General features: G+C 46.8%; 1 protein-coding gene across 1 annotated transcript; it reads right to left on the bottom strand.

The window, feature by feature from the left end:
* Positions 1 to 46,111: 46,111 nt before the first annotated feature.
* On the bottom strand, positions 46,112 to 90,817 carry LOC138567048 (NF-kappa-B inhibitor epsilon-like). The gene is made up of 6 exons (XM_069644881.1): positions 90,236 to 90,817; positions 65,571 to 65,673; positions 64,313 to 64,559; positions 54,197 to 54,285; positions 48,719 to 48,967; positions 46,112 to 47,563 (listed from the first exon to the last, which is right to left on the bottom strand). The coding sequence occupies exons 1-6, from the start codon at positions 90,556 to 90,558 to the stop codon at positions 47,492 to 47,494; spliced, it is 1,083 nt and encodes a 360-aa protein (XP_069500982.1). The 5' UTR covers positions 90,559 to 90,817; the 3' UTR covers positions 46,112 to 47,491.
* Positions 90,818 to 144,179: the final 53,362 nt, after the last annotated feature.

The raw sequence follows: 144,179 nt of genomic DNA, 5'->3' as shown, positions 1-144,179 counted from the left end.
CGGTCTCTCACGTCGCTTACCAACTCACCAGCTGTGTGTGTCTCTTGAGTCTTTTACTTTCTTCAAATTTGCGAGCCAAGGTTAGTACCACAGACTTGGCCTCACCTCCCCAACTCTGCCGTTCACACGGGAGGGTCGCTGGAGTCCTTGAAACACAATGCAGCCTTCTTGTTTGGCATTCAGCCTCTCTCTTTTGCGTTTTTCTGGAGGCAATAAGCTCCTGCAGATAACTCCTGGGGTTCTCTACTTGTGGCTCTCGTCCCTCGGTCCGTTGCTCTGCTCCAGTAGGTTCGCCTTTTCCCCAGAAGTTCTGTGCTTACTTGTGTTACACCTTGTTCAGAGTGTGTCTCTATGTTTGGTCTTTTATCCGTGTGAGGAGAGCTAATTGGTATCAGATTGCCTGACCCAATTAGTGGGACATGTCCAATGTGATGTATAAGAGTTAGCATTGTTACTCTCAGTCGCCCTCTTCCTCCACCCAGGGTTTTGGTGGACGAGGGCTGGGGAGTTGGGACATTAGGAAATCTTATGAAATAGGATGGGTTAGGTGTACGGGAAAGTGGGGAATATTGCATTCCACTGTAGGCTGTCTCACCCCCAATCCCTGAAGACCCCTCCCCCTGGTGATCCTCCAGGGTCTGGATCCCCTGACAATGGCCATGCCCTGGCTACCTGAGAGAGAGATCCCAAGGGACTAGCAGGTGAGACAACCCTTGGTTTCTCACACTTCCCAATGGGTCGAGTCAGTGGGCCTCATTACAAATCAGGCGGTCCGGAAATAACGGTGGCGGTAAACCCGCCGCCACCATTGTTTCCAGACCGCCTGATCCCGACTCCTGCAGGAGGGAGGAGATGTTCCCGCCAGGTTTGACCTGGCGGATTTAACACCGCCCGCCTGCAGGCGGACGAGGAAACACCGGCAGCATTACGAGATGCTGCCGGTGTTTCCATGATCCCCATTCCCATTGAGTCCCATAGGACTCAATGGGAATGGGGATTAACACCATTCCGCCTCCGTGATTACCGGAAAACCGGCTGTTTTACCGCCGCGGTTACCGCCGGACTCGTAATGAGGCCCAATGACTTTCACAGGGTGATGGCAGCATTGAGATTGGTTGAGACTATTGCTTGCAGTGTGTCGAGGCCTAGATATTGAAGAGCAGTTTACAGAGATTCGAAGTGCTTAGAGCAACAAAGGAAGTTCTCGGGTGTAAAGTGACTCGAAGAGCGGAGTGAGGTGTGAGGAGCCAGGAATGAGACACGGACACAGAGAGCTCATAGTTTTGGCTATAGACATTTATTCAAGTTCAAAAGGGTTTGGAAAAGGCATTGCTGTCCCTGTTCTAGGAGGTGTTTCCCTACCTCAACCAAAACTAAGGGTCTGTCCTATATCAAGATTTCCAAAGCAAAAGCGTCCTGTGTCCGAAATACTATTCTGTCCCTCACATTCTATAAATAATTCTAAGGTGAAAAGGATAATGGGCCTCGTTACACGGTAGGCGGAGGACCAAGGTGCTATTAGCACCTTGGTCCATGCCGGTAAAATACCGGCACCGCCTTGGTGGAAAGGGGCATTACTGCCCTGTTCCAAGGTTGGCGGGGTGGTAATTCCCCCTTCCCCCATTGCCCTTCCCCATTCCCATTTTTGACCCATAGGGCTCTATGGGAATGGGGAAGGCGCTAATTACGGTGCCGCAAATTGCGGTACCGTAATTTACACCCTGGTCCCTTTGCGGGTTGGTTTTTAACACCTGCTAAACAGCAGGCGTTAAAGTACCTACCCACAAAGGGACCTCGTAGTAAGGCGGTAAGGGTTTACTGGTACCGGTGCCCTTACCGGTACCGGTAAACCCTTGCCGCCGTCCGTGTAATGAGGCCCAATGTCTTTGGCTTTCAAAGTGCACAAATGTTTAAGATCAAAAGGAAAAGCGTAACTCCAACACAAAGGTTCCCAATAGATACAGTAAACAGTTCTAGGGGATTGCTCCTCTCCCCAGGTTTTCTCTTCACAATACTTTAAAATTCCTATAAGTATGAGTCTTCCTTGGAATTCTCCAAATAACAAAGGAAGAACAATTTTATATATGGACCAACTTGGCTGTTAGTCTCGATTTCATAGGCTACCTGGTTTACTCCACTGCCAGGTTTCTTGTTCTCTTTAATGTAACATGTTCTCACCGTCTTGGCTTTGCCTGGTGTCCTCTCCCACCAGGACTTCCTCATGTAAGTCACTTTACACTCTTGCCAACTTGACCTTGCCTGGTATACTCTCCTACCAGGGCTTTTTCTGTAACTTGATTTACACACTTGTAAACTTGTCTGTGCCTGGTATACTCTCCTACCAGGACTTTATACATTTGCAAACTGGTATATTTCCGGCATTCATTCTATTAGCCTTTGTATTATAATATCAGCGTTCAAATACTCTCTCATTTAGTCTAGTTTTCTTTATCCTTCTTTTGCAGTGTTGCCGAAGTGCCCCTGTGTCCCAGTTCCCCACTGCGGGACTCAACGGCTTCTCACTGTGTTCTTCGGTACCTCTGTGGTAAACAGGAAGCAGCGTGGAGTCCCGTCTCCACCTCGCAGGCTTGCCGGCTTCATCCCGCAGCTTCCACGTCCTTTGCAGCACCTGCTTGCCTCCTAAGCCTCTCTCCGTCTTCGGGCAGTTTTGAGGCCGCTCCCAAGTTTCTGTGGCCCTGAGGAAGTCTCTTCTCTCCTTCCTCCTGCAGTCTCCACACGGCAAACTGACTCTTGCAGTTCTATATTTTCTGCCTTCTCCCTGAGCCTGCTGGCTCCACAGACTTCTTGGATCAGCGGTCCCTTGGCCAACACAGAGAAGGCAAAACTTTCCCAAGCAGCTTCTCTCTGTTGTCCGTTGGTTAGAATGTTTAAATGTTCTGGCATGTATTATGCACTATACGCTCACAACCACTAGAGCGCATCTTGTGCTTCTCGCCTTTGCTGATCGTCATTACTCCCTTAAGCTTTCTAATCGCAGTACTTTCTTATGTATGAAAATGGTATTCAGTTCGTGGCAACATACGTATAGAACACATGAAGGTATTCTCAGTATCTTCAAGTGGTGATTGAAGGGAGCCAAGACAATATGCCAATAAGGCATAGGGAAAGGAAGGGATAACCCTAAAAGGAAAAGGGGGATACCATGCCTCAACCGATGATGTCGTCTCTCTCCCTTGAGGATTGCCTCCCCCCATGTGATCCTCCCTCATATAGCCATCCCTAGGGTCAGGATCAGGTAGCGGCTGCCATCCCCAAGCCATATGGGGAGAGACTACCGCTGGGAAAGGAGTGATGACACCATCAGATTCATCACATAGGTGAGAGAGAGCCATAGGCCATTCCTTTCCTTCTTGGTTGCTGGAGGACCCTGCGTATCCTGGGATAAAGCGAGTCATTCTTCTTCTCTCCCCACACTGGAAGGTTGCCCAAGAGCACCCGTAGGGGTTGTCACCTCCAGTGAACAGTATTGTGGTTACAAAGCTTAGGCAGCAGATAGGTCTTGTCCACACAGCAGTTCACCACACATGTTTCACTGGGATGCAGAAGGGAACTGTATTTCTCGCTTTTAGGAGCCTTAAGCCTCACCTCTTTGGCAGTTGTGATGAATCCTGCTTAGTCATACTAGAATCCCAGCCTAGACCCCCAACCCTAGAGCCTCCTCCCATGTGGCCAGGGGAAGGCATACTCTACCTGATCCTAACCCTGGAGGTGGTATCAGGTGGGAGTATCACATGGGAGGAGAAGGCTGTCAAGGAAATGTGGTGATTCTGTCAGGAGAGACGCAATATTCCTCCTCTTCTGAAAATGAGGACTTCACCGGAGCATGTGTGGAGCTGTGTGAGCTCCAGCGAGAGACAGCATGTGCAGCAAGAGGCTGACAGTAGCTGTCCACAGCCAGTGAATACCTGACGAGCAGAAAAGTATAACAAGTGGGTCCGTAGGAGACGGATAGAGAAACCACTGGGTTGTCCTGAACTAGGTAACCACGGGGCACGCCAACATCGGCAAGTTCAAAAGAAAGCATATTTTGAATACCGAACAATTAAATGAAAGCAGATTGAATGTAATTACCCAAAAGGGAGAGGATGAACAGAAGGATATTGCAACCCACATTTCCCAAACCAAAAGGTGGCAATTATTAAGCAAAGTGAATGCGACTTGCCTGAAATGAGGTACCCAATAAGAGACTGTTATAACTTGCATTGCCCAAGCCAAAGAAGGGCAAATATAAAACAAAAGGGATACAGTTTTCCCAAAGAAGGATATTCAAATAAGGGGCATTATTGCCTGTATTGTCAAGCCAAGAGATATCAAGGCAGATTCAATATAACGGTTACAGGAGTTGTACATCACCTTGTCAACAGCCAATAGGTTGTGTTGAAATAAATAAGAGACAGCAGGAGAAATGCCCTCCTTGTAGAAAGGATCAAGGGGGAGAGAATTGTAACCTGCACTGCCAATGGCAAATAAATGCCTGTAAGAATCATTGTCCTTCTGTGCAGCATATGTATGAACAAAGTCATAAGCCAATGGTGTTACAAGTCCAAAGACCTATCCCAGAAGTTGCTGTTGGTTTAACCTTCCCCATTGAGGAGTTAAGTGTGAAATGTTGGGAACAAATCTTACCACTGAGTATGACTAGTAGTAGTAGTAGTAGTAGTAATAGGTGTTTTATCCTGGCAGGCGAGTATACCAGGAAAGGGAAAAATAGTGGTTAGTCCTGGCAGGCAAGTGGACCAGGAAGAAGAGAAGTTGAAGTATTTTAAATGTTGTATTTATTTATTTATTTATTTATTTATTTATTTATTTATTACATTTATTATGCACCCCCCCCCCCCAAGGGTATCAAGGCGTAGGTTACAATATGCTTCAATTTTGGTTACAGGTAGGTGAAAGTTACAGGTTAAGATTACTGATCATGTAATGAAAATCAACATTAAATCACTGATTCACTTGCTACAGGGCAGGTTGAGCAAAACATACAGTCCAGAGTTACACTTTATAGGCATTTCATAGTCAAGGTTCCATTTCTTGGTGTTAATATTTGTTGAAAAGCCAGGTTTTCAATGCCTTTTTAAATTTCTGGTGGGATGGCGCATTCCTGGTAGTATGGGGGGAGGGCGTTCCAAATTTTTGGTGCCACTACTGGGAAACTAGTCCCTCCGACCCTTGTGAATTTGAAATGTGGGACGAAAAGTTGGGAGCTGTTATTGGATCTCAGGGTTCTCGTGGTTTTGTTGTGGCTGATGGCTTTGTTGAGGTAGGTAGGAGCTGTCTTACTAATGCATTTATGGGTGATGCTGAGTGTTTTAAAAATGAGTATAGCTTTGATGGGGAGCCAGTGAGCTTCCCTCCTGGTCTTTGAGATATGATCTGATTTCTTTTATACCTAGAGCGGCTTGCAGAGCCTTATTTTGTAGGCGCTGGAGTTTGGCCAAATTGGTATTAGAGGACCCTAGCAACAGTACGTTACAGTAGTCCAACCTGGACAAAATAAGCACACGTGCAAGCATGGTGAAGTTTTGTGGGGTCAGGAATTGGCGGCTAAGCGCAATACGTTTAGAAGTATATGACATAGCTGATGCAAGTGCATTGACAGGTTTATTCATTGTCTAAATAGACGCCCAGCATTTTGACCTGTTTGAGGATGGGAATGAGCGTGCTATCATTGGTGATGGAGGCGTAGTCTGAAGGTAGTGATTTTATTTTGATTGGAGAGCCCACGATAAGAATCTCCATCTTTTCGTCATTAAACTGTTGTGGGCCATCCAGTTTTGGATTATGGCATACATTTTATTTACATTAATTGTGTCTTGTTCGTGGTTGCCGGTGATGGGGATGAGTATCTGTGTGTCATCCGCGAAGTTCGTCTAGATGACACCCACAGCGCCCAAAGCAGCAAATAGCAGCTTTGTATAGGCATTGTATAGGGTGGGCGAAAGACAAGACCCTTGTAGTACTCCTAGGGGGACCAGGATGGGGTCTGCAGCTTTGTTACCCATGGCAACTCTTGAGGTCCGTTCCAAGAGGAAGGATTTGACCCTGCAGGTGGCTTCATAGGAGAATTTGAAATTATCGGATAGGGTATTATCAGCAATGCTTGACGCTGTGGGCGTATCGACTGGGTTTTCCGTTATGTTGTCCACCCCACTCGAACCCTGAGTGTCTTCCAATTCCCCTTCCTCCTCACCTGATGAAGATGAGAAGTCCAACTTCTTTCCGCGGGATCGACGAGTAAAAGTCCTCCTCTCCTTGTGTTGATAGGGTCGGCCTCGGGAGGAAGCCATCGCGACCCCTTGGGAAGAATCAGTGGTGACTCCCCCCCGCGACAGACAAGTGAGGCAAGGGGAAAAGCCTTACCGCACAAAAACCCCTTCGGAGTGTAGATATCCGATGCAGCGGAACGAGAGGATGATCCAAGGCCAGCTGGAATATGGGAGACCGGCAAATCCGGCGGGTAGGGCTCAGCAAAGGTGAGTTGAGAGAACGGCACTGAATGAAGTCAAGGGGGGGGAGCCAGAGAGAGAGAGAGAAGGGATGCGAGCAATCCAAGCGCCCAAGTGCAATAACGGGGCGCAGGCAAGAGAGAGAAGAGAAGACAACGGAATGAGAGAGGTAAGCAGGGGAAAATAGGACAGGAGCGGAACACTAGCAAGCGAGAGAACTGTGGAGCCCTAGCAACGAAGAGGATTCAGAAGTTGCAACGCGCCGAGCCGCCGAGCGTAAACAGGGAAGTACACTCGGCGGCGGCTATGATGGAAAGGACTAGACCGCTAACAGCGCTTGGGAGCACAACATGGCGGCACAGTCGGACGGCCGCCATATTTCCACCTCTTCCATAAACGCCAGGAACCTGCGGTTGTGACAGTATGCCCCCCTCGAAGTCGGGTTCCCCCCCGGCTTGCTGGGATGTAATCTGTGAAACTGACGTAGCAAACGGGTAGCATGTACATGGGTCCGAGGTTCCCAGGTATCCTCAGATGAAGGATAGCCTTTCCAATGAATAAGATATTCGAGGCGACCTCTGCGGTAACGAGAATCCCGGATGTGGGAGACCTCGTATTCCTCAGAGGTGGGAGCAGACAAAGTGTGGAGTCTGGGGGTATTCTGTTTTCTGTTCCCTGATACGAAGGGACGTAATTGAGAGATATGAAAGGTCGGATGAATGCGACTAAGATTCTTAGGCAGTCTGAGGCGATAAGCTACTGGATTGATCCTGCATAGAACTTCGAAGGGACCAATAAATCGGGGAGATAGCTTAGAAGGACGTACCCAGCGGGGCAAAAACTTGGTGGATAACATGACCTTGGATCCTCTGTTCCAATCTGGTACAGGTCTCCGGTGTTTATCAGCTTGTAGTTTGTTACGGGTGTTAGCCTTTAGAAGACTTTGGTTGGCGGTGTTATGGGCTTCCTTTAATCTAGACAGAGAGGTTTCTAAGGATGGTATGGGATTCTCAGTCCAGAAGGTGGGTACTATAGATTTAGGATGGTACCCATACGTACAAAAGAAAGGGCTGATCCCAAGGGTGCTGTGTACAGAATTGTAATAAGCGAACTCAGCTGTTGGTAAGAGGGAAACCCAGTTATCCTGTTGTTGGTTAATGAAACACCTCAAATACTGCTCAAGGGTCCCGTTTAGCCTTTCCGTCTGCCCGTTAGTCTGTGGGTGGAACCCAGAAGACAGAGCCCTTTCGATACCCAGCAGTCTGCACAAGGCAGTCCAGAATTTTGAGGTGTATTGGCTCCCACGGTCAGACACGATCTTTTTGGGGAGACCATGCAACCTGAAGATATCTTTCATGAAGACTTCCGCCATAAGGGAGGCCGAAGGTATCCTGGGTAAGGGGGAAAAATGAGCCAACTTCGAGAAGGAGTCCACAGTTACCATGATACAGGTACAGCCCTGGGAAACCGGTAGATCTACGATGAAATCTGTAGATATGTGCTTCCAGGGGCCTGAGGGAATCGAGTCTTGTTGAAGCAGGCCAAGGGGACTTCGAGTGGAATGTTTATTTTGCATACAGGTCAGACAGGTCTGGATGTATGCCTGAGTATCGGCTCGCATACCGGGCCAGTAAAAGGATCTCTGCAGTAATTCCAAAGTCCCTCGTAAGCCTCTATGCCCGGCCACCTTCGAGTCCTGACACCACTGGAGAGCTTGTATCTGAGGTCCTGTGAAGGAAGGATGAGCCTCCCTCGAGTGAAGTACAGACCGTCCCTCCGATCCACCGGAGTCCTCCCCACTTGCAAGAGCGTTTCTTCTGGGGAAAGAGATCTTTCCCTCACTTCTTCCAAGAAAGACGATACAGCGGAAATTATCTTGATATGGGGAAACATGAGCTCTTTCTCGTATCCCAGAGAGGTCTCATCTCTGCGAGATAAGGCGTCAGCAACCTGGTTTTGGGTACCAGGTATGTATGTTATGAGAAAATGGAACTGTGCAAAGAAATGCGCCCATCGGGCTTGTCTGGTGTTATAACACTCTTGTTGACGTAGGATCTGTAGGTTCTTGTGATCAGTATGTATCAGGAAAGGGTGTAAGCTTCCTTGGAGAAGATGCCTCCATTCAAGACAAGCCAGTTTCATAGCTAAGAGCTCCTTTTCTATGACGGAGTAGTTCAGCTGACTAGGGTTCAGGGTCTTGGAGAAATAGGCAATGGGATGTTCTTGGCCCTGATTTGATTGTAGGAGAACGGCGTTAACCGCGCCCGCTGAGGCGCCGGTCTCAAGAATAAAGGGAAGCAGTTGGTTCGGCTGTCTCAGAATAGGGGCAGAACAGAACCTTCTTTTCAGGCAGATGAAACTCTCCTCGGCTTCCCTGGACCATCGAAAGGGCCTGCAGGCTTTCTTTAGTAAGGAGGTGATAGGCAGAGTGAGTCTGGAAAATTCGGGAATAAACTTCCGGTAAAAGTTGGCCAGTCCCAAAAATCTTTGAATCTCCTTGACCGACGAAGGGGAGGGCCAGCCTAGAATAGCTTCGACCTTCTTGGGATCCATCGCGATCCCCTCGCTGGACAAAATAAACCCCAGATAGGAGACGGAGTATTTGGCGAAAGCACACTTTTCCGGCTTGACCAATAAATGATGTCGCTGCAGCCTGTGTAATGCTTCCTTCACATGACGAGTATGCTCTTCGGGCTGACGGGAGTAAACCAGAATATCGTCTAAGTAGACAACAGTGTTTTGGCCCAAGAGATCAGAAAATATATGGTCCATAAACCTTTGATAGATTGGGGGAGCGTTGACCAGTCCGAACGGCATAACCTGATATTCGAACAACCCATAGGGAGTGCGGAAAGCCGTCTTCCATTCGTCACCAGTCCTGATGCGGAGCAAATGGTAAGCATTACGTAGGTCGAGTTTGGAAAAATCTACTGAGCCTTGGACGGTCTCCAGGATCTCCGAGATGATGGGCATAGGGTACCGGTCCTTGATGGTAAGTTGGTTAAGCCTTCGGTAATCGATACAAGGTCTTAGATCCTTGGAGTCCCTCTTGGGAATGAAGAATAGAGATGCTCCTGCTGGTGATCTGGGAGGTCGGATAAGTCCGTTGGCTAAGTTGTCATCTAAGTAGCGTCTAAGGACTTCCTTTTCCGACAAGGAAAGGGGTACATCCTACAAAACGGAACCAGAGCCTGAGGGACTAAGTCTATCCTACAGTCCTCAGGTCGATGAGGAGGAAGTTCCATGGGTTGTTGGTCTGGGAACACTGTGGCGTACTCCTGAAGACAGCTTGGGATACAATGGATCGTGCTCCTCTCAGGGGCACACCCCATCTTGACGCTTTCGAACAAGGGTCCTGGAAGACACTTCTCCTGGCAGTAAGCAGAATGAAAACTTAGAAGATTTGCCGACCAATCTATGGTAGGGTTGTGTCGTCAGAGCCAACCAATCCCCAAAATGACTGGGAAATGAGCTGCACGAATGATATCGAAGCTCAGTACTTAAGTATGTTGTTGAATGGATACCTGTACCTCCTCTGTGGTGTGGGTAATGAGGCCGGAGCACAGAGGGGTACCATCTACTCCCTCTAACTTCTGGTCTTCCTTCTTGGCTATCCTGCGAAGGCCTACCTTGTCGGCCCATAGGGTGTCCAGGAAGTTCCCGGCTGCTCCACAATCCAGCAGGGCCAGAGTCTCCATTTCCTTTCCTCTGAACTGAAGCTGGACGGATACCACCATGAGACGTTGGTCTTCCGAGGGTTGGGCAGAAGTAACTGAAAGAGTGACATAGGAACTGGGAAAAGCCCCTCGGTAGTCCGTCCTGCCAACTACCGAGGGCGTTCGTTTCCCGGACGTCTGGGGGGTACATCTGGGCAGTCTCTCAAGAGGTGTGTGGAGGAGCCACAGTATAGACAAAGGCTGCCCTCTCTTCTCCTCTTCTTCTCTTCCGCTGTCAAGGGCGCTCTGGTTGCTCCTATTTGCATAGGTTCTTCCCGGGTGGATGGACGAGCGGCAGGTGAGGAGGTCGATGGGTGAGTCTCGGGGTAAGAGCTGGAGTTACGGGTCTTTCTCTTTTCATTCCTCCGTTCAGTCAACCGAAAATCTATCCGTACAACTGCCTTTATGAGATCTGAGAAAGAATCGGGGCGAGGGATCCTAGCAAGCTCGTCCTTCAGCTCTTCGCTAACCCCTCCTGAAGATGGTGTATTGAGCCTCTTCTTGCCAGCCAGCTTCTGCAGCTAGTCTTTTGAAGGAGGATATGTAAGTGAGTAGGTCAGAACCACCCTGACGTACATCCAACAGGTCTTCACTAGCCAGGTGAGCGCTTTCAGTGCGAAGAAATGTCTGCTTGAGAAGATCCTTGAATGCTACAAAGTTCTGTAACACTGGGTCAGACTGGGACACCAATGGGGTAGCCCACGCTAGGGCATTACCAGTCAGGTGTGTGATCATAAACCCCACTTTAGCATGATCGGAGGAAAAGGTGTTCTGTCTGAAAACGAAATGGATATTACAAGCTTCCAAGAATTCTTTGACTTTTTTCTCTGATCCGTCGAATTTGCCTGACACCAGAGGCAAAGACGGTAAATCTGTGACTTGCTGTTCTCTGGCGGTAACTCTCTGTTGGAGAGCGGTATTTGCCGTCTTAAGGGCTTGAACTTCCAGGTTTAAGTTTTGTACCGCTGCAACCAATTCTTGAAGTTGCTGGGAAGTTGCCATGTCAGTATTTTGGCGTTGCAAGCTATCAGCAATGCTTGACGCTGTGGACGTATCGACTGGGTTTTCCGTTATGTTGTCCACCCCACTCAAACCCTGAGAGTCTTCCAATTCCCCTTCCTCCTCACCTGATGAAGATGAGAAGTCCAACTTCTTTCCGCGGGATCGACGAGTAAAAGTCCTCCTCTCCTTGTGTAAATAGGGTCGGCCTCGGGAGGAAGCCACCGCGACCCCTTGGGAAGAATCAGTGGTGACTCCCCCCGCGACAGACAAGTGAGGCAAGGGGAAAAGCCTTATGGCACAAAAACCCCTTCGGAGTGTAGATATCCGATGCAGCGGAACGAGAGGATGATCCAAGGCCAGCTGGAATATGGGAGACCGGCAAATCCGGCGGGTAGGGCTCAGTAAAGGTGAGTTGAGAGAACGGCACTGAATGAAGTCAAGGGGGGGGAAGCCAGAGAGAGAGAGAGAACTCAAAAGAGGCAAGGCAGGATAAGAGAAGGGATGCGAGCAATCCAAGCGCCCAAGTGCAATAACGGGGCGCAGGCAAGAGAGAGAAGAGAAGACAACGGAATGAGAGAGGTAAGCAGGGGAAAATAGGACAGGAGCGGAACACCGCCAAGCGAGAGAACTGTGGAGCGCTAGCAACGAAGAGGATTCAGAAGTTGCAACGCGCCGAGCCGCCGAGCGTAAACAGGGAAGTACACACGGCGGCGGCCATGATGGAAAGGACTAGACCGCTAACAACGCTTGGGAGCACAACGTGGCGGCACAGTCGGACGGCCGCCATATTTCCACCTCTTCCATAAACGCCAGGAACCTGCGGTTGTGACAGTTATTGCATAATTTGTCATGGTCTACCAAAGCGTCTGATAGGTCTAGTAGTAGTAGGATGCACATATTCCCAGAATCTCTTATTGAATCCATTTGGATTTTAAGGTCTAGTAGCGCCGTTTCGGTACTATGACTTGGCCTGAAACCAGATTGTCTGGCATCCAGGAGTTGGTTTTGTTCAAAGTGGTTTTGTATTTGGGTGTAAGCTATTTTATCAATTATTTTCAATAAGAACTGAACGGTTGTTATGGGCCTGTAATTAGTGGGTACAGTGGGGTCCAGTGAGGGTTTTGTGAGAAGTGGGGTGACCCAAGCTTCTTTAATACTGGCTGGGACAGTATTGGTGCGAAATGAGGCGTTGACAAAATCGTTAATGATAGGAGATAGAGTTGGTGTGCGAAGTTTGATTAGGTGGCCGGGGAAACAGTCTCCTTTGCAATTGGAAGGTTTTTGCTTGGCTATGGTGTCTAGCACCTTGTCCAGGCTAACCTGTGTACATTTGAATTGTATTACTGAGTTATCCTGATCAGTGTTCAAGAGTGGAGGGGTGAGCTTTTGCCCTCTAGTAATGATCTCTTGGGTATGATTTTGTCTTTGAGCATGGTTATTTTAGCAGCTAGAGCATTTTGTATAGTGGTGCACCAATCTTTGCTCGCATTAGTAGAGGTGGCCGAGGGGATGGGGTTCTTCAATTCTTTGAGAATAGTGAAAAGTTCTTTGGAGTTTGATGTTGCATTGAGTATACGAGTGTTAAAAGCATTGGCTTTATGTGCTATAATGGTAGATTTCTAGAGTTTGTTTGCTGCTAGTAATATGTTGGCTGAGTGGGCGGTGGGGGATTTTCTATGAATATGTTCTAGAGATCTTTTGTTTCGCCGTAGTGATACAAGTTCCTCATTAAACCAGAAATTGGACCGTTTGGCTGACCTTGGAATTTTAGTTTTGAGCGGAGCTAGGAGGTCAATGGTGGTTTTAAGGCAGTTATGGTAGATATTGGCAAGGCTAGTGGGGGTTGGGTTGGTGTAATATTGGGCAGCGAGGGCCTCCTCCAACGCTGGGGTAAGGTTTTCAGCCGTGAGATTACAGATGTTTCTTACTTCTATGGGGCTCTGATTAATGGGATGGGGAGTAAGTTTATCTTGAGTATTGAGTTTAAAGCTGATCAGGTGATGATCCAACCAGTTGATTGGTGTGTTGGAGTCATGGTGATGTGGACATTAAGTGTCAGTATCCAATCTAGAATTGTACCTTTTTCATGGGTGGGAGTGGTTACTAGCTGAGCAAAGTTCATGTCCGTGAGAGATGTGTGGAGGGCACTGGCTTTGTGGTCTTGTGCATCATTGAAGCCTTGATTGAGGTCTCCGAGAATAACGAATTTCGTTTTGGGCTTGATAAGTGGTGTGATGAGAAGAGTGATGTCATATTCCAGTTGGTGGTTGTGGTTAGGTGTTCTGTAAATAATGAGCAGTTTGGTGTTGGTTTTATGGTCCATTGTCAATTTAATAAGAAGCATTTCGTATCCTTCCAGGGTGTCTAGCGGGTAGGGCCTGAGTTGGAGATTGGTTTTGGCGATAATAGCTACACCTCCTCCCATTGAGCTCTGGCGAGCAACCCAGAATATATTATAGTCCGGAGGGATGGCTAGCATAAGTAGAAGGCCAGAAGCTTGATGCAGCCATGTCTCAGTGACCATCAGGAAGTCTAGATCTTGGTCTATGATGAGGTTGTGGATTTCAATGGCATGTGCTCCTAGGGAGTGTACATTGAGGAGTGCACCGTTGAGGTTGGGGGCAGTCTCCTGCTCAGATTCGGGTAGGACAACCTGGTGTTGTGTGGTTTTGTTTGGCCTCTTATCAGGCAGGTTATGTTTTTTACGTAATTGGTGATTCTGGCTTCACAGTGGATGAAGCATGAAGCTAGTCTTGTATTTCTATTGTTTCCTAATATGGGGCTTGTATTCATTGCAGTGGGTTGTGGTAGTCTGGAGCGCAGGCCTGTTGTGCGATGTGGTCCAGTACAGTGAATGCTCTTAGAGCTGGTGGGCTTACAGATATTGTTGTGGTTATTTTCTTTGGTTATCATCATAGTAGAGTTCCTACTGTAGTTCCTGAGAGAGCTCTGTTGTGTCTCGTAGAGTGGGGGCTGTGAGAATGGAGGAGGTTTGGGCAGAAAAGGGGTAGGACAAGGGAATTGGTGGTGATGCGGACAGCCAAGTTTCACCAGGCCATTGCCCAGGGAGGTGTAAGTGCCTCCCGTGCAGTATGTGCGCTCATCTGTATTATGGGGAGGGTCCGGGTTCATGATGGAAGCTACTAAGGTAGGAGTGTATTATCTGTGGTCTGGTGAGTTACCTGATCTAAGATATGTGTCCCAACCTTGTTAAGTGCGTGACACAGCAGCTCTTAAATGATATGGATATGATGAAAGGAGGATGGAAGATAAATGTGTTCATGGTGGGAGGAAGAATGGGCATAATGGGAGTCAGGGGGATGCTAGGTGAGCCCTATTTAGTAAAGCGTTTGTTCCGTTACACCGTACGGACTTGGCATTGTGTATGCATGATTATAGGGATACACTACTAGGTCTCAATGAGGAAGGGCAGTCTATTAAGTGGTGCAATGAGTGGAGCGTGGTCGTCAATAAAGGCTTTATTGAACAGACTACTAGCAATAAAACTGTTGGGCGACCAGGGTCGATTAAGCTAGCAATTGGGCCTTCAGGGCCGGATTAATCTGATATTGGTGGTATCAATATACAGTTAAGATGGTGATTTGTAGCAACATAATGTGATTATGCTAGGCATTTGTGACAACAGCATGCAGTTAAATTGAGCATTCGAGATAACAAGAAGCGAATATGCCGCACATTAGTAATATCAGTTATGTAGTTCTATTAAGCATTGGTAGCATCAGTAAGTAAATTTGCTAGACATTTATGGCAACAGCATGCAGTTAAATTGAGCATTTGACGTAACGAGAGGCGGTTATGTCGCACATTGGTAATATCGATCTGCAATTAAGCTAAGCATTGGTAACGGTATTGGAATTACAAGAGTAGGTTTATAGAGCTTAGGGCAGCGCACTGACACAAAACAGCAGTGTTACAGGATCGTTGTTTGAGAGGGTGTTAACATCGAGTGGAATGGTAGTCCAGAATCAATGGAAATTCATACGGTAGTGCGGTGGTTCCGGCGCTGGGCATTAAGGCATATGATGCGTGCGCCTGGGATCAATGAACACGATTTCCATAGTGAGAGAGTAGTTTTAGGTCGCGGCAGCTCGAGAGGTTGTGCCCTGTACTAGTAAGAGCATAGACGCTGAGTTCATTAGTGAACCGTGTTCAATGGAATTTGCCTCCGGGCGCACTAGGGGGGGTGTTGGGCGAGGGAGGGTGGAGTCTTGGGGCGGTGGCATGGAGGATCAGCGCAGGCCCTAAATGGTTGAAAGCTAGTCTGAGAGGTGCTGGCTTACCGCAGGATGCACCTGGGCACTGGCGTCTCAGTAGTCTCGGTCAGGCTCAGTCAGGAGCCTTCAACAAGGGATGGCTTCCGCCTCCCGGCGGATGTGATTGGCTGTTATTGGGGTGGGCATCCAATCAGCTGATCGACTGCGTTTTCGAAAGAGGGGAGGTCAAGAAGAAGTGAAAAATCAGGCGGCGGGAAAGGACATTAATACATGACAATACGTTGCCAAGGTGCAGCGTTTTTTTTCAGGCGATATCGTTTCAAAATGAAGCCGAAATTGCATCTATCATGCTCCATAGGTCAAAGCATGTAAACTGGGTAAATTAGATGCAGACTTGCATGGCGATGCGGCTGCGGTCACAGGTAGCCAGTAGGGCTTACCTTTTTCATGTGAATCTGCGTGTGCACTGCTCCTGCAGTGCACAGGTTCGGGGGACTTCCTGGCCGGATTGTGCCTTCTTCAGACAAGCACTGATGAGCAATGGAGGACCCAGGCTCAAGCAGGAGCCTTTTACACAGGCCTTCGACAAGGTTGTAGAAGGTTGTAACTGATTGTGGTGGAAAAGAAGTGACAATTCCACTTCTGTGTTTGATGAGCTGTTGTGTAACCATCCTGACTGAAGTAGAACTTCAGAATGAATTATTTATGAAGAAACATAATGTGATGAAAAGTGTTTGGTCTCTTAAGAAAATAATCTCTTTGTCATTAACTTTTCAAATTGATGTATGAAGAAAAATACTTTTTTTGAACCGCCAAGTGGAAGCTTTAACAATTGTTCTAAGGAAGAGAAACCTTTTTGAATTGGCAAGATAAAGAACTGCGTATTCCACCTGAAGTGGAACTAGACAAAAGAAAAGAACTTTCCTGAAATGAACTTTGGTGTAAATTATCCTGAATTGATCCAGGGGAAGGGGATGCAACCATGATCATAAGAATTTCTGTTTTCCTTATATTTGAATGTATGTTGAGTTACAAAGTTGAAACTGCCAAATGGTTCATGTATGATTTTGTTGTATGTAATAGTGTGAGGGACAGACATTTCTTTTCGGACACTAGGTCATTTTCCTTTGGTCTTGGTTTTGTTAGGTTAGGGAAAGTTTGTAAGAACGCCGTCCTGGTCGCTCTGGCGATGTTGGCGTTTTCCGCGGCTTGCTGTTCCTCCATGTTTCTACATTGGCGGTCTAGTCTTCCAGTCCAAGATGGAGCCTCCAGCGTGTCGCTCCAAGGTTTTTTACCGGAGACTGAGCCGCTGAGCAGATGCGTCTCAACTTTGAGAGTATCAACACAGTGTTTTTGTCTCCTGCCTTCGAAGTCCTTGCTGAAATTATTCCCTTTTCTGCCTCTCCGGATTTGCTGCCTCCCCTTTTTGTTGTCCTCTGTTTCCTGCTCCCTCCTGTCCGTTTTTGCTTCCTCCTTGCTCCTTCTCGAGTTCCTGATTCACGGCCACCTTCTCAAGTTCTTGTTATGCTGACATCTTCCTTATTCTACTGGACGGGCTATTGTCATCATTTCCGGAACACCAATTCAAACAAGGGTTTTTCTGGCATAGCCTTTTCTCTCCTGGTTCCACTGTTGAGGTTCTTGTCTCTGGCGTTCTGTTTACAATTCAGATCCCAGAACAAGTGCTGATACGCTGGATCCATTCTGCTATCACCACCATCGTGAAACAGAGGAGTGGCGGTAAGTGGGCAAATATTCTTGTCTTTCATTGGTAAATCTTAAAAAGATAGGCATTTGTCTCAAAGTGTATTATTTCAATAAATGGCGACTTGTGTGAGAAAACTCCATCTATGTGCCCATCTCCCATGTCTGACTTCTCACACAGTGGACTTTCTGCATACTCTATATGATAGAGGTCCAGGCGAAATCCTTCTTCTTCCAATGTCCAAAGAGGATTCCATTAAGGAAGCAATGACATCAGGCACTATACAAATATCAAATAACATAGGGACAGTCTGTCACAGAAGATCAGACAATTTCAAGCTTTCTGTAAGTGTCCAAAAATGGATGCTGTGATTAGTGTTTTTTCTTTGTGAGGTCAGTCTCTGAGTGCTTTTTCCACAGGATATTTCCAAAGGGAAGTTACAATGGAGTGGTAATTACTAGAAACTCCCTATTGGGAGGGACCACAGGATTCCTGACAGATCAAGATATTCCAAGATGGTGTGACAGTTCTCTTGACTGTTACTCCTCTCCAGACTATTCTAACTCTGCCCTCTCTCCTGTCCTCCCTGAATCAAAGAGTCTCTAGTAATTACCACTCCATTGTAACTTCCCTCTTGCTGGCAGAGCATGTCCTGTGAAGCACAGGTGCCATCCATGCCACCCAGAGGTAGATCCTTTTCTCCTGGAAGGTGGCATGTCTTAGAGAGAACAAATGCTTTGCCTGGGCTGAGCCCAAAATGGTCTGTTTGCGTGAAACTCGGCCCCAGACTGTAAATACACAGAAAGCACTGACAGGAGTGACTTGAAACTAAGCTGACAATAAAAATGACACCAATGGGTTTTGGCCAGTATTATTATAAATTCCCAGAGGGCACAATGTAAAAACTAGACATATCTCTTATTTTGTTATTGATCTGAAATCACTCCATTGGCTCCCTGTGGCTGCAAGGATCAAGTTCAAGTACATCGGCATAGTCCACCAGGCTTTCTGGGGCCGGAGCCCTTACTATCTACAATGCTGCTCTCTTCCCAAATACTCTAATACTCGAGCTCTCTGCTCGGCCTCGTCCAACTCTCTGCAGGTGAGCCGTTTCTCCAAACAGAGATGCGGGGTAGATCCTTATCCTCTCCAGGTGCCTCCCTCTGGAACAGCCTACCTACCTCGCTCTGTCTTGAGCCGTACCACCTTAAATTCCAGAAACTCCTCAAGACCTACCTCTCCTCTTCCTCTTTCACTCTCCCACTCCCCTGCATAAAGGTTACTATTTTCTCTTCGTTTCTTTCCCTCCTTCCTTCTCTTCCCCAACCTGCATAGCTAGCTGACTGGTTGCACCTCCAGAGCCCCACAGGTCCCAGGCTCCCCCGCCAGTCCTACACTTGCCTCCGGGCCTCTGCTTGGCACTACTGCATTATGCTCCATGAGAGAGGCAACCACTCTGCACTTAACCCACGCCTCTGCTGGACTGGGCGCACTTGTCCCCCTCCCTTGCACTTCCTGTTCTGCGCACTTGCACGACCTTGCCCTTGAATGTTCTAATCCTTGCAAGTCTGTCTGTTCCGGTCCTCCCTCTGTCTCCCCTCTCTAGCTTGGTCGTGCTTGAAATTCTCATGCATAGGCACATTGGATGACCAACTACCAAGCAGTCTGAAATGTCGCCAGGCCAGTACTGTCGTATTTTGATCTGTATGCTCCCCCCGCCTCCTTTTCCTCCTTTTTTGTCAAGCACTTACTAGTAGATATGCCTCTGGACTAGTATGCTAGCTATTGTTTTTTTTAAACCTTTATTTTTGATTTGCGCATCACATCGCAGCTGTCACATATATCCAATAATAACAAAATATTCAGTAAACATGGGCGTTTTGTTTCTACATTACATTTCTATACATCGGTTTGACACATTACATACTTAGGGAGCTGTCTTCATCAGAAAGCGATTCACGCAGATATGCTCTGAACAGTGTCCAAATGTCTTTCAGTCTATTTGTGGTGGGTACGATTTTGACATAAGATTCTTCACCTTCATTAACATATGTTAATTCTCGGAGAAAGTGGTTTATATGCGGTGTATGGGAACTTTTCCTGGTTTGAAGCATGCATTTCTTTGCTACCACGCATGCGACATTGAAAAGTCTTCTAGTTTTTTCCTGATATTTTCCCTATATCACCAAACAAGTATTTCTGGGGTGCGAGGTTGGCTGGGATTTGTGTCATTTCCTCTAGTATCCCCGCCACTTCCCGCCAGAACTCAGTGATCGGTGGGAATGCCCAATACATATGATATGCGTCCGCCATGGGGTGTCCGCATTTCTGTCAGCCTCCGGTTACATTATTTATTAATTTAACCATTTTAACCGGGGTATAGTGAAGTTTGTTTAATACCTTGAACTGTATTAACCTGAGGCCAGCATTTAACTAAACTTTTTTGGAAAGGAGGCATTATCTTTTCCATTTTTCCTCCTCGATGATTATTCCCATGTCTGTTTCCCATCAGGCTTTTTTTTTTTTTTTTTTTTTTTTTAACTTTTATTTATTCAGCTCGGTGACACAAGTACAGGTGAGTCAACATAAACCATACAGGGTAAACAGTAATCAAACAATATGAATACGCATAATTTATACAAGCAAAGCATCAGAAGAAAAAAAAAAAAAAAAAAAAAAAAAAAAAAAAAAAAAAAAAAAAACGGCCAAAAAGAAAGGAGTTGGGTGCATACGCACGTGAGGGCCCATGGGAGGTCGGACCACCCATACATGAGGGAGATAATTCAACGGGGAATCTTGAAAACAGTATGGGGGGTGGGTCAAGCAGAGGTAGGAGAAGACCCCGGATCCGAGTCAGATTCAATGGAGGACATAAATAAACGAAACTGCAGCCATATATCCCTAGGCCTGGAATGAGTGGGCTGCTGTGCCGCCCAGACCTCCTCCGTATCAGAGGCCCATGTCACTGCCCTAAGCCATTGTGCGTGGGTGGGGGTGTAAGGCCGAAGCCAACAAAGCAGAATTGTGCGCACAGCAAGTAGCATGCACAGTCCAGCAAGTTTTCTGGAGTCACGGTGGAGGTCGGGGAAGTCATGGAACAAACATGTCATTGGGGACAAGGGGATGTGGGAATCAAGGATAGAGGACATGGTAGAGCACACCGAGGTCCAGAATTGGGCAAGCCGGGGGCAAGACCACAGCATGTGAAGATAGTCTGCATTCTCGCATGCGCATCTGGGGCACCCAGGGGGGGAGTCGTTTGAAATGCGATGCAGTCTGGCCGGAGTGTAGTGGTATCTATGAAGTACCTTGAATTGGATTAATTTAAACCGGGAGTTGAAAGAGACATCCCGGGTGCGTGAGCACATGTGGGCCCAGCGTTCGTCAGTCATCTCGAGTCCAAGGTCGATCTCCCAATAGTGCCGGAGTTTAGAGAATGTGGGGGGCGACCTAGTTTGGAGGAGAGAGTATAATCTCGAGATTTTGCCCCTCAGGGGGACGGGAGAGGTTAATTCAGCAACTGCAGGTTCGTCAGGAGGTAACGCCGGGAAGCATGTGTACTTGTGTTTGAGTACCCTACGGAGTGAAGAATATTGAAGCCAAATAGAAGGTCTCTGTCTGAGAGAAGCCGGGAGGTCAGGCCACTCAATAAAAATGCCTTGATCAAAGAGGTCACGGAGTAGTTCATACCCGGCGTCGGCCCAGCAACGAACCACGGAAGGAGGAACCCGTGGGACCTCAGGGTAAAAGTTCCAGATCGGGAGATTGCCATGAAAGGGGTGAGTAACACCTAGTATCCGCCATAGTTTGGACAAGGCCAGCGATGTGCACGTCGCAGGGTCCATGGAGCCCGGTACCATTGGGATGGGTGAGATCACAAGAGATCGAATGTCGCGGTCGCTGACTGACAGTCTCTCCAGCCTAACATGAGGAGGGGAGTCTGGGATAGCGAACCAATGCGCAGTGTGTTGGAGTTGTGCAGCCAACCAATACCTAAAGAAGTCCGGTGCACCAAATCCACCAGTTTCCATCGGAGCAGAAAGCGTCTCAAGTTTTAGGCGGACTGCACCAGAATGCCAAAGGAATGAGTTCAGGGTGCGAGACAACATCTGGAAGTAATCTGTTCCCGGCCACTGGGGGATGTTGGCAAACTTATACAGTAGCTGTGGAAGTACCACCATCTTCAGAACTCCTATCCTACCCGCCAATGAGATCGGAAGTTTATCCCAGCCCTGTATTTTAACTGCAAGGTTCACTAGGTATGACTGGTAGTTTTCCTGTAGGACCCGTTCGGCATGCCTGGACACCACCACGCCCAAGTAAGTGAACTTAGATTGGGCCCATGCGAATCCCATGGTATCAGGAGGCGGAAGAGTGCTAGGAGTGAGCGGGAAAAGGGTTGATTTGGAGCAGTTTACCGTGAGACCAGAGATACGACCGAATAGGGCAACATCCTCCAGTATAGGGGCCAGGTTAATCTCAGGGGAACGGATATAAAGGAGGGCGTCATCAGCATACAGAGAGACTATATCCGAGGAGCCGGCTGTGCGCAGGCCCCTGTGGGAATGGTTCTGGCGCAGCATGTCGGCGAACGGCTCCATCGCTAAAGCAAAGATTAAGGGCGAAAGGGGACAACCCTGTCTAGTGCCCCTGGCAACGTGGAAAAGAGGGGAACAGCGGCCCTCGGTGCGGACTCTGGCCACTGGATCGGAGTAGAGTAGTTTTATCCAAGACACAAATGTGGGGCCGAATTTGCACCTGTCAAGTACCCGCCACAAGTAGTTCCATGAGACCGAGTCAAAGGCCTTTTGCATATCTAGGGCCGCGGTCACCGCATGTACATCAGGGCTTACTCTACTTATAATGCTAAATAGACGTCTCAAGTTCAAGGAGGTGGAACGGTTCGGGATAAAACCCGACTGGTCTGGGTGGATGATGTGTGGCATAAGGGAGATAAGCCGCAGAGCGAGTGCCTTAGCATATATCTTGACATCACAGTTAATCAATGAAAGCGGGCGGTAAGAGCCGCATTGGGTAGAGGGTTTGTTAGGTTTGAGCAGAACTGTGATAGTAGCTTCACGGAGTGAGGGGGGAAACCGACCCATTTCCACAGACTCCTCCCAGAGTGCCGTCAGATGGGGGAGCAGGAGCGATTTAAAGCGTTTATAGAACTCGATGGGTATACCATCCGAGCCTGGGGATTTGCCTGAAGCCAGGGAGTCCATGGCCTCCGAGAACTCCTGAGGGGTGAGCGAGCTCTCGAGGGCTCCAATAGTGGCGGGAGAGAGGGCCGAGAGGGGAAGTTTGTCAAGGTAAGCATCAATTTCGGCCGTAGTGGCAACGTCGGAGTGAGCGTACAGGGATTGATAAAAGGAGAGGAATTCAGCATTGACCTCTCCAGAGGAAGTGGCCAGCGACCCATCCGGTCTCTCAATCCCGGGAATGGATGTGGGGCCGAATTCTCGGCGAAGCAGTCTAGCCAAGAGCCGGCTGGGGCGCTCACCCTCTCCGTATCTTCTTGCCTGACCGGGGCTGTCCAGGAACTTCAGCTCGCGGTCAGCGAGCGAGCGAAAGGTGTCCAGCTCCGTGCCAATTAACGCAAGGATTTCCGGATTCGGGTCCGAGGTGTACTGGGTTTCCAACCTAGATAGTGTGGCCTCACTCCCAGCGATTTCCCTCCGGATAGTCTTAAGGATACCGTTCTCCTTGGAGAGGGCGATGCCTCTGATATAGACCTTGAAGGCCTCCCATAGTATGGCTTGCGAGGAAACTGAATCAGTGTTGATCCTGAAGAACTCCTCAATTGCCGACTCCATCTCCGAGCAAAAGACCGGGTCGAGGAGAGAGAGGGGTTTCATCCTCCAGTACCTGGCCCGATCCCGATCGAGGCCCCAGCACAGGGTGACAGTCACCGGGGAGTGGTCCGATAGGGTCCTAGGAAGAATCGCCATATTAGTCACGGTCTTAAGTAGGTCGCCAGATAACAACCATCTATCAATCCGGGAGAAGGAATCGTGAACCGAGGAGTAAAAAGAATAGGAGCGGGAGTCTGGGTATAGGAACCTCCAGGCATCAAACAAGGATAGACGAGGAAGTGAGGAGAGTGCGGTGTATGCTGCTCTAGAGAGTTGACGAGGTCTGGAACCGGATCTATCAAGATCGACATCAAATATCGTATTGAAGTCACCTCCCCAGAGTATCGGGATCAGGGGGAAACCTGCTAGGAGATTTATGAGATCAGTATAAAAGTCGGGATCATCAATGTTAGGGCCATATATATTGAGCAATACAATCTCTCTGTTTTGTAGAACACCATGGAGAAGAACGTACCTGCCCTGGGGGTCGATTAGGGTAGTAGTGGGGATAAATCTAAGGCTCCTATGAATGAGGGTCATGACCCCGCGGCTCTGGGTGGAGTATGTAGTGAAGTACCTCTGTGGGCCCCATGATCTTGCGAACTTATCACAAAACTCTGTGCGTGCATGCGTTTCCTGAAGGAACAGAACTTTAGCCCGGTGTCGTTCGGCCTGAAGTTGTAACAACCTCATCTTTTTGTGGTTTCCCAACCCCCTTACATTCCAACTCATGAACGTCAAAGGATCCTCACCAATCCCTCCATCAGTAGCCATCGAAAAACACGGGTGTATGAAAGTATGCACCCCATGGACGTCTCCCAGTGCGCGCAAATCTGTATTGCCACTGGGGGCATAGTAGTTCGTACTCAACCTTCCCTGTGAACACCAAGCTTTTTTTAACATAAAACCCCATTCCCCCCTCCCCCTCCCACATTCCTCCCCCAAACGGAGGGATGACCGCCCTATACCCCAACAGGAAAAACAAAAACAGCGGCATCAACGCCTGGGGGGCCTGTGAGGTGGCCTGGCGGTGATGCTCCGAACCGTGAGGCAGTGAACGGATAGCTGTATATGCCCGTTCTTAGTGTCCATATCCCTCTAAAGGAGGTCCCGTGAGGGCGGGGGCAGTTATGGCAAACACAATGTAAATCAATCTATCGGGGAAAGCCGACTACGTAGCATAAAACAATGTGCAGCAGACAACATAGGCAAAAGAAACACAACAGGAAAGCAACTGGCTTAATTAGGTGCAGTCAAGTGTTCTCGTCGGGATACCATAGGACAATGACAAAGTGCTGATGGGCCAAAGCAGTGCCGAAGTAGGATAGAGAGGTATCCGCTGATCGAATGTTCTAAAACGATAGTGTGCCAGTGATAGTGTTCGCTAGCAGATTGTTTCAACCAGGAAAGCGTTCGTCTATGAACCTAGAGGCTTCCTCAGGCAACGTAAAAAAATAAACACGACTGGCGTGTTCAACACGTAACTTAGCGGGATACAGCATAGAGTATTTCACCTGGAGGTCGCGTAATCTCTTCTTCACTGCAAGGAAAGTCCTGCGCTCCCGTTGTACTGCTATCGAAAAGTCCGGATAAAGATGGATCCTGGCACCACCCAGGAGGAGATCTCCCTTGGCCCTCGCCGCCCTGAGGAGAGTGTCCCGATCTCGAAAGTTTAAAAGCCTAGCAATTATCGGGCGTGGAGGCGCTCCAGGTTTTGGTTTCGCCGCGAGAGAGCGATGGGCCCTCTCGATCGCAAACTGCGGGGAGAGTTTCGGGGAGTCGAGGAGTTGAAGCAGCATACTCTCCACATAGTCCTCCATAGGTCCTTGCAGACCATCCTCCGGAACCCCGACAATGCGGAGGTTGTTGCGTCTCGAGCGAGACTCCAAGTCTTCATTTTTCTTCTCCACTTCGGCAACTCGGGTGGATAGCGTAGACACCTCTGCGCGGAGAGAACCCAGGCCGTCCTCGGCAGTGCTCACCCGCTCCTCAATCTCGGTCACTCGACCATCGGTTCTCTCCATGTGCGCCTTGATGGAGGATATCGTGCCATTCATATCGTCGAGCTTACTGTGTATAGTGGTAAACCCTTCGCGGATAAACTCCAACATTTTCTGGGAATCGGGTGGTACCGGGGTGAGTGAGGCGTCTTGTGTAGATGTCTCCCCTGCAAGGGGGGTCGGGGGTTTAGCGAACATGTTGATGGAGGATTGCTTCTTGCCGGTCCGTGTCGACATGTCGCCGATGCAGGGGTAGGCCCAGGTCGCGCCGAGCAACGGGTGTATCGGCCCGTGCGAGATCAAGGTGGCCGGCGGGAAGGATTCGGCTGAAAAACCGCGTTACGGTTGAAGGGGGGCCGCCCTATGCGTAGTCGATGGGACTCAGTATAAGGCGCTGAAGGTCGGATAGCAGACAGCACACCGCCCTGGATGGGGCAGCGGAGCGGCACGCTCAGGAGTCCGGAGAGGGAGCCGCACGCCGAGCGCGGGGCGCCCCTCCCCCACACAGTAGGCCGCACGCCGCGGGGCTCGAGTGAAGGGCCCTGGAGCCGGTTATGGGGATCAGCAGGCCGGCGGCCCCGCCCAGCACGTAGAGGTCCAAAACTCCGCAATGGAGAAGGTCCGGAGATCGAAACTCGCACAGTAGATTCCCCGTCCGGTTAATGACCCGCGCCGGGGACCAGCTTCGCGTTGTGCCGGGGCAATCAGGAGATTTTCAGCGTGAGGTTGCCGCACGGGACGGAGCGATGAATCAGGCGGCCATCTTGCTTCGAGCGCAACAGCGCCCCCCCCCATCAGGCTTTGATCTTATTCAGTGGTTGCGTCTGGGTTTGTATTATATTATATAGTTTAGATATACCAGTACCAGTTTGTGAATATAGGGATTGAAAACATGCATGCAGGGCTGGTTCCTCTGGGAATGATGGCCATCTTGCTTTAAATGCAGACTTCATGCAGTAGTATTGTAAGGTGGCTAGCTGGCCCCCTCCCACTGTAGTTGCAAAGTCCTCTGGTGTAACGAATCACCCATTCGGGAACATATCTCTCATTTTAATCTCATATTCCGGGACCCATGTCCTGTGTATACCTTCATCGTATGTGGGTTTAATACCTGGGAAGTTCCAAAGCGGGGCCTGTGCGTCATAGGGTGCATCGATTTGTAGCCTTTTACAGATCATAGCCCATGCAGTGATCGTGGTGGTTGCCGGGTCATATTTGCATGTGTCCTTGAGATGTTTTGTAAATATTATGGAGCGCAAGTCCGTTGGACGGACTGAGTGACGCTCTACGGGGATGTGCGGTGCTGTATCGGTCGGGTCCTGCGAGTGTTTAGCATATTGTGCCTGGGCTACCAGGTAATATAATTCAAAATCTGGTGCAGCTATACCACCCATCTCATATGGTTCCACAAGTTTATCCCATTTCATCCTATTTGCCCTGTCATTCCATATAAATGTTGTCGCTATGGAACGTAGGTTATCAAAGAATGATCTACCAGGCCATATTGGAACATTGCTAAACACATATAGGAGCTTGGGGAGGATCACCATTTGAAATACCGCGACACGGCCAGTGAGCGAGATAGGGAGTTTGGGCCATAGTTGAAGCTTGACATGGATAGTTTGTAGGAGTTGCTCATAGTTTTCAATGTATAGGGACATCTTGTCTTTAGATACAAGGATCCCCAGATATCTTATGTTGGTGGGGGACCATCGAAGACCGTGCGTATTGGTTGGGCAGGTGGTGGCAGGTGTTAGTGGGAAAATCTCTGATTTAGAAGTGTTTATTTTGTATCCCGAGTATGCTGCAAATTTGTCCATGACTTCCAGCAGGGGGACGAGATTTTTCTCCAGTGCGCATATATATAACGTGTCATCCGCATATAGGGATATGGACTGGGTGCTTCTGATCATCTTTATATCTCTCTGCACCTGTCCTTGTCTGACAGCGGCGGCTATTGGCTCTATCGTGAGGGCGAACAGAACAGGAGAGAACAGGCAGCCTTGCCTTGTGCCTCTACCCAGACTGAAACTGCTGGACAGAGTGTGATTGGTGAGGATCTTCGCTTCCAGAGAAGCGTATAGTAGTTTGATACACTGGATAAAGTATGGTCCTAATCCAAATTTCTCAAGCACTGCAAATAGATATGACCAGAACACCGAGTCGAAAACCTTCTTGTCATCCAATGACACAGCTGCGGCTTGAGCCTCAGGTTTGATTTGTGCCATAACTCTGAATAGTCTGCGAAAGTTTAATGCTGTGAATCTAGTCGGGATGAAACCACATTGGTCAGGGTGGATCTGGGTCGTCATTTTGGGTAGTAACCTAGTGGCAAGTACTTTGGCGTATATTTTGGCGTCTTTGTTGATCAACGAGAGCGGACGATACGAGGAGATTTCATGGGAGGGACGCCTACGTTTCAATAATACTGTAATGATTGCCTCCCTCATTGTGCCCGGAAGTAAGCCACACGTCATTGCTTCCTCCCATACTAGAGACAAGATTGGGGAGAGTTCTAAGGCATATTCTTTGTATAATTCTGCACCCAGTCCATCCGATCCCGGGACCTTACCAGATGTCAGTCATTTAATTGCTTCAGCGATTTCCTCGCTAGTTATTGGTTGTTCAAGAGCTAGGGAACTGTCCATTGACAGTGTTGGGAGCGTTATACCGTCTAGATAATCCCTCATTTCTGTTTCCGTGAATGTATCGTGGTTTGAATATAGGTCGGTGTAAAGTTTGGTAAATTCTTCGTTTATCCCTCCTTCATCATTTATAACTTCACCAGTCCCTGTTATAATGCTTGTGGTTGGTGTACGATTTTGTTTGCTCTTTAGCAGACTGGCTAGTAAGTGCCCCGCCTTTATTACCATCTCCATATCTGTGTGCTGTAATGGGTGAGATCATGCACTGTTGTTCCCTTGCTGCCAGTTCATTAAATTTCAAAAGGAGAGTATTGATCTTGGCTAGGGTCCCCTTATCATGTGTTGGGCTGTAATCATTCTCAAGTGTTTTTAGGTGTTTTTCCATTTCTGTTAGTTCTGACCTGACTGCTTTCAGGAGTCCCATGGTTTTAGACATTATGGCCCCCCCTCATCCACACTTTGAAGGTTTCCCATAATGTTGAACCTTTGTTTATACTAAAGAATTCTTCAATTTCATGCTGTGTGTGAATGCTGTGTAGCGATTCTACCACATTCGGGGCCTTGAGGATGTTTGGGGTTTCATTCTCCATCTTTTAACGGGAGGTTTAATGTTCTGCAATGTTACCTCTATAGTGATTGGGGAATGGTCCGATAATGTACGGGGGTGTATGTCACAGTAATTTACCAAGTTGGCCAAATGGGATGAAATAAACCAGTAATCTATCCTTGACTTAGTGTCATTTACCGATGAATAGAATTAATACTGCCTCTCTAATGGGTGTAGAACTCTCCATGCATCAACAAGGGACAATTGTGCTAAGGCCTGGTGTAGATGTTAGCAGTTCTGGTGAGACCCCTCTGATTGTCGGAGGACCGGTCAAGAGACACATCAAGTATAGTGTTAAAGTCCCCTCCCCACAATATATATATGCATTTTCTGCTAGACCATTTTTAACAATCACGTTCACAAAAAAATAAGGGTCATCAATGTTCGGCCCGTAGGTATTCACCAGGATCAGCACCTCACCCGACACTTTGCCCCATATGATCACATATCTGCTAGTATGCTAGCTATTGTTGTTAAATCATTCGGAATCTTCAAGGCCTAAGAATGACTAATGTATTCCCTTGTTCCCTTCCTGCCTTGAAGTGCTTTGAAGCACTTCACTTGTGTATAAGCACTTTACAAATAAACAATTACAATCTTGCACCAAGCCATAGAAGAACACAATTATATACTTTGGATCAGGACTGCCCACGATTAAAGGCATCCTTGGCTGTTGGAATTTTGGGACCCATCAGACGGTTTATAGGAATGCACATGTTACTCTGTAACTGTCATGCTGCCAAACTACAAAGCAGCATCTTTTGGTGTCACTAGATAGGGATCATCAGAGTTACATGTTTGCACTGTACTTTTCAGCATGCAGCATTATAAAAAGCGAGGTCTGATTGGCAGCTCTCACTTTCAGAGGTAGAATTACCAGCATTATTTTATATATAAAAACACAATGAAGAAAATCTCATGCTAGTACACCCTTACAGATGGCATTCGTCATCCCCTTCGCATATCTCACCTATCCGTACTCCTATGCCAATAGTTCTGGCTTTATAGGGGTTGCTAAAGAGCTGTTTAATAGCCAAAGCTAGAAAAGGGTAAGTGTATATTGTGACTAATCCCTCTGTGTCATCACTTCTCTCCGGAGCGGGACTCTTCCCATGGGGCCAGGAAGTTGAGGCCACTCCCCAATAGTCCCCCTTAGGGGCGGTACTCAGTGGGAGGATCCCATAGGAGGGGGGCTGCCTCTATGGGAGAGGTGAAGACTATCGAGGGAGAATGCAGTGTAACAATTACCACTCTGCCCCCAAAAAGCACATCCCCACACACTGTTGGGGCCAAACCACTACCATCCTTTTTGCCTCCTCTTTCTACTCAGTTACTATATGCACAGTAGACCTCCCAATGAGTATGAGAAAACCCATACTGTGATGAGGAAGAGAAAACTTAGAAAGCTATGGCTCTGTAGATACTGACACAAGGAACAACAGAGGAGTGAAGACCTCTTAGCGGAACCAAAGTGAACATACTAGCTCTCACACGAGCCGGCCAAAGATAAAAAGAGAGGAAGGACTTTGCGCATGTCCTGATACTTCCTGAGGAACCGCAAGCTGGAGGAGGCCGTCGTGCAGAAAGTGTAGGGAGGTACCACTGTGCCTGTGAGGGATCCAGGGCTGGGGAACGGCCACACGACTTCCAGAGTCGAGAGAAGCCTGGGGAAGCTGGCAGCAGACATGTCGCAGCAGAACACGCAGCTGACACAGGGGGACTACAGGGGAAGAAGCAGGTATCTGGCAGCAAACTGGAGAGCCAAAGACCCAGGGCTGTGAAACCACTGCACGTTTTACAGGGGTGAGAGAAGCTCGGAGAAGCTGAGTGCCGGATAGAGAAGCAACCCGCGAAACAGGGGTAAGGAGCAAGTCCCTGGGGATGAAAGAATCTATAAAGAGAACTGTGTTAATGAATGGGGAATTGCTGTATGACGCAGAGGACGGAGCAAAGACCCTATTGAGACCCTGAGGGGTGGAGTTGCAAGTCGGGCAAAAGAGATATCCTGGGGGTAAAACCAATTTTTTGAAGAATATCAATATGAGTACAAGAGTTGTCATCTTCCTCGTACCAGTACTTGGATGAAATCCAGAGACCTTTATGTGTCAAATAGTGCCTGGCAGGTTAATGAACAGGTACCGATTGAGAGACATTATAAACCTGAGAAAGGGGCCTGGGACGTACTCTCAACACACCGGCTAACATCACAAATATCTCACCTCTGCCTTGGTCCGATCACTCCCTTATCGAGTTTGAACTCCCTCTCACTCATCAGCCACCCAACCCTTTCATCACCCTACCACCTACCTTCAGCTGCAACACCAGCAGACTCACTGAAACCAAGCTCGTACCCACCCTCATCACACACCTCTCTGGACCCCTTCCTGCTGCCAATGATGCCCAAGCCCACGCATCCTTGATTCTCTCCGCCTTCGCTCACACCATCGACCAACACGCCTCACTGAAACCCATTGCCCCCAAAGCAGGTAGAAGACCTAACAAATGGTTCTCAGAGGAACTGGTATCGCTCCGAAAATGCACAGGTGACCAAAACACACCTGGAGACAATCCCCCTTATCTTGCAATCGCGTTGCTTACCTCACTGCATCCAAAACCTACAAAACCTCCCTCATTCTAGCCAAAGCTAACTCGTACAATTACAGAATTTCTGAGGCCAGGTCCATCGCAAAAGAACTATTCTCCATCCTCAAGGAGCTAGAAAATCCCTCCACTCCACCCGCTCTAGTACACATTGATAAATCCTGGTGCACCAACATTCAAACTGCGCTTTCCAACAAAATCGAATCCCTAAAAGCCAAAATTGATGCCAAGAAACTTCTGCTCATTGCCAAACCACCCTCCCTCGCACCACTTTAGGCCTGTCCCCCCAGGTCCAACCCCCTATCTTCCACTTCTCCCATGTCACCCCAGAAGTTGTTTCTGCCACCATCCTACACCTCAAACCGTCCAATTGTAAAGGTGATGCTTGCCCTGCACATATCCTCAAACTTTGTGCAGTCACAATAGACCCTGCAATCATGGACTTTGTGAATGCCTCCTTTGCCTCCAACAACGTACCCACTAAAAACTGCGTGGGTATCCCCCCTCATTAAGAAACACTCACTTGACCCTAACCTCCCCTCGAACTACCGACCCATTACAACTGTACCCTTCCGCCTCAAAATCCTAGAACGCATTGCTTACTCCCAAATCCAAATCCACTTTCAGCAAAACCAGCTCCTTGGCTCCAGACAATCAGGCTTTAGACACAAGCACAGCATTGAAACACCACTCCTGGATCTTAAAATCCAACTTGACAACATCCGTGATTCAGGAAAAGCTACCATCCAGCTCATCCTTGATCCATCAGCGGCATTGGACCTTGTTGATCACGACATCCTTTGCCAACACCTCCTTGCCAACTTCCACTTTTCACACCAGGCCTCCCAATGGATTAAATAATTCCTGTCAGCTCCAGGGATGGCAGCTTGATTGCTGTGCTCCTGTACCTAACCTTTTTCATGCTCCCTGATATTATACTGTGATTACTATAATAATAACTCGTGAAAGGATGTCAACCCCTGCTACTCCGGATGCTAAACGGCAGAAAGGTGATGAGAAGAATACTTCTGGTGAGACAAGAGAGGACAAACTCTTTGAGATGCTGAGCAAAATGACACTGGACATTGGAGAAATAAAGACGGCCCTTTTAAAGTCTGAAGAGAAGTTTTCCACAGTGGCCAAAAGAGTGGATTCAGTTGAAGATCACTTGAATGTGGTTGATGAAAAAACTTTAAAACTGATGGACCAGATAAGGGAATTGGAGATGGACAATAAGAGGATTACTCAGAAGCTCTCAGAGCAAGAAAATTTTTCACGGAGGAATAATCTTCGTTTTCCCGGTTTTCCAGAAAAAGCAGAAGGAAATAACATCATTGATTTTCTAAATAAGACCTTACCCAAATTGCTAAATATTGATACAGCTGTTTCATTGGAGTTGGAGAGGGCCCACCGGTCTCTGGGACCTAAACCAGCACTGGGTGAGCGGCCAAGACATAATATTGTTAAATTCCTGAGATTCCCTGTGAGAGAATTGGTACTGAGGAAAGCCCGGGAACTGAAGGATCTTGCCTGGGGTGGAAACAAAATAATGGTGTTCATAGACCTGAGTAAGGATATCATGGATAAACGGAAAACTTTTATTGGGGCTAAGATTGAAGCACGTGAGAAGAACCTAAAATACTACATGGTTTATCCAGCAATCCTGAAGATTGTGGTAGATGGTCGACTGCACTCATTTAATGAGAGCAAACTGGCTGAGAATTTCCTAACTGGCTTAGATTTAGACCCAATGGAAGGCACTTCATCTGGTCTGGGGACCAGGGAGATACTGAGGAGGAGAAAGGGTCAATCTGGCACACATTAGTCTGTGGTGATGACAGATGCCTAACTGCACGTATTTCCTTTTTTTTTTTTTTTTTTAAATATTTCTCTAGTTTTATTACTTTGCTGTTGTTTTTTAATGGATAAAAATGGCCGCCGCCTGTATTCCGTTATTTACAACGGTTTCGAATGTTATTTACTTATACCTTTTCCCGGAATAAGAGTGGAGTTTGCCTTCCCGGATGGTGAATTTAGAGTAAGGTACCTTGTTCTATTTTCGTTACGTACGACGTAACGTGGCTGACATGGATTGTACTTCCTGGTTCAGTCGATCATGATCGGGATGGTGCAATGGGAGCGGAACTCGGCTGGATCACCCTGCGGCCTATAGCCCGTCATGATCAGTGCTTCAGCCACTCACATGGATCCTCCCAGTGTGCTTCAGTTTGCGCAACCTCGTTCCGGCTCGCGTTATGTGGAGCCCCCGTTTTTCCTCTCCGCAACTTGGTAAGCCTGTGACTTTTCCATAACTTTGTTACGGGGGGTTGCGTCGGCTCATACATTCCGTGGCTGTCTCCCAAATGAACGAACTTGTGCTTCATGCTCATAGCATAACTTGAGAGCGTACGTGTCCCTCAAATGCTTTTGCTGCATTAATCGTGCTGAGTAACTTGCCTATAATGACAATGGATGCACCGCAATCTCCTGAGAGCCCCCTTCATGGCGTGCATGTGCGCATATGCTGTCATCAATTACCTGTATTCTCTTCATTCGTTGCCATCGCTTCATGGAAGTACTTTATTATGTGGTCTTATTTTGGCTGAGCTGGGGTATAATGGAACAAGAATCTGATGCTTAGGGGAGATTCATTGGATCACCTTTCATTGGAAAGGATTGCACACGCCTGACTTCTGCTGAACATCATTGCAGGGACCTGGGTCACATCGGAAGGAGGGAGACTCTCACAAGACTTAAGGTGGTATGGAGGAATTTAACTAGCATTCAGGCAGAGCTGTAACGCACCACCCAATACGAACGTGTTGGATTTGAGGAATGTTCTGGGTTATGGGACTTTGGAGCTGTGCACTGGAACTACGGCTGGGAGACTGGATATGGGACTGATGATAGCATCTGGTTGTTTTTCTGGTTTGCATATATGAAAAAAAGAAAGAGGAAGGGAAGGAAAAAAAAAAAATTTTTTTTTTTTGAACAAGAATGTTCAAGGGCCCCGAGTTATTTCTTTAAGTGGTTATGACTAGTTGCACTATACATTTCATGAAAATTCCACAGTTGTGATATTCCCAGCTGGTCTATCTCTGGGATGCTGCTGTATATGGGGTACATGTGGGTTGTTGATCTTTTGAAGGGGGTGGGGGAATGTTGAAATGTCATCCCTTATAGTCTTTATTGCTACTGCAGTACCCCTGAGGGATGAGTTATATGGTTGCAGATATTTTCAGGAAAGGGGTAGCACATAACTTTCATTTGAATACGAGAGGTTCTTGGAGGCATACATCTTCAGCGCTCTATGGTTCTTTTTATGGTTTTATGGAGGTGTTCCTATGAATTCCTGCTGCTTACACTCATTCCCTCTTCCCTCTCTTCCTATATTTTGTTCCGTTAATAGGGGGGGGGGATAGTCTGATTTTTTTTGGAGCCCGGAAACTGTTATGAGGGATTCTTGAGTCAAATTAAATATGGGTTGAATGCTTTATGTGTTCTCTGGGTCTACTTGGAAACTGATCTCTTTTCACACCCTCATGTCCGGTCTCCTAGGGGGATGTGGGTATGGTACTGAGATTTTTGCAGGCTGACATATTGATTTCATTGACCACTTGACTCATGTTGACTGTGGGGTTTAAATGGGGAATGGTTTAGTGGGTTTATGGGGTATTAGTAGTTGCCTTTGTATGGGCTCTGAGTTTTGCGGTTGGGGAATTGTATATATATGGTGTACTGAGTTTTTTTTTTTTTTTTGGGGAGGCGGTGTTCGGATTAGATCTCTTAGGTGTTTGTGAGGATTAGTTGATAGGGATTAGTGTGCAAAGGTAGCGGGCGCCCCTCTCTCGACAGAACAAGGCCTGATAACCTGTTCAGTGGTTATTAACCACTTGAGAGTTCGCAGCCACTGCTTTTACTCACTGTGCCTTTCACAGATGGGAAATATCCATTTGCATATCAGACTTTGTCCTGCCCAGGGGCAGTCCAGCACCGAAATGCAATGGCAATTCCAACCTGAACGAGAGTACCACCAGCAACCCCATACACGTGCTTCACCCTTGTTGGGGATCATCAGTGAGGTGAAGCTGATGCCTCTCTAAGCACAGTGAGAGGGAGACCACGTCTGGTTGCCCCCAGGAGACCTAGGGTTACCAATCCCAGGTTCCTTGAAATTTAGTTTGCAAAGGTAGCAGGCGCCCCTCTCTCGACAGAACAAGGCCTGATAACCTGTTCAGTGGTTATTAACCACTTGAGAGTTCGCAGCCACTGCTTTTACTCACTGTGCCTTTCACAGATGGGAAATATCCATTTGCATATCAGTCTTTGTCCTGCCCAGGGGCAGTCCAGCACCGAAATGCAATGGCAATTCCAACCTGAATGAGAGTACCACCAGCAACCCCATACACGTGTTTCACCCTTGTTGGGTATCATCAGTGAGGTGAAGCTGATGCCTCTCTAAGCACAGTGAGAGGGAGACCACGTCTGGGTGAAACACGTGTATGGGGTTGCTGGTGGTACTCTCGTTCAGGTTGGAATTGCCATTGCATTTCGGTGCTGGACTGCCCCTGGGCAGGACAAAGACTGATATGCAAATGGATATTTCCCATCTGTGAAAGGCACAGTGAGTAAAAGCAGTGGCTGTGAACTCTCAAGTGGTTAATAACCACTGAACAGGTTATCAGGCCTTGTTCTGTCGAGAGAGGGACGCCCGCTACCGTTGTAAACTAAATTTCAAGGAACCTGGGATTGGTAACCCTAGGGCTCCTGGGGGCAACCAGACGTGGTCTCCCTCTCACTGTGCTTAGAGAGGCATCAGCTTCACCTCACTGATGATCCCCAACAAGGGTGAAACACGTGTATGGGGTTGCTGGTGGTACTCTCGTTCAGGTTGGAATTGCCATTGCATTTCGGTGCTGGACTGCCCCTGGGCAGGACAAAGACTGATATGCAAATGGATATTTCCCATCTGTGAAAGGCACAGTGAGTAAAAGCAGTGGCTGCGAACTCTCAAGTGGTTAATAACCACTGAACAGGTTATCAGGCCTTGTTCTGTCGAGAGAGGGGCGCCCGCTACCGTTGTAAACTAAATTTCAAGGAACCTGGGATTGGTAACCCTAGGTCTCCTGGGGGCAACCAGACGTGGTCTCCCTCTCACTGTGCTTAGAGAGGCATCAGCTTCACCTCACTGATGATCCCCAACAAGGGTGAAACACGTGTATGGGGTTGCTGGTGGTACTCTCGTTCAGGTTGGAATTGCCATTGCATTTCGGTGCTGGACTGCCCCTGGGCAGGACAAAGACTGATATGCAAATGGATATTTCCCATCTGTGAAAGGCACAGTGAGTAAAAGCAGTGGCTGCGAACTCTCAAGTGGTTAATAACCACTGAACAGGTTATCAGGCCTTGTTCTGTCGAGAGAGGGGCGCCCGCTACCGTTGTAAACTAAATTTCAAGGAACCTGGGATTGGTAACCCTAGGTCTCCTGGGGGCAACCAGACGTGGTCTCCCTCTCACTGTGCTTAGAGAGGCATCAGCTTCACCTCACTGATGATCCCCAACAAGGGTGAAACACGTGTATGGGGTTGCTGGTGGTACTCTCGTTCAGGTTGGAATTGCCATTGCATTTCGGTGCTGGACTGCCCTTGGGCATGACAAAGACTGATATGCAAATGGATATTTCCCATCTGTGAAAGGCACAGTGAGTAAAAGCAGTGGCTGCGAACTCTCAAGTGGTTAATAACCACTGAACAGGTTATCAGGCCTTGTTCTGTCGAGAGAGGGGCGCCCGCTACCGTTGTAAACTGATAGGGATTAGTGTGTTGGGTTGTGGGGTCATGACGGGCTTGCAGTATTTAATTCTGGGAATATTCTGAGAATGTGTTTTTTACCTGATCAGGATGTGGGGGGGTGGGTGGTAAAAAGGGAATTCACATGAGCTGGATTGATTTCGGGGGGTGGAATATTATTGTGAATTACTTTATATAAGGTTTGGGTTGGAGATTCGTCTCTGGTGGGTATGGTTCAGAATGGTTTACTCGATGTATATAATATGACATGTGTTAGGTCCGCTGCTTATCGGACTGGTTTTTTTGTGCAAAGCTTGTACTTTCTATCTGTTTGTTCGTTTAAATGTTTTGTTGTTGTTGTGTCTATACACTTTGTTTTTATTTTTTGGAACTCTGCCTCTGATCTTGATGGTTACTGCTCCTATGATACTGTTCTAATTTGGGAGTTATGGTTGCGTTAACTTTTGTTTCTTGGAATGTTAAGGGGATTGGGAATGTTGTGAAAAGACGCAAGGTTCTAGCAAGATTGTGGAGGAGTGGTGCTGATGTAGTCTTTCTTCAAGAGACTCATCTGGACGAACAAACTGAAAAATACTTGGCCAACTCGAAATATTCTAGAGCGGTCTCGAATTGTTATGATTCTAAATCTAGAGGGGTAAGTATTTTGTTTAGGAAAGGCTTGTTGTTTAAGATTGAAAAGACAGTTATGGATGGGGAAGGTAGAATCCTGTTACTTGATGTGCTCCTTGATGGGAAAAAAATGACATTTGGATCTGTGTATGCGCCATGCTCGCCAGCTGTATCTTTTCTTGATCAATTGAGCCTTTTGTTGGATGGTATGGAGGGTGATTCATTAGTGTTGGGTGGTGACTTTAATCTAGTGATGGATAGTAAAATAGATCGTAGATCAGAGTGTAGGTATTATAATGAGACGATTAGTGAGGAACTCAGGACATTTGTGTTCAAATACAATCTTATTGATATGTGTAGGGAACTTCATCGTGGTGAAGAAGAGTTTTCCTTTCATTCGCCTGTTCATGATTCTTACTCCAGAATTGATTACTTCTTTATTAGTATGGCTTTGAGTGATCAAACAATCTCAACAAACATACTAGAGAGAGGTATCTCAGATCATGCTCTGTTGGACCTCCAGTTGATTTTGGATAGTAAGAGTACTAAGACGAGGAGGTGGAAGAAGCATGCTGAAATGCTGAAAGATAATTTGGTTGTAGAGGGCTTGGAGGCTTTCATTGGTCATTACTTTAATGAAAATTTAGACTCGGCCAGTATTAAGTCTGTTTGGGACTGTTTTAAGGCGGTTTTGAGGGGTGAATTGATTAGTAGAGCTGCCCATGTGAAGAAAAAAAACCAACGTTTGATTGGTGATTTGGAGGAAGAGATTAAAAGTTTGCAGAGAGTCTCTGCTACTAACGGTTCAGGACAATCCAAACTGAAATTGCGTAAATTGGAGACGGAATTGGAGACCCACATTCAAAACTTGGCAAGTAAGAGTTTGTTTTATTCGAAACAGAAGTCCTGGGAATCGGGTAATCGTAATGGCAAACTATTGGCGTATAAGCTTAGGGAGGTGGTGTCTGATTCATGTGTCTCTTCTATCCAAACTGATGGGGGAGTTACTTTAAATAGAAATGGCGATATTTGTAGTTACTTCAAGGGTTATTATGAGGCATTGTATGGAGAAGATTGTGACCCGACTTCTGATAGACTGGACACATTTTTTGAGAAAATGTTACTCTCTAGCCTGACTCAGGAACAACGTGCCTCTCTTGATGCTGCAATCGAGGTTGCTGAGGTTAGTTTGGCTAAATCGCAAATGAATGATGGAAAATCGCCGGGTTCAGATGGTATTGTCTCAGAATTTTATAAAAAATTTGATGTTCAGTTGGCACCTGTGTTGTGTGACCTTTATACTTTATAATGATTTTGTGGTATCGGGTATGATGTGTGATTCCATGAAAGAGGCAATGATTGTGGTGATCCCAAAACCTAATAAAGATCACACTAGATGTGGGAATTATAGGCCTATCTCAATGCTAAATGTGGACCTTAACATTTTCACAAAAATTTGGGCTAACAGATTGGGTTTTTGTATGAGAGATCTGGTTGATGGGTCACAGGTGGGTTTTATTCCAGGGAGATATGGTTATGACAATATTCGAACCGTGTTAAACGTGGTTGATGACCGATTTGGGAAGGACACAAATGAAGTCATAGGTTTTTTTGATGCTGAAAAAGCCTTTGATAGGGTAAACTGGAAATTTCTAGAATTCACTTTACTGAAAATGGGTTTTGGCCCGATTTTTATGAGGATGGTAGATTGTATTCATAATGATGTTAAGGCCCGGGTGTTGGTTAATGGGGTGGTTTCAGATCCATTTCAGTTGTTAAGGGGCACGAGGCAAGGCTGTCCGTTGTCACCTTTTTTGTTTGATTTGGCGTTGGAACCTCTTGTTACTTATCTCAGACAATGTGAGATTATTAAGGGTATTAATGTTGGGAAGGTTGAAGTGAAAGTTCTATCGTATGCTGATGATATGCTCCTTATGTTATCGAATCCGGAAGTGTGTGGAGATGTAATAAAATCAATGTTTCAAGAAGTGGGTGAATTGTCAGGACACAAGGTGAATTGGGACAAGACTGAGGTTTTTCCTTTGTCTGGTCGGTGTGTGAATACAGTTTTGAACACATGGAATTGTAAATGGTCTCCAGAGGGGGTTAAATATCTAGGAATTCATATTATTGGGGACTTGAAGAAATTACAGCAATATAATCTGAATTTGGTGCATGCGCAAATGTCATTGTTAATTAGGAGATGGGAGAAATTGACTCTGAACATGTGGGCAAAGATCAATGCAATTAAGATGGTTCTTTTGCCAAAAATCTTGTATGTTATTCAATCCATCCCGTTGTTGTTGTATAAGAAGCAGTTACTTAAGATTGATAAACTATTTTCTTCTTTCTTGTGGGGTTCTGGTAAGAGGCCTCGGATTCCGAAATCTCATATTACTTTAGGGATAGAGCGGTGAATGAACCAATTTGGTTGCGTATGGAAAGGGGTGTTTGTGCTCCCTTTGACTTGAGATCCATATATAGTATGGATAAATTGCAGATTAAGAGATTGAAGTTGCGCCCGGTTGTGGCTACTAGACAAGTAATTGGGGAGTGGTTTCGGGATAATGATATGAGTTATGGATTCAGTAGAGATGCTTCTATATGGTACAATGCTGCTTTGCAGATTGATAATAAATGTTTGAGTTGGCCTAGTTGGATTAATAAGGGTATCCTGAAATTGGCAGATGTATTGGATGGGGATAGGTTATTGAGTTTTGAGGCATTAGTGAACAGGTATGGTTTGAGGCGAAGTGAATTGAATAGATACTTGGCTTTTGAAAATTTGATAACTTGTAGATTGGTTTTGGCTGATGGGTCTATTGGAAATAAACCGGAGATTGCTACCTTATTGGAAGGTCCGGAATATGGAGTGCGTACTTATATGCAATTTTAAGACGCTGGGACCGCCGCTGTTTGTTAAGTGGGTTATGGTGGCGAGAGGGTCTTAGGATTCACAAGCTCGAACTGCAGAGGTCACGCAGTGGGAAGCGCTGAGGTGACGGGCTGCCCTGTAGAAGAAAGAAGCTTTGCGTTCCCTGTTCTCACTGCCAGTGGCTGGCAAGCACCAGAGAACACAGTGAGAGACATAGGACACATGAGCTTAACCAGAGCTGTCAAAGGCTCCACCCGTGAAGACCCAAGATGTTACAGCAACAGCAGCGGGGAAAGCGGACCCGCAAAGAAAACGCATTGAGTTGCCCTATCGGAGTACATATCCCAGTGAGATATCGCTGGCTGTGTGTGATTGTTTCAAATGCCGAACTAATGAAAGAAAGCATATTTGCTATTATACCAATGTAAGAGGAACCAAGAGGAAGAGGTTCATAACTATCATTGCCAAAGCCAAGAGGGGGCAAGGTTAAAACCAAACTGTATCCCACATTGCCAAAGCCAAGAAAGGGCCACCTTAAAGTCAAACTGTAAGAGAGAGGGTAATATTGAACCATCATTGCCAAAGCCAAGAGTGTGAAATATTAAAACTAAGCTACACTCAGCATTGTCAAAGTTAAGAGGTGGCAATAGTGAAGACAAATAACTACCGACATTGGCTAAACCATTACAGAGAGAAGGGAACAGTTGGACACATGGCAAGTGAATGAGTGGAATAAACGGAAGAAGTTGCGAATCTCAAAGCTGCTGAAAGTCGAAGACTTTGTTACTGTATAAAGTTAACCTTATTAACCTCATCACTGAGTACTTGTAGTAGTGGTAGGAGTTTTTCATCCTCGCAGATGAGTATACCAGGAAAGGGCTTGGTAGTGGTAGTCCTGTCAGGTTAGTGAACCAGTAAGAAGGCCTTGAAGTGCTGCATTATGCTGAAAGGTTGTGGTGGAAAGAAAGTGGCAAGGCCACTAAAGTTGTTTGAGGAATTGTGGTAAAAATCATCCTGACGAAAACATTGTTATGTTTCTAAATAAGTATTATGAAGCCATTGGGCCTCATTACGACCCAGGTGGTAAGGGGTTAACGACGCTGTAAAAGGTTGCGGCGCTGTTAACCCCTTACCGCCTAATTACGAGGTCCCTTTGCGGGTCCCTACCTCAACGGCTGGTTTTGACCAGCCGTTAAGGATTGGACCCGCAAAGGGACCTTGGAGGTAATTACGATACCGCAATTTGTGGTACCGTAATTACCGCCTTCCCCATTCCCATTGAGCCCTGTGGGGGCAAGAATGGGAAGGGCCAATGGTGAATGGGGAATTACCGCCCCGCCAACCTTGGAATGGGGCGGTAATTCCGCCATCCACCATGGTGCAATCGTTAAAAATTCCGGCGTCAACCATGGCGCTAATAGCGGCATGGTTAACGCCTGGGTCGTAATGACCCCCATTGTATTTTCCAAAGAAGAGAAGTTGTGCTGAAATGTTCATTTGAAAAATGAAACAAGGACTTTTAGTTTGAAAGATGAAGCTTGTTAAACTTATTTTGCCGATTGATTAACTTTGTTTAACCCAGAGATAATCCAAATATTCAGTGAAACAGAACTTGGATGTTGAAAGGAACTTTGGGTTATTCTTGAAGTGGAATTTAATTATTGAAAATAACTTCTACTAATTGGAACTTTTATTTAGAAAATCCTGCATTGAACCTGGGGAAGGGGATCCGACCCCAGTTACCAGGATATTTGATTAGAAAGTTTGCATTTGAGTTTAATTATGATTTTGTTGAACTTGAACAACCAGATATATTCCTGTATGATTTTGTTGTATGTACAAGTGTGAGGGACAGATACACTTTGATCTTAGAGTGTTTTCCTTTAGTCTTAGTTTATAGGCAGGACAACCCTTGTTAGGTTAGGGAAGGTGAGGCGTGTATCTCACCGTATAATTTAATAAAATGGCTACTTGTGAAAAACCTTTACGTAGTTGTCTGCCTCACATTTCTGACCCCTTACAACCCACATCCCTTTTCATATATTTGTATTCATATCACATTCTTTTTTCACATCTGGGGTGTTAGTATGCCTGTATCTTGGTTCCTGAGTGCATGTTTTATATATATCGACTCACTGTGTGATCCATTGCACATTTCCCTTGCTATATCCACTGCCCTTTGTCTCACCATGACACTTAGTACCACCAGCTTTAACATCTGAGTGCAAATAAATGTTCCTGTTTTGTTCATTAAAAACATTTGCACATATATGTTCTGTTTAATTTTTAGATCCTCATCTATTTCGAGCAAAAACAGGATGCAGGTAGTTTCCATTAGAACTGAACAGATAATACACAGTGAGACAAATATTTGCCCAAGAGCACACCCTTTAGTTAAGGGATGAAGTTGGGATTGGAGACCAGTCTGCAAGTTATGCACATAACCACAAATCTTCACAGGAGCAGCTGGTAGGAATATGTGTTACTGTTTGGCTTTCAAGCACACTGTTATATAAAGAGGACTTGAAAAGTATACAACTCATAATAAAACAACTTGATAATTCTATAACACCTTATAGAAATATGTTATGCAAAAGAAATATGACTGCCACTTTCCCACTACTACCATTTTGAATGGAAGGATGCAAGTTCCAGACTTCAAAGTAATAAACACCTAAAAAAATGTCCTTTTACAAATGTATGTTCAAGACTTTAAGACACAAGAAATGATACTCAGATAAAATCACTTGTTTGTAGTCATTTGTAGACACAGACATCCTGTTTGTGTGGCACGTCAGAAGGACACAGACTCAGGTTTTCCATCTCACTGTTGCAATTTATTAAATAAAAGGTGAAAACTCCTAACTTTCCCCAAGCCAGTGGTCTTCAAACTTTTTTGGCCTGCCCCCTACCCCCCACCCCCCGAGCAACATGTGGGCTGGCCGGGCCCCCAAAAATGCCAAATGGACATTAAGTCCAAATGGCTATGAACTATCGCACACCAACACCACACCCTACTCTCAGTATAGTCGCTGGGCTTCCCCACCTGCTCCCATCACATTCCCTGGGCTCCCTCATCCCACTCCTACCAAGTCCCTGGGATCTCCACACCCCACCAAAGACACTGGGTACTCCCCAACCTGCTCCTACCACTATCCCATTGCTCCCCCGCATCCTGCTCCCAGCACTGTCCCTGGGCTCCCCACCCTGTTCCAAGCACAGTACCAGGGCCAGTGGGGGTTGGTGAATGTTTAAAGTGGAATGGCATGAATATTTCCCACAGATATGCCGTAGTGACGAAGCCCCAACCAATCAAGCAGGGTTCGATGGGGATCTCCCCCCTGGATTTGTTTTTAAATAATGGGTTAAAATGTTGAATTTTAGAGCATACTTAAAAAATAAAATTGGGTATAAAAACAGTTTATAATTGGAGGTGGGGGACACAGGGTGCAAGCAAGCTATTTTTTACTGGACATCTATTATAGATGTTCAGTAAAAAGATATGATCTGTGTCCCCTGGGCACCACAGCGCCTAAGACACTCACACAATCAACGTTAATATGCGAGTATGTGAGGCGCTGAGTGGCCCAGGGGGTTAGGCATGGTATGTCCAGTACAAATATACTATCCCTGTCCCCTGTACCCCACAGCAGCTAACACACTCAGCATGATTATGGGTGCATGCAAGGCGCTCGGGGGCCCAGAGGGAAAGCATGGTATTTTTGACTGGATATCTATGATAGATGTCCAGTGTGAGAAACCAGAAGGGGTCTCACCTGCTAGTCCCCGCGGATCTCTCTCTTAGGTGGCCAGGGCATGGCCATCACATTTGGGTCAAGACCCTGGGGGTGGACCAGTGCGGGAGGATCACCTGGGTGAGGGGTCTTCGGGGAGTGGGACACCAGATGGCGAGATGTGGTATCCCTCCCCCTGCAACACCTTTAGCCCATCCTACCAGGTAGGATATGTGGGAACCTTACCCCCGCCCTTTTCCCTTTTCCAGCACTTTCACTCTGACATGTCCCGCTATTGTGGTCAGGCGAGGTCAGGAAATTACTGACAATCACACACATCTGACTTCCATTAGACTTCCCCACACGGATAAAAGGCGGAGCACGAAAGCACACTCTGAGCGAGCAAAGCACACAAAGGTACAGCATATTCAAGTCGGCCGCTGAGCGAGGGGAGAAAGACAGCAAACGAAGAAGGGTTCGTAGGAAGGGAATTACCCTTGACGTTTTCGGCAAGACGCCGTTACTTTCAAGAAACCCTTGAGGCAGAAAGTGTAAACCCAGAAAACCAGACTGAACCATCCTGCATTGTGCGTTTCCCTTCGGCAGTTCAGCCAGTCCAGGAGCTCTCCCTCAGCTGGAAAAAGCAGCCGATTGCACGCTCAGTGTTTCACTGGGCTGGCTCCTCAACTCCTCCATAATGGGTGAGGGGGGCCACTGGGTTGAAACCCCTTTGCCCATTATGGAAGAGCCACCCCTGCCCAGGGCTCCCACCTGCCCACTTTACAATTCCTCCATTTAAAAAAAATGTACATATATATATTTTTTTTACCTTTCAGGCTGTGGTCTGGACCCCCCTAATGGGGGTTGGTAGGAGGCTGCCGCACAGTTTGATGACCTCTGCCCTAAGCTAAGGGTGGTCCCAACCTGACGAAGCTAACTAAGGTGCTCGTCATTTGTCAATGAGGGCCTCATTACGGCCATGGCGCTCCCGTAATGAAGGGTGCCGGTACGGGACCGGCACCGTTCATTACGGGATGCCTCATTACGAGGTCCCCTAGCGGGACCCGGAACGGACGTCTGGTAAAACCAGACGTCCTTTCCGGGTCCCGCAAGGGGACTAAGGAGCTAATAACGGGCCCGTCATTAACGGGCCCGTTATTAGCTCCATCCCCATTCCCAGTGAGCCCTATGGGGGCTCAAATGGGAATGGGATTGGTTTTGTGAATGAGGAATTACTGGGTCCTCCAAGGTTGGAATGACCGGGTAATTCCTCATTCATAGAACCCAGAGCTGGAACCCGGTATGGAAGCAGCCATGCCCTTTTTAAGGGCATGGCTGCCTCCATACTCGTAATGAGGCCCTAAGAGTCCCAAATCAAGTTCTGTAGACTGTCCAAACTAACCTATCCTGACCCTACCACTACAATAACAACTAAGGCACAGGAGCAGAGGCGTCCACAGGGTAGGGCCTGAGCAGGCAAAGCCCACCCATAATCTGTAAATGCCCTCAGCAGGGCTGTGTGGGCACTTAAGAATGTTAATGTCTCTGCAATGGGCCCAAATACATTGGCTTCAGGCCCCACTTGTTAGACAATCCTGGCTACGCCTCTGCACAGGAGAATGACTCATCTCCCGTGAGCCTGTTTCTCACCAAGTTCAGTTCAATAGAGTATTTGTAGTTAGTTGTGAGTAATTTCTTTTATCAAATCATACAGTTCAGATACTGTTCTTCAAGGTCGCAACAGTTTCTTTCAATCTCTTGTTCTTTCTTTTCTTTCTGTTCTCTTCTCGTTGGATCCTGTTTGGGATAATCTCTTTCCTCCCAGGGGACAATTATTTTCCATTCTCTTTAATCAAACTTACGATTTCTAAGAAACTACAAACATAAAGATATGCTGCATAAAAGGAAAGTAATGCCATAAAGAGCTACTATATATACTTGAGAAGGTGTAGATGGGGGAAAGGTTGGCATTGAGCTTAGTTGTTCTGGAAGTTGGGGTCGCTGCTTTGAGGTCTTTACCCACTGCATCTTCGGCCATAAAATTGTTCTAGACCCCCAGGCAAAATGTTCCCACTCCTCCTCTGGTAAAGGATCCATTGCCACCGTATCCTGGTACTTCTGGCTTCGCTAGAGTGCACCCTTGGGGTGCTGGCTGAGCTGCTCTTGTTCTGGTAATCAGAGTTTCTTCCCCCAGGACACCATACGAATTTGTCACAGGGCATTTTTGTTGGAAGCATAAAGAGACAGAAAAAGTGAAAAATAATGACCTTTATTATTGGACAGACGCGATACTCATAGTTCAAGGTGTACAGTTGAGGTTAGTTGGAGTTCCCTCGCAAATTGTCCAATGGGACAATCCTTCTGAAAGGACATTAGCACTGAGGCAGTAATGGGCACACTCTGCCCAGCCATAGCGTCCTTCCAGAGGCACAATTCACCATGAAACCTCCATCTCTAGGGCAGTCTGTCACAGACCCAGGGCCTGCTTTTGGCTCTTTGTCTCGGTAGTGCATTTCTACTTTGTGGGCCAATCTCTGTCCATACATACCTGGGAATGTTTGCTCTGCTGCCTATGTGTGAATGCACATCTAACGGTATGTCTAATTACACATACATATCTTTGAGTTGGTGTTTCTGTCTAGTATGTGCTTGTTAGTGTCCTTCTCTAAGTTAGTGCCCGTTTACGAGCGTGTGTCCCTTTTTGAGAGTGTTTGCCATTTCATGGTTTGAAATGTCTCTGTGTTTGAGCAATTTGTGTGTCAATTACCTTGAGTATCTTGTCAGTATATTTGCGCTTTTGCATGTGTTGTCAGTGATTTTTTTTCTCAGTGTTTCTTTATGGTGATTTTAGGTTTGTCGGCTTTATAGGTTTTTGAATGTTTCTGTATGGTATGTGTAGAATGCTTCACTCTCTGGGACCGAGGAAGGGAGTCGGTAAGTGGTGAGTGTTAGTTCTCTGAGTGGATGGATGGCATTACCAGTGTTCCTCCATTATGTTTTGAGATGCGGTTTGGTGGCGAGCTTTCTAGGTGCGTTTTGCAGGTGGGAAGATGGGGACTGAAAGAGGAGCGGAGCTGTATAGTTGAAAGTGCTTCTGCTTGTGTGTCAGTGTATGTGTGTGTTTGCTAGCCTATATTTGTGTGCCTGTGTGAATGTCTTTTAGTGTCCATGGGTCCATGTGTACATCTTCTGAATACTGTAAATCATAGTCCCTCAATGATCGCAGATCTGTTCTATAATGCTCGACTTCACTGAATCGACACATGTGCAGCGTGGAACGCGGGACACTGTACACCTGGGTACAGGTCACTCCACGCCTCATGTGCAGAGTCCGAAGGCTTTTGCTATGCATCAAGAAGTCTTGACCAGAATTCTGCTGCCCCGGCCCCGCATGTAGCAGAACCTCATCAAAGGGTCCGATAAGGTGTTCCTCCTCACCAGCATGCCAAGTGCCTGGGACCCTGCTGTGATCCCAGTCTACTAGCTGCCCCTGACCCATCCTGCAGCATGGGTGAGTATTTGCTTCTCCTGAGTTGGGGAAATCCAGGAGGACCCCCTCTTTCTATCGCGCTCTCTCTTCATGATGGGGTATGCCCCCGCAGAGCGCTTGTACGCTCCAGGTAGGGTCCTTCAGATGAGCTTCCCAGGCATATACGGCCGCCCCCAGAGGGTCAGGTCATCAAACTGGCAAATAGCAAAACCCTGCAAGAGAAAATTGTGAGATGAGCGAGTGACACCTACCACATATGCACATACAAAATAGCACAGAATAAAGGGGCTAACTCTGCCTATGCTTTGATACCGGGTGGCCAAGACAGAAGCTTTAGACAGGTACCAAGACGAGGGGGAAAGGAATAAAATGCCTGGTGGTGGTGCCCAAGCTCTGTAAAGTTCTGAATTGACTGTCTTGAACTGCCCATGGTGCGACGCCAGGCAGCACATAATAAAGGCTGTCACACTATCCATCACTAATACTAGTAAGTCACCAAAAGAAAACGCTACCAAGTGGCAAAGACTGAAGGGGGTGGTACTGTACAGATACCAGGTGGCATAGAAAAGGGACACACGCCGTTCGTGCTCCAACCCATAGCTGCAAAATGCAAACTGTGGCATGGCCGCCCTTGCTCGATTACCAAGGGACATAAAATGCTGGTGCAGGTACAGGAAGGAAATGCTTTAACAAGAGGGGCAAACAATTGAGGGGTCTTCCAATGGCCATGTTTAGACAATACCATGGAAGAAGGACTTAAGATTCAGGAGGTTATGTAACCAAGGGGCCAAGAACGAACAATTAAGAAAAAGTAAGAACTATACAAGGGGTGATAGCAGGGGACACACAAAAAAGAATCAAGCAAATCGCATGCATTAGTATCTGTCTGAAATTGGATGTAGACAATTGGGGGGCTGGTAATAGTCAGGTTCCGATACCAATGGGCACAGGGTGAAGAGGCTCGCTCTAAACTGCTCTGATGGGGCACACCTGGATGGGCTGGTAACTGTGGGGACAGACTGATGGACCTAACACTGCCAAAGCTATGGTACTAACCAGTATGAAATGGCTGGTACTGCCCCAATGAAGAAGCTGTCAAAGCCCCTGCTAGGATACTCAAAGGCACACTCATGTTCAAATATAAGGAACTGCAGAACTAAAGGGGTGACACAAAATGTATTAATTGGTATGGCCCAGGCTCAATAACAGAGGGACATAACAGAGAGATTAGCACGTTGATATCAGTGGGCTCAGAATTTAGAAAGGAGCACTACTAATGTGCTATTCACATGAGAACCAGAGTGAAGGAAAGGAAACTTGCCAATGCCCCCATTGTTCATGCAAATAGATTGATCAATGACACTCACCAGTCGGCTGGCATCAGCAAGGTCTTGCGGAGTTTCACCTTCCATATTGGGTAGCAGATTGTCAGCTCCTGCCTGGCACAGCACAGTCCAGATGCTGACATTGAGCCTGCCCGCTGCTAGGTGCAGAGGTGTGCAGCCATTGTACATTACAGGGTTCACCTCGGCCCCTTTTTCTAGAAGGAATGCAACCAGGTTGGCATCGCCCAGCTCTACAGCTAGGTGGAGAGCAGTTCGCCCACAGGTCCGGTCCTGGGGAGGAGAGCAGAAGGTTCAGAAAGAGAAAAGCTATGTGCAAAATGAAAAAATATTCCCCAGTCTCTGTCTTTCACTTGACACCCATAGAGGACTTTTCCCTTCCAATCCTTCCATGAGAGGTCTACACTCTTTGCATCACCCCGTGATAAACTTCACTCCTCCCTCTAAGGGCCCTCTCTTTCTCCTAACTTTCTGCTCCAAACAGTAAGCTCTCCTGATCCTCGCCATTATTCCCTTCATCGAGATGGTCGGGCAGGACGTTATGTAAAGAAATTGAAGATTTAGTTTGGACCTTCCATTCTGCTTCATTCCTTCTATGGTAAAGAACAGGATTGACTGCAGGAATCTACATTGAGGCATACTGTCATGTACTCAGTCCCACCACCACACAGTCCCACCATAGGCCAGTCAGCCCCCTAGTCCCATGAAAAGACTGACGCAGCAACAAATTATTTTCAATGGACAGTCCGTTGTGCTGAATGGGAAACTGAATTTCACTTGCTGGCAATGCACAGAGTGGGCTTGAAAAAGAGAGTGGGGCAAGTCCGCTTCTGCCCCGATTCCCATTGCAGCTTTCTGCCAACCTTTACCTATCAGACTTCAAAGAGTGTGAGGCTAGTGCTCAATATGTGACTGCCTCTCGCTCAGTCCCATCCCTTTCGAGTGCCCCTCATATCCACATCCGGGTAGGTTCTCCTTACAATCGTCGTCTAGAAGGGCCCCCCCCTGCCTCTCTCATTCACTCCCTCACTTCATCCACTGCAATACACTTTCACAGTGGTTCCTTGGTTAGGTCCTCCATAATATTTACTCCTGGAAATCCACTGTAATATCTACTCATTACTTTCTTCACTGTGACATTTGCTCCATTCTATGCACACTGAGCTAAAGTACAATGGGTTGTATGCACCACTCTGCCTTAATCTGGTGTCTGACCCAGATCATTTGCAGTGCACAATCCCAACGAAGAGTGAATCTAGATTCTCTACCTTCTCTATGTTTCACATTTAGAACAATTCCATACACTAGACATGGCAGCTTCAACTGGCAACTCAACACTATTGTAAAGATATGCAAGAGGCGCAGAACCTGAGCAGCAGAAAGCTCAAAAAGTCAACTCCTCCCACGAAGGAATAGAAAGGAACGGAACACTCATGAAACAACAACTAATCAGCCTTCAAGGAACACTAGCTGTAATACCAACGACCCACCTGAAAGACTACCCACCACTTACATCTCAAAATACCTTGCAAGATACCACCAACATCCAGGAGTAGCAATACCCCTATCATGCCCAATCAACTCCATACACAGAAAATCTAGAGCTACTTAGAGAAGAAACTCCCACTATCAAAGATTATCCAACATAGAAAACAGCCAACCCAAAGCTGAAAAGTATACAGAAACCTGAAGAAACTCCCAGTAATTGACTTTCCGCCCGACCACAAATTACCATAATTCTTCTGCAAACCAACCTTCACTGGAGTCAGGACCACAACCTTAAATCTCAGGGGAACCCATTTTAGAATTTTAGGATGCAAATCCAGCACATGAGAAAACATGACACCCTGACCCCACCAACCAAACACAGAAGAACTCCAGAAACCAGGACCGCCTTAGAGGACCCACAGCAACCACAGAAATAACCATCTTCTCATCACCACCTACTCCATACACAAACGCAGCAGAGACATTTACGACTTAATCAGTGAGGATAATGCAGATTTATATTTCATCAAGGAAACCTGGCTAACGTATGACTACTGTTGTGGGATTATACAAGACATCAGATTAGATGATTCATTTCTTCAAACACATCAGCAAGAGATGAGGTGTATTTGCATTTGTACATAGAGACCACATCAATGCAAATGTTTCTCCCTCGAACACCATCCCAGATGGCGTATAACTCGCTGTACACTGCACCACCTCCCACACATCCATGGTCACTTTTCGCAATCTACAGATCACCCTCATCATACAAACCCTCATTTAAAGACAGTTGTGCTGATACTCGACCCAAATCTCATGGTCGACCCTTGAAACCACACCTTAAACAATGAGTGAGACTGTCCACACAGAAGAACACACTCTGGGTGGAATTTTCTGTAACAAATAACTTACAACAGTGCCACCACCACTCCCATTACACCCAGTGACCACCTTGATATTCTGTGATTATATAAATAATGGCTACATCTCTACTAAAATGCATCAAGTTAGAGGACTTCATCACAAAATTGGAAGCATCGCATGCCCCCTCCTCCTTCACCAAATCATCCAGGAACATCCTATGGACTACAGCATTGCCTCCATGTACTGATCTCGCAAACAATTTCTAATCAAAAGAAGCTCATGCAGTGCCAGAAAAATAAAGCTGGCAGATAGTATACTACCAACCTCAACGAAGAGTTGAGAAGGGTACAGCAAATATGGAGGAGAGATTACCTAAATACAAACAAAACTGCATACTACTGACAGATACAGGGCAAAGAATCCATGCGGGATACCAAGAGGAGAATGCTATAAAAGGACCAAATGATTCAAAAAGCTGTCAACTTTTAATACCGCAGTCGCCCCATCCCACAACTCTGCAACTCAATCTCTTTCTATCTCAATGACACAATCCTACAGATCCAAGATCATCTGGATGAAAAAGACCCTACAACTACACCCAATCCAAGTAAAGAAATCGACACACATCAAAACTTGCATACTGACCCTAGGAGCTTTCTGTCCATCAGCAATACAAAGTTTCTTTAGAACAGTTCCCCACTACTGGACAAGTGAGAGAGGCCTCGGAATTTTCACTCACCACCAGCCATTTGCGAGTGGTAATTGACTCTTGGGGAGTAAGAAATGGTTGATGGGTGCATGTGGAGAAATGAGGGTGCCAGTGACTTCATGTCTGGCTAGTAACTTGCAATTTGAAATGTTACCTCTGCAGCCGTATCCCCCAGGGGGCTGGACCCCACTCCCTGGGGACCCCACTCCTAAACATCTACAAATCTGTAATTGACTACACAGACCCCCCACGACAACCGTGCAAGCTATACTTTGCAGACACACATATTCACAGCAAGAAGCCTTGAAAGGTTCATCAACCAACAACTGCAGACCGCGAATAATCTCTCATTCAGGTGGGTAAGCAGAAAAACATGCAGACACAAGCACACCAAGTGCATTTACCCTCTTGGATATCACTTTCGCCTGTGACATAATCAGCCATAGAGTCCCCCCTAAAAAGACTCACAGATATTGGATTTGAGATAACCGTGCAATGCTGGAGGACATACCTCCTCTTGGACAGGACAGACACAATCTACATTTCCCCTTTTGAGCCATTCCCATTCCTGCATCCTCATCTGTGCAGTACCTCAATGATCCACTTTATCACCATACATTTCCTGTATCTACATGATGCCCTCTTGGAAATTATCAGCACCTCACCTCCTACAGCTATGCGGAGGACACTCAAATCATCCACAAACATACCCAGCCCTGAAGCCCAAAGCAACCAGACCTTGGCATTTGTCTTTCACATATAGAATCACTGATGACAACAAATTGTCCAGAGGAAACCCAACTAAACCTGTTCATGTGAAGTATGCTGCCGCCAAAACACCACACAATTCCTTGGCCTAGGCCATCGAACCGTGCTGCTAGCCTAGAGCAACAGTCAAAAAACGTTGATTCTTCTTAGACAGCCCTCTCACACTTGGACCCTAAGCTCTATTGTTCTATTAAGATTAATGTTTCTTTCAACTCCCTCCATTCAGAGCATGACACCATACCTGACATTTTTGCATTGAACTATGGCATGGCATTCATTGCCCTAGTACACTTAAGACTGTATAATGCCAACAGCCATTGTTTAGACTTATCGATCCGCAATGTGTAAAAGACAGAAACTAGACCCCACCTAAGATCAGAAAGACGGGAACACATCACCCAAAAAATTGTATTACACATTGTGGGCCCCTGCCATGTAAGGACCAATCAAAGAAAATGTATACATTCACTAATGAACTTTCAGAATGATTCGATCAGCCCGATTAACAATCACCTGCTTCAACCAAACGCCAAAGAAAATCATCCTGCTCATTTCCAGCAACCAATCTTTGGAACACAATGCCTAGGTGACTCCGCACAGTGAAATACCCCCAACAACCTGGCCATTTACGGGAGCACAGCAGAAGAATTAACAAAGCTATGTACCATACAAAGACCAGACCAATGTTATGGTCCCCATGCACTAGCCACCGCACACCCAAACAGCAACAGAGCAAATGTCAAAACCAAGAACACAGTTGAGAATATACTCAATCAATCAGTCAATTTCACTCATGCATGCAAAGACAATGGTGTAGAAGGTTGAACTCAAGAATGGTCTTGATAATGAATGCAATTGGGTCAGTGTCTTCAACTGGTTATCACAACTGACACAGGGCATCAACACTTACCTCCCCCCTGTATACAAAAACCAGATTGGGACCAGAAGGAAAACAACAAGGAAATCACAGCAAACCAATTGGTCTCTACCGCACGCTGTCCACACCAGTCACAGGAATTAAAGCAATCTCTTACATAGCAGGGTAACCCTTTCACACTGCCTAACTAAAACCCTGATAGGATGCTCTACCCCACCAATCAGAGATTGGATTCCTCAAAACCCTCCTGAACTAACATCACCCAACAATCATATAAATGGGACCAAGAACAGCAAGTATGCTACCAGCCTGACTAATGCTAACAGTACAATGCTTCACCTCTTCACCCGCAGGCAGGCCAAAAACCTTTTGGGACTGTCAAGCCAATCAACTTCAGACAAGCAGCTCCCTAACTCTCTCGCCCAACCTCACAACTAAACCCCCATGCACGCTGCAAACGTCCCACCCGGTAGCACTATATTAACCACTGCAGAGCTACTTAGAACGCGATGCATGGCACACAACTTCTTTAGGTCTATTACATGTGTTTCTGTAGAAGAAGAGCACCCAACACTTATCAGGCATCAATAGAAGAACAATACTCTGGTTCTGGGCAGAAGATATCATTCTAAGAGTGTAACTCAGACCTTGATAGCAAGTGTTGTTGTAAGACTGGTACTTGACACTCTCTTCAGGGTCTTTGCTAGCTTAGCAGCATGTATGGCCTCGGCCAGCAGGCAGCACTGTAAGACCAACATGTGTTCTCCCTTTTACTGTGAAAGGCAGCTCTCACCTGGGCATTGATGTCAGCCCCCAGGGCGAGTAGGTACTGCAAGATTCCCCAGTGCTGGTGTAGAACAGCCAGGTGAAAGCAGGTCAGACCTGAAATAGAATAGGCTTGTTAGTTTCTTTTCTTCAGCACTCAGTGACGGGTCTAATTGTTTTGGGGAGAGGCAAGACATTTGACTTTTACACAATGGTGGATCTCCAGCATAGACATCCCTTTAAGATTCACATCTCGGAATGTGGCCCTTTGCTCTTAAAGTGGCCATACGAACACACGTTCAGCCTTTTTCTTTTTAAATACTTTAAACATCAGCAGATCATTTTCCCTTTATGAATTCTGAGATATGTGTACATGGGAGACTCCTAGACTACTGTCCATCCACTCGAGTACCTTCAGTTAGATGTTTCAGGTCTGCATTTTGCTCACCAATTCAGAAAGTTGTACAGGTCATATTTAATCTGGGAAGGATACCCATGTTGGAGAACCGTCAAATGGAAGTAAGCTCCCTTCTTTTTTTTAGAATCCTTCTCAGTCACACGCTTTCATTAGAATTCTAAGCAATAGAGGAAGAGGGTAGAACAAAGAAGAGCATACAACTTAATAAAAAAGACTTCCAGCTGCACCTAGGCAGTTAGAAGGTGCCTCAGAATCTATGTATGAATGCTTATAGTATCTATGTATGTCTGAGCTTCCACACAGCGGCCTTAAAGATTTCCACCAAGGGCAAGAACTCAACTCAGGCACATGTTTAATGTGAAACTCCCTCATATTCTACCTTTAGGATCCCAAAACCATTCCCCATCAAGCAGAAGTACATGTTACAAGAAGAGTCCCAAACTGAAAATTCAAGGTGTGGGGGCGACGAGTGTGTGTGTTTACAAGATACGAGAAGAGTGGCGTTGGTGGAGGTTTACTTATTTTTGTGTGGCCAGGAATGAGTAATTCAGTCATAAACTAGATTAAACCCCCACAAACACTGCTGCCTTGTTACTCTTCTTTTTAACCAGGAAAGAAACAGTAGAATGAAAAAGAGAAACAACACCATACATGTGAACATTTGAGTTATATTGTACATATGGGAGCCAGAGGCACATGTTCAATTTCAGACAGGATGTCGCTCAAAACATGGATTTTCAAGGGGTTAATAAATGCAACGCCAGAAGATTAAGCAAGGAAAGAAGATAGTATTTTAGCCGCACTGGTTCACTGGAGGTATAAAATGTATTGGGGATGTGATAAAGGATAACAAATGGGTCTCCTTCAAAAATGTACAAGACACTTAGGACATGCATGATTGCACTCTTGGGGAGAGTTGCCTGCTGAAAAAGTTGGTGGATTCCCCATTTCCAGTTAATGGTTCTGTTCTGGGGCATCAGTTCCTTGAACTAAATGTGCAGGGTCACCTGGCCTCAAGGATATAGGACTTTGGGAAGGAGCAAAGGCACAAATTGACAGTAGCTAGATTGCGAATATGTGTTGGAACGTTACTATGACTTGCCTGAACATGGGTGAAAGGGTAAGACAAATTAAGATGCTGAATAGAACATATTGGACCCCCGGAAAGACTTCACAGATGGGTTATGATAGAATCGGAGGCATTTTGGGGCTGCAGGCACAAAATCGGCTCATGTTGTGGGAATTCGGCAAAATGAGACCATTTGGGTAGCTGCCAAAAGGGAAATGAATAGTGTTTTGAATCTGCAATTGGATTTTGAGACTATTGTTTTGGGGAATGATGCCATTTTGGAAGACCTTGATTATCCTCAAAAGTGGTGGCTCCTTAGGTCTGCTCAGATGGCCAAGAAACGCATCCTTAAAATGTGGAAGTCAGGTAAGGCACCTACAATACTTGATTGGTCGCAAGAGCTGACTAGGAAGTTTTTTAATAAAAACGTAATCGTTAGGCTAGAAAAGAAAGTCAAAATGTATGAAGACCTTTGGGGGGCATTCCTGGAACTTATGTAATGTGTTTATTATTGACCTTGAATCGATGGGAGAGTGGGTACATTTTTTGAAAGGGAGGCAGGGGTATGTGAGTACTCTTTTGTTGTGTGTATTCCTGTATAATTCCCAATAGAGAATTGAATACAAATAAATGCAACACTGAAACATTCACCATTGTGGCTATTATGAGTAGTATGTAAACAAAAGCAGGTCCACTGGAGAAAGTAGGTCTTTGTTCTACTTCGCTGCTGTTCTTTGCTCTGGCACTGGTCAGAAGTTATGGTTTTTAACAAAAATGAAGGGTCTCTGTGCTCCAAGGGGAGGTTAAATTATTAGACAGCTCCTGTCCAGAATGCACTATGTCACTAGTGTATATATAATTTTGCTCATCTATCTCATTGTGGGGTCGAAAGGCTCCAGAATGTAGCAGCTCAGATTCTTTGAAACTAAATGGCTGGCGTACTATTATCTCCAAACACTGCACTTGGTCCAATCTTTAACAGATTAAAATTTAAGAGTGGGTATCCCACAAAAAGGGCCCTAATGTATCATGGATCAATCCTACCATTAGTTCCTGTGAGGCATATTAAATCTTGTGAATCTTTCCTTCAACCCTGTACCAGGTGTCAGCGATCAAGTTCTAGAGACCCATCCATCAGATACTGTTCCGCACAGACTGACAACTTTCAACACACACTATACTTGCGTAAAGTAAACAACGGGCCACTCTTGCAGGGGCTGTATATTTTTACACAAACCAAGTCATAAAATAACTTCAGCAGGATTCCTCAACGTAACCCAATGGTCTGACTAATTGTATCTCCAATGGTCTGTCTAATTTAATCTCCATCGTTTGTTGCACGTTCAACAGGTCTAAGCTAATGATTCTTTGTTCTGGCAATGAAAGTGTACGTTCACTGTGCTTTGTGGCAGCCTTGTTGCCTACGGGCCCCCTGGAAAGATGAAAATTCCCTGGGCAACCTGCAACCTGGGCAACCTGCAATGAGAACCCTCTCCAAAAGTGCTCTATTTCTTCTCCTTATCCCACAGAACACCCTGGCTTGGGGATGGTGAATTCTTTGCGGTGTGTTACCAGGTGGGCGAAGAGGGGGTATAATCTGACCAAAGGAGTGGTTCACCACTAACATGTTGTTTGAGCTCTCGAGAATGGGGGAACAGCATCTCGCCAGTTTTGCAGCATGGACCACTGAGCTAGAGGGTCTCACTGAAGCCCTTTCTAGCATTGTTTTTCCCAATAAAAAACAAAAGAAATGGGTCACCTTTTTCTGAATCTTTGAACAGTGGATTTTTAGGGGATGAGGAATAATTACCACAACAAGAAAATCAAGCAGCAGAGACATAACAGACCAGTTTTAGGTGAAATGAGCGGCTGGTAATTTGACTCCGGTATGGCTTGCCCAGACCAGAGAGTCCACAGGCTTCTTCAGAACAAGAAGATTATATAATATCCCCATTTTTAATTTATAACCTAATGAATTGTGGCAAGCCACAAATACATGGTTAACAAAAGGCTTCCCTCCATCTAGCACACAAATTGAGATAGACAGTCCTCTAGAGAATTTAGAAACCAAACTTTCTTTATGGATTAAGAATATATTGGACAAGAAAGTGTAACAGATTTCAAATGGCGTCTACCTTTATGTCAACAGATGCCACAATGCCCTATGAGATATTACAATTTGAAAAGATATTTGAGGCAAGTGCATCATAAAATGAAAAAAAAGAAACAAATCACAAATAATGTATCTAAAGGTGAAGGAACTGCAAATGAATGACAATCTCGTCATAAAACATGCAGTAAATGGGGGTGGAAGGGTTAGCACTCTTAACCACCCAGAGGATTACCAACGCATCAAAGGAGAGCTCACGTGTTGAGACTAATTAAATAACAACCATGGCACAAGATAGAAGGATAATAACTGGATTATGTATATAAATTCAACACCACTCGGGAGATCAACAACATCAGGATGTGGATCATTACTTGAACCAATTTGTAAATATAATTAGAAAATTTAGCCACTAGTAAAATAAACAAAATAATCTTTACATGACACAAAATATGTCATCAACTTAGTTAAAGACATGCTCTTTGATTGAACTAGATTTCATTATAGCCAGTTTTGATGTAGTCATTGTACATGAGCAGGAAGGAATCAATTGAAACTATACCATGTTTGAACAGGAGATGAACACCAAATTTGGTTGCAACTACATTCCTTATCGACTGTTTAAAAATAGCGCTACAAAAGAATTTCTCCTCATTCAACAGAGAATTGTATTTCCAAATTAAAAGGAACTGTTCCTAATATGGAAAATGTATATGTGCAAGTCTTTGAGGATGGCCCCTTTTCCAGACCATTTGTCTATGGAAGAGATACATAGATGAGAAGATGTCCAATTCAGTTTTATGAATGGCTAAATGGGAGTAATCAGAATCTTAAATTCACTATATCTGAAAGCAGAAACAAAGACAGATAGGAACAGTCTACTACAGTTCCAAAGACAACATCCATAAACACTTCTGAAAATCTCCCTTATAGCCAATTCCTGTGATTCAGATGAAATTACAAGAAGAATTTGGATTATTTTTATGAAGCTAACATTTTAATGCAATGGGATTATCACAAACAGATATTAGAGCTATGCTATGAAAAGGGCATTGTCCCATGACAGACTAAACACCATCAGAGTAGAGAAGCAGGACAAAATAATGCATGTCGCCGTTTTTAATAAGCATGGTTCTCAGATTAGATCAACAATATGAACAAATTGGCAACTCTTACATTCCATGTTTAAATGGAAAACCAATGTTTATTTTCAAAAGAGGTAGAAACATTAACAATTAACTATTCCATGCCTCCAAAAAAACACCACTTCCGATGTGGCTCTGTAATTTTGGTAAACCACCATATATCATTCAAAGCAACATACCATGTGGCAGTTGTATAGCATGCAGATTCACTAAAAAGATGGAGTTTTTCCACTCATGGAAAATTTAAATAAGAACTAAAGGTCATTTTCCAATAGCAAAACTACTAATGCAATTAAGTGCCTTTGTGGAAGATTCTATACTGGAAAAACCAGCAGGTCGATAAACATAAACATGTATGAACATAGATCACAAATTTGAAAAGCACACTTTGGTAGCACTTAACATGGAATAGAGGACAGAGACACTGATAGGGATATAAGTCATAGTCCCTCTCTCTTACTAACACTAACACTCTCTCCTACTACAGTAGGGAATGTAGGGACTAGGTTTGGTAAGAACCGTATACACCCTTTACTAATGGCCGACTTGGCTTTGCTCCATAGATATGCCCAATCTCCCACGAAAAATTAGGAAATATGAGTAAACCAGCCACTTGGAGCAGTGTCTGTGAAATGACCAATCACGGAGGAGCCACAGCACTCCGTGCTGAGTTTAACCACGAGATACAGGCCAAACGAGGTGTGGCCAGGAAGAGAGAGAAACCACCAGCATGCTGGTGTGATGAGCCCGGACACACTGCAGGAGAGTGTAGCGGGGTGCAGCAGAAAGGCCGACATGGCACCCATTGGAAGAGTCATGGAAGCGGCTTTGCATTGGCAGAAGAGATGGGGAGACCAGGAGAGGGAAGAGCTCGACTCATGCTTGTCAAGGCGCTGAGAACAACTTGGTGTCAATTGAACGTCTAATTCCTGAAAGAGATAGATTGATGAACCGGAAAAAAATGTACAAAAGTTACTCCACTGTTCTCAAAACTTAGATTCATTGGTCTGGATGATATTAAGATAGTGGAATTCGTACAGGAAACCCGGCACAATTGGGTGATTGTGTGTGCATCTTCACTCAATGCTTGTTTGAAATTCCCTGATGGAGGCGGGTGCGGCCTTCTTCCGCTGGGATTTTAAATTTTAGAGGGAGTCTGGCCCGCAATCATGAAACTTGAAGAAGATACTTCAACATACCGAAATAACATCAGAGAGCGAGAAAGGGAACCACAGGATGAGAGAAGTCTTCCATCTGACTATATTAAAAGCAACAAGGTCCTAAGCGCGGTGCCATCAAGAATAATCCAATCAGGACCGGGGAAATCTCTCGGACTAAAAGTGACTGTGTAAAGAGCTCATGGCCAAGCAAAGAATATAAAAATGCATTCACAGGAAAAGACACTGCTAAGTAATTCTACTGATTGGAGTTGGCTGGCAGCAACACTTACATAGCCCTCAAGTCTATAACTCCCTATCACCAAAGACCATTTTTGAGTATAGCATCGTGGAACATGCGCGGCTTTACGCATTTTTGTTTAAGAAGGGGGGCCGTGATATAAATACCTATGATGTATGCTGTATGCAGGAGACCTGGCTATCGAATGAACCAATGTGTGAGGGTTTTGACATCTGCTTCAATCCCGCAATTCAGAGCAAGGTGGGAAGGCCCTCGGCAGGCCTATTGACAGTGGTAAATAGGGGTGGTCCCTTTACTATCTTTCACGTAAAACATCCTAATCCCTTTACTCAGGTAGTGGCCATGTCATGGGAAAGGGGGGGGGTTTAAAATCTTTCAAAACTAATTATAATCAATCTATATTGGAACCCTGTTGGGATGAAAGATGAAGAATTTGTGGGGTAATAGATGAGGCGACAATAACAACAAACAATCCTCACATAGTACTATGTGGTGATCTCAATATAAGGTGTCTAAAGGAAGCAGGAGTGAAATTGCCTAAGAGACTACTGTCTAGGAGGGCAGCACTTTGGGTCTCTGAACCCAAGGAACGTGACATTGGTATGTTTAATGGCCAGTTAAAGGGAGATATTACTGGGAAAATAATGATGTGGTCACAGGGTAATTGTGTAGCCCATTTAGATTATTACTTTGTGTCAGGGGGACTAGCTGAATTTTTTACCACCTGGATATTGTGATGATGCCAGAAAGTGATCATCGTCTTCTTATCCTGACTCATAGGGGACAGAATAGGGTAGGCCCTCAAATAATGGCAGAAGCTCTGAATGTTACCCGCCTTAGAATAATGCCTAGGGACATCTAAAGCCTAACAGCTAAATATCAAGAGAACCTGGAGAAAAACAACAGAGGGATAGACTATACTGGAGTTCTAATGGACTTCAGAGTCAAGCCTCGAACTAGGACAAGAGCAGAGTTCAAGAGACTTCATTATCTGAGCTATGAAGTTAGACAGCTGAAAAAAAGCTTTGAGAGTAGATCTGCGACGTAAAGACCACGACATTGAGGGGGACAGAAATGCTAATAAAAAAAGAGAAGGCAACATTACAGAAATTGGCTATTGTCCACTAGAGCCCAACACTTCCAGGAAGATGGTGCAATCATAATGAATATCTTGTCTAATAAAAACACAAGAGATCTATGGAAGCTCCTCAATAATAATGCTTTATTTCAATTAGCCACTATCGTCCATTCTGTCCCAAAATAAGGGAAATATCTTTGCTCCTTGGTCCATTAAATTTGACAAAGAAGATATTCGAATTCTGATAAAAATAAATAAATGGATCCAGAGCTGCAGGCCCAGATGGCCTGAATAATAATATCATGAAAGAGAATCCTGAGGATTGGGCGCAATTCTGTTGGACTCTCTTTAATCAAGTGGTAACTACCAGAACAATCCCTCCATCTTGGAGGAAGGCACTGGTCATCCCCATCTATAAGACGAGAGACCGGGATGAGCCAAGGAATTACAGACCTAGAGCCCTGCTGGATACCCTAGGGATGATCTTTGCCTACATTCTTTTAAACACCTGAATAAATGGGTACGAGAGACGGGACACCTTGATGCGAGGCAAGCAGGCTTTGTACCTGGGGTGGGGACAAGTCTGATTTTATTCTTACTAAACATTCCTAAGATGAGGGTGATTGAAACCAATCAAAAGGTATATCTGCTTTTATAGATCTGGAGAAAGCCTTCGATAGTGTTAGTAGGAACAAACTCTGGCAGAAATGGTCAGACTGGGCTTGTCCCCCGGATCTATTAGATGCAATAAGGGCCCTTTCCTCTGGCACATCTATCCAAGTGAGAATGTCTGCCAAGGGCTTGCTGACTTATCATAGTCCTGCCTTTAGAGGATTGAAACAAGGCTGCCCTTTGATACTGGCGATTTTTAATCTTTATCTGTCGGATATTGGCTGAGCCAAGAAGATGTGAGAGCATTTTCGCCAAAGCTGAATCACCAACCGATCCCCTGGATGATGTACGCCGATGATTTAGTGGATATTGATTTTACGCCCATTGGCCTCCAAAGTAGATTGACCCAGCTTCATTGCTACTTTCAGTCTAACGAGCTCAGAATTAATGTAAAGAAAACAAAAATTCTGATGCTCTCTAATGGCCGTGGAAAGAAGAACCACCTAATCCAACTGGCTAATTGTCTCTGAAAAAATAGAGATTATTGACTCAATTACATACTTGAGACAAAATAAATTGCAATGCAAAAGAGAAGCTATGGATGGATGGGCTGAGGCTAAAATGTGGAAGACTCGCGGTGCAGACCCTGGCTTTGGCAAATTCACATTGGTCCCAATAATTATATTTTACAGCACCGAGAAGCTGCCACGAAGCGAGAGAGAAACTCAAGAAGAGTGGCACGGCACCCAATGGAAGAGTTGTGTAAGTGGCTCTGCACCAACAGAGGAGCAGGAGAAGCTAGACGGACCAACGCCACTGGAAGCCAGCTACACGGTCGCTTAACGATGGAGGCATGCAGGAAATCGAGCGAGAGAGAGTGAAACCCCAGCGCAAGGATAGAAAAAGCTTGAAACCCCAGAGTGGGGAGTGAAAAGAAACCGAACCCCAGAGTGCGGAAAGATAAAGCTTAAAACCACAGAGTGGGGAGTGCGAAGAAACCGAAACCCATGGTCGGGAGCGAGAAGAAACAGAACCCCAACGTGGAGATTGACAATAAGAAGAGCCCCAGAGTGGGAAGACCCCAAGAACCTAAAAAGAGGGGAGAAAGACTAAAAGAATACCAGAGGGGAAGAGACAAAGAGACCTGTGCTCGAACTTTCAGCATGCAGAACTGCCCTTTTTTTTAAACTTGGCACTATGGGTAAGGACCTGAACTAAAAGAGACAGGGTGGGGTAAGAAGTCAGCAGCCATCCCCGACAAAGCCTTTCTTTCTTGTTAGGATGTTTTCTGTTGGAGATGGGGAAAGTTAGCAGGTTAGAATATGATTCTGGACAGAGGACTTCTTATTGTGTTGCAGACATTGTGACGAGTACCCTTAGGGATTGAGTCTGTAGAGTAAGGGAACAAATATTTGCCCGTAGCCAGAATAAAACCTCTAAAGCTATGTGTTGTTCGCAAAGTCCTGAGTCTGGCGTACCTCATAGTATGAATGAGATATACATGGACATGGGCAGTTTGGGTCGTTCCTTTTCTTTCTTTATCTTTTTCAACATAATTGTTTATATTCAAAAAGTATGCATGCTTTTGAAACATAAAGAGGTCTTTTTCGTACCCGAATAAATTATTGTATTTTTCGAATAAAAAATGTTTTTCTTTATTTATAAACGTGTAGTGAGTGTATGCTTCTTACTACAAATAATTAAAGTTAAAGATAAATTCAATGTTTAAACGTGTCCTTTCCACTGGCCAGGGTACCTCCTAAATTACAGGTATGGAGAAAATACATGGATCACCTTTCTGTATTGTACACAAATACATGTCAAACTTGTTAGTCAACCACTTAATTTTGTGTATTGTACACTTATAGATTATTGACTGGTTGTAATTAAGTTGTTATTCTATACATACCCTGTGTATCTTTGATTTCATTGCTTAGCACTGAATGTTCATGAACCCAACTAAAGCTTTCTCTTTAAGTGGCTGTGCTAGGGGACATTGCATGTCGTGCCTAGGCTCACCTCCCAGAAAGGTCTAGGCGACATGCCAATGAGGACCTAACAAGCCGCTTAATCTGATTCATTACAATAGCTACGTATTCTCACGTGTCAAAGCTGTAGGAAGAGAAGGGGAAACTGATAAGTTGCCAGTGCAGCCCAGCTACTATACCACCTAAATCAAAAGGCCTTGCAATTGTATTCCACCAACCACTGCAAAAGAAGCAGCTCGAATATCAGTTTAAAACAGCGTGACCCTCTCAGCGTGCAGCCCAGTGCAAAGGGCGCCCTCCTATACCTTGCCAGTTCCAGAGACCCAGAGCGAGAAGCGCCGGCGGCCCAGAGGTTGCGGAAGGAAAGACAGAGGTCTCAGGCAGGGTAGGAGCCAGTGTCAAAGCCTGCAGGCAGTCCAAGTATCCATGCAGGCAGGCCAGGTGAAAGGGTGTGTTGCCGTTGCGGTCCTGTTGAGCGGTGTCTGCCCCCTTCAAGACTAGAGCCCGGACCACTGTTACTTGGTGTAGGTATACGGCCAGATGTAGAGGGGTCTGTTGGAAGAATGGGAGACAACAATCAAAACACGGCACACGTATGACAGAAATGTGTTCACAAAGGCTGGCTGAAAAAATAAAAGTAACACCCTGGCACACATCCACACATTCAGCACAGTGCTGAACATGCAAGATGGTTGCTGGAGAAAAAGGATTGCGGAAAGGACATATGAACAAACACACTGCATATCTGGTCCCTCCCATAGCATTCTACATTCCCTGCATGCCACTTGTGTAGACAGATTAAGCTGTGACCTTTGACTGGACACCCTTTCTGTACCCATCAATAAGGATCAGTCTCTACTGCTAGCGCATAAGGGAATGCAGTTGTATGATGAGATATGAATGATGCAAAGAAGAGCTATGCAAGTATTTCTTCCAGCCTTGTAGTCAGTGGGAGATCTGCACCATGCACAAGACCTGTCACCAAGGTACAGGTATCTAGCTTAGTGGAGTTGGAGGGAGATGGGGCATTATGAGGTAGAGGATAGTGGTGTGCAAGAAGCTAGGTGACCATCCACCCATAAATAAACAAGCCTGCTGCCTGGCTCCGGTACAATAGGCTCTATAGCCGAGAAGACTTAAGAGCAATCTCTCGCAGATTTATTTTCTATTTTCCCACAGGCTCTGTTTCGGTATGCCTCCCCCTAAAAGGCTTTGGTTATGTCCATGAAGCCATCACTGTTGGTCCAATCCCACATATTTAATACATACCCAGTCAGTCCCCGGAATTGGATGTCTCAGTGTCATGGAAGCCATGCCTGACTCTCCCCCTGGGTGTTTGGTATCTCACATTAAGACCATGCTACTCTCCCCAAAATAAGCAGCACCTCAAAAAAAGGTCCAGTCACTATCTGTCCCAATTTTCCCACCCCTGGACACTTCTTAGACCCCTTAATAAAGGCTCTGCCAGGCCCCCACAGTACAGTTAAGTTTGCCACGTTTCAATGTTAGGTTTAGTCTGTGTCCCCGGGCTGGAGACTGTCCAGAGAAGAGCAGTCACTTTACCTGAAGGAGAGTGTTGTGGAAATTCAGGAACTCCGGCGGGGACTGCAAGATGAGGTCCAGGGCGACACGCTGCTCCTCGTGAATGATACAGAGGCTCAGGTACCTGTGCAGAGGAAGATTTGAGAGGATGAAGAAGGAGGCGATTACGCAGGAAGTATCAGAAGACTGATAGAGAAGGACAGACAGAGGCTGTGATGGGAGGAAGATGGAAAGAAGAGGGGCCCTGCGTGCTTATCAAAAGAGAGGAGAGAGGAGGCAGTGATATAGGCAATAGTGGTAGAAAGGCTCAGCTCAGAGCAAGTCTGTGCATAGGGGAGGGGTCAAATGCAATGTTCAGCCTGCCGCAAGGGTTTAGATTTGAGCATTTTGTGTGAAGTAACAATGTTAGCAAGATGATGATTTAAATTGATGGACCCGTGGGTGGCACTACTGCCACACTAAAATGGAAGCAGGGCTATTGACAAAGGGGTGCACCTGAAACTAACATTTATTAGGGTTACTATGTCATTCATGTCCTCACAGGGCGTTATTTAACATAGATGACGTCAATGCGTTTTGCATATTCATATTTAGAATAGCTTTCCAAAATGTGGATTTGGTACAGTTTTAACCCCTGCAATGCAGTGCCTCTGGACTTTAGATTTACAAACTGGGGTTCCATGCCAGTCACCTGTTTCGTCACAGAAAGCCCATCATCCTGAGCTGAGGGGAAGGCAACAAGGCGGATAGTGAATTTTGTGATTAATAAACATTTCCCATGAATATGCAGAAGCGACTGAGTGTGGGAGTCTGACCCGCCAAGCTGGGTTCAGGGGGAAGAGGGTTCTCCCCTCAGAAATTGATTTAAATAATGGGCTAAAATAGTGAATTTTAAAGCACACAATTAGTGAAATAAATTGTTAAAAACCACACAGGTTATAATCAGTTTTGCAGAATAACACATGAAAGAAAATCAGTGTTCATGCTGGCTTTGCCCCTAGATGACAATGGGAGCTGAACCAATATATGCCAGTATTCCCACATAAGAACATATCCATGTTTGCTTTAACCATAAGCCCAGTAATGATACAATAAGAAAACATATCCATTCTGGCTATGCCAATATATGCATGTATTCCCACATAAGAATGTGTAGGTTTTGGCAACAATGCCAGTAAAAATGCCATGCCACTGTAAGAAAACATGTCCATATTTGCTGCACCAATGTAGACCAATATGGCCACGAAAGAACACTCATGTTGGCTATCTATATATCTATGTGGAACCTTTTTTAGCGCAATACTGTCACCCTAAGGCATCATGACGCTTTTATAGGCAAGGAAAAGGGAAAACATTTATGCAAAGAGGTATGTTTTCAAACATTCTTAAACAGATTAAAATCTTGAGTAGCACAAAGAGAAAGTGGAAGTAGGTTCCAATGTTTAGGGCTGGCAAACAAAAAGGTATGACAGTTAGAAAAACAGAGTGGAGACCATCCCGTAGTACCCAGTGCTCACTATTGCTTCCTGCCAGGAAGCTAAATTCATTCCTTTAGATCCGGTATTGATTGGTTTGCTAAGCTTAATTATCCGTTCTGCAAAGCAGTTTCAAAAAAGCAGCTCAAAAAATCTGAAATAACAAAAATACGTCTTGTCTTTCCAAACAAAACAAACCAACGGTGGTGCCCACCTGTTTTCCATTTTTTTAAACAAAAAAGTATGCCCACCATAATGTTGTAAACAGTAACAAGGGACTGAGAGAAGGGCCAAAGAGACAGAGCACAATGTGCACACAGGGTAGGATTTTCTTTTGCAAGGATAAGCAGCCTTTTACGACAAAATGCCTGACGGGTCATGCAGAAAGATTTAAAATGAATACATGCTGCAACAGGATGCCAGTGAAGGTCCCGCAGAGCCGCAGATACTGGCTAGCCTGCCATAAGGGATACTTTTGGCCAGACGGACTGCAGCCTTTTGCAGCACTTGCAGATGTTTCAAAAGATAGGAAGGTTGAGCCAGCATTGCAATAGTCAAGACTGCCTTCGACAGTGGCTGCAACGACCGGTGCATTAAATGTATCAGGAATAAAAGAAAGAACTGTTTTCAGCTGCTTCAGCTTTAAAAAGCCTGCAATACAAGTGGAGCCAATTTAGGCAGCAGGTGAAAGTGAAGCAGAGATCTTGACGCCAAGATTTGTTGCTAACTTGACTTGGGCAGGCAACGGATCCCAAGCAGGTGGGCAGTAATCAGGGGTGCACAAAGAAGCCGAGGCGCGGCCCACCACCAGGACTTTCGTCTTCTCCCCATTACATTTCAGCCAGTTTGGGCCCATCCCACTTCCCACTGCCTCGAGGCAGGAACTGAGATGGCCAGATGATCCATTACGTTCCAGGTCCAGCCTAAACAGTAGCTGGGTGTCATCAGCGTAAGAACAGAAGCAAAAGGCTGGCCACAGGCTTGTAGCCACATATTGCTCTCATTCTTTAAAGCTCCACCATACTCCGCAACGTGACCACTGACTCTCTTCAGCAGGCCCAGGGAGGGAGGGGGCTTAAGGGGGGCTATGGGCTTTCTGTCTCTGTCATCTTTTCCCTTTTTTTCTGTCTTCTTTCGGTAATTCTTCCTTGGTCCCCTTGTCTCCTCTTTCTCGAGGCCGCACAGGGGATCAAGGCCCCTTTTCTACTGTTCTCTTCTTGAAAATGGAAAATGTTCTTTATGTGATCGCATTGTTCAATATGTGAATTGTTTTGGTTGATTCCTCTCCAAGGTCGTTTGGCCAATGTAACACTTGATCACAATAAAAATATATTTAAAAAAAAAAAAAGTAATGGGGAAAGCGCAGAGCCCCGGGCACTCCACATAGAACAGAAACCTGGGGGTTCGGAGATTTAAAAGGAAATGAAGAAATAAATTGGAAAGAGCTGACAAAAAGGCGCAGAACCACTTGAGTACTGGACCAGAGATGCCGACTTCATGCAATCTAACCAAAAGAATAGCATGATCAATAGTGTCAAAAGCGGCGGAGAGCACCAATAGAATTAGGCCCACTACACTGCCCTGCTCACGAGTAAGGGTAAGATCATCAACCACAGATACTAAAACAGATTCCAGGCCCATAGGAGGGTGAAAACCAAGTTGAAAAGGATCAAGGATGTTGAACGCTTGAAGAAAAGATCTTAACCAAGGCGTGACCATAGCTACCAATAAATTCATTAAAAAAGAATTAAAGAAATAGGTTGATGGTTAGAAAAAAGTGAAGCATCCAGTGTAGGTTTTTTTTAAAGCAGTATCACCAAAGCATGTTTTAATAGAGCAGGAATCTGACCAGAAGTAAGGAACGAGTTTCTAGCCTCAGCAAGAATCTCATCAATAGAGCTAGCTGTAACTTTCAAGAGGTGAAGAGCAATAGGGTCCATGGGTGAGGCAGCTTTGCCCATAATGCCAGTAAAACACACAATGCCACTGCACAAACAAATCCTTACTGGCTTCCTCAATGTAGTCCCCCAGCCCCACCAGCAAGTTGGCTGTCCCGAAATTCAAGTAAAATGTGCCATTTCACTGTAAGAAAATGTCCATACTGGCTGCACTAATGTAGGCTAGTATTCCATATAAAAATTGTGGTAGGTCAGAAGAAGGAGGCAGACTAGTTTTGGTCACTTTCAACAGATGTTTATTAAACAATAAGAAAAAGGGCCTACCTATCCCTACTCTACGGGATTCCCTACCCGTTAAACAAACTACTGTGCTCGTCATCAGTAGTAAAGTCCAAAGATAATATTGTCTGTCCTCCATCTCAAAGCTAACCTGTTCTGGCCCTACCACTAAGAGAAAACAACAAAAGATAATCCATGAGAATGACTCCCTTCTCCGGGATAGGCTTTTCAGCCTTTATTGAAGGCTTTTCAAATAGCTCCTGGCTATTTCTTTGACCAGTTCCCTTAGTTCTTAATTGGGACTTCTCCAGCCTCTCGGTGTCTCCTTTTCTTTTAACAGTGAACTTCCTCTCCTCCCTATATCTGGTTGTTGCCCCGTTGGGCTATGGTTTCTGTCTTTTTAAAGTTTGTATTAAACAATACTTTGATGGGGCTCAATGGTTCCTCTTCTTGTCCTTGCTTCTGAATGTTCCTTTGGCTACTTATTCTGTTATAAGCAAATTAGTTTATCTCAGCTTTGTCATGGTTTGTTACTTTCTTCCTCTGTAAGATTGGGGTGGTATTCCTAACCACTTTTCCCTGCTGGTTCTGGCTGGCTATATAAACTTTGATAGTCTTAAGTGCCCCCCTTTCCCTCTGGGATATTCTCTCTATAAATGTCTCTTGTCCGTTCACTGGGATGAATAGGCTGCACGCCTTGTTTCTTCTTACTCTTGTGAATCCCGCTCTTTCCATTGCGATGAGCAGACTGAGTCTCGTAGTTATTCTCACTCTGGTGAATATTTATAGGTTTACGGGGATGAGTAGGCTGTATCCTGTAGTTATTCTCACTCTGGTGAATATTTATAGGTTTACTGGGACAAGTAGGCTGTGTCCCATAGTTATTCTCACACTTGTAAATATTAGTAAGTTCACTACGACAAGTAGGCTGTGTCCGTAGTTATTCTCACTCTTGTAAATATTTGTAGCTTCACTGGGACGAGTATGATTAGTGTGTCTCTCTTCCCGGTAACCCTTTCGGGTCTCCTGCCTCTCCCGTTACCTCTATATGCACAGGCTCGATCGACCGGTTGCTCCTCCGGGGTCGGGTCAACTCTCTGAGTCAGAACGGCTTCAGGGTTCTTACTGCTTCTTCTAGCTTCTTTTGTGTCGTCCTGCGGGGCCACTGCAGTAACGGTATCAGTGTTGTTATCGGACTGAACATTCCACTTTTTCCAGGTCACGCCACCATCTCTTTGCTCCTTGTTTCCTTGGGGTTCCAGTCCCCTGCATAGCACAGTTATCTACTTCTTCCGTGCCTCTGGATTACAGCTACTCGCAAGCTCCTTGGCAGCTTCCAGCCTTCCCCAGGTTCGAACTTCCCAGGCTTCATGCATTTTGCCTAGTCCTTATTCCATTTTTATATTTAAGTCCTTTCTCTCTGTTGCATGGGCAATCTCTCCTGCTCGCCCTTTCTTCTACGTCACAACATATTTCTCTTTTCCCTTTGCCTCCCTCAACAATAGTGTGTGTCAGGACTGGAATCCAGGCGAGGCTAGGCTTGTTTTCAGTTTGCTCTGCATTGCACACAGTTTTGATTTTTTTTTAAATGTCCACCTGAATGCTTTTTTTGCCCATGACAAGAAGCGCAATCCCTGTACTGTTGTAAACCTCTGTAAAGCGCTCCCTTGTGTACCTGTATCATTGAATACCTCTGTAAAGGGCTCTGTTGCTTCTCGAAGCTAGGTCTGCACTCAATAAATACAATAATAATAATCATCATCACTGAAGAAGATTGTTGCTCCATAGCGTACCTCAGCATTTGGGATCAGCGCAGCATAGTTTATGTGCTGCAAAACACTTTGCAGCTCGGAAGTGTTTGTGGCGTAGCTCTACCTCTAACGGCATTGGTAAAAGTCAAACTGAGTGCCCATTGAAGGGGGGTCAGTGTACCGCCTCGTAGTGCCGCCTGTAGGTCCAGTGGTGGTCAACTGGGTGTTCCTTCTGACCCTCTCTTCACTGTATACTCCAAGGGTGTGTAGTGCATGCGTGATACCTACTGTGCAGGATCTGCAGTTACAATACATGCATGCAGGCAATAGGATCCCCTCGCTTGCAAGTGTGTGCCCCTCACAAATGAGGCCGCCTTGAGAATGTGCACCTACAAAGGGTATATATGAGTGTCCTCAGCATTACAGGAGTGCCTCTTCTATAATACCAACATGTCTGCTCTGTCCTGCAAGATGTGCCGATTGCACAGGCAGCACATATCAGCTAATCCCGTGCCTGTTGGGTTCGGAAAGTCATGCGCCTGCTCGTGTGGTAGAACAATTTTAAAAGATGCATGTTAAAAGTGCAGCTCTCGCTTCATAGCTCTGTAGGCAATCTACACATCAAGGAGCTATTGGCTAGTGATATTTTACACTTGGCGAGCATGAAGAAATGGTGTGCTGTGTGTATGTAAAGAACTGTGGTGGCAAGTGACTTTTTCTTGGCAGGCTAGAAGCCTGCTACTTGAATGTATGCCCCCGTGCAAATCATCGTTTTGAATCTGGGCCAGGACTTTATTCTGCCTTCTAATGCTATTGATTTGACTCAGAATAATGGCTCAAATTTAAATTCTTTGAAGAATGAGGAGTTAATGAATTGCTCTCTAAAATGTTATATTATTATTATTGAGTGGCACCAGCAACACTGATTTGCTCTGGCAGTGCTCGAGTGTGTCCTGGGCCGCTCTAGTGCTGCTGCTGTTGGGTTAAACTGCATGAAAGCTCCCAAGACTCACATTAAGTGGAAAAGGTTGCTTAAATCTGATAGGCCAAAGCTTGCAAAGATTTGCTAACCTGGCTCCTTGGCCTTACAGACTAACCAACTGATTCAGCATATGTAGCCATCCACAAATCCTCCCGTATCCCTCCCTTCAAGCATTCCTCCTCCTTCTCGTCCCTAACAGATTTATAAATGGTATATTTTCCACTCCCTGGGTCACTGCATCCCCAGGGCTAGCCTGTCAATTGGAACAGCACTAACCACCCTCCTTAACAATATAATAAACCCAAAGTTAACCGAACCATTCATTTAATTGGCTGAGCCTCTGCCAATCCCTGCACAGTGGCGTTCTTTCGGTTCACCCCACCTATCGTTTAGACCCACCACTCCCCCGGTACCATCTTAAAATATATCCTCTACTACTCTAAATCCTAGCCAACACTTCCCCCATGGTCTTCTGCTCCCCTGATGCTGCCCCTCTCTAAAGCAATGAATCACAAAGCTACCTATTCATCCCCATAAATCTGTTAAACCACGTGCCATGCACCCAAAACTTGCCACAAGTCGCAAGTCCCTGCTCCCCTTTGACAATCCACTCCAACACCATAAACCCCCAGAAGGAAAAACCTGCAAGTGAAGATTACCTTGAACGTCAACACCTCCCAGGCAGACCAAACACTCTCCGCCCTCATCTATACCCTAATTGTATCCCTTCCCTTATAACCTTACTGTATCATCGCGTTCCTTCTGTCTACTCAGCCTACCTTCCCGACCCTACGCACCCTATATAAAAGTAAAACCCAACTTTTATCACCCAGCTAAATTCTCCCACAAGTACCCTTCTAATTTCTTCCTCCTTTGACCCCCCCATTTCCCTACTCACATTTTCCACCATACTCACCTCCCCTCCTACCACTCCGGCCCAAGCCAACCCACAACCATGGGCACTGTAACACCCCAAATACTACGATATACCTCTATCCTACCTCCAAAACAACCCTCTGCCTAGATACCATATTGTTCAGTTGCCCCCGAGCACAAACGCCCACAATATCCTTGAACCCCCCCACTCCACCACCTCTTCGTTATCCCTGCAACCCCACGCCATCCATACTGAAGTTCCTTCCTACTCGCCAGCTCGTAACCCACCAGTACCTGCCCCCAAAGTCTGGAAACATTGCAGCCCTGCAGAAGAAACACTCTGGCCTGAGTGTACTGGACTCTAGGTTTGCAGACTCAGCTTCTTGTTTACTCGGATCCCACCCACCCCCGGTAGAAGGTACATTTGGGCAAGCACAAGACAGCGGTCATTGCCAGGAAGTCGTGGAACAGAAGAGCAGGAAGGTGGCATGGGCCTGGAAGGTAGCTGCCAGCAGGTGCATGAGTGCTCACCAGACAATGTACAGGGGAGCACACACTAGGGGGCACCCTGTGAGCAAAGAAGGGCAACTTTCAGTCCCCGGTCCAAGTGCCCAAAAGTACAGAACTTTGATAACACTGCACACCTGTTTGTTGGGAAATAAACACAACACTCCTGTATTGGGTCATTAGTATTATGTTTAATAAAAAGCCACAGCCTTTTTATTGCCAACACAAAACAAGAGTTTTATTGTGTGTAATGTATGATGTCCATGTTCCATAAGGTAAGTGGTTCCATAGCTTAGGAACCTCCACTGGGTCCAACAAGTTGAGGCGAAATCGCCTTACCGTGCCGCAAAGTTCTGAAACGTAGCTTAGCGTGCCCGCAACGCTCAGAATGGAGTATTTATACATCTGACACTCTTTCAGTCTTTGAAACAAATCTGTGTTACTTCCTGGCACCCACGCCATCTGCATATATTTAAATTTAGCATAATTGGCGCACCAGGATAAATTCACCACAATTTTTTTTTAAATCAATGCCACTATACGTTGGGTGGATTTTTGGGGGTGATATTGTAAATAAATAATATGTACCATTCCCATTGCCGATATTGCCAATGATCAAGAGTGACATTTTATAACCGTACTTTGAAAGTATTCTCCACTTATGGTAAAGTTGTACATTTAGGATCAATACCCAGTGCCCCACGCCACCATCTTCCCTACCCAATCACACTCATCCCTTCTGGTGTTCCTCCCTTCTCTGTCCTCCCATCTGGCTACTCCCACCCCCACCCCCTGTTAATCACTCCCGACCCCTTTGCTCCCGTGCCACCATTCGGCCCTTGTTCCCCTCTTGCCAGTGCAAAGTCCTCTCCTTGAGGCCGTCCTCTCTGTTCCGGCACCCCCACCTGTCTGCACTGTCTCCAATTGGTGCCCTGTTGGTTGCAAAACCTTTTCCCCCTCCCCTCTCCTGTAGTCGTTCATCAATCCCCCCCCGGTAACCACCATTCTCCTCTCCAGTACCACCCTTTAGCTCATGTTCCATGACCCGCCGCCAGGGTCATATCTCCCTCATACCATCACTTACCCCTCACACTTTTCCTCCTCCACTGCACTCCCCCATCCACAATGCTCCATTGTTCCCCGTTCCCCTATGTGTGCCCTTCTCTCACATCCAGCACCAACCTTCCACTTGTGCCACCGCATTCCTGGACACCATGCCAATGTGCCATACCACTTCCCTTTCTCATAGTCTGCCTGACATCCAGGCCAACACCTCCGTATCCATCCCTTCAACCACCTCGCTCCCCTCTGCATACCTTCTGAAGTCTCTTGTTCTGGGTTGTCAATATCTTCCCAGTGGGTGAGGTGCATCCACCTCCACCCACCTGGCTGCCTTCCTAGGGGGAGCCATCCTGGCACCTCTCAACGATCATACTGGGTGAGTACTTACCTCCCTCTCCACCTTCCACCAAACTCCCAGGAGCCGCGCCACTCCTCCTTTGCCGAAATCCTCTCCTCAGTCAGCCACAGACTAGCCCTAACCTCTCCCTCTTCCCTGGGACCGTTCTGGATCCTCTCCGTCGCTATCGGCTGGGGTGCTCAAACCATTAGCCCATCATCCCATGCCCTCCTTTTCCTTCCCACTCTACTTTTTTATTATTTTAATTTAACCCCTAACACACCACCTACCCCGCCCAACCCCCACTCTGGTAAACTCTCTACCTCGACACCTGCCTCTGCCCATCCCTACTCTATGGTTGCCCCCTCCCGCCCCTGCCATATCTGCCCCCCAAGCGCAACCCTGCTGACTGCTGCTAGCTCTACGTGAGGGCCAAGAGGGGGGCTGCAGGCCAACCCTACTCCCCCCTTAAACACCTGCCAGCGCTGGCTACAGAGCCTGGGCGTACCCAATGGCCCACCATGGGCCCACTATACCCCCAAATGATCTTGGCCCCCCAGCAACCTCCGTCATATACTCGTGCCCAAAGACAGGGTGCTGCTTTAATAGATACTCTCCCACTCTGCCCTGAACCAACATACAGGTGGCAAAATCGCATGTCTAACACCTGGTAATCATTTAAGGTGCGCAAAGACCTCAACCAGCGTTGAGTGCCCCACCTGAGTGACACCTCTGTCATGTGATCACTTGATAGCCAGGCACTCACTGCTACGTCTTTCTAAACCTACCTTGAACATGTGGCAGGTACACTGTCCCAGGTGGCCGGCCACAACTGTCGCCAAGCACTTTGTCCACAGGGCTTCCTGTCCCAATGTCGGCCGTAAAAACTCCCCACGCTCCTTGCACAACTGGGCCCTTACCGCCATCACCCACCGGGCCCTGGCCCTTGAGCTTAAGCTGCCCAGCCCCGTCACCCCCCCCACAAGGCCTTCAACCTCCCACCCCCTGAATGCTGACCTACTAATCCCCACACCTGCTGCTCCAAGAAGGCCCCCTGCACACCACTTCTAACATTATTTACCTTGTAATAGTTGGGGGTCTGCTACGGGCCCAACTCGGCCTATCACAAGGCCTGACCAAACTACCCCATCGGCAACATGTTCGGCTCCGACCACTGGCTAATTCCCGAACCTCTTCTTATTAATACCCCAGGGCACTCTACCCTACGTGGATGTGGCTTGCTCCCAGCATGTTTTCCACTACACTTAGTGTTCTGCTACACAATACACAGGCAGTGGCAGCCACACACTATCCCTGGGTACTCTCTCAGCCAGCAGATTGATTTGCTTTAGTTCGCTAGTTTGTTTGACTGGGGCTATCTTGGCTCAATAGTTAAACACAAAACATAAAGGCATTCAAATCATCAATGACATGGGCCTCTGTATATGTATCCTTCCCCATAAAAAGTAGGACCCATGTCACAGAGGCTTACAGGGAAATCTCCTGGTATCCCGGCTAGCCAGTGCCACGCTGCTTGGGTACCCGCTTCCTCTCCCCTATCTCCCATAGCATCTCTTTGCTCAGTCTCTTTTATCACCACCTCTCCTCTCTCACCTCAACCTGTAGCTCTTATCACACAAGCAGCCTAGTGTGCCGCCTATTAACTTTCTCGTCAGATTCCCACTTTCCCTTCTCCTATTCCGTCATCCCATATTCCCTGCCTATATAAATAACTAAGGTGCTTGTCAGAAAGTCTCCAAACAGAAATAGTCCACTGTCCAAAAATGAGTTCTACCTGACCGTACCACTATTCTAACCAACTAAATGAAGTCAAGAGAATGACTCCCTTCTCCTGACTGTCTCTTTTCTAAATGTTTCTTCTTCACTCCAAAATTTTTCAGTAGGTTATTGTTTAATTTGTTTCTAATCACCTTCTGTATCAGTTCTTGTAACTCCTTCAGTAGTTCTTTGGGCTCAATTTCTTTTCCCCTCTTCCCAGCATATTTGTATCCAATGCTTAAGGGTCTCTCTTGTAGGTTTAATGGGGATTCTCTTCCTCACATTGTTACAATTCCTGTTATCGTCTTTCTATTGCATATCTAATCAATTTCACTGGCACAAGTGTTTCCAGATGGATAATGATTCCCCACCGTCCTCCCGGTTCTCCTGTTCTCCCTGTTACTTCTGGGTTGGTAGGGAAATGTCCCCGGGAATGGCAATCACTCAGGCTCTCCTCTTTGGCTCCGGTTCGCTCCCTCTTGAGCTTTGTCCGCATCCCACGCTTCGTCTTCTCTGCGACCAGGTATGGCTGCGGGTAACCAGACGTATTGCTGCTCTCTCAGCGTGGTGGTTTCAGCATCGTTGGATGGGTGCACTGCCCACCACGAAGCTGTCGTGGTCATGCCACCACCAGGACTTGAATTCCTGTCTCCTCGGTTCTCCAGTCTGTGTGAATGCTGGGTATCTAGCTTTTCACCCTCACGTTCAGTCCAATTCTGAAGGTCGTGGGCTCCACTGCTCTCTTTGGCTCCACTAGCTGTCACACTGTCAGCAGGCTTCCCCCCACTTATGCTCTCTCTCTCTGCTTTGCCTCTCCTCAGGGAGTCCTCCTCTTCCAGTCTACTTGTCTCAGGTAAATGAAGGTTTCTCCTTATTTGTGATGAAATATTGTGGCTTTGACTTCATGCAAATCTCTGGATTTCCCACTGCTCTTTATTTCTGATAGTCCCTTATATGCCATGAAAGGGAATGGCTTAGGGAATTCCTCACAGGAATGGGAGTCCTTGTCCCCTAAGGGGGAGGAAGTCTCTCCCAGTGAGGTCCCACTTGACTCGACCCGTAGGGAGGGTGTTGTGGAGCGGGCTCCCCTCACTTGCCTCACAGTTGGGGGAGCTCACCCTTGGGGAGAAGGGACAAATTCCATGGATTTGCCACAGTATACTGTAAAAATACTACAATACCAAGGAGACACTGCAGTCCAAAAGACCCCACAGAAATGACAGAGAGACTTTTAGTGCATATACTTTTCCAGGATTGTTTGTGGATCATTAGAATAATCACCTTCTGTCCACCCTAGCCTCGTACCAGTCCTTACCAGTGAAAGCTCACTACCTCAAAGTCTAAACATTTCCTGAATTTCACTGTACTCCCCAAAGGGGAGTAGAAGACTCTGCAGAGCCTTGTCCTCTGTCTATGTCTTTTATTTATGCTATGGGAGACAAATGAAGAAGGTGGGACCAGGCTGTTGCCAGTTCTAGAAAGAAAATAATACAAAATGAAGACATTGGTTGCAATGTGAAAACATTTCTTCAATATGTTACACTAGCATGAGTGCGTGTTGAACACCCATTATATGATATTCTCATTTTTTTATATAACTGAGAACAAAGGATTAAAAAACATGGCAAAGCTTATTTGTAAAACACAAGGTGCGATTTTGAAGAGATTCAATGCACATTTGAGCATAATAGTACTGGGTTTACATTTCCAGAAAGAATGCCTTTAAAAATTGCAACATGGACTAGAATATTGAAAATCTGCCATCTTGAAAATCTTATGGAATGGAAGAAAAAAGTGTGTAATCATAGGTCTCAGTCTTACAAAGCAGATACTAGCGGGCTGTAATTATAATGAGCAGGGCATAGTCCCCCTCATCTGAATTCGAAAAGAAAATATTTTTGCAAAACCAATATTATTCATTAAAACACAAGCCTCATGGTGAAGACAGCTGATCAGAGACAGCCTAGTAAAGTGGGATAGCAATGTTCTTTGAGAGCGTTATCAAGATCAAGGACAGTCAAAATGTAGCCAGGGGTTGAAATTGGAATTCATGGAGCAGGAGCTCGAAGTAGCTCCTGGGGGTCAGAATGTTCCTCTGACCAGGAGTTAAATCATGAGCCAGGAGACATTAAAGTTCAGACTCCTGAATGGAGTCCCCGAAAGATGGCAGAACATGTTTTCTCCCTCCAAAATGTGGCATGCACGCAAAAATGCATGTGTTGTACTTCCCTTTCTGTTGCTGTCTTGTTCTGTCTTGTATTGCTGAATGTTTCTGTTGAATCCTCTATCGTTTGCAAATTTGCTTTACATGTCTTCTCTTTTTACATACTCTTTAAACTGCTTTCCCTTTTACATTTCTGTTCTGTCTGTTTTTCCGTCTTGCTGCTACTTCTCATTTAGTCTTTACTTATCTTTGGGGCTACATCATAACTCTGCCACGAAATCTGTTACTGCATTAATCTGTCACTTTCTCTTTACTGCAACCTTTTTAGCTCTGCTGTAACCTATTTTTCTGTGATTTCATACAAATAGTACAGTATGCCATTTCTTTGATCTCAGATTCAGCTAGCAAAGAAATAAAGGTGGTTCAGATGTGACACACAGAATTGACTGCCTAAGAGAAAGCAAGCAGCTGATTCTCGGAGCCTAGAATTAGCACTTAGCTTTTTTTGCAAATTCTAATTTGTATGCTTTCCTTAATAATTTGGTGGCAATATTAAACTACAAGGCTGAACTGCTTTAGTAAGAAGAAGCAGGCAGTACATATGCTCAGGGGCCTAAAACTTGGTACCTTGCCAATTTTTCTAAATCCAAATTTTTTGACCGTTTCAGTATTTTGGGAGGTGAAATAAGCAATTTTCACCCATTTTTCCCAAAATATTTTTCTTTTCCATGGTTACAAGACACCATACATTGTTGAATAGATTATTATATTCTACAATTTGGTCCACTGGAATTCATCTTGTGTGTATTTGTCTCAACCAAATTCGCTTGACCAAATTGTGGACTATCAAATGATATTCTGTGCTGCCCCTCAGATTTCTTCGGCCAGGATAAGTGGATCCATCAGAGCACAGATGAGAGGAATCTTTGAAGGAAATTCAAAATGACTTGCCTTTAATTTGTAACCCATGGCTTTAGATTGCGTTTAGGTTGTTCTTAGATAAATGTCCTTTAGAAGTCATGGACTTTCAGTTTCTAAACCCATTCCAATTAATGGGTTTTACAGGCATTGATATGTATAACCTCACCTGTACCCCAGCTCGCCAATTCTGACAGCACTACTGTGCGCATTATTTTAGGTTTTACTGTGTCACAATTGCTACACACACAGTGCCGATTGGTTGTAGGTTGCTTTAATATTTTCAAAGTGAATAGAATTGTGTGGTGGGATTCTATTAAACTATTTTATTACTAATAGTAGGAACTGCATATTGTTTGACTATACTATGTTTAATGCTAATAGATTATCGCTACAAAAATATACATAAATGCTTCATTAAAAACAGAGCATTCTTAATATGTTTCTACTCATAAATATAAAAAAGACAGTACATTGCAAGTGTAAATACTTGTTGGTTCAGTGATAAAACTGTGTAGGGAAGATATTGATGTAACCCCTGCCAGGTGAGATGTAAAAGAAGAAAGCGTGAAGGATCCCCCGGTGCACGAGTTGTGCTAGGGACCTTTCAAACATAAGATAAACAAACAGACTGTTAAACTCAACGCAAGTGCAGCGCCATTGGGAGAACAGTAGAAGACTGTCCGAACCGAACCTCACCTACGAGGGTCAAACACAGCGCTCCCCTCAGCTCCATGAATAAAATAATTACCTGGTTAATCCTGCCTGGATCAGTGCCATCCACGGTGCCCCATTGCCAGTAGGGCCACCGCACTTGAATCACTGCTGCAGCCCAGAACTACTTCATCATGGCGTCCCCTGCTGCCAGGAGGGGCACTGCACTGTTAAAATCACTGCCACGGCCCCGGCTCAATGCTTGGTGCTCCCAGTAGGGAATAACAGCACCCAGCATCACTGCTGCCTCCCGCTCTGACTAACTGCGAGGTGCTGCCCAGCAAGGAAGGGGGACACCCCATGACATTGCTGGGCCTGCTTCCTACCAAGGCAGGCCTACACCAAATGCAAGGGCCACTGCTGGCAGAATTTCCAGGCTGTCGTTAGCATACAGCCCGGCTACAAAGAACTTTACGGCCCCCTCCACATTGCTGCCACACTTCCTGAAGCATCTAATACTGTGGTCTTCTGGTGGCCCGAAGGCTGTCCAGTGGGGGCTAGGGGTGCAAAAAAAGCAAGAATGGTGACCGCTTTGAATAGAAAATATAAGCAGATATGCCATATGGAGGGGCCAGCAGCATTATTTTTACTCAAGGGGGGCTCTGCATAAAATAGTTTGAATGCCACTGATCTAATAGCACCCGACAAGATCATCTGCAACACAAGGGACCTTTGGACAGCCGTGGCCAGGCTGTCTCCAAAGGAAGGATGTTGTATATTTAGAAGGACTTTTACAAATATATTTGAAAGGCCTCTTTTTTTAGTTTGTATGCAGCTGTTTGGGAATAGTTGTAGTGTCATAGTGTGAAATGTGTTACTACGTTTTTATTAAAAACAAATAGACAACTGCTGGTGTACTGGGGGTTGTCAAGCTCTATATTATATATATATATATATATTCCAACAAATAACCAAAAGAACATACACCAGCATTCCTTTGTCCATCATTCCTTGTGTTGTACATTTATTTTGACCTACGTTTTCTTCCTAGGGGTTTGGGGACATATTATACCTATTGCCTTTCCTGACCAATTGTTTTTGATCGAGCGTCACACCCAGGGTGATCCAGAAACTCAGGTAGCCAGGGGATGCCAAAGACAAGTAAGAGGCGGGTTAAGCATTCATGAGCAATACAAAGTGTACTACCGTGCCCGCCTACACTTTTCTCCCACTAAGTGCAAATAGACCCATCCCCCTGCTACATTGATAGCGTATGTTTATCATTTTCACATGGGTATACAAATTGGTTCCTAGATACTCTAGAGGTAGACCAACAACCATGTTGATGTCCAATAGTAAGCCTGTTAGGTACTATAGGGTAGTGGTTTCTCTTGCACCAAGTGCAGAGACCCAACTCTCTCCACACCCTTGCATCGGGTGCAGCACTATTCTCTGCCACAGCTCCAGGTGGGCATTTAAACTGCCCTTGAGGAGAAGGTTAGGCTTTGGTATGCAGGATACGAGGAAAGTCACCATCCTGGTTGGCTATCCATGCACAAATTGCTCTTTTTAAATCCCTGCTACTGGCGAATAAATCCTTCCATGGTCTTGCCTCCGACCACCTTGCTGAATGCATCTGACTGTACTCTCCCTCAAGAACTCTCAGTTCTTCGTCTCTTCACAACTGTGACGAATCTGAGAATATCATCCCTTCTTCCCTGGGGGGGAGGGACCTTTCCCATGGGGCCAGGATGATGCATCCACAGTACAATAATCCCCCTGAGGCGGTGCGCAGCTGGAGGATCACCTGGTAAGGGAAGTGCTTTATGGGACTGGGGACGATCACCTTCAAGAGACGCGGTATAACCCTGCTGAAAGTCCTTTAACTGCTTTTTAGGAGTTAAATTCCCCTTCCATCTTCTCTGATGCAACTGATGTGTTTTATTGTGAAACAAATCCAACTAACTCGTGTTCTTGCAGAGTAAAGAGCGAACCAGTATTGATGTATTATATCAGAAAGCATGTACTGAGACGAGGAAGAGGACTGCGAGGATGAAGATCACTCCGGTAAACTGAAGTGAGCTGTCTAGTTCTAGTGCAAAGCTTATTGGGATAGGGAGTTCTTCTGAACAAATACTGGAGTTTAAATGTAGCACAGCTGAGAGGCACAGAGAGTTCCCTCCGGGTAGCTGTGACCAGAGAAAGGAAGCTGCCAGCTGGAGAGCAGAGCACAAAGAAGCGAGACCGACACAGAGACAAGACACAGTCTTTCGGGGAAGGAGAGAGAATGAATGTAGCCTGGGAGCCGGCTACTCTGAAGCTCACTTACTAAATAGACGAGAGAGTTTCTTGCTGTGTCCACAGCAATGCTGAAGCGAGGGCCGACCGCAAGAAGGACGTGGAACGCTGCGAATAAGAAACTGAAGCGAGAAAAAGCCTGAGGGCTTCTGGAGCCTCAGGACGGAATCCCACTGTCCAGAGGATACAAATCGACAACGAAGGTACACAAGCTAGTGGGAAGTAAGACGAGGTCCGGGGAAGCCAAGAAAAGAACTGAAAGGACCGACTAATGGCCAGAGAACATTTTTGTGTAATACACAGAGAGAAATACGGAAAACCAGGGGAGTAGTTATCCCAATCAATAATTAATGTTGGTAAATGAATGCATGACAAGTAAACGCAAGATAAAAGAAACATTAGCTTAGCAGGAGAGTGAACCAGGCTATTGTGGACGTCAAGTGTGAGTCTGATACCCCCACCCAAGTGAAGTAGAGTATATAAGGGAGTCAGGGACTATGCATGAAAACAAGTTTGAAAAGAAGGAATGCTACGTTTGGCAGGGGAGTAAACTAAACAAGCCCACAGTTACATTGCAAGTCTGGGACCTGCACCCAAAAGAGAGGCTAAGGATAAAAGGGTCTGGGACCCCGAAGATAATCAGAAATAACAGGGGCATGAGCCCTATATGAGGAAGAAGGAGAATATATGAAACAGCTGGGTCTTGGCAGGCGAGTACTCCAAGACCCCTCAAGATTGAGAGTTTGGGATTTGCACTCAAAATAGCTGGAACCAAAGGGGTTTAAAACACTAAAACTGGGAAACATGTTGTAGTATTGTTTGGAAAACCACTATGTGTTTTATAATAAGAGACTGGAAAGACATTTCTCCTTTTTGAATTCTACGGGAACGTTATTTCTTGAACCCTTTGAAAGCCGACTGGCTGAGAACATTTTTGTTTATTTGATGAACACTATTTTCATTAGAGTGAGATAATCCTTGCATGATTTTGTTAATTTATAGAGTATGGGGCAGAAATAGGTTTTGGGGATGTGACTGGGGCAGACTTTTAAGTTTGGACATCCTGACTGTTTTCATTAGTTCTTATGAGGCAGGGAAACCCATTTTAGATTTAGGGATAGAGAGGCCTTTCTCCCAACGTTTTGTGATCAATAAAGGTCTATACCCAAAAACATGCCACCCTTGTGTCTGAGCCTTACTTCTGCTACCTCACACAACCCAATAGTCGCCCGCTCCACAGTGCCTTCTCCAGCTTTTCCTCCTTTTCCTTACTTGCCTCTCTTCACGGGAATGCTCACCCTCTGGCCTTCAAAGGAATCTCTTCAGTAGACCTCTTCCAAACTTGGCTCAACCTCCACCTGCTACCAATGGATGGTGCCTCCTTAGTCTCTCCCCCATCCAAAATAACCGTCCCCCATCCAAAATAACCATCCACCCCAACTCTCCCTCATTCTGCCCTCAGGATTACTCTATGTAATTTATACATTTGTAAATACTGGCCTCACGCTCTGAATGTTACAAATGTTGCAATGTCATCCCGGCCCGGTCCCTGGTCTAGCCCTCCAGAACCCGGTATACCTCATTCAATTCAGCAATGCTCTGATGTAAAAAGACCTTAGTGTATGGCTGCCTCTGCTCTCCGCTATTGCCTATTCTGTTTGAAATTACACGCTATTCCTATCGCATCAACACAACAGCATCGTTATCTTGCATTTTTCCACAGTCCCTCCACTTGCCTCACCCACCCCCTCTCTTTCAAATATACAGGGCTCTTGGTGTCCATGCAAATGGTAGCGGAGCGTGGTATACATCCCACTAACGTAACATAACTAAGCCTACATTTTTTTTCTATATTTCAAATCTCCCTTTGGCAGTGGAACTTCTAGAAGGAGCAGCAGCTGTGAAGGTACAATCCTTTGAGAAAAACAATGTACTATTACATTATCAGTGACCCACACAGAAAGACTGATGTCAGCACACTGATATTGCTACACTGGACATCAACGTTGGGCACACTGAGCCACGGGGAACCACTTAATTACTCACGTTGTTGACACAGGATCGGTTTGCAGCTAGCTTCACAAGAATCCAATATGGGATTCTGCAGCATCTTCATTACCTCAAATCTTTTTAACCTTCACATTTACTCTTAGCCATCCTTGTTCGCCCCTCCTTTTCCACTGATTCATATACAGACAACTGCCTTTTCAGTTTTAATCTTATCAGGTTGATGTCAGCATGTAGATGTAGGAGCCACCTGGAAGCTGTTGACTAGTGAATATTCACTCACTGGTTTAAACTGAATGGGGGTACGGCCAACCCGTTTATTGTGAGAGCGAGGAAGTTTGGAACCTTCAGCTCTGGCCACAATCTTTAAGCACCTGTGGCTAATATTTGCAATCTATGTTTGCTTTGAGATGAGGATTTAATATTGCAAGATCGGGATAACAGTTTTACCAGGATCTGCTTCGATCATTTGAAAAAGTGCTACCCCAGATGCCCTCTCAAGCTCCAGACTCTGTTCTTTCAACCATCATGTTGTCACGGCTTCAAAAAATGGAAATTACCTATACTCTTGCATGCCCAAGTGACATGTCCATGCCCAGCAGTGGATCTCAAACTCAGAGGCCAGGCTTGTCTCTGTGACCAGACAATCTTACCAGAGTTCACAGATCTTGGTTCTTCCCTCTGGCAACCAATTAAAAACCGAGATACCTTTAATGCGCTTTTCATAGCCTGCAGCTTCTTCTACATAGAGGGCCGTCTTTCATTGATGAGAAATTAGAACACTATGTCCCTACTCATACCCTTTAAGTGTCGGAGGATCTTCACTGTTCCTCCACTTCAGGTGGGTCTGATTAGGGAAAGTACCTTCTAGGTGTAGGCTGGTTACCTCTGGCACTCTTTGCCCAAGGAGAGGAGCACCCCCATACACCACTTGCAAATCTGTGGACATAAGTCTCACCTGTTCACTAAGTAAACCCACACTGCTCCTCTATTTGGAACCTGCCCCCATCTCGGTACACACGCCAAGGAGCCACTTTAATCATACATGATGTGTTCATTACATCTTTTTTCATTAGGAATATGTGTGTTCCCAAAGGGACCACGTTTACAGCTGGTTTCATTATAATTTTAAGAAGAATGTCTTGTATTGAGAGCGGTACGACGTTGTGCTGCAGAGACAGTGTATCAAAGAAGAGTATTCAGGGCCGGTCAAAGGCTCTAATCATGTGTTAGGGATAAGAATCCTGTGGACGTTTAAATAGTTGAAGACGGTTCAGGCCCTGTCTGTATGCTGCATCAGAGAAACGCAGAGTGGGGGTGGCCACTGAAGGTCTAACCTTTAATGGGGTCTCATACGAGGACTGGCTCAATAGTTATGATAAGAGTGTTTTGTACTGTGCCAATCACTGCTGTTGTGATCTAAAAGCAAAGAGGCTTGTCCGGAGTGTGGCGTACTGAAGGATGAGAGAAGTTCAGCAGAAAGGGGGAAACGGTAATGAGGGAGAAAGGTTTGTACAGGATTGAAAGGAAATGAAGGATAGAAATTTAGTTTGTGATGGTTTGCATGCCTGTGGAGTCAGTGTAGAAGGGTCAAAGCATAGGCAGACCTTCCAGTTTATAGCGATGTTGTGCTCTCGACAGAAAGCTGCAAAACTGGTCATTTTCAAACGTAACGCAACATTTTGGAAATGACGTTAATAAGGTGCAGAATTTGAAATGTTTCAATCTGCTATTGATTTTCATTAGTCTAAAGCGCAAATCAATGCCCATCTGTTATCATAAATTCACAGGGCCAGTTTTCCAAAGTCCTGCACATCATTTAAACCAAGAAAATAACCCTGCAACATCTTGTTTTCAATCAGGAGGCACTATAGGAACATCAGCACTGGTTTTCTGGAGGTTTAGTAGCTAGCTACAATTTATATTAAGCATAAATGCTGCAATATTTCTTGTTTGATACTGCGAAATTTTGCAATCAATGGCACTCAATCCTGGGGCGGGAAGGGTGAGGAGGCAGCAGAACGCTGATCAGCAAAGTGCAAATGTGTAATGTTCCTGGGAGAAATCCTATACCCATTCAGGCTGTTTCTAGTACTTAAAAGAAAGGCACTGGAAGGACTGATGGGCACGGTTTGGCCTCAAGCATACTCTTGAACTGTGTAGTCTTGTTTATCCATTAGGTGTTATTGTAATCTGACAGACCCCAGAGCGAAAAATCAGGGCTTGCCCAGCCCAATGTCTGAAGTGACAGAGGCCAGAGTGATAAAAGAATTAAATGTTGTCATACACCTGCCTACTTTCAAAAGGTCACCAACCCTTTAATGGACTCTAAGACTTCATTAATGGCCGCATAAACTGAACAGCAAAATGTTCCATTAAAAATATACTTTCAGGTCAAAGTGAACCAGGTGTCAATCCTTGCACCTTGAGAGCTCTTTTCAAATTTGGGGAGGGGTGGCAGGTACCCGTTTGTGATGCGTTACTAAATTCGCTCTTAAGGTGTACTGTTGATATGTCAGCACTGTCGCTGTCTGATATGCAAACGAAACAATGGACGTATGCTGACGCAAAATGTGCCATGGATGCCAATTGTCTCACGTATAATACATTTCATTCGTCAAAAAACAACATAAAAACAGTTCAGAACACCTGTGTGTCTTTAAATTCTGCACACTTTTATTTTGAAATGGATACTATTGATTTCATATAGGCACTTTGTGCAATCAGTGAGATTAGTACGTGACATGTCTGTTAACAATACACAGTTGACTCTAATAAGGTTTTGTTTTTGAAAAAAAGAAAGAACGAAAAAATATCGTGACAAGCAAGTTCTCAGAAAAAAGTGTTGTGTAACTAACTGTGTATTGTTGACGAATAAAATGTATTATATGTGAAACAATTGGTGAACCTATGCGTTCTATTTCAAGTAGCTGAGAATAGAGATAGTGCCATACCTGTTTGCCTGATTTCCAATCTCCAAGGTGTTCTTGATTTAAGTGTTGTGCGAGGGTGGTGCTGTGAGCAATCTATGTATCCAGATTTGTGACAATTATGTTGTTAAAATCTGAGTGGTCCATACCTTGGAAGTTGCAGGACCATGCTGTTAATCTCTGTAATTCTGGTGAGACCTACAGCACCTGCCTAGGGTGGCAACAGGTTGGAAGTTCTGCCTGGTCCGGTCTTTAGGTGGTGTCATGCCAGTTTATCTGTTGCGATGAACTGAACAGCCAGGTTTTGAGAGTTCTTCTGAAAACGATGTGACCATTCTCTGTACAGAATTGCCTGGGTAACGAGTTCCATTGCTTGGTTGATAGATCACCTTCTGAAGGATGAAGGGCTAAGTTGACTGCAGAATTCAAATGTGTGACTTCAGGGTACACGCAGATGTCACAGGTGAACACTTAGAAATCCTGCAGTCAGACATCCTTGGTTTGACGAAATCTGCCCACACTACCGCCACACTGCCAGACCTGTACTCCGCCCAAGCAAAGGGTCATCTTTCAAACTTTGGGCTTGACTAACTCCAGGGAATACTGAGGTGCACCTTGGAAGGAATTACCTCTGCATCATTCAAGCCTCAATATTTAGGAGGTTATGTACTGGTGCAGGTGGGTTAGCTGCATGGGGAAAGAAACTTGCTAAATATTGTGGGTGAGGTCTACGGGGAAGAGGGAGGATAGCTGCAGGCTTAAATGCAGCTTGCAATTTCCATATGCATTTTTTATGAGAGAACCTATAATTTCTACTGCCCATGCCCTCATGCTGCCTGCGCTAACCCTAATTTTTCTATTGGGAGCTGGTAGGGGTTACTTGCAATAATCTTGCCCAATCAGCAATGAATATTATCTTCTGTTACCTCAAGACTACTCTTAAAGGGTTTAGCACACTTTTTATGGGTATGTTGTTTTCTTATTATATATTTTAGTTGTGTGTCATCAGGAGGGGGTCGACTAGAATCACCATATAACGACATGTCACTGAGACACCTTTTCCCACCCCTTTTTATTTCTAGAAATATCCAAACAGACTGGTGGAACGGCTTTGTGGCACAGGCTAACCCACTGCTGCTTCTTACATGATGTATTAATATGTAGAAAGCTCTTGAGCTGTGCCCTCTGTGGGCTCGAATGTTGAAGACCTTGCTTTCAACACACTTCATTATGTATTCTTGCACAGCAATTGTCGTTTCAGACTAGAAAGCCAGGTTTATAAGCAGCAGAATGCAATATCATATCTGGTTTCACATTTCACACCTTGCGTGCGACAATCTGAGATGTCTTATCTTTCCGCTGGGTTATACATAGTCACTTGCTCTTAAGTCATTGTTTGATGAAGGCATGCAGCTTCTTGTTATGCCCGATCAGACCCTCCCCCCCCCAGGTTATGGTGATTTTGCGATTACTAATAATACCGCTGACCCATGCTTTTTTGGCAATAAAACCCGCGAAAATGGCAGTTAAAAAAAACCTCGTTAAATAGCCGTTGTTTTTATTTAAAAAAAACAACCTGCATTTGACTTTTTTTTAAGTCACAATCTGAGGGGGTAAATGAGAGGGAGATGTGGGCCAGAGGGTAGTCAGACAAAAAACTAAACAGAGTTAAAAGAAATCTGATGGATTTAAATTTAAGAAGCATGTTGGACTATGAAATGTCTTTTTTGTTTTCATTGTAAGCTGCACATTTTTTTAAAAAAGTGTGCTCAGTTAGACTACTTTTAACATAAATGGCCCTCGCCACAATTATATTCATGGACCATTTATTTCCATGGTGTTCGCTTACAACCAAAGAAAGAACAGGCTAACAAAAAGGCATTCAATATGTGATTGACTGCTGAATAAGGGAGCACCTTTACAATTCCTGAAATGTGTTATTTTCCAGAAGGGGACAGGACAACTGCCTCTCTTTGCCTCCCCCGACCCACGCCACCTACGTCTGTATCCAATGGTCATTGTCACCTCCAATTCGTTATGCAAACTTTACCAATGGTGGTCTGCCTTGAAACAAATTATTGTAATACTTCTATATCGCTTTAGTTGATGCGAAATTATCGAAGTGTTTCGTGCTACAGAAACAAAACGGCTCCAAATGTAACATGTGCCCGGGCAAACGCACCAAAATGTGCTAGGAACTGGTAGCTCATCGCGGCTTCCTTCACAGCCCTCCCCTTGCACTAGATGTTTTACCAGCCCACTGAGGGATTCGCACTAGTTAGTTATTATTGCGGCTAGAAAACTACGGCAAGTCCGGTGTGATTATAAACCCGCCGCTCTCCCCTGAGACCAGCGGCAGGTACCGCCCCCATCACCCGAAGGTTTTCCAGTGGAGAGATGGCAAAACAGAATGTACGGGGACCACGTGACCTGGTTACACGAATCGTGTCGCTCCTACACACACACACACACACACACACACACACACACCTTGTAAATATTATGAAAGCACAGCTGTGTCCCTGTGCGACGACGGTGCCCTTTCGCGCAGTCATGACCACAATAGTATTCACCTTAATGGTTAGGCGGGAGCGGTTAATCTGTTGACTGTGGAACCCGCCTAAAAGATAGGATCCCAGCTGTATAACATCACCAAATTGTGTGTTCTGTGACAAAACGGTTAAAGCCTACAAGTGTCAATTGTCTAATGCGCCACTGTCGGAAGCCCTTACATTTTAAATGAGGAAGAGGGCCGCGTTGTATACGTACGTGTCGCCTTCCTCTGTCAGGAAGGTCCAGGGGTTGGCGGCGGGGTCGCGCCCAGGCGGAGGGGTGGCCGTCACCCCCTCCACGCACTTGTCTCCCTCAAGCGAGCAGTTGGAGCGGAAGCCGTCCAGGAATCCCGAGTCTTCACGCTCCCCCTCGGCGTCCTCCCATTGAAGGGCCCCTGGCTTGCCGCCTAGAGGCTTCCCCGGGACCGCCGAGGGGGGGCAGCGGCCACCCCCCTCCTCGCAGGTGCACGGGCCCCCGGCGCCCTGCGAGAGGGGGCGTCCGCCCGAGGACTTGATGACCTGGTTGCCAGCGGGGAACATCCCCGGGCGCCGATCGGCAGCAACTGAGCGCCGAAATGCAGCGCCAGTGGTTTTGGCACAGGCGACTTCTCACGTCGAGGGAAATTCCCCGTCGCCAGAGAGATGATTTCTCCACAGCCGAGGAATGTGCCGCCGGGTACAGGCGTGCAGCTCGGAGGTTGGTAGCAAGACAAACCGGTTTCCCCAGTAAGGGAGAGCGTCAGTGGTGCTGAGCCCTGGTGTGCCAGCTAGCTCGCTCTTTATCCACGGTGACAACACTGGCGCAGTCAGCTGTGCTCTTTGTCTGCCACGCGTGTGCCTGTGTCGTGCGTGGACGAGCCTGTGTCAATCTCTCATACGCCGATGCCTTGGGAGTGAGTATGCTACCCGATGCCTTGGTTATGAGTATGCTACCCCGTCTGGCACAACCCGGGAGACCAAATCGTGGGGGAGGTGGAGGAGGGGATTAGCCAAGCAATGGGTTCTCTGAAAAAGAACCTGCATCTTGTAGGCTGAGTAGTGTGCCCCCCCTCGCTCTTGTTCCGTGTACCCCGACTATGGAATAATATGACAAGCAGACTTGGGTGTGGAAAACTTATAGGCCGTAGGCTTATTTATTTTCTACCGAAAATAACACCAAAACATAACATGACAGAATACATCACACCCAATGCTTTTGGGCACATCGTGTCCAGAGTTGGAGGAGATGCCCAGCCTTCTCCTCAGCAAGTCTTTGTTACCCTTGGGCATCCGACCCCGGACATGTGCCGCCACACCTGAGTGGATGTTGCCTCAGCCTCTCAGGTCCCCCCAAAAGCGCCCCTATCTGCCCTGAGAATGTTGCTATAACAAAACCCCCCCTTCCCTTAGTCGACAGGTGCGCCCCAGATTCTCCATGCTATAAATTCTGACATGAAACTTTCCGTTTTTCCCCCCTATTGCGTGCCATGCTACGCAGTATACCTGCTGCTGCTGCCTCTATGGTAGTGGTCCTTCTCTCCGATGGAGTTCACGTATATTGCTCTCCCTCTACCCGACTGGTATACTAACCTCGCTTTTTGCCTGGCCCTCCCCATCTATCGTGTGACGGGCCATTAGTTCCCCTGCCCTGAAAGCCCCATGGTATGCCCGGCCCAGCTTTTCTTTCTCCCTTTGGCCAATGCCTCTTCCCAACATTCACCCCTTTGTGCCGAAATTACACCCACCTCCTGCACTCCTGTTTCCACCACTGCATTTATTACCTGCTTCTTGTACTGCTTACCTGTTTTGTACGTTAGGGCGTTCCTTGCTCGCTTGTTATGACCCGCCCTGTATCCTTTTTCCCTTTTGAGTCAACCTTTGTAGTCAACCGTACTTTCCTTTCCAGGTTTTTAATGGACTTTTCTTTTTCCTTTTGGCCAATGCCTCTTCCAAACCTTCACACACTTTCTCTGCTGCAATTTTTTTTTTTTTTCCACATTGCACTCCCCTGCGGTCTTCCTTTTCCTTTTTGCGTTAACCTTGTAGTTAACCGTTCTTATCATTCCAGAGCTTTTCAAGGACATTTCCACTTTTCCTTTTCCCTTTGGCCAACGCCCTTACCAAGCATTCACACCTTTTCTCAGCCGAAAAATTATAATAGTATTTTTTTTTTTTACTTTTTGAGTTAACCTTATAGTCAACAGTTCTTCCCTTTCCAGAGTTTTTGATGGGACCCATGCCTTCTTTGGTGTGGGGGCGTTTTCTCCTTTCTGGCGCCCGGCCTTGGATCCCTGCACCTCTCGCCACTGAAAATGTGCCAAGGTGACAGCTACACTTTTAATACAACTGGGCATGATGCACCCCCTTTACTCGACCCGTGCACCACTGCCATGTTATCCGACTGCACCGCTATTTCTTTTTTATTCAGCTCCTCTCCCGCTGCACATAATGCTACCCAGCTAGGAAACAATTCCCGCCTGCGTGTTATTCCTAGTTTATGCAGCCTCCTGCCCTGCTTTTGGTCATTTCTCCGTGCACCACTCTCACCCTAGTGTTGCGCCGATGCCCAGTTCCCTTGCTGCACCCGTGAGCAACACTCTTTTCCCCTTGGTTCCTACTCGTATCCTACCTATGTGGAGCCCCATCCTGGCCCCCTTGTCCTTGGCTCAATGCTTCTTTACAAAACCACTTTCCCTTGTTCTATGACCCTTTCCGCCGTATTTAGTTTTTCAGCTAATGCTTGCAGTTCTGTCACGGTGGCCTTGTTCCTCCCTTTTAGCAGACTGCCCCTTGCCGGACTGAACCTCCCCTCTATCCATATGCCATGAGCTGGTACGCCCCATATGTAGACATTTGCCCCTGAAATATTCCTCCTCCCCTTACATACCTAGCCATTTCTGTGATTCCTTTTTCCTGATCAACTCTTCTTTTAATACATTTACTATGTCAGGTTAAAAAAGTCCCTTCCCATATCCGGAAAGCAATCCATTTCTCATCTAAACTCGTAGTCCTCTTCATTCCATGCATCCCCCCCGCATGCCTTGTATACTTTTAACGCCCTCTGCTGATATGCTACCAATGCTATCCCGTCCTCTGGGAATTTCTGTAACATAATGGTGGGCATTTGTCTGGAAGGCAGTCATCCAGCTGTCGAAGCTCTTTACTACTGTTGCCCTCATCAGTACGCCTTTCTCGTCCTCTTTTATATCTTCTAGTGACCCATTCATCACTCTTCTTAGCAGAGAATAAATGTCAACCAACTCTTTTCTCCATATTTTTTCCCCTTTACCTTGTCGTTTATATACCATCCCATTGCCTTCGTGGACCTGCCCTGTGGGTCCTTTCTCATTGTTGGTCTGCCGTATTTAGTCATGAGAGGTCCCCTTTCTTTGTCTGCTGTTGGTGCCACCCCCTGTGGTGGGTTCTCTGCCACTGGTACTGCTGTTGCTCCTATAGGTCCTATTGGCTGTGGATTGGTACCTTGCGGTACCCCTCCTGAGTTTGGCACTATTGGTGCCCCCTGAAGTGTTGGTGCCGGAGTCCCTCTGGGTTCCGACTCTGCCTCCCCCTCCTTGTTTATGACACCTTTCCATTTATCCCATGCCTTCCAATGATCCCCTTCCTCATTATCGCTGCTCTCTGTTTCGGATGATGAAACCCCTTGCCCACTAACTCTTTGTTCTCTCAGGTGGATTTCAGATTTTTTGGGGTGTTCTGAGACCTTTGTTATTCTATTTGTAATCACTTCTGTAATCGTTTTGCCTGTATTGCTTTCTATGATATCCTCCCGCACTTTGCTCCCTGGTGTCCCATTTCTCCTTTAAAACCTTAAATATGTACAGGTTGAAGTTTTCCTCATCCCAACCTAAAATTCGTGGTCATACTATTTCCATATTTCCCCCCTAAATGCTTTGTACCTTCAATACTCTCTGCTGGTATGTCACCAACAGTACCCCGTCCTCTGGGTATTTTTGCAGTATAATAGTGGACATTATTTGAAAAGCCGCCATCCATTTATCAAAAACTCTTTGGTACCTTAATAAGCCTTTCTCATCCTCCTTTATGTCCTCTATTGATGCATTCTGTCCTCTCTTTTGGCCTTCTAGCAGGGCAAGTCTGATGCTCTACCGACTGAGCTATCCGGGCCCTTCAAAAAATATCTATGAACTCTTTTCTCCCTATTTTCTCCTTTACCTTCTCCTTAATATGCCATGCCTGTGCCTTCATGGACCGGCCTTGGGTGTCCTTACCAACCGTGGGCCTACCATACTGGGTCACCCTCCTTTCCTGCTGTGCCAGTGAGTGGCCCTGCTGGGACTATGACTGTCCCTTGTATTGGTACATGTGTGAACCCTGCGGGTGTCACCGGTAAGCTAGGGTTCTTCCCCTGGGGAATAGACCCTGGCGGAATCCCTTGTGCCACCCCCTGTGGTATGGGGACCCCGTTGTCTGCTGGTCCTGGCCCTCCTGCCCCTTGACCGTCACCTGCACTTTCTACCCTTGCCCTTTTCTGTTTATCCTTACTCATTACCTCCCTCCATTTTACCCATGCCTGCAAGTTGTCCCTCTCTTCGTCCTCACTACTTTCCATTTCAGATGACACCACCCTTTGTTCGACCCCGTGCTTTGTGTGCCCCACGGGTTCTGGGCGACTTACCCTGAGCCGTGATGCATGTTTTCAACATTTTTACAATTTTGCCCCAATTTTATTATTACTTTTCACGGTACCTTTTTTGTTTTCTTTCCTTTGCCTCTTCCTAGGCTCCTCCGGCTGCTCCTGCGACCCTCTTGTCTCCTCTCTCGCCCTCTTCTGGCCTTGCGGTATTGTAACCTCCTCCTCACTGCCGCTGGAATCCTCTAGCAGCAAAGGCGACATTGCCATTGCCCTTTCCTCCTTCTGCATAACATCCAGCACCCATTGTGCTCCATATTGTTTTTCAGCTTTTTGCCCATGCGCTGAATTCTTGCGCTCTTCTTGATCTTCTATCTGCCATTTTTAGCAATTCGCCTTCAATTGCATTCTGGTTTTGCCGCCCTTAGCTTTCAGAACATTGAAATTGTTTTGTCACAAAGCTTTCAGAATTTTTGTTGTTGGAGGATTGTCTCGAACCCCCCAACCTTTCGGGTACAAGTCACAGCGTGTACTGACTGCACCACAGGGATTGGCTTATAGCTTCTGTGTAGCCACCCCTTTAAGCCGCTTTGGCTCTGCTGTCAGTAAAGCCCCCCTTTCCGCCCGTTGGCGCTCCTCTTCGCGAAAAAATGGAGTCTTACTTGACCCCAGCGTGATCTGAACACGCAACCTTCTTATCTGGAGTCAAAGGTGCTACCGTTGTGCCACGGGGTCCTTGTGCCTGTTTTTCCCCTTATTGATCCCTTTTAGGCCTGCTGCTGCCGTGTTTCTCTTTCCGAATTACTTCTGTTGAATTACCTCTGAACACGCAAAAATAATTTTATGTGCGTTCCGGCTTGTCCGCTGTGGCTGCTCTATGTGCCTACTACTGGTCCCCCTGCATTGTTCTTCGTGCCTCGTGGTTTGCCATGTAATAATGTTGCTTGCCCCGGAGGTTTAGGACATTGGATTAGAACTCGGGTCCCCAGCATACCAAACCCAAGCACTTATCAGTTGAGCCACTGGTTGCTGGCAGTATTGTCAGACCAAGCACACAGTTTTTACCGCTTTCGTCCTTATTGCACACTTCGACTTGCTCCGTGTGCCTATACCTTTAAAATTCCCAGCGCGTCCGCTCCCTCCGATTGCATGTGCCTGAACCGGTCACGCCCCTTTGTTGTCGCGCCTTACTTTCTTCACCCGGCTTTCGCGGGCTTCGTCCGGCGCCTTCCCCTGCCCTGCCGGGCCTCTTCACGGCGTTGCTCCCTCGCTGCCGAAGGACTCCTCCAGCATGCGTGCCCGCTGCTCCAGTCTTCCTCGCTGCAGCTGCTCTTCGGCTGCGACCGCCGGCTTCCTCCACGGTGGACGTTCCTCCCGGGCCCGTCCTGTGACTGCTTCCTTCCGGCGCCCGCGGCTCCTGCAATCTCTCCACACGGCCCCGGCGATGACGGTAGGTCTGCTCCAGCTTTTTTCCGCCGCTCCAACTGCTGTGGGGGGAGAATTTGGGAAAACAAAGTCACAAAAAGCCCGCAGAGGCAAAACGAAAAATGTTTCCTTCTCCCCCTTTTCCAGGCCCTAGGAGCTTACCCGAATGAGGTGAGCTCCTTACCTGGTTTGTCCTTCTCTTGGTTTCTGTGGGGTTACTTATACTCCCCTGCTCCTTTGTTGTCCCTTTGGGGGCCGGGCTTCCCCTGGCCCCCCTGTTGCTTTTCCTTCGCACCTTTCCCTGTTGTGTTGCTTGTTTCCTGGCAGCACCATGGGTGGGGGCGCCGCCTGGCTGCCCCTCCCCTTGCTTTTCGCGCCATTTAGTCCCCCACCCTGCGCCTAACCCCCCAGGCCCTCCATCGTGCCTTACTTTGTACGGTATGGGGCCTGGGGCATACCCTCTATCAGACCTCAGATGGGTGTCAACGTGCCCATCTCCCTTGTCAATCACGATCAGTTTGTTTCCTTTTTATTGTGGGACTTGTAGTTAGACCTGAGGGAGCCAGAGATTTCATGGGAAGGGCTGATCCTGGGGGTCTGGCCTGGCTCTTGGGGCCCAAAACGAGTCAAGCTGATCAAAACAGTGGGTGGGGGGAGGGAGGAAGGGAGCTGTGTCAGGGTCATAAAAAAGGGGCTTTGGGGAAGGAAAGGGATTGGGGCAATAAAAGAGGCTATAGAGGTGTGGGGGCAACTCAAGGGTCTGGAGTGAGAAAGGGGCCTAGAGGGAGCAAGAACATGGGATAAACAGAAGTGGCTAAAAGGGGTTAGGGCAACAAGAGACAAGACTAGGGGCAGAAGGGGCAAGAACAGGTGCTAGGGTAGGGGGACCAGACGTCCTGGTTTTGCCGGGACTGGCCCGGAATTTGGAGCTCTTTTTCCCCCTTTGTAAAGATTATATTTCCATTGGAAACTGCAATGGTCCTGGTTTTTGGTAGTAGGTCTTCATAGCTGGCAGGCACAGCTGGCACATAACAAATGCTGCATTTTACAACTTAAGATAGTGTTAGTTTGTGATACATTAATTATATGTGTTTATTTGAATAGTGACACTTAAACCCCTTTCTCCTCCAACCGCTACTGAAGTGTAGTGCCTTGACAGCCACTTTCAAGAGTTAGTCCTACTTTTATGTTAGTCACCCTGTCACGTTCTTTTTACTTTTTACATCTGGTCAAATTATGCTACGGGCAACAAAAAGAGCTTCATGGGACTGGTGGGCAACAATTAGCTAAAGGGTTTGGAGGCTACAAAATCGGCATAAACGGGCTAAATGGCATCAAAAGGTTCTGGAGCAGCAAAATGGAACTAAAGGGGGCAAGGACAGGCATCAAAAAGGCACAAGAACGGGCTGAGACCAACAAAAGGGGCAAAATGGGATTGGGGATCAAGAAAAGAGCAAAACGGGCCTGGGGGCAGCTAAAAGGGTTCAGGGGCCCTAAAGGCCCTGGGGTAGCCAAAGGGTTAAGGGGCAACAAAAGGGGCTTAGTGGGACTGGGGAGTCTAGAAAAGGGGCAAAACGGGCCTTGGGGCTGCTAAAAGGGTTAAGGGGCAACAAAGAAGGATACATGGGACTGGGGGATCAAGAAAAGGGGCAGGAGCAGCTAAGGGGCTTGGGGCAACAAAAGGGAATAAAGGGTACTGGGAGGACAAACCAAGGGCCTCACTTACCTTTTGGAATTCGCTGCTGCCTCACCCCACCACCAGGACGTGTTCCAGTCGTGCTGTGGCTGGGACGGGTCCATACAAAAGAATGGCTCCTGGTATGCCAGCAGCACATACAGAAGCACGTCTGCCTGACTTCCTGTCCTGCCCCAGCCAATCAATGAGTGGCTGGGGTGGGACTGGCAGTCAGGCTGTCGGGACTGGAAGACAGGCAGGCGTGCTCTTGTAAGTGCTTTCGGCACATTTACAGGAGCGTGTCTTTTTTTACCTAAGGAGTGGTTGAGCACCCAACGGGCACGTGGCCGGCCCCTGCTTTGTGTAGGCCCCAAGAGGGGGGTCAGACTCTACTTGTAGTCCTGAGTTTACCAATATAAAAAGGATGCCAGAGGCAAACACGCAGGGCCATCTTAACAGTTTTTGGGGTCTGACATAAAGACAGCCTTGGGACCCCCAAAACCCATGTCTCACTCCCTACACTCAAGCCCCCCTCCCAATCCATTCCACAAGGGTTCTCTTCTTTTGAATACATCTGTTCCTTGGGAGATGTTAGGGGAGGGTTCTTGCGTCCCTCTTTGGATATCCTGGCCATCCTTCACTGGTGGAAGAGGTAAGGCAGATTACCTTCAGCCAGGGTCCACGGATGAGTTTTTCTTTCTGCTTCTGGTGAAGGTAGCCAGTGAATGATCTGCCAAAAGAGGGGCTCGGCCCTCTTTTAATGCCAAGTGTGTCACAGTGATTGGTGTAGGTTAAGCCTACCTGAATGAACAAATCCTGGGGTCCCTACCAACATTCTCCGGTATGCGTGAGGTCATAACCAGTGTGCTTTGCAACAGGATAGGTAAAGGGGTGAAACAGGTGTGCCCCACAACTAAAATGGCAGAATCCTTCTTTCAACAGAAAGAGCTCTGGGCTCACTCCCCTGTGACACTAAGTTCCTTCCATCTTCCTGTCTGTTGTGATCAAAGAGTCTCTCTGGTTAATTGTCATCCCTGTGTGGTCACTGTTAAAGCAGCAGGCCTCCCTGGAAGCTGCAGAGAGACAGACTCCCTGGCTCCTGCAAACCACATTCTCGTACTTTATGAATGGTGTCCCACTAGCGGGGTGACCTACTGTAAACAACAGACCCAGGCATGACAGTTCACTTGTCATTGATGCTGAGGGCGGGAGCTGGCTTCAGGTTGACACAGTCACATATGGAAGGTTGTTGGGTTTCCTGTCTCCTTTGTTAACCTATGCAGCCAGGCACCATGTGGCCGTGTTTGAAGTACCCTCTATTGGTATGTTAATGGCTGCCACCAGCTCCAGGGTTTAGCAAAAGAGCAGCATGGTTTCCATGGAGCCGTTGTCAGTTAATCTGACTGACCATGACAGGGGAAAGATTGGTCCCCCACCTTCCTGTAGATGACATTGTGTACTCCTGGCTGTCACATTCCAACTAAATATGACGGGTGAACTGCACCTGTACATGGGTCTATGCTTTTGTCGTGGTGTGAGCATAGAAAAATGTGTGTGGATTAGCCCCATGCATTTTCCTGAGATTGGTCTAACATCTTCCCATTTAATTAAACATTTCAAAAAGCCCAGGCGAGAGCACGCCCACCATGCAGATAGTCGAATTCCTCACAGCTTGAATACCTATAAAAGAACAGAAATTAGCTTCACACATGTTCTTCTAATCAAGCTCTATGACTACACAAAAGATTGACTGTCACCCCAAACCCTTCCAAGCCAACATTCAGTTTAATGTCTCAAAAGATAGGCTGCTGCAGCAGCAACAAAGTACTTATATACATACAAACAAACGAGCGGAGGCCTTTCATTAGAACTAACCTTGGGAAATCTCCCATGGGCCATGACACAGTAGTGTGTCTGTAGTGAGGAAGAAAAGTCTTGAAGCCTAACGTGCAACTGAGCCTGTCTGAGGCAGTCCAGCCTCACAGAGAACGCTAAATGTCACACTGTATCCTGATTACACTACAGGACAGAAAACAATGCCTCGATTTACTGACTGCTAAAGCCGAGATATGCATATTTTAAAAGAAGACAAAAAGCCTTAAAACCTGCCTTTCTTAAGCGTGTGCTTGCCAAGCCAGCAAAGAAAGCTATGATGCATAGCGGGTCTGGCCCCTACTATGGCCCCAATACACATTTTTTAAAATTAATTTGGAAGAAAACATTATTCAGAGTCAGTTTACGGGCGATCTTGCAGTGCCTACGCCCCAAGTGGACCTGGTCATAAGCACATTCGCTGGATGCTGCTTTGCCATTCCTTTGCTTAACCAAAGCAGTGAATCCTTGCTTTGGTTTCTTATACCATCCCGGTGAATGTTGTCACTTCCGGTTTAAGTCCTTCCAGGTCAAACCCGCCTCTGGTTGACTTTCTACTGGGAACAGTCATGTAACTCCCATAAGAAAGTGCCTGATGTACCCTGCAGCCAGCGGGTAACGCTTGCGGCTAGAATCCACAGCGTGAGTCCTCCTCGGCTAGGATTGCCCTGTAACTTGTGCATGCTTTGGGGGGTGGCCCTCCTGTGTCTCCCAATGCCCCACACCTCTATTCACCTTAGCACCTACTTGCATGATGACCAAAAACATCCAGTAGGAAAGCACCATGCCCTCTGTCCGATAGGTGTACCCCATCTTGCGAGAAATTAATCAGGTCTTTCTCACCCAGACTCCTATGCCGACAAAGCCCCCACGCCCTCCATCTGCATACATTTCATCACTGACCTATTCATTCACCTCTTATATTTCTCACTGCAAACCCGACCATGCTCCTTGCCCTTCTGCCTGACAAATATTTCAGACCAGATACTCGGTGTCGCTTAACAGTTGCGCCAGGCTCCTTCTGCCCCCCTGCATCTTGTGTAGCAATCATCCACTGCCGAGCGATGCAATGTCATTGCCCCCTAGATGGATTGCCAAACCATAGGAGCACTGCTAACAACACATACCTGCCGTAAAACTGGTCACTCAATTCTAATAATCAACTAACGGGTGTTCCCAGCACCATCTGTTTCCCATGGACCAGGCTGTAAACCATTGCTCCTGGGTGGCACTTTACCCTTCCCGTTCATCAACTGCCGGAGACATCTGTCTCTTCTGGTCTAACTTACTTCCTGGTGGCTCTTTGCCATTCCCAGGAATTTACTCCCATACCCTGTATGGAATGTAGTCCGGGCCTTATGCAGTTGTTGATGAGTCCAACTGCCCCTATGGTCAAGAGTGCTGTCGATTGTCCCGTACTCGCCTCTGGGCGGCCAATTGCCATTCCTGGGAATTCCAGGTGGCTCTTTGCCCTTACAGTTCATCCACATCCGGGGACATCATCACTCTCGGTCTCACTTCTGGGTGGCCCTCTGCCATTCGCCGGGAATCCACTCCATTCTACAGTTGACAAGGACTCAGTCTAACTAGCCCTATGGTTAGAGGACCCGTCGAACAACCCCAGGCTCTATCACCCAAGGGTATCATTCCTCCTCAGCTGGGATCGCCCTGTAATTATATCATGCCTTGTGGGTGGCCCTGGCGCAAATCATACCCCCACTTTTGGAGCTTATTTATTTTACCTACATAGCCATTTCGCAACAGTTTCCCTTCTGAATCCGTGGGAAGGAAACATTTTTCTTTACCATCTGGAAGTCGAGAGGAAACTGTGTGCCAGACTTCCTTTGTTGGCCAGTGTTCATCTTTAATTTTCAGAAGTGTGAAAGACTGTGCCCCTATTTTGGCCATTCTCCTTATCAGGTGCAAGGCTATTTAACATTATGGGCTGTTTGTTAGTATTCTATTTTTTCCTTCTGTTACCTGTGTTTTGCTCCTGTTCTTTCCCATTTTTCAGCTGGCTGGAGCAGCCACCTAGCCATGTTATGCTAACTTGGCATCAGCTACATTTATAGTTATTGCTCTGCAGGGAGATGCAGTACTATCATTTATGATAATCTAAGATGAACTTGTTGACTTGAGCTATCCTCCCGGCCCACAAATCGGGAGATCCCCCGCCTCATTTCACTGTCACTCTGTTCCTCGACCATGACCCCTAAAGGAGAAGATACTCAGTGATCCTCCATTTGTCCTGATGACCACTATACCTGCCAACCCGTGAAACGACATCAACCATCAGAACATCCATCAATATTACACATCCAGTGGTGGAACCTGACCTCTTACTGGTACATTATTTATTTATTTATTTATTTATTTAAATTTTTATAACATGCCACTCACCCTTAGGTCTCAGGGCGCACAGGAAAAGAAACAAACACTGACAGACAACTGGAGTCAGAAGGTGAGTCTTCATTTTATTTCTTGAAATCCACAGAGATATTATCTTTCTTAGGTCGGTGGGTATTGCATTCCAGGCCTAGGGGGGCTGAACATTGAAGGAGGTTCTACCAAACCCTTTCAGCTTGAATTTAGGCTGTTGAAGGCTGGCCTGATCGGCTGCGCGAAGCCAGCAGCAGGGTAGGTAGACCTTAGTAGCTCACAGAGATAGCAACGGGCCTGGAGAGTCAGGCATTTGTGACTCAGTGTAAGGGCCTTGTGGGTGACAGGATGTTTGACAGAGAGCCAGTGAAGCTCCCTCCTCACCTGAGAGATGTGAACACATCTGGCTAAACATATGGTGGCCTGGACTGACCCATTTTGAATCACCTGGAGTGCTGCCAGATTTGCCTGGGAGGTACCCAGAAACAGACTGTTACAGTAATCCAGGCACAAGTTAACCAGGGCTGAGGCCATAAGGGACATGTTCCCAGGAGACAGGAATGGATGGATGTGGCCGAGAGGTTTGTTGATTTAGCCACAGGACGCTCGGAGGAGGGCAACCTGGGGTTTCATGGTGAGTTCGGCATCGAGCATCACTGGGATCATGGAACCTGCAATATTAAAGCTTTGAAAATCTGCAGGTAGTTTTTTAACCGCGGCCCTGAGGCAACAATCAGGAGCTCGGTCTTATCTTTGTTCAGGACCAGCGCATTGGCTGTCATCCAAGCCTGGATGGCGCCATAGACCATATTAATGGTTGCTGTATTTTGATTGTGGATACCCGAAAGCTTCAGGACAACCTGGGGGTCATCGGATAAAAATTCTAGTAACATAAAGGACAGCCCTGGATCGGACAGGACACGGCGGGCTGAAAAGTAGATATATAAACAGGGGGTGGTCCTGTCCTCACAAATTAAATTCTGCAATAACTCCTTGCAGTAATGATTTACACCTTCCTAATCACCCAGAACAGCGGTTAACTAATACGTGTCGCTGGGGGAGGAACCAACCAACTACTGAGATTGGTCTACATATGCCTTTTTATTATTTTGGCTAAATATGTACCCTATGTGCCTAAGGCTGCTAATAGAGAGGTGGCCTGTTTTTCAGAGGGGTCATCTGCCTAAAGGTTGAAATCACCAAGAACGATGACAGGGGTGCTAGCTTTGGTGAGTTTATTTAAGAGGCCGATGAATTGTTCCTCAAAATAGGGCATGACTATTGGGTTGGATTATATTGCCAACTTCACCAAAGCTATCACTGTTCAATTTACCCGTGTTAATATTAATTGTTGTTCACATCTTCAAAAGGAGACTGCTACCAGAAACCAACATCCTTCTTTAATCCCTCTCCATCGAGTTTCCTGTAATATAGTGGACAAAATTGGCAATGCCTTCCTTGCAAGCCATATCTAGCAATCTTCCATTAAAGCCCTGAGTGCTTAATGCAACCTTCTCATAATCCAAAACCAAGTGAGGATAGGCACTATTTGCTTTAGACAGTCTCAAGGGACGTGCCCAAGCACTGGTTGGTAGGGGAGAGGCCCCTAGGCCAGTGTCCCTGTGGCGGTAGGTTGGGGCACATTGCATTGAATTGAGGTATGGGCTCAACAGTTGGAGTCACTATAAGGGAATATTTAGATGTTTTTTGTTATGATCCGAAGTTCAGCGCAGAGCGATGAGGTGTCATGGCAGGTGTTCATTTGAACGGTCCTCAGCAGTATGCGCAAGGGGGAACAGGATTGGGGGGCTGTTTAGTTTACTTGATCACTTATTTCCCTCAGGTCTGTTTCCAGGCCGTGGGGTGTGTCAGGAACCAGGAATGAGACATAGACACAGAGGACTCATGGTGATTTCTATAAACCTTTATTTAAATAATAAATGGGTTGAAAAATGTCTCCCTGTCCCTAATCTAGGAGGTATTTCCCTACCTCAACCAAAAACTGAAGCTTGTCCTGTGACAAGATGTCCAAAGCAAAAATGCCCTGTGACCGAAATCCTACCCCAGCCCTCTCATTCTAAAAGTAACTCTAAGGTGTTAAGGGCATTGTCATTGGCTTGAAAAGCATGCACATGTTCAAGTTCAACAAAAGGGTATAAATCAAACAAATGTTTAAAATGAATAATGTTCACAGTTCCAGGGAATAGCTCCCTTCCCCAGGTTTTTCTCCACCAAAAGAATAGCAAAGTTATTTGTAGCCCAAGAGGATAATTCCCTCCTCTTGGTGTTGCAATTCACTACAGGGGAAATTACTCCTTTTCCCAGGCCTTTTCCACATTCAGTGCAATTCAAAATCCCAAGGGCAGGAATCTTCCTTGGGATTCTCTGACTCACAAGTCACCTGGTATACTCCCATGCCAGGTTCTCTCATGCAGTGCCTTGATACAATTTGGGTGCAGGTCCCAGACTTGCAAAACACTTTGTATACTCTCCTGCCAGGTTCTTTCATATAGTTACTTGTCAAAATCCTAAGGGCATGGGGATTCTCTGACTCGCAAGACACCTGGTATACTCTCCTGCCAGGTTCTCTCCTATGCTCATTCGCTTTCAAGATCTGAGGTCACATGTTTTCCCCATATTCCTCTTATTAGTGGTGTATTTGTATCCCCCCCACATACAGGGTCTATAAAACTCAGTTTGTGATGTAAGCCATAGGGAATTTGCAGGTGCGAAGCTCCTTTGCCTCACATCCCGCTTTGGTCTTCCTTGCTTGTGGGAACTCATCTCCGGTCCAGAAACTGCCTTCCCCTTTCTCTGTGCCACTTCTCTGGCTCACGCCGTCACCTCCTGGGTTGTCTTGCGTCTCCTCGTTCATGTGTCCACCTGACAGCTTGGGGTACCCGGCCGTCACTAGCTAGTCGGGTCTCACAATTCCATCCACGACCTACTTCCGTGTCCAAGCCGATGCCTGGAGGATCTCTAGTTGGCTCTCAGCTGTGATGTTTTTGAACTCTCACATTACAGCGGGGAGTTGCACAATGATAGACTCTTTTGCATATGCAAATACGATTGCAGCGAGAGAATGGATTTGGATGAAATGCATGTGGGACGCGAAAAACGCTTCACTAATTAAGACAACAAGATTAGTAAAGGTCATTGCGTCTGAAATTGAAAGAGATTGTTGATTTTAGCACCTTACAGATGAAAATTAGTCCCAGTGAATTTTTCTTTTTTGTGTATAGAGGTGCCCAGTCTTGGAGATAAAATATATTTTTAGCATGATATTGTGATATTGGGTATCCAGCTGTTGTGGTTTTTGTTGCTGTATTGTTGTGTTGGTTTTAACTTTGTGGTTTTTGTTGCTGTGTTGATGTGTTGGTTTTTAACCTGTAATTTCTAATTTGTAAATTTAACAAATGTTATGAGTTGAAATATGAAATATTTGTAAAGGTCTCGATTTGTATCTTGACTAAAAACAAATAAACAATTAAAAAAAACAAAATAAAAAATAAAACAGCGGGGAGTTTCCTGGAACCAAACAGGGTTTGACAAACATTAGACTGCACATTACAATTCACTGGAGCAATCTCTTTCTTTTTTTAGTCCTTTCCTTCGTCTCAGTTTGGTCTGTAAAATAAAAAGGGATAGTTTAGTTTGCGAAACTATGCTATCAGTCATATCTGAATGTTGTGCAATGCTATAATATGCAATAGAGGAATGGGGAGTCCAGAATGAGCTATAAGGCTCTAATGGAGAACCAGATACAATGTTTCACCTGATGATGACCCCTTGAGGGTCAACTCTCCATATGTGGTCCTACCTCAAACAGCCCCTCCCTCGCCCCACATGGTCAGGATCAGGGAGTTTCTGACGTTCCTTGGCCACATGTGGAGAGGCTATCCTAAAAAGCAGTGATGAAAGCATCGGATTCATCACAGGGGCGATGGCTGCAGCCACTCCCCCACGCTCAAGTAGTTAATCGATGACGTGACAAAATGTATATCATTTCAGACATGTATGGTTTATGTGTAATTGATGACGTGAAAGTAGGTATGATGTCAAGAGGCCTGCTACAGACCGGTTGTAGCGAGTTCCAATGCTCCTCCAGATCTGATGCCCAAGTAACGTCCCAGAGCCATGATTCCACGGTGGGGCCAGAGGGTCCCAGCCACAACAGTAGCATGCAGCGCATGGCAAGAATCATACAAAGCCTAGCAAGTTTGCGATGGGCACACTGACGTGATGAAAACTCATGAAACAGGCAGTTCATAGGACACAGTACAACAGCACAGTTCAGCATCTCAGATATAGCAGCACAGACCCCGGCTCAAAACTCCATAATTTTGGGGCAGGCCCAGACCATGTGTAAGTAGCCTGCGTCATCTGAGTGGCATCTGGGGCAGAGGGGGTGTGATCCTGGGACATAAGGTGCAATCTGGATGGGGTGTACTGGAATCTCTTCAATACCTTAAATTGAATTAGCCGGAACCTGGAATTAAGGGAAACCACACTACTCTGCATACACATCGCCTCCTAGCCCTCATAAGTAATATCAATACCCAGATCCTTACCCCAGGCCTCCCGCAGCTTGGACAGTGGTTTGTTAGCCCGGTCCTGCAACAGGCTGTACAATCTGGATACCCTCCTAGTGATAGACGTACCTCCCATAATCAAGGCCAGGAGTGGTTCATCTGGGGGCAACGTGGGGAACTTCCTCCATGCCTCCTTGACAGCACGGCGCAGTCCCGCATGTTGCAGCCATTGAGAGGTCTGCCTACCAGGATGTATTGGCAGGTCGTGCCACTCGACGAAAGAGCCTATATCAAAAACATCACCCATGGTGGAATAGCCATTGGCTGCCCACATATTCACAACAGTTCTGCTTATCTTGGGGAACTCCGGACGAAGGTTCCATAGCGGTTAATCCCTATGGAATGGGTAAGGGTTGTCTACCAGCTTCCATATTTTACCCCATGCAAGCGCTGTGGTAGCCGCCGGACTAGCCACCCCAAGGTTTTACCACAGTGGGGGTAGAACCAAGGAGCAGACGTCACGAGGCCCAGCCGCGTATCGCTCAATCTTCACATGTGGGAGAGGCGGATCGTCAGTGAATTAGAAAGCTGCATACTGTGCATGGGCCGCCAACCAGTATATCTCAAAGTCTAGTGCAGCCAGCCCTCCCTGACTGTATGGTCTCGTCAGCGTGGCCCATTTGAGTCCTACCACCCAAGCATGCCAAAGGAAGCTGTTTACAGCCACCTTTAGTGTCTCGAACAGTGTTTCATCTGGCCATATCGGAACATTCAAAAAGCAGTATAACAGTTGCAGCAATATGACCATTTTAAGGAGCACCACCCGTCCAGCAAGCTTTAAAGGCAATTCTGCCCAAATGCAGTTTTTTTGCGTTAGTTGTTGCATATAGATCCCGAACCTTTGGTCCTACAGTGATGCTTGATGTCTCGTGATTATGACCCCTGGATATTTAATCTCAGTGGGGGACCAGGCAAATCCCATGAGGTCATGCGGTGCCGAAGTGCCGTCTGTTAAAGGGAACAGTTCGGACTTGGTGCAGCTGACCCGGAGTCCAGACTGGAGACTGTCCCGCATAATGGGAGCGAGATTCACCTCGGTATCTCTGACGTACAGCAATATATCGTCTGCATACAGCGATATAATAACAGGCGAACCCGAGAGCCTAACCCCTCTGTGTGAATGCTTTTGGCGGATCAGGTCGGCCAGTGGCTTCATAAGTACTGCAAAGATGAGTTGGGAGAATGGGAAACGCTGTCTGGTCCCCCTGCAGATGTCAAAAGGGGGTGAGAGCAGGCTGTTAGTGCACACCCAAGCCACGAACAGTGTGTAAAGCAGCCTTATCCATGAGCTGAATCAGGGGCGAAGTTGCATTTTTGAAGCACTGCCCAGAGGAAGCACCAGGATACCAAGTCGAAGGCTTTCTGGACGTACAGCGCCGCTGCCACCGCCCTCATCCCCGGGTCCACCCGGGCCTGGATATTAAATAGGCACCTTAGGTTGAGGCCCATAGAACGGCCAGGCACGAACCCAGACTGGTCTGGATGAATAAGATATGGCATATAGCAGGAAAGTCAGAGGGCAATTACTTTCGCAAATATTTTAAAATCACTACTGATGAGTGAGAGGGGGCGGTATGAGCCACATTGTGTAGCAGGTTTGTCAGGCTTAAGGAGCACAGGGATCACCGCCTGTGTATGTTTCGGGGGTAGCAACCCTTCGCGTAGGATTCTTCCCACAAAGCAGACAACTGGGGCGCAAGGCAGGACCTGTAGCATTTGTAAAAGTCCATGGTAAGGGGAGCCTTGTCAGAAGGCAGAGCCTCAATGGCTCGCAATATTTCATCCACGCTCATGGGGGAGACAAGAGCCTCTCTAGCCTCATCAGAGAGTATCGAGGGAAGGAGCCCATCTAGGAACGCGTCTGTCTGGGCTGGGGGCATCGCCATTATTAGCATAGAGTGCAGCGTAAAAAACTGGAACACCTCGTTCACCTCCAGCGCAGTGTGGATCAGTACCCCAGCAGCATCGTTGAGTGGGATATGGCGGTCCCCCCTCCTCTTGTCGCATGACCCTGGCCAACAGTCTACCTGTGAGTTCCCCCTCGCCACATTGCCTTGCAGCCCCTGGGCTGTCCAAGAACTTCCGCTCCCTGTCGGCATGGCTTCTGAAACTGTCTAGTGCAGCCTTGATTTCACCAAGAGTCGTAGCGGCCGGGTTCATTGCGTATTGTGTTTCAATTCGTTTTTAGGGAGGCTTTGCTGTCCTGGATGTTTCAGTGGCTGGCCTTAACAAGCCTGTATTCTTTAGCCAGGGCCATGCGGATATAGTCCTTAAAGGAATCCCACATAGTAGCGAGGGAATCCACGGTTCCCAAATTAATTTCAAAATAGTCATCAACACATTCCCCCAGCTCGGCGTCAAATACCGAATCCAGTAGTGCCTGTGGTTTAAACCTCCAATGGCATCCTGTGACAAACGTCTTACCCTAAGCCAGAGTCAGTGATCGGGGAAGGGTCAAAGTATGTCCTAGGCAGTATGCCTGCTCCCACCGTCCAGTTTATTAGCATCCCAGATACTAGCCGCCTGTCGATCCTGGAGTGTGAGTCATACATAGTTGAATAAAAGGAGTACCTGCGGGACAGAGGATCCAGCAGTCTCCAGGCGTCTTCCATCCCCAGCCTGGCTTGCCCCTCGATTATGGCTCGGGTGGCCCCAGACAGTTGCCGGGCTCTGCTACCAGACCTATCGAGATTAAGATCAACTATGGTGTTAAAGTTCCCACCCCACAGAATGGCACAAGAGGATAGGTTGCCAATAGGTGTATCACCTGAGAGTAGAAATCAGGGTCATCAACTTTAGACCCATATATGTTCAACATAACCACCTCCAGACCAAACAGTGTGCCGTGTACCAGAACATAGCACCCCAGGAGATCAACGTGTGCAGCTTTATGTACGTATTGCAGTGATTATGAATAAGAATCATGACACCTTGGCTTTGGGTGGAGTAGTGTGTGTAGAAACGCTGCATACTCCAACTATTAGCAAACATATCACAGCCTGCAGCTAGTACTTGTGTTTCCTGTATGAAGATAATGCGAGCCTTGTGCCGTTGAGCATAAAGCTGTAACTTCTGAATTTTGACGTGATTGCCCAAACCCCTGAGATTCCAGCTCATACATATCAGAGCCTCAGCTACCGTCTGGTCATGGGCCCAGAGCGGGCCAGTGTAAAGAACCCTGCAAAGAAACCTTCAAAGGGTGGTCGTCCACCCGATACCCCATCGCACATGTCAAGCTTTTCCGGTTTTACTTCCCTCATCCTCCCACACCCCTCTGCCACTCCCCACCCAATTAGGGGAGTGAACATCCCATACCATCCAAACCTACAACATTTGCAACTTTGCATGGGGGGACTGCTTGCAGCTTACAGTCCGGCCCTCGATAGAGCAAGAGTAGTATACAGCAAGCATGATGTCCAGAGTGCTATGTGGGCAATCCCTTCGCAGGAGGGCAATAGTTGTCAGACCTGGGTAGACCGCAGCAACTAAAAGCATATATCGTGTCCTACATCAGTGCCCTAACCAAAGTGTGTATCAATTAACCAACAGCAAACTGGAAGGGTAAACAGGATTACCATAGGAAGTGCTGATCCAGAAATGTCATTGCCTCCTTGTAAAAAAGTAAAGTAAACCTTCTCAGAGTGCTTGATCCTAAGCTTAGCTGGAACAGCATTGCGTATTCAACCCCTAGGTCACTTAGTCTCCTCTTCACTCCCATAAAGGACTTCTGCTCCTGCTGCACAGTAATGAAGAAATCAGGATAGAGATGAATTCTGTTAGAACCCAGTAGCAGGTCCCCTTTAGCCCTGGCAGCTCGCAGCAGAGTGTCCCTGTCACAGTAGTTCAGGACTCGGGCAATAATTGGTTGTGGAGGGGCTCCTGGTTTGGGCTTTATGGTCAGTGAGCAGTGAGCACGTTCTATTGCGAACTGAGGTGACATCTTAGGGCCGTCCAGCAGGGAGAGGAGAGTGCGCTCTAGAAAGTCTTCCATGGGGCCCTCAATGTTATCTTCAGGCACACTAATTATGCGCAGGTTGTTGTGCCGTGAGTGAGACTCAGGATCCTCATTTTTTCTGCTGACAGCCTGCACCTGCTTGGTGAGTGAAGTTACGTTGGCTCTGAGTGAGGTGATGTCATCCTCCGCAAGCACGATTCTGGTCTCATCCTCGGTGACCAGGGTGTCAGTCCTTTCCATGCAGGCATTTATAGCACTGATTGCGCCACTCATGTCATCGAGCTTAGTGTTGAGGGTAGTGACCACCTTCCGCATGTAGTCCATCATTCGCTGTATCTCAGTAGTTTCCCCAGATGCGGGAGGCGGAAGGGCCCGCACCAGCATCCTCCGCCTCCCCTGGTTCCTTGGAGGCAGTCTTAGTAAACATGTTGATGGAGCTTTGTTTTTTCCCCACTCCTTTGGTCATGGCTGCTTCTCCGGCTGAGGGGGCAGTTAAGGTTCCACAAGGATCACGGAAATGGCAGAACGGCACGAAGTTGGCCGCGTTGGGGGGGCAGGCAGTGGAACCAGCAGGCCATGAGCACTTGGAGGTGCACGGACGAGCATACAGAGTCCGTGAGTGCTTGCAAGCCCGAGCACGTGCTCCCAGTCATTATTTAAGCAGCCGAAGGCAACCTGCAAGAAAGGGCCCGGCTAATGATCCCTGGGATAGCACCAGGCATTGGCATCATTATAGAAAAGGTCATACGAGCGTGGTGCCCACATGGTGGCCATCTTTGCTCATACACTACAGCGGAGTGACATAAACAAAGGACTATTGGCAGACAAGGGAAAAATAACTAAAGGAAAGGACCCTACAGCGTGAGGGCTGCATGGCGGCCATTTTTTGAGACAAAGAAATAGGGATCACAAGGAAGCCGTGGAGGAAGCTTCCTCGTCTCAGTATTTTGAAGCAATAAAAAAAAAAATAGAGGAAAATGCAGGGGTTTCCCCAACAGTGCGGCAACCAGCAGGAATGCACAAGCCTAACCAGCAACAACCAATGAGGCGTGAGTGATTCTATTCCTTGTCCCTAATCTTCCGCGAAACAGTACTTTTGGAAATAAATAATTAATAACATAAAAGAAAACTACAATTGTTGGGTCTTGCAGCGCAGCAAGCTGACACCAGGACAAATTGAAGGGCCAGCAGCAGTGCGGGAGACCCAGCAGGAGGGGCAATGGACTGAGTAAGTATTGGAGTGACCCGGCCCAGGAGATCCTCGGAGCAAGGCAGTGGCTGGGGCATCTAAGAAGTAAAGGCAGAAGGAAGAATGGACAGATGAGGACATGGCGGACCTATTGAGGAGAATCAGAGCAGCTGCAAGGGTCAAATGTGTGCACTGGCTCATGGCGCAGGCAACAGCAGAGGAAGAGAAGGAGCAGGAAGGAGTGGTAGTGCTGGAAGATGCAGAGGGGGATGACTGTGTCCGAGACACTCCACCGGAGATTGGGTGGCCAGAGCCAGAGGAGAAGGAGAACGAGACAGTGGGGGCATACTCAGAAGCGCCAGACAGAATGGAGGCGGTTCTGAAAAGGAAAAGCACAGAAGTGGAGACCGACCCACCAGCAGCCAAGAGACCTCAAAAAGCCAGAAAGGGATCAGTGAAGGTGGCCGAAGCTAATGCCGAGAGGGAATCACCGAAGCAGAGGCAGCAGGCGAATGCCAGAGCTAAGAAACTGCCAGGGGCCTTAACGGTGGTGGCAGAACAGGACGCATTTGGTGAGAAAATTGCAAAGATGGTAGAAATGCATGTAGAAAGAGAGCTGCAACGGTTGCATGAGAACTGGCGGGTTGATAATGTAAATTCCTGTAGGGACAATTATGGGTTGTAAGTGGTGACAAGTCTGGAAGGGAGCACAAACATAGCGCTGGTGGAAAAAGGAATGGCCCCGAAAGGGCGAAACGATGTAGCCACTTTGGGCGTGGGTGCGCATGCGAAGGGGGCAGCTCCCGAACCAATCAGGGAAGATCGTGGGGCAAAAGAGGTAGCCTGTCCTCCTCAAGTGGGCTCTCCAGGGGAAGCATGGGGGCTCGAAAGGGGGCGCAACCAAAGGGCAGACAGTCAAGGGGACATGCTCGCTTCAGTGGTGGGGTCAAGAGGGACACGGTGCACACCCATGACCACAAGGGCAGCAGGTCTAGTTTGTCACATACCCTTGGAAGTTAAAGAGAAAATTTGGATCAATGTGTTTATCAAAGTTTTTACTTTACTCGAGCTGGAGCAGGTAGGGTTGGACATAGTAAAGGAGGCCAAGAGGGAGGATGGCAGGAGAGATAGCAGAAAGAGTGAGGAAGGAAAGGAATATCATGCACTGGCTGTATGCCTTCGGATGTACACCTCCATTATGGTTGAGAAGTACCTCGGTGACGCTGCTGTGCTAATCACGTATGAGCAGCGCATCTGCGAGGCCCACAAGGAGTATTGGGGATGCTTGGCTCAAATACGATGAGGGCTTTAGGTTAAAGAGGAAAATGTTTCAAAGCATGAACTGGGATGATGAGGATGTTGTGTCAGGATACGTTCACAAGATGATATCAAGCTATGGCCACAAGAACAGGCCAGTGGGGGAGCAGCAGCCAGTTAGGAGTTGAGACCCAGATTAGGGGGACAGGAGTTATGAGAGTAGCGAGAGAGGAAGGTACCCCTTTTGGGGCAGGGTAGGTGCCTGATCCAGGGGCAGCAGATCAGAGAAGGAGACCACCTGTTGAAAATTTGAAAAAGGGAACTGCACGTGGGGAGACAATTGCAAGTTCAGGCAGGCGTGCAGCATATGCGGCAGAGGCCACACAGCTGCCCGGTGCAAAAGTAATGAGCAACACGTCCACAAGCAGAGGGAGCATTCAAAGCAGAAGGGAGGTGGAACCTAGGCTAAGGGAAACAGCCCCCAATCCACATCAAGCTCGAGACACTGCAGCCTATGCTGAACTCTTTTACGACAGAGTAGCATCCGAGATACTCTTGAGGGGCGGCCGACGTGAAGCTGCAGGGGAAGGAGGTGGCCATCTTGCTAGGAGGTCAAAGACAGAACAGGCAGTAAAAGTGCAATGGGTCAGCAGGAGTGGAAGGAAGAGGGCCAGGAATAAGACTGACATCCTTTGGTTTGGTAAGGACGGAATGAGATGGGAGGAACTGAAGAACATAGTGGCAGAATTGATCAAAGAGGAGGCCCCTCCCGACATAGTAATAATCCACCTAGGGTGAATGACCTGGCCCAACTGGGCAGAGGCCATCTGCTGCACCATATGTCCCGCACAAAGTGGGGTGCCTGGGTATTAAAGAAAGGACGGGGTTCACCTGTCGGACATGGATGGGTACCTTGTTTTGTGGAACTCGGAGGGTGCCATAAGGGGGCGAGGATGCAAACAGTATGCCAGTTTTGCCCTAGCGAAGCCCCCTTTTGCTATGGCGGTAACTCAGGCGATCGAGCAGTGCCAAAACTAACCTGATGGAGGCTAAAGAGGACCAAGGGTAAATGGCCCCCTGTTAGCCATGCACAGTGGGGGGACGGCAAGGTGAAAAGATGAGGGGCACCTCCCATGGTCATCAGCTGTCAGAATGGGCTGGTAAAAAGGGAAGCATAAGAACACTCCCTGCAGCTCATCAGCTGCGACTGCCAATGCGTTTTGCCCAGAGCGGGAGGCACTGGGAGGTTCGGGGAGTGAGACCTAATTATGCAGGAAAATGAATGGATAAGGAAAAAGAGAGCTGACTATAAGAAAAGGGGGGTGCCAAGGGATAAGAATATTAAACAGAAAGGTGCTGCTGATTGTCTGGGGTGGAAAAAAGTACTGAATGTGTTATTGTTTGGTTGAAGTGATAGTGAAATGTTTAAGAATAAACCTGCAGCCTTGTTGTGCCAAAAAATAAGAAGAGCTTGTCTGGCCTCAGTTATTTAGCCAAGGGGGGCTACACCAGGAGGGTATGTATCTTGCCTGGTGGGGGTCGAACAGTACCCGACTGACCATGTTATGGAATACTTCTCGTATTTAAATACATGTCCAGCCTGCACAACTTTACACGGGAACCATAGGAAACAGTACCCCACACCCTAATGCATAACTTGAACTTCTTTGCTTTAGCCCAATCTGACCTCACACAAATAAAGTACCTCTGCCCTTAATTAAGCCCGTGTCCAGCATACCGGCAGCTTCTCTTTGGCCTCAAATCCCCCACCTACCAATGCAACTCCAACATTGTGCCCGTCCTTCACCAATGCCGCTCCTTGTTACAAACCTCTTAGCTTTGATGGACTTCTATGAGGTCCTCTGTCCTGTGAGCTGGCAAAATAAAATAGCGACGCCGTTAGTACCCTTGCCAGAGGTTGTAAAAACCTCTTCAACTGCCCCTGTCACCCCAGGACACTTGCCTGAGCAACCCAAACCCGGGACGCTTGCTGCCCCCAACTGGCCCTCGTCGGCTCCCTCTAGCCTGAACCACAGGCCCGCGCCCCCCTAGCCACAGTGGGACCCGTGCTCAGCCAGTGCTCATGGTTCCCCAACTTTAGCACTCAATAAATACCCCCATTATCCAATAATAACACTGATATACATCTCTAGGAATAGAAATTCTCAACTCCTTTTTTCTCCAATGCCAATGTTAATATGTTCTATCCTGCATCAATACCTAACATCAATATCCTGCAACAATACACTTGCTTTGCCCTAGAGATCCATGATGCTTGTCGTGTGGCTAGCTAGCCTGGACGCGGCCAAATAAATGGCAATGCTTCTTAGTACTAAAGATGCATTGTTGGCCCACTAAATGTTAGTGGGTGAGGAGGGGTTGGCTACATCTAAACGCACTTCCTTCTGATACTCTGATCCGCCCGCGTTCCCGCAGGACGCCTGGTCTAAAGTACTATACCAAGAAAGATGCAAAATGTACCCTATTTACTCATAGTGCACCGTAGCAGTAACAGTTGAGCACTAGATCGCGTGTCCCGACCACATGTTTGCCTGGCCACGAACCAGCCACCATTCTGTGAGTAGCATCATACAATACCACTTCTCTCCGTACAAAACACCCTATCGATGTGTCTAAACATGGCGGCCATTTCTGAGTGGCCGCAAGGCCGGTGCACATATCAGCCAGGCTTCAAGACATTAAATGAATTAGGAAGACAATTTTTCTTGCTAAATTATAACTACGTCTCTTCCTTATTAACTTTGTTGAGGAAAATAATAAAAACATGTACCTTTACTACTTCTCATTCAATGCATGCTAAATCGAACTTTAATAGCTAGCAAGATCTTCTGCACCAAGCCTGAAGTACACTCATATATGCCAAATCTGCCCTGTTTAAGTTCCACGTGCGGAGAGGGCGAGCACCTCGCTCCGCATGGCTGCAGGGAAAACCTACTACGGAGGCATCCTTTCATAGTTCGGTGCAAAATACCACAGTAAGGAGCCAAAGCCATACGAGTAAAGTAGGCCCATACCCTAGTCATTCCTTTAAAATGTTTACCTTTTTCCTCACAGTGTACCATGTTCTGTAGTTATTTGAACATTTCCCAGCCAATGTGCAGGGACAAAAACACCCCCATTAAATTGCACCGCAGTTTCATATAATGTGTAATACTGCATTCACACTTCCTTTAAGCCAGGCGTAATTTAATGAAGGCATGGAGACCTAAAGTGATATACCAAGCAAGGTCACTAATCCGGTCGCCCATCCACAAAACAACCCAAACAGACGCTGTGTACCATCTCCCACAACGGCCACAATAGAGCCCTTCCTGGCCATATGCCAATTAATCCTTTTCCAATCCCCTTCACATAGATATCCTTCGTGAGGTAGCCACAGACCTGTTTTTTTTATAGCTTTAAAGCAATTGTTGCAGTTATATTAGTAGTAAACCCTTATCAGCTGCTGTGTGTATACAAACCCCAATCAAAAAAAATAGTCATAGGCGCCCCTCTGTGAGAACGAACATAGCTAAATGGCCTGTTCTTTGGGAAGGTACCCACTAGAGTCCACAGTCACACTTTAGCTAACTGTTCCTTTCACAGAAGGGAAATATCCATTTGCATATCAGTCTTTGTCTCGCCCACATGGGCAGTCCAGCACCGAAATGCTATTGCAATTTTCTTCTGAACAAAAGTACCAACAGCAACCCCATACATGTGTTTCAGCCTTGTTGGGCCTCATCTGTGAAGTGGAGTTGTGCCTCTCTGAACACAGTGAGCAAGGGGTCCACATCTGGAAACCTAGGGAGACTAAACCTAAGTCCCTTAAACAATAACAGAAATAGTCATAGGGACCCATCTGAGAGAACCGCAACACACCTACTTTGCCATTATTAGACATACATATAATTTAGCAAAATTATCCCCACAAAGCTCACTAGTAAGACGTAACTATTTAATAATACATAGCACACAGTAAGTTTGCTCACCCCATATAACTTGTATGCCATCTCAATATGCTGCACAGAACCAGCATGCGTTAAAAAAAACACCATGCAAAATAAAACGTTCACTTAGATCGTGCAATTTTCCCCTTCTGCCCTACAGTGGTGAAAATGGAAAAAAATATAAAGGGGAATCCAACAAGGGCCAGGGTGGGGGGCAGAGTTTCGAGGAAGGGGCACAGTACCGAGGAGGCACAACCTGCAGTTGAACTCTGCTCAAAGGAAATGTTCAAAATAATAGTTTTAAAATGGTGCAATTTCTTTCATGCTGCTTCTTTCCAAACTCCACACTGTACATCAATTCCAATTTAAACCACTTGCATGGCAGTGGTGCACCCAAAATATGTTATCATTGCCACTTTAAAATCGCGTTGGGATCCCATCAACAGAATAATAACCTGAAAAATGCGATTTTCCAATACATACGGTGGTAAAGTATAAAAGCTTCTCACCTTTTAAACCCAGCAATCTATAGTGCGATATTCCCTGGAAAACAAAATCCAGATATAAGGCATGTGCTTTGATGAAAATTGTATGTGGTCCTGTGGGTAAACGTAAACACTGGGAGCGTGACAACCTGGTTGAAATCCTGGTAGCCAAACACTTGAGCAAGCTTTTGTTGCGTCTGCTCTCTGAAAAAAGGGACACTGTCCACCCACATGTACCCTTTTCTTGTGCTGTGAAAAGCAGCACATGGCCAACATCGGGGGAGAATAATTTCTCCATTCTCCAGGATTGCAAACTCTCTTGCCACATCCTGGGCAAATATTCAGGACTCACTTGAAGTCTCATCATCTCCCCTCCTCACCCCACTGTTTGTCTTTCAACAATAATCTGCTGCATAAAGATGGCTTTGAAACTACACATACCCATGTTTGCACTGTAGTCATTGTAACACCATTAACAAGGGCGATCACATCAGACATCCTAATACTGGTCGTAAGATTGTGCTGAAACATTTTGCTACTTGTGGTTCTAAAAATGCAATATATGTTTGATGTCGAGATAAATCAAAGAACGTCTCACTGAACAAAAGTCCATTATTTGCACTAGCAACCAGAAATCCCAGAAATCTCCAGTAGCGAGACACTTTGATGCAATAAAATGTACAATAGCACAATTACATTTTGTAGTATTGGAATTGGTACATGCACCGCCCAGACGTGGCAATTTGAGTGAACTCTTAACCAATCGAGAAAGATTTTGGATCCACAAACTGGACTCGTTAGCTCCCCCCAGATGAATGAAGAATTCTCATTAATTGCATTTCTCCGAATAATATGAACATGACCTCAAACCATGGGGTGTCTTGATACAATACGTTGGTAGTACTAAATTCTGTAAATTTAGCGAGAAATGTTTTGAAACTAAAAGCCGAACCTGTTAGACCTCTAAGGTATGAATCCATGAAGAAATGTCATCAATTACATTGCTCTGAATGATGTGAATATGATCTCAGATCATGAGGCGTCTTGTTATAATAGGTTTGTTATACTCAATTCTGTAATCTATGACCCACCATCTTTATCCATATATATGGAGATATTCGTTTGGCAGTGCCACTTAATTGACATTAACTTCCTGCGTGCAACAGAGGATATAGTCTAGAATTGAGAAGAATATCATTTATACACTTGTGGAGATTGTCACGAGAGATAGAGTTAAGTCTCTCTTTTATGTGTTCTTTTTATAATGTTAAGTTAACTATAAACTCTCAATTTTGTACTTGGATGACAAAGCTATAAATCATTGACAAACATAATGGCTTTGATTAATAAGGACATCTGTATAATATGCACTAGAAAGCATCGGTTGGTAGCTGTGATCTCTGTTTTCTTTGCGAATGAATGAAAAATAATTGAAGAGGCTATGTCATCAAACACGTAAGATTGTAAATGGAAACAACACAGTTTCAGTTCACTTGGATGGTTGATCGCAACATTACCATGGTCACTACCGCATACATAAATTTCAAGATGTCCGCATATGGTACCTTGGACACTTTGATCGTTTCATGATACGCTTGTTCAGTAATGTGATGTCATGATGTTAATACTTCAGAGCATACTATGATGTCATGTTTATGACAGCCATTTTCTTACCTACGTGGCAGTCGGGATTCAACGCATGCGGAACGCTATACACGCGTTTGGTAAGTTTGCTATTAGATCTATTTATATAAACTCCTATGTTTTTCTCACCTTTATACATTTGTGCCATGGGAACAACACTGAAAGTAACTCCAGGGAATTAAAGTAATCCCAATAAGGAGCGTACACCAAGCAAGAAGTAATGCAAATTTATTGGACCCAAGCAGCTGCGAAGCACGATTCCGACATCCCCGTGGAACAGAACTGAATGATATGATAAGGCATTTATAACGCGCCTGTACACAAGTGTTTCAAGGCGCAACGAGGCAAGGCAGGGGGAACAAAGGGAAGACAGAATAACGATCCTTCTAGGACAGGTGACATTCAGATCGCGCAAGTGCAAGTGGAGGGGGAAAAAGAGAAAAGTGTGAGGGGTAGGGGAGAGGGGAAAGTACAATGCATAGGATAGTAGAATAAATAAGATATATAAAAGCAGCCACTGGTGGCAAGTGCAAGGTAAGTGCAGAGATAAGAGCTGGTAGGGGAACTGTGGGGATACAGAAAACAGTCCCCGGTGCAGGGGTTGTCAGGGAGGCAGTGCAGGCGGGCAACTGGCGGGCCTGGGCCCGAGAATCAGAAACGGTGGCCAGGTAACCAGTGCAGTTACTGCCAGGAATTCAGCAGGGGGGAGTGGGAGAGAAAGCAGAGGTAAAGAGGAAGGTTTTGAGGTGCTTCTGGAACCGGAGATGGTTCTCCTCAAGTTTCAGGGAGAAAGGAAGGCTGTTCCAGGGGGAGGCCCCTGCTGAAGAGAGAGATCTACCACCAGCTCGTTGCTTGGAGAAGCGACTGACCCTGAAGGAGTTGGATGCAGATGAGCTAAGAGCTCGAGAAGTAAGATATTTAGGAAGAGAGAGTTGAAGGTATTGCGGCCCCAGGCCCCAGAAGGCCTTGTGGACAATGCAGAGGGTTTTGAACTTAATCCTCGCAGCCACTGGGAGCCAGTACAGGGAATTCAGTCCTTCAGAGATACGATCCCTGGGCTTGAGGCCAAGGGCAAGTCTTGCAGTCCTGTTCTGGATAAGTTGCAGAGGGCGGAGAGTAGAGGCAGGCAGATTTAGATAGAGGCTGTTAAAATAGTCCAGCCTGGAGAGAACCAGGGCTCTGGAGACAGTGAGCTTCTGGGGGAAGGAGAGGAAAGGAAGAATACCTCTAAGGAGGTTCAGCTGGTAGTGTGACTTCTTAGAGACGTCAGAGATGTGAGGAGAGAAGGAGAGTGTGGAGTCGAAGATGACTCCGAGGTTTTTAGCCTTGCAGGTGGGAGCAGGAAGAGGGCCAAGAGAGGCCGGCCAGAGAGCTACAGGGAAGGAGGGAGCGGGTGTGTCGATGAGTAGAATCTAAGTCTTACTGGCATTAAGGCAGAGGTCATTGCCGGTACACCACTCATGGATGGCAGAAAGACAGTCAGAGATGAGGGAAGGAGAGGAGGAGGCAGAGGGTAGCCTGAAAATGAGCTGGGTATCGTCCGCATAGCACTGAAAGTTGGGGCAAAGAGCGGCGATGCGGTGGGCAAGGAGTGCCAGGTATTGGTTGAACAGCAGGGAGAGAGGTTAGACCCCTGAGGGACACCACAGGTAGAGAAAAAGATATCAGAGAGGAAGGACCCAAGTTGGACCTGGGAGGGTCGGTCAGAGAGGAAAGAAGTCAGCCACGCCAGAGCCTGACCAGTGATACCCAGGTTATCACGGAGACGGTTGAGCAGGATGGCATGGTTGACAGTGTCAAAGGCAGAAGAGAGATCAAGTAGGATGAGGATGCACGGGGTGTTGAAGTCAAGGTTGGAGAGCAGGTCTTCAAGGATGTTCAGGAGAGCAGTTTCTGTGCTTCCTGCAGCTGTGAAGCCAGAATGATGGTCAAGAAGACAACCAACAGATACAGTGTGGAGATTAAGCTGGGAGATGGCCAGTTTCTCCAGGAGCCTGCCCAGGAAGGGAGTGATGGAGATAGGGTGATAGTTAGCCGGGCAGGAGGGGTCGGCAGAGGGTTTCTTAAGAAAAGGGTGCACAAGGGAGTGCTTCAGGGGGCATGGGAAGACTCCAGTGGCGAAGGAGTGATTGCAGAAATCAGCAAAGGCAGGACCCAGGGAGTCGATGTGGTCCTTGATAGTTTTGGAGGAACAGGGGTGAACCTGTTTCGACGAGACTTTCATGGATCGGACATGTCTAGAAACCTCGTCTGCAGAGAAAAGGGGAAAGGCAGAGAAGGAGGTGGGGAGGTGACTGCAGAAGGGCCAGAGGAAGAGCAGGGAATAGAGGGAGGGAGGCGATAGGAGGAGAGTGAGGACAGGATGTCCTGTGTTTTAGAAATGAAGTGAGAAGCCAGTGCCACGCAGAGGGCCTAGGAAGGGACAGGAGAGGTAGAGACTGCAGCAGGATTGGCCAGTTCCTTGCAGATTTTAAAGAGTTCAGCCGAGTTGTTAGATGCCGCAGAGACGCAGGCTTGGATATGAGCTCTCTTCTTGGTGAGGACGGAGAGTCGGTATTGCCTTTGCAGCAGGCGGCAGGCCAGTTTGTCAGAGGATGAACATGAAGCACGCCATTTCCTCTCGGCCACCCTGCACTTGCGTTTTAGGGTGATGAGGTCTGAGTCATACCAGGAGTTACACTTCGATTTGGGCTTCAGGTGGATTCTCATGACAGGGGCAAGGATATCAAGAGTATCAGATATAGAAGAGTGGAGCATGGAGAGGGCTGTGTCAGGGTGAGAATCAGTCAAAGAGGGAGGGGGGGTGAGAAGGTGGCGGCGAAAGCCTCAACTGACATGCGCTTCATGGGTCGGATGACCGAGATGGTGAGTGGCAGTGATGGAGGTGGCTTGGCCTGAGGGGTAGGGAGGGTTAGGTGGGAGGATAGGAGAAAGTGATCACTCCAGGAGAGAGGAGTGGAGAGAGGGACAGAGAGGGGAAGGTCTGAGGAGATCAGAACACTGAGAGTGTTTCCTGCAGAGTGAGTCGGGCCAGAGGGGAGAATAGTGAGTGAGAGTGAGTCGTAGGGGTCACGAAAGAGTCCAGAGGGAGGACAGGAGGCATCCAGGTGGATGTTGAAGTCTCCAAGAAGGAGGAGTTGAGTGGTAGAGGCCAGGAGTCAGGAGGAGAGGTCCGCACACTCAGAGAGGAAGGAAGAAATCTGACCAGGTGGCCGATAGATAGTAGCCACAGTAAGGGAGTGGCTAGGGGAGAGAGAGAGAGCCTACAGACGAGGCATTCAAATGAGGAGTACGCTTGCGTAGGAGTGACAGTGGCAGGTATCCACTCAGGGAAGATCAGGGCTACACCACCACAAGAGCGTTTGGACCTGGGCACGGAGAGGATCTTGTAGCCGTCAGGTAGGAGAGTGTCAAAGCTTGTGACAGAGCTGGCCGTGAACCATGTCTCGGTGAGACCGAGGACATCAAGGTCAAGTTCTTCCAGAAGGCGGCAGATATCAGAGGCGTGTTTGACAGCAGAGCGAGAGTTTAGAGTGGCACTATGGAGATGGTTGCCATCCTTGAAGGACTTCCGGGGAGGGGTACAGATCAGAGGTACGCCCTTCGGAGGTGTAGCGGGAGCCTGAGAGGGGGCAGAGTGGGAAGGAGGAGGCAAGGTAGCCAAGGAGGAGGCAGAAGGGGGAAGCGAGGTAGTCAGGGAAAGGGGGGAGGGGACAGCAGGAGAAGAGAGGAAGTTGATGAAGTGCGGGAAGTGTCTATCAAAGAGATGAAGGTTGGCCTGAGGGCCTTGGACCAAGACGGTTCCATTTGAGTAGACATTAATAATGACCTTAGAGGAGTGGAAGGAGGCCAGGAGGGCGTCCCAATGGGTGCCACCATTAATAGGAGAAGAGGAGAAAAGAGAGAGCACAGAGACCATATGACGGGTCCATAGGTCTGGTGAAGGAACGACAAAGAGGATGTCGGTGAGAGTTTCCTTGGAGGAGGCACTGGTTTAGGTGTCAGCAATAGGGAGGCCTGAGTTGAAGACCAGGATGTCCTTTTTAAACTTCTTCCTACCAGACTTAGGGAGGAGAGCAGGATAGTCAATAGAGAAGCAATTTGAAAAGATAGGGAGGACATAAAGCACCATAGAGTGGGTGGTAGAGGAGGGGGTGGCAAGGGAGAGGGGGGGACCCCAGGGTAGACAGACAAGTCAGTGAGAGGCAAGTGAGTACAGCTGTGGGACAAGACGACGGCACTCGGGTTGAGAGCTCAGAAAATGCACATTCTAAGACTGGAGAGAAGACACGCCTAAGTTTGAGAATCCTAAAGAGGGAGAAAAGGCCTAGGTTTCACAATGCAATTTGGTGGTACTGATACAGGCAAATCTAGAACAACCAGTGGAAAGCCACCTAAGTTTGAGAGTCCTAAAGAGGGAGAAAAGGCCTAGGTTTCACAATGCAATTTGGTGGTACTGATACAGGCAAATTTAGAACAACCAGTGGAAAGCCACCTAGGTTTGAGAGTCCTAAAGAGGGAGAAAAGGCCTAGGCTTCACAATGCAATTTGGTGGTACTGAAACAGGCACATTTAGAACAATATGAAACAGCAGGGGAATAAACCGCCGGTAAGTGGAAGGGGGTAAGCAGGGCGGTAAGAAGGGAGGTGACTGGCAGCTGGCGTCACCTGCAGACACCAACAGGGAGCCACCAAGTAGGAGCCAGCCTTTGCCTAGGGGCCCTTAGCCATGGGGCTGACGGGCAGAGGCTGCCCAGGGAAGGTCAGAGATATGGGGAGGGAGAAGCCAATCAGGGGGGGTGGGCGGGTTGGGAGGAGGGCGGGAAGGAGGGACAGATGCGGGAGGAGGGAAGCCGGGAAAGGAATGGAGACACGGAGGGCACAGCAACCAATAAATTGTATGCACAAACAATAATATCCCCCAAACCAATGCGAGCACAAAGCCCAGAAGGGCTGCTAAATTTCAGTTACAGCAGAGTAGGGTTACGCTGCACTCACCTTGCTCGACCGCGTTAGGAATGGCGCGCAAGGGTGGGCAGCGTTTCGCTGCTACACATACACCAGGAACACAGAGCCAATCAGGGGGGTGGGCGGGTTGGGAGGAGAGCAGGAAGGAGGGACAGATGCGGGAGGAGGGAGGCTGGGAAAAGAATGGAGACACGGAGGGCACAGCAACCAATAAATTCTATTCACACACAATAATATCCCCCAAAACAATGCAAGCACATGGCCCAGGAGGGCTGCTAAATTTCTATTACAGCAGAGTAGAATGAAGTGAGCTGTCAATGCTACACACTGCGGATGAACATTTTATCCATAATTTGCCAAATTACCATACAACATTTTAGTTATATTTTTAAGGCAGGTCACAGGAGCTGATTGGTGGGCTACGTCAGTCCCCTATATTCAAATATATGTTGAGTGCTCCTAATTGGGTAATACACTTTTTGGCCACACTTACATTAACACGCTTTGTAACATCACAAACCTTCCCACACTGCCCCTCAATTACGTGATAGTACTGATCAGTTAAAAATACTTCTTTGCCATTGGTTGGCAATGTCTGATATACAAAATGGTTTGAGATGGGAAGGGGCAAGACATTCACATTGAGTCGGTCCAATGGTGTGCCCCGCGGACATCAGCAAGGACACTGTACAATGGTGCACCCTAGGATAGATGAGCGGGAGGAAGTATATACAGACAATTATATGAAACGCATGAGAATGGTGAGAAAAATAGCCCACAAAACACATTATACTAGAATATGTGACAGAAGGGGCAAGAAGGGGGCAGCAACTGTTCACAACCTACAGCAAATTAAAGTTTCACAATGAGACAGGGCACAGCATTCCATGGTGACATAGAATAGTAGATCATGGAAACAACCAAAATGCTGTGACACTGCACCGGAGTGGACTCAGCTAGGAGGGATACAAACTTAGAAAGGACTGAAGGAAGAGGAGGGAACCCGGCTAGGAGCCAGCAAAGCCGAATCAGGGAACCTGTCAGCTGTGCAGAGAAGCTGATCCTCGGAAGAGAGGATGTTGAAAAATGGAAGCAGCAGAAGAATCCTGTGAGCCGGCAGGGAGCTGACTACCGGGGAAATCGAGGCAGTAGTGTGACCTCTGGGAGGTGGACTGCTCGGTCCAACAACGATATGATATGATATGATATGGCATTTGTAACGCGCCTATACACAGGTGTTTCAAGAGGTGTTTAATTGAGACCGCCAGCCCCAGGCCTTTGTGGAGCCACGCCAGCGAACCAAATGTAAGCGACGAGTGAACAGCAAACTGCGCGTGACCCCAGGAAGAGGCAGACATGCATTCCCAAAACAAACAAGGTAACAGGAACTGCAGGGACCCGGGTTGGGTCTGGGAAGAACAGAGAGTGGAAGTTGCATCGGGAGTAATCTCCCTTGTCAAATTAATTACCAAGCAGACATAGAGAGTGGAAGTTGCATCGTGAGTAACCTCCCTCATCACAGAAGTGAAATCCAAAGGTCTAAAAAAAAGACAAGAGTGCATCAAGAGGAATCTCGCTCATAACATTGATAATCCAAGTAAGATTAAAGAGGATCCTAGACAACAATAGGTATCTGGAGACAATATTCATAACGCTGTAAGATAGGGAAGAATTGCTGGAACTGTAAATCAAGCTTTCATAAGCCCTTGGGAAGAAGTGAAGAGACTTTTGAGGTCTGTTGTCAAAGGATATCCCTAAGCAGCCCTCAAGGCGAGGTGGGTCCAGAATAGCAAGTCATTCTCCTGACTGTACGCTCTTTGTTGATTCAGAAACTAGAGCAAAAGATTGATGGGAAAGAGATAAACACTGAGCCCGTTCACCAGGAGAAGGGAGCCATTCTCCTAGTACTAGAAGGTCCTGGTAATGCTGAAAGGAACTGTAACCTCGTGCTGACGAGGCCCAGGAGTGTGCTGTGCTCAAGAGTCCTGCCCTGTCCCATGCTAAAAACTTTGGGAAGGGAGACCCCAGCCCTAACATCCTGATTTATCATTTGGTGAACACTTTTTTCTTTTCTTGTGAACATTATCCCACACTATTTTGTAACTTAGAGGTAAGGATTGGCAATATTTTTTTTAGTATAGGCCTTTTTTATTATTTATGGTCGTAGCTTGCTCCCGTCTTAGATTTAGGTTTAGATTAGGCAATTTTCTAACCCATTATAAAGTTCAATAAACACCCTTGAACAGTGATCACTTGTGTCTGTTTTATACTATTGCAACCATGAGTTCCTTACATATGGTGTCAGTAATGGGATGTGACTCAATTAAAACTAATTGGATAACCGTACAATTTCAAAAACCTAGTCAGAGAGCTTCTAACCCTTCCATTGCCACCAAGGAATTGATAGGTTTCAATATCTGTAGAAGTAGGGAAGCTATTATCCCCCTGGGAAAAGAGGAATGATTCCTACAGACTTGGTTTTAATACCCCCCTCTGGGATGTTATATAAGATTGGCCCCAAAATCTGGTTTAGCGTGGAAGTGTGGGATTGACATTTTAGCAGGCATCATCAATCCCGACATGCAGAGAGATGCAAAGGTTCTCTTACATAATCATGGTGAGATCCCCTCTGAAGTACGTTGTGGAGATCAAATTGGCTAAGGAAATTTGGAAAGGGCTCTTTTTCCTCAGTTTAAAGAAAGTGAACCAGACAAAATCAAAGGAGGTACCTTAGGCTTTGGGGGCGCTGATAAACCTTTTAACATCGAAGAAAGGAAGGGAGAAGAGCCTACCGTCTATGCCAACCTAGCCTTCACCCAGTGAAATGATCCAGCTTGCGCTGAAGCTTTTCTACAAGCTATTCCAGAAGGAGAAGGCTTAGAGAGCCCCTTTTTCTTCTTAAAACAAGGATTACTTTATAGAAGAGAGTGTCCCAGCTTCTCCATTCTGGCTTAGGTGGAGAGGCAGCACGGGCCACCATTAGCATGCCGTCATGCCTTTTTAGAAGCGTACTGCCTGCTCTAGTCGTTTTCCAAGATGGCCGCTGTCTGACGCATTTACTGGACACCAGAATGCTGCTTCGGTGTGTTGCAACCCGTCTCTCCACTTCTTTGGGTAAGACGCTACGTTTTCCTTCTTCCTAGCTTTCAACCTTCTGTGCTGCTCGTTTTCAGCTCCTCCTGCCATCATTGCTTCGCTCTCTCTCCCCGGGACCATTTTGCTTGCTGCTTCGCTCAAATTGTTTGTTACCATTCTGTCTTTGCTCTCTGTTCCAGCTAGATTACGCTCCATTCTCTTCCTGTGGATCTATTGTTGCTCATCCTGCGCTCTCAATCCTCCTACAAGGGACACTGCTGTGGCAGAGACATCAGTTTTATTTGGTGCCTTTGGCTATTACCCCTATTTGGGTGTTCTGCGTAGAAAGCCTCTTGCCCAGGCTGATATTAGGCAGGCATAGTGGCTACTCCCTGTGGCAAGCCTTACCCAAGGAGGGAAAGACTTAAAGAAAAAAGAACAATAATCTATCCAGTGTAACTCGTCACCACACACCTCATCAGAAGGCTCAGGTGAGGACCTTGAAGAGGTATTTGACAGTTTGCAACACCAGAAGAATATGGCTACCACCGAACAGGTACAAGAACTATTGGCTGTGGTTCAAGGTCTAACTCTGCAAGTCCAGAATCTCAAGACAGAGAAACATTTTCTGAGGCAGTTGGTCACTGCCAGAGAACAATTAATGCGTGTTTGATGCATTTCACTTTTCGCACTGACACTTACGCATCAGACCATTCCAGGATCGGGTTTATGATTTCTAACATGGTTGTAAATGCTCTTGCTTGGGCTACACCGTTGGTTACGTCGGCCAACCCAGTTCTACAGGATTATGGGGCTTTTCTATCCCTATTCAGACGTACCTTCGAAAGACCTGAACTAGTCTTTTCAGCCTGCGAATTCCTATTGGACATAAAGCAGGGGTAGGCCGACATCATGTCTTACATGTCTGTGTTCCAAAAGACGGCCTCAGAAGCCGGTTGGCAAGAAGAGGCTCAATACACCATATTCAGGCTAGGCTTGAATGACGATATTAAGGACGAATTGGGCCATACCAACCGTCCGGATAACTTGTCAGCCCTAATTACCTTGGCTCTTTAAATAGATTATCGACTGACAGAAAGAAGATTAGAGAGGAGAAGATATAGAGGACCCCAAGCAACGTCTTCTGGACCTTATCTCCCCATCCCAGCCTCATCTGAAAACACCAAGGAAGAGTTATGCAAGTCAGAGCAGCCAGAGTCCCTCTAACTCTTGCAGAAAGGAAAAGTAGAAGAGAGAAGGGCGTGTGCATGTATTGCAGATCTGGAGATCATCTACTTCGTTCTGGTCCTGAGGTTCCCTCTAGACATTCGGGAAATGAACCAACCCAGTACTAAGAGGGACCAGTCACCGGGGTCTCAACTCAGGTCCCTCAACCACTCTTACTACCTGTTCCGTGCAAACCAATTCCTGACTCATGGTGGTACGAGTATAGGTAACCGTAACCAAAGGGTCATAGAAACCCTCGCTTTCATCGACAGTGGTGCAGTTGGGAATTTTGTAGACGTAGTTTGGCCACAGAAAGAAGGAATACAACTACTAGAAAAAGAAAATCAGTCAGTGGAGGGAGTGTATGGAACCCCTTTAAGATCTGGACCCATAAAGATACTATGGAATTATTGGAAATGAGGATTTCGAGGAGATTAGTTCCTCCGACGTATTCCATATCTATGACAGGTAATAACCACAGCTGTGCTGCTTCGGAAAATTTTCGGTGTCTGCGTCCTGCGTCAATGACGTCGATATGCTGTCCTCAAGGGCCTCCATCGAGCCAACGTCACCGGATGTTATAAGTAGGACGCATGACGCCCATAGCCTCAGTTCCGTTTTTTCCGCAAATGTGTTAGCTTCGGAGATCTCGGCGTGCCTCAGTTCTTCTGAGTTATTTCTCTATCGGTTCTTCAAACTTGTTCGTTTGTGAAGATCATCATGTCTTCGTCTTCTTCTACCCTGCGGCCGGGTTTCAAGAAGTGTCGGGACTGCGGTTCCAAGATGTCGCTTACGGACCCGCACAACGCCTGCCTCTGGTGCCTCGGTGAGGACCACGCCACGGACAATTTTGACGATTTCCAGTCATTAACATCGAAGGCCTTGAGGGAGCGGAAGAAGAAGCTTTCTGTCGGTAGGGTTTCCAAGCCCCGAAAGTCGAAATCCGCTGGGCTTTCGACCGACGATTAGAGGGGTGCCTCTCCGCATCGTCGGCGTTAGTCCAGGGGGTCTCGGTCCCGGAGTGGGTCCCGCTCTTCGGGGCACTCGTGGAAGTGCCATCACCGGTCGCCTGCCCGTCCTCGTCCGAGGACTCTGCCCGTCAGCGGATTGCTTGTCCCAACAAGCACTCTTCTCCTGTGGAATGGGATGCCTTTTGCACAGAGATGATGGCGATTTTTCAATCGCAGGGCTCTGTTCCGTCCGCGCCTTCGAAAGAAGCCAGCAGGGAATGTACTAGGGCCACCGCTCGCACACCTTCGGGCGTGGGTAGTCAGCGCGATCGTCAAGCGCCATCAAGGTCATGATCGGACAAGGAAGATCACTCTACTCATGCCCGCTCGAGGTCCCGGTCCTCGACGCCCTTGAGATCGTCGGAGCCTGTGAGGTCTTCGAAGAAGACATCAACGCCATCGGTGCCATGTCAGTCGAGGGACTCTCTCGAGACTCTGCCTCCGAGGAAGTGATCGACGCCATTGGCACCCAGGCCGCCGAAGGACACGCTCGGGGCTCCGCCCTCGAGGCCTGTGTTGAAGCCAGCAGCGCCACGCTCAACGTCGATTCTGTCAACGCCCTCAACGCCTTTCGAGGATGCTTTGTCGGAGGTACCCCGTGTGTCGGTGGAAACCCCGAGGAACGTACTAGGGCCACCGCTCGCACGCCTTTGGGCTCGGGTAGTCGGCACGATCATCGGGCGCCTTCGAGGTCCCGATCGGACAAGGTAGATCGCTCTAGTCATGCTCGCTCCAGGTCCCGGTCCTTGATGCCCTTGAGAACGTCAGAGCCTGTGAGGTCTTCGAAGAAAACGTCGACGCCATCGGCACCATGTCAGTCGAGGGACTCTCTCGAGACTCCGCCTCCGAGGAAGTCATCAATGCCATTGGCGCCGAGGCCGTCGAAGGACACGCTCTCAAGGCCTGTGTCGAAGCCATCGGCGCCATGCTCGACGTCGATTCTGTCGACGCCCTCGACACCTTTCGAGGATGCTTTGTCGGAGGTACCCCATGTGTCGGTGCAAACCCCAAGGAAGGCCCTGAAGAAGTCGGTGAGACCTATCTTTGAGCATTTTTCTGTGCCCTCCTCCAGGGATTTATTCCAGCCTCTGGATTATATTTCTGAAGTGGAGGAAGGGTCTGAGGAAGGCTTGGTTCCGGATGAGGTTCCTGACGAGATTTTGTCTGGTCATAGCCAGATTGAAGACTTGCGTCAGTCTTTGCACGACGCCAGTGGTCTTGATACCTCCCCAGAGGTTGAGTTTGGCAGGCCTGAGCCTGGTACGCATGTTGATTCTTCGTGCAGGCGGCTAATGTAGAGGGTGACAGAGATTTGGGGTGGTCTGCGCCACCAGTAGATTTTCAGCAGGATGACCTGACAGATATCTTGGACCAAGGTCCACCAACTGACCCGGTACTGCCATTCCATATGGCCTTGCAACGAAGAGTGGCAGCGACTTGGACTGCTCCAGAGAGTCTCCCGGCAGTGGGTAAGTCATTTCCAAAAAAGTACCGCCCAGCCAGTGGCGACGCCGGCTACTTGTCCATGCACCCTACTCCAGAGAGTTTGGTGGTGCAGGCGGCTACGGCCCCAGCAAAACAGGCGTCGTACCCTACAATCTCTCCTGATAGGGACGACAAACGTTTTGACGGTTGGGTGAAGAAAGTATTTTCTTCAGGGGGTATGGCTTTGAAGGCAGCGAACTCCGTGTGTGCCTTAGCAAGTTTCACTCATACTCTGTGGAATTGTGTTTCATTGGCGGCTGAACATATTCCCGAAGGGGAGGAACGGGATGGCTTTCTTTCCCTTGTACAGGATGGCAAGGATGCCATGTGTGAATCCGTTCAGTCGGGTCTGGACGTGGCAGACTGTGTCAGCCGGTCCATGGCGGCGAGCACCGTGATGTGCAGATTTGCGTGGTTGCGGAAGTCGGGGTTTGCTCCGGATGTACAAGCCCGGCTCCTCAACATGCCCTTTGATGGTGACCATCTTTTTGGCAGCAAGGCTGACGAGAGCCTTGAGAGGTTGCAGACCTCCAAAGCTGCAGCGAAGTCGTTGAGCGCTGCAGTTCGCCAACCTCTGCCTTTTTGTCCTAGGGGACAGCAATGGAGGGGAGGTTCCTTTCGTTACTACTCTTCCTTTGGTAGATCGAGGGGAGCTGCAAGTCAAAGGGGCCAACGTACTAGTACCAGAGGTGGAAAAAAAAGGTACTCGAGGTGCCAAGGCCGCTCAGGCAGTTGCCTCTTTGCCCTCAGGCACTGCCGCAGCCGCTTCAGCTCAGTCATGAGGCCATGTCCCATGGTTCGCCGGTTGGTGGAAGGCTGGCGCAGCATCTTGTAGAATGGCGTGCCATTACTTCAGATGTGTGGGTTCTGGAGATCATAGCCCACGGCTACTGTCTTCCTTTCTGGCAAAGGCCTCACGACAATCCACCGGGGAATCTCTCTTTGAAGAGTCCGGATCCGCTCCTTGCACAGGAAATCAAATCACTGCTGGAGAAAGACACCATAGAACTGGTACCTGTAGTGGAGAGGAACAAGGGATGGTATTCCCCTCATTTTTTGATTTCAAAGAAAGCCGGGGGATTGAGACCCATCATGGACTTGCATGGTTTGAACAAGCTCCTCAGGAAGGACAAGTTCAAGATGGTTACTCTCTCTCTAGTCCTCCAGGCCCTTCAACTTCAGGACTGGTTGGTGTTTCTCGACCTCAAGGACGCTTACTTTCATGTGCTGATTCATCCCAAGTACAAGAAGTACCTGAGGTTCACGGTTGGCGACTCGCACATTCAGTTTCTGGTCCTGCCGTTAGGATTGACCTCCGCCCCGATGGTCTTCACCAAGCTCATGGTGGTGGTGGCAGTGTATCTCAGGAAAAGGGGGATTCACGTCTACCCCTACCTGGATGATTGGTTAATCAGGGCGCGCTCTCCTGAGCAAGTCCTGGATCATCTGTCTGTCACCTGCCACTCCCTTCACAGGCTGGGCCTCTGCCTCAACTTAAAGAAGTCCCACTTGACGCCAACACAGCAGCTCCAGTACATCGGAGCAGTGCTCGACACATACCTGGGGCAGTGTTTCTCTCCCCAGGTGAGGGCTCATCACATTCTGCAGATGGTGCAAAAGTTTCAACATGCCCAGAGTCTCCCGGCGTTCGTGTTCTTGAGGTTGCTCGGCCTCATGGCATCCTGCATTCTTCTGGTGCCAGAGGCACGGCTGTGGATGAGATCTCTGCAGTGGGCTCTCAAGATGCAGTGGTCACAGTCCTCCAGCAGGATGTCGTAACCCGTTCAGGTGCAGCCCTCGGTCGCCCACGACCTTCTGTGGTGGGCCGTCGAAGGCAATCTGATGAAGGGGGCTTTGTTTTAGCTACCCTGGCCGGAGGTGATGATCGTGACGGACGCATCCCTCACCGGATGGGGAGCTCATGCCAACGAGTTAACAGTCAGTGGTCGTTGGTCTCCGTCGGAGTCCAGACTCCATATCAATCTGTTGGAGCTGAGGGCCGTCAGGCTTGCCTTGAAGTCTTTTCTGCCGACTGTGCAAGGGAAGAATGTCCTGATTCTGACGGACAACTCAGTGGCCATGCACTACCTCAAGAAAAAGGGTGGGGCAGGGTCACTTCCTCTGTGCAGAGAGGCGATGCAGCTCTGGTTCTGGGCCATCCAGCAGGAAATTTCGATCTCAGCAGTTCATCTGGCCAGAGACGAAAACGAGATGGCAGACGCTCTGAGCAGGCAGAGCGCGATCTCTCACGAGTGGGAGCTGGCTCAGGAGATTCTCCTGGAGATCTTTGCCCTTTGGGGGACCCCACAAGTGAATATCTTCACCACCAGTGTGAACCGGAAGTGCGAAAGGTTCTGCTCACCGGAATTTACTCCAAGAGGAGCCTTAGGGGACGCGTTTGTGGTGGAGTGGTCCTTCCCACTGCTGTACGCGTTTCCTCCATTCCCCGTCATTCCGCAAGTGCTGCAGAGGTTACGGAGGTTGGGTTCCCAGATGATTCTCATTGCTCTGGCATGGGCCCGGAGAACGCGGTACCCGGACCTTCTCGACTTGTCCATCTGCCCTCCACGCCGTCTTCCCTACCAAGACGATCTGCTCTCACGGGAGGGGGATCAGGTTCTCCATCCAGAGGTCATATCCCGCAACCTTCATTGGCTTCTGAAAGGTTGAGGTATAAGGATTGGGACCTCCCCGAAGACGTGATGGAGGAGTTGCTTTCGGCCAGACGGCCTGCAACAAAGTCCCTGTACCGTTGCCGTTGGAGAAAGTTCTGCGACTGGTGCAGGGTTCAGAATGTGGATCCTTTTTCAGGTGACATTCCTGTGGTTCTGTCCTTTTTACTTTCCTTAGCCCACAAGGGCCTGCAAGTGGGTACCATTAAAGGTTACCTGGCAGCGCTGTCCATATTTAAGCGCTCGTCTGAGGAGTGTTCTTATTTTAAAATTCATTTAATTTCTCAGTTTCTGATAGGGCTCACTAATGTGTTCCCACCGTCACCTTTGCAGGTGCCCGGTTGGGATTTAAAACTGGTTCTAAAATTCCTCATGGGTGCTCCATTTGAGCCTTCACATTCTTGTCCTTTAAGACTGTTAACCCTTAAAACTGTATTTTTAGTTTCGGTTACTTCCACTCGCAGAGTGAGTGAGTTGCAGGCACTTTCTGTTAAGCCACCCTTCACGGTGTTTCATAAGGACAGGGTTGTCCTTAGGGTTCGTCCTTCCTTTCTTCTGAAAGTTGTGTCGGAATTTCATTTAAGCCAGAAGGTCATTCTTCCGGCGTTCTATCCTCCTCCGCATCCTGGTAAGGAAGAGGAGAGGCTCCATAGGTTGGATCCTAGGAGAACTTTAAGTTTCTACATTTCACGCATGTCCCGGGTCAGAGTGGACGATCAGCTCTTTATTGGATACGCTGGAAGGCATTTGGGACAAGCTGTTACTAAGCAGATTTTGTCTAGATGGATTATCTTGGCAATTTCTGAATGTTACCGCTTAGCGGGTAAGGACCCTCCGGTAGGCTTACGGGCCCATTCTACTAGGGGTGTGGCTGCCTCTACTGCTCTGCAGAGGGGTGTTCCCATTCATAACATTTGTGAAGCAGCCACATGGGCTTCGGTCCATACTTTTGTAAGACACTATTCCCTAGATTCTATTCATGGGCAGGATCTGGCCTTTGGCAAGGCGGTCCTTTATTCTGCAATTTAATTGGGCATTCTAAATTTCTAAATTTCTAAATTCTTTTCCCTCCTCCATACGTTGGTACTGCTTAGGGACTCTGTCATAGATTTGGAATACGTCGGAGGAACCAATCCCCTCGAAGAACAAGTTACTTTCTTACCTGATAACATTCCTTCGATGCGATGTTCCGATGACGAATTCCATATCGCTCCCTCCCAGCCTGCCCTGCTACAGAATTTCTTATGCGATTGTAGCTTATGTTTCGCAAGGCTTTCTGTGGTCATACTGGCAGAAGATTGGTGCCACACGTTCTGGGAAAAAACTACAACTGAGGCTACGGGCGTCGTGCATCCTACTTATAACATCCGGTGACATCGGCTCGACGGAGGCCCTCGAGGACAGCGTATCGAAGTCATTGACGCAGGACGCAGACGCCGAACATTTTCCGAAGCAGCACAGCTGTGGTGATTACCTGTCATAGATATGGAATACGTCGTTGGAACATCCCATCGAAAGAACGTTACCAGGTAAGACAGTAACTTGTTCTTCTAAACATCAAGAGGCTTTGCACTTTGACGTTATCCGTGCTGCACATTTTGCATTGATTCTGGGTATAGCCTGGTTATGATTACATAACCCCAGTATACATAGGACAAAGAACGTTTTGTTGTTCAAATCTGAATATTGTTCCTTACATTGTCTTGAGGAATCCCAGGAGAATACCGTTTTGGAAATACTGCCATTATGGTAACCATAGATTCTTTTTCTAAACTGGCCCACTTTGTTCCCTTACCTGGCCTTCCCAAAGCAGTGTAAATGGCCAAAGTCTTCCTTCGAGAGATCTTTAGGTTAGACAGTCTACCCAAGAGTATTATATCGCATAGCGGATCCCAGTACACCTAGAATTTCTGGAAGAGCCTCAGCAAACATTTCGGCATAAGAAGAGGCTTGTCCTCACTATCACCCTCAAACTAATGGTCAAACTGAGAGACTGAAAGCCACTATGGAGCAGTACTCTCAGTGTTTTATTAATGCTTGACAGGATGACTGGGTGGACCTTCTTCCAACTGCAGAATTTACTTACAACAATGCAGTTCATACCTCCACCAAGTTGAGCCCTTTTTTTTGTACTTATGGGTATCACCCTCGCACTTTGCCCACCAGTGTTTATCCTTCCACCAAGATACCTTCTGTGCATAACGTATTGTCTAGGCACACATAACAGCCAAACCAGCTCTTATTGAAAGTAAACCGAATATTAAGTCACAAGCGGAAAAACATTGCAGCCAGAACACTGATTGGGCTACGGGTACCAGAGAGTGGTTATCCATGGTGTAACTACCCAGATGGGTTCATCCCTCCAAGCCCTCTCCATGATTCATTCGACCTTTCAAGATTGTATCCAAGGTTAATCCTGTGGCCTTCCGTCTTCACTTACCTGAGATTCTACGTAGAGTACATCGGTTTTTCATGCCTCTCTATTACACCTACGTGTTACTGATCCATACGAGTCCTACAATTTCTGGTGAGTTGGAAAGGATACCGACAGTCTGAAAATTCTCGGGAGCCAAAATCCTATGTTAATGCACCCAGACTTGTCAGAAGGTTCTACAGACTTCATCATGGGAAGCTGGGAACCTCCATAGAAAGGGGCACACTGTCACTCCTTCTCTGTTCTGGCTTAGGTGGAGAGCGCCTTCTTAGAAGCGTACTGCCCGCTCTAGTCATTTCCCAAGATGGCTGCCACCTGAAGCATTTACTGGAGTCTGGAACACTGCTTTGGTGCTTTGCAACCCGCCTCTCCACTTCTTTGGGTAAGACGCTCTATTTTTCTTCTTCCTGGCCTTCCGCCTTCTGTGCTGCTTGTTTTCTGCTCCTCCTGCCATCCTTGCTTCGCTCTCTCACCCCTGGACCATTTTGCTTGCTACTTCGCTCGCAGCGTGTTTGTTGCCATTTCATGTTTGCTATTTGTTCCTGCTACCTTATACTCCATTCTCTTCCTGTGGATCTATTGTTGCTCATCCTGCGCTCTCAATTCTCCTACAAGGGACACTGCTGTGGCAGAGACATCAGGTTTTTTTGGTGCCTTTGCCTTCTTACTCTAATTGGGTGCTCTTGCCCAGGCTGATATCAGGCAGGCATAGTGGCTACTCCCTGTGGCAGGCCTTACCGCTACAAGGAGAGAAATACTTAAAAAAAAAAGAAGAACAATAAGGCTATCCACTCTGACTTGTCACCACACATCTCATCAGAAGGCTCAGTTGAGGACCTTTAAGAGGTATTTGACAGAGAGACATATACGGAAGGCTTAGTAAAGACACAGTTGGTAATACCCAAGAGCCACTGAAAGGTTGTTCTGGAGATTGCGCATTCCCATCTTACCGGGGAGGGGGGCACTTAGGACAGTCTAAATCCCAGGCACATATTAGTGGAAAGTTTTACTGCCCAGGTAGTCACAGCGAGATAAAGACCTTTATCCAGACGTGCGGAAAATGTCAAAAGACCCAGCATGCACATCCCATTACCTGCCCCTCTGAACCTGTTGCCGATCATAGAAGTCCCCTTTTCTAGAATCGGGATGGACATAATTCGACCTCTAGAACCATCCAGACTAGGTAACAAATATGTCCTTGTGATTGTGGACTTTCCAACCCGATATCCCAAAGCATTCTCAATGCGAAATAATACCACACAGCAAATCCTTAAACACCTCCTACTGTATTTCTCCAGGGTCAGCTTTCCTGAGGAAATACTAACCGACAAGCGTCCACATTTTATGAGTAAGCTTATGGCAGAAGTCAAAGAGTTACTCCACATTACCACCTTGCGAACATCTGTGTACCATCCCCAAACAGATGGCTTGGTAGACAGATTCAATAAAACTCTGAAGTTAATTCTATTAAAATTGGTAGATAAGGATGGGTAAGACTGGGACGAATGATCCCGTGGGCACTATTTGCAGTAAGGAAAGCCCCTGAGGCCTCCAGAGGTTTCTCCCCTTTTGAGCTGGACTATGGTAGAGAACCTAGAGATGTCCTGGACATGCTCCGGGAAACCTGGGAAGAACGAGAAGAGGCACCCATTCCCATCTCGCAAACCTCCACCAGAAATACAAGAACGTATGAAATTGGTTTGAGATTGAGTCTGTACTCATATGGAAAAGGCCCAGAGCCAGCAAAAATCCACTTATGACAAGAAGGTGAGCTTAATATCATTCTCCATAGGCCAGAACAGAACGTACTGGTCCTCTTACCCACCTCAGAAAACAAGCTTGTCTCCAAGTGGCACGGACCCTATGAGATATTAGAATGAGCGGGAACTTGTACTTATAAATTAGCCCAACCGGACAGAAAATAGAAGGTCCACTTGTATCACGTAAATCTCTTGAAAAAGTGGAAAGAGAACCCATTAGCCTCCCATGCCAAAGTACTATCCTGCCTGTTTCCAGAAGTGATAGATAACTTTAAATTGGTTTCTCTAGAGCTATCTATCTAACAACAAGAAGATCTAAAAGATGTAATTACCTAATTTCCTGACGTATTCTCAGAAAAACCACAGAGAGTAAAAGGCACATACCACTATATTAGAGCACCTAAGGGTAAAGTGGTTCATTTAAAACCGTACAGATTCCCAGAAGCCTGCAAACAGATAGTGATTGAGGAAGTCAACAAAATGTTGAAAGCCAATATTATCGAGACTTCTTCAAGTCCATTGTCCTCTCCTATCATGTTGATCACTAAACCGGACAGATTCTGGAGATTCTGCATAGATTTCTGTCAAGTTAATGCCATTTCGGACTTCGATGCCTACCCCATGCCACGCATCAATGGCCTACTTGACAAACTCAGACCAGCCACTTTTCTATCCACCATAGACGTAACCAAAGGGTACTGGCAATTTTCTGTATATATGGGCCAGATAAAGAAAAGACTGTGCTTTCAATGCCTCTAGGCCTGTTTCAATTCAAAGTCCACCCTTTTGGCTTACACAGTGCACCATTTCCAATGCCTCATGGATAAAATCCTGCAACCCTATTCCGATTTCTGTGGAGCTTATATTGAAGATACCGTCATTTATAGTAAGCCTTGGGAGGACTATCTCTTCCATCTTTATACCATCAAGAAAGTCCTCAGAGGAGCTGGCCGAACTGATAATCCAGCTAAATGCAGACTGGCCCAATAAGCCGTAAAATATTTCGCCTTCTTTGCAGGGAATGGGAATGTACAGCCTCAACATGAGATGGTGAAAGCCATTTTAGATACACCAACACCCAAGACCAAAAGAGATCTTAGAGCTTTTCTCAGCTTAATATGATATTACCGTAGGTTTATCCCCAACCTTTTGGACAAAGCAGCTAGGCTGACGGATAAACTCAAGAATGCCGAACCCCAGAAACTTCATTGGAATGACGAGGATGATATAAGTTTTAACACCATAAAACAGTCTCTGTGCCAGAACCAAATCCTGAAGGTAGTCGACTTCTTTAAAGAGTTTATATTACAGATGGATGCCTGACCCTTGTGTTGGGACATGTCAGGTAAACGGCGCTGGTGTTAGTCCGTTGTTTGTCACAGTGTAGGAAAGTGTTTGTGTTGGAAAGGGGGTGGGCATAACCTCTGAATATCCTACAGTGTAGGATGGGGAAAGGATGTTATAAGGAAGGGGGTACTGCATCTCACCCATCAGTGTCCCACTTCAACTCCCCAAGGACCCCCATCCAGATGATCCTCACACACTGGTCCACCCCCAGGAACTGGATCCAATAGCTATGGCCGTGTCCTGGCCACCTGGATGACAGATCCCCGGGTACTAGCGGGTGAGACACCTTGAGGTTTCTCCCATACCCTTCCTCCATGCGATGTAGCCACATTTGTTTCACAGGGGAACCGAGAATGGAAGTCTACATTTCCCTGGTCTTTGCCTTTTCGGTGTTCCACAGTGAAACAATAGGGTTGTAAGTCTAGAAACCATTGCATGACCCAAGGGTTTGAATCTTTGCATTGGCTAATCGAAGCTAGGGGCGAGTGGTCTGTAACGAGTGGGAACTTTCTTCCTAATAGGTAGTATCTAAGATGGATAATGGCCCACTTGATGGCCAGGGCCTCTAGTTCCAACACAGAGTAATTTTTTTCATGTGGGAACAGCTTGCAACTAGTAAAGAAGATGGGGTGTTCTAATCCATCGCAAACTTGGGACAGGAGTGCTCCTAACCCTGTAAGAGAGGCATCAGTTTGTAACACAAGTTATTTTGAAAAGTCGCCTACTTTTAGGTTTGGGTTCTGACACAAGGTTTGTTTTAAGTTGTTGTAACATGCATCGTCCTCATCAGTCCAATGAATCTTCTGGGGTTCAGCATTCCTTAATTTGTCTGTTAGCCTGGTTGTTCTATCTGAGAAATTTGGGATAAACCTACGGTTATAACCAATCAATCCTAGGAATGCCCTGAGGTCTCTCTTGGTTTTGGGCGTTGGGGCATCTAGGACGGCTTTCACCTTTACTTGCTGAGGCTGGACACTGCCATTCCCTACAAAGAAGCCTGGGTATTTCACAGCCATTTTAGCCAGCTTACATTTGGATGGATTTGCAGGTAAGCCGGCTTCTCTGAGGGTTCCCATAATAGTAGCAAGATAAAAAAGATGGTCTTCCCAAGTTTTACTATACATGACTATGTCATCAATATAGGCCCCACAGAACTCAGAGTATGGCCGTAATATCCTGTCCATAAATTGTTGGAAAGTGGCTGGGGCCCCATGCAGGCCACAAGGGTGGAGATTGAACTGGAATAGTCCCAGAGGTGTTGGGAAAGCCACCTTGTCCTCATCAGGTCCATGTACTGGGACCTGCCAATGTTCCTTGGTTAAATCTAGGGTTGATAGGAATGTGGCATTTCCAAGTTTATCTATTAACTCATCCATGCACGCATAGGATAGGCATCAAAGGCGGAGATGGTGTTGACCTGCCTAAAGTCTATGCAAAACCTCCAAGAATTATTGGGTTTAGTTACCAACACAATAGGGGAGGACCATGGACTTGAAAAGGGCTTGATAATATTTGCCTTCAGCATTTTTTTCACTTCCTCAACCACTATTTGGTTTCTTGCTTCTGGGAGTCTATATGTTTTCAAAGGACCACTTTTCCCTTTGGAGTTCTGATATAATGATAAGTACCATGTACTCTCCCTGGTTTCTCGCAGAATACATGAGGGAATGCCACAATAAGGACGTTCAAATCGTCTTGTTTCTATCTAGATAGTTCTTGCGGAATAAGCTCAGAGTTACCTTCGGTACCAAACAAGATAATATCTAGGCAGTGGCAGCGGAAGGATTTTCTTTCCACTCCTTTAGGAGATTTACGTGGTAAAGGTGGGTCTTTTGCTTTCTATCAGTTTGGGCTATTTTATAGGTACAGGTTACTGTTTGCTCTAGCACCTCATATGGCCCATGCCACTTTGAGATAAGTTTATTTTCAGAGGTAGGTAAGAGGAATAATACCGTCAGTCCTACAGTCATAGGTGGACTTTTTTTGGGCTTGAGCTTTCTCCATGTGAGTGTGGACTAGACTCTGGATGAGTTTCATGTGTTCTTGCAATGCTGTAGCTGTTTGTGAGAGGGGGATAGGTGCCTCTTCTCTCTCTTCCCAGGGCTTCTGAAGCATGTCTAAGAAATCTCTTGGTTCTCTATGGTAAAGTAGTTCAAAAGGAGAGAATCCGGTGGATGCCTGAGGGGTCTTTCTTACTGCAAACAGGGCCCATGGGATCATGCGATCCCAGTCCTTCCCATTCTTATCTACCAATTTTCTCAAAATCATTTAAAGGGCTTTGTTAAATCTCTCTAGCAATCCGTCTGTTTGGGGGTGTTAAACTGAGGTTCTTAAGGTGGTAATGTGTAGTAATTCCTTGCCTTCACCCATATGTTTACTCTTAAAATTGGATCCCTGATCCGTTAGAATTTCCTTGGGCAAACCAACACTAGAAAAGAATGGTAGTAACAGCCCCATCACGAGATTGGTGGTAACCCTTAAATGTGGCGGTACCGCTATGACCGCCGCATTTAAGGGTCCACCAAATCACGGGTTTGGCTGCATATACCCCCAGCTCTGAGCTGGAGGTAAATGTGCTTGGAAAATTCCCATTTTTGGGTGCAATTAGCGCCGCACTATTAGCGCGCGCTAATCGTGCTGAAAATCGCCCATTGGGTCCAAAGGACCCAATGGGGAATTACTGTTACCGCCAAACCCGTGATCCGGCGTTAATAGCGCCGGAGGGTTTGGTGGTAATACTATTAGCCCAGGCGGTATCCAGGCGGTAATACCACTGGGATACCGCCCAACTCGTGAGGAGGGCCTAAGTGTTTTAAAATTTGCTGGGTTGTTCCGCATGGGAAAAGCCTCTGGGTACCGAGTAGCGTAATCAATGATCACGGGAACATATTTATTACCCAGTCAAGAGGTTTCGAACGGTCCAATGATATCCATCCTAATTCGGGAGAAAGGGACTTCTATTATTGTTAAGGGGTTTAGAGGGGCAGGTATGGGAATATACGCGCTGGGTTTCTGGCATATTTCACATGTCTGAATAAAGTTCTTTATGTTAGCATGGATACCTGGCCAGTAGAATTTCCCACTGATGTGAGCTTGGGTTTTAGATTGTCATAAATGTCCCCCTGTCAAATGAGAATGTGAAATTGCTAGCATGATCTTGCGATGGGTTTTGGGTATTACTAACTGAGTTTTACTTAGGCCTTCTCTGAAGGTTTCCTTTCTATATAGTAATCCCTGTTTCAGGAAGAAAAAGGGGCTCCCCTTTTCTTGTCCTTCTCCCTCAGGAATCACTTGTAAGAAAGCCTCTGCGAGTACTGGATCATTTCGCTGGGCGAAGGCTAGATCGGAAAGTATGGTAGGTTCTTCTTTCTTCTTTGCCTCAGTAATAGGTGTTTCATAGGTTTCTCCAAAGCCTAAGCTACCTCTCTGTTTCCTCTGGTTCACTTTCTTCCCTAAATCAGGGAAATAGAGCCTTCTCAAGAATACCCTGTGCAATTTTGTCCCCAGAGTGTATTTCAAATTGAGTTATGCCATGGTTCTGTAGGAGAACCTTTATGCCCCCCCGCACCCCTGAAAGTCTGGATCTATGACACCTGCTTGGACATCTAGACCAAACCTCCAGTCCAGGCCAGATTTTGGCACAATCTTATATAACAACCCACAGGGGTTATTAGGACTAAATCCGTGGGAATCATCCCACTTTTCCCAGGAGGGATAGTGGCTTCTCTGCTGATACAAATATCAAAGCCTATGGATTCTTTCATGGCGGTAGAGGGGTATGAGGCTCTGTGACTACGTTTCTGGAATTTTAGGGTCCCCCACTTTGTCTCAATTGAGTCACATCCCACTCCTGACACGATATGTAGGGTAGACATGGTATCAACAGTATGACACTGACACAATGGGTACAATTTGTAAAATCTTTTATTGAAATTGTTGGGATTGCAGAAACTCCTATTTTGCCTTATAACTAAGATGGGAGTAGTCTCAACCATCAAATAATAAATAACGCAGTCCTAGAGGAGTCTGTCAAATCAAAATGGCCTATGCTAACAAAACCTAATGCTTGCCCTATCTCTTGTACAAAAAGTGTAAACAGGAGAAATGTATGTAAAAAGAAAAATGTGTATTCAAAATAAAGAAGTGTGGTTGAACCAGCTCTCCTCCCCACGTTAGACCACACGGTGTAAGGCTCTCCCTGTAGGTAGGATGACACACTCTGGCTCGGCATCCAATACAATAAACAGTTCCAGAACGTGGATGGAGGCCCACCTGGCCTTCCACGTTTAAGTCTCTTTTCTCTAGTTTCAACCAAAATGTTCACAAAGGTCCCCCTCTGTTGGGCTCAAACCTTTCAGTACACAGTTCATGTAAATCCCCCTCTGTTGGGCTCAAACCTTTCACTACACAGTTCTCGTAAGTCCCCCTCTGCCAGGCTCAGACCTCTCATGATAAAGTTCAACACAAACTTGCAAGGGGGGATCCCTTCCCCAAACTTATTTCACTTCAGGTCTCCCTCTGTCAGACTCGGACCTCTTTTTGATATGGAAGACTTTCAAATGTGAGTGGTTTACTTTTCAGACTACTGCAGGACCACTTTGACTCAAAAGCTTATAGTTCAATTTGCAATTTCCCCTTCTCTAGGAGTTGAAGTTCTTGATTTCATTGTAACTGTTCATTCGCTTTATCGACTTTCGAGTGCGCTACTTCCTTTCGCCGGATCATTCCGTTACTTGGTATCACTGATTTCGCAGCTGTCTTTTACTTCAAAGTTCATTTACAGGTCTGCCTTTCCTCACGTCTCACCCACCCGAGTTCCGCCTTCACTTGCAATATAATGTTGCTACTTCCACTTCAACACCCACCGGTCTCTCAGGTCACTTGCCAACTCACCGGCTGTGTGCGTCTCTTTCTTGGTTTTGGGATATCCACTTCATGATTCAAGTTTAGTGCCATAGGCTTGGCCTCACCTCCCCAACTCTGCCATTCACCCGGGATGGTTGCTGGCATCCTTGAAACACAATGCAGGCTTCACTTGTCAGACCTGGCCATCTCCATGTGTTTTCCACGGCCTGTCAGAGACAACGACCTCCGGTAGGGAACTCTTGGAGTTTTCGACCCGCTGCTCTCGCCCCTTGGTCCATCACTCTGCTCCAGTAGGTTTGCCTT

The sequence above is a fragment of the Ambystoma mexicanum genome, chromosome 2p, assembly GCF_040938575.1.
Source record: "Ambystoma mexicanum isolate Mex_15411 chromosome 2p, UKY_AmexF1_1, whole genome shotgun sequence".
Lineage (NCBI taxonomy): Eukaryota > Metazoa > Chordata > Amphibia > Caudata > Ambystomatidae > Ambystoma > Ambystoma mexicanum.
The sequence above is the reverse complement of the archived record's forward strand: the minus strand, read 5'-3'. Positions and strand labels throughout refer to the sequence as shown.

What these genes read in the sequence shown, in the direction of transcription:
- LOC138567048 (XM_069644881.1), bottom strand. Translation starts at nt 90,558, where the DNA reads ATGTTCCCCGCTGGCAACCAGGTCATCAAGTCCTCGGGCGGACGCCCC. An exon ending in TCCACAACACTCTCCTTCAG is followed by an intron (nt 64,560 to 65,570) that starts GTAAAGTGACTG and finishes TTCTTCCAACAG; the next exon opens with ACCCCTCTACATCTGGCCGT. An exon ending in GGGTCTCTGGAACTGGCAAG is followed by an intron (nt 54,286 to 64,312) that starts GTATAGGAGGGC and finishes ATTCTATTTCAG; the next exon opens with GTCTGACCTGCTTTCACCTG.